The following is a 109,218-nucleotide window of genomic DNA, read 5'->3' as shown; positions in this document are numbered from 1 at the left end:
AGGCAGGGTGCTTCAGGGTCCTGACTGCTAGAGGCCAGGTGAGAGGATGAGAGTCAGATGTGAACAGCCAGGAAGGCATGGCGCAGGCGTGAGGGGCTTTTGCTCATGCGCCTGGTGGTGAGCAGAGCGCTCTCAGCCAGGGCCCTCCCCTTGGGTTGTCTCCTACCCCACGCCCCTCCCCCATAAGCACGAGGTGGCGTGGGCGGAGGGGGGGTAGGGTGGACTGGAATTCGTTATTCCAGGCCGAGTGTGCAGGAGGAACGCAGGGCTTGGAATAGGACGGAAAAGAAGTGGCTCGAGGAGGAAGGACACTCGCTTGGGGTTCAGTGACACAAGCTCTAAAGAGAAAACTAGGCCAGACTTGGCTGGCCACAATCCAGTTGGTCGAAAAGGTATTTTGCTATTGTGGACCCTGGGTGGGTTTCGCTGTGACGGGCTTGGCCTCAGGTTAGGCTCGAGGCCTAGTGGTCCAACCCAAAGGGCATGCATGGAGAAGCGGAAGAAGATAGGACTGGTTGGGGACCCTTCACTGGCCAGTGCTTGAGAGCCAACCCGGTGAGGAAACCCACTAGAAGGAAGGCCCTTCAGGAGAAGTCCGAATCTGTAAATGCAATATTAGAAGGGTAAAAAGGATCCCAGAGGTTTGTTTACAGCTTCGTATGTACCGGTTAGACAACTGACTTCTAGAGTCTTAGGTAGGGCTAGGGTGGTGTGGCAAAAAGTACCAGCTTCTGAGGAGCAGGTTTAGCAACCAAAGGATAGAACTGTGGTAGTCGTTGAGACGGGAAAGAAAGCCTTATTGGCTTTTGTAGTACAAGAGGCAGTGCTTTAGTTCAAAGGCTTTTGGAAGCCCTTAAGCTACTTCCATCTGGACCAACACTGAAGAATTAGTTGAGTGTCCATCTTCTTTCTTCGTGTGGTTGGGTTTCTCTGTAGCTAATAGTGCAGTCAGGTTTTCAAAAGCTCAGAAGAGATTTCTGAGATTGTGGAGTGTAACTCAGTGGTTTAATGAATGCATAAGGCCTTGGCTTTGATCCCCAGCACAAGAGGGGAATAAAGGAAGAGAGAAAAAAGATTCTTCAAGGATCAGGAGCAGGTCAGGCCAATGAAAGAAACCCTTTACAGAGTGAGTCTTGAAATCTGAAAACCATAAAATGATTCTGAAGAGGCCTGATGGATTTGAGATAGGCTCCGGCTCATCACTAGGGAGCTGGGGAGGGAAGGCATTTAATGGAACCTGTGAGAGTGAGCAGGTAGTACAGGCTCAGAGCAGGAAGCTTTTGTTCCTTGGGGACCTCAGTCCTGCTGGTGTTTGAAAGAAAAAAAAAACTGGATAAAGATTCAGAAAAGCAACTAAACCCAAAAGAGTAGAGTAGAACACAGCTATAGATATTGTGTGTGTGTGTGTGTGTGTCTGTGTGTGTGGAGGTGTAGGGGGGCACAGGGACAAGGCTTTGTTAAAGGAGAAAGCAAAACAAAAGCCGTACGTATTTTTTGACAGTCATTTTACCGTATGGTGGTGTCAGCTACAGCAAACCACACCCATACATAAAACCTTGTTCCTTTCTACAGTAGGTGGTTAGTTGATGGACAGTTTCCAGAGAGGCTGTTTAGGTAGAGAAGTTCAAGGAGGACTTTGGTTAGTGGGAGGTGCTTAGAATGTTGTTCTTAGCTCCACTAGGAGTCTTGATGGGACGTGGGAGCTTATTCCTATAATCCCAGCACACAGAAAGAATGCAAGTTCAAAGCCTGCCTGAGCTACACAGCAAGACCCTGTCTTATAAATAAGACAGGTGTGGTGGTCCATGCCTGTTATGCCAGCACTTGGGAGCTTGAGGCACGAGTATTGTCAAGAGTTGAAAGGCAGGTAGGGCTACATAGCAAGACCCTGCTTCTAAAAAAAAATACTTTTTTTTTTTGTGTGAGACAGGGTTTCTCTGTGGTTTTTGTGGAGCCTGTCCTGGAACTAGCTCTTGTAGACCAGGCTGGTCTCGAACTCACAGAGATCCGCTTGCCTCTGCCTCCCGAGTGCTGGGATTAAAGGCGTGTGCCACCACTGCCCGAATACTTTGTTTTTTGAGACAGGGTTTTTCTCTGTATCCCTTGCTGTTCTGGAACTCACTATAGATCAGGCTGGCCACAAGCTCACAGAAATCTGCCTGCCTCTGCCTCCAGAGTCTGGGATTGAAGGTGTTCATTACCACCGGCAAGAAAAAAAATGTTTTCTAATTAAAAAAAAAAACCTTTAGAGTGAATCTGTTATTCTGCTTAGTGGACATAGTATTAAACTGACTCCTGAAGACTTATTACAGCCATAGATAGTACATCTCTCAACTCTCAGCAGAAAAGCTTCTATTTACAACAGATGCTATATCTCTAATCCTTTGAACTTGCTGGCAGGTGATCAGAACAGAACCGGCAGCTATTTCTACAGTCTCTCGATGGATCCTGTCCGGCCATTGTTCAGGGGGTCCACCCCTGTCCATCCATCCCAGTGTGTTCGGATGCCAGGCTGTTGGCCCCAGACTCCTAGACCTTTGGACTCGGGCTGGGGTAGGGCAGGACCTCCAGGCAGAGGCCTTGTGTTTAGAAAGCCAGAGGAATCCAGTCCACAGCTCCAGCCAGTACAAAAGGTAAGACTACTTCAGAGGGCTTAGGAAATAGGATACTTTCTGTAAAATCAAGGGCTGTTATTTTTATTTTTTGTTTGTTTTTGGCAAGTAGAGGCATCTTGTGCAATTCAGGCCCTAGAGAAAGTGCCTGAAATAAACACTAGATGGGCGTGGGTGCCTTGGGTTGGTTTCTAGCTTAGGTCCTCTCTTTTCTTCATTTTTTTCATCCTTTCATATATAAATGAGAAGTTCAAACACAACCTGTTGCTGCTTCTGAGTGTTCAAATTCTACTCTGATTAGCTCTGTAGTACTGACAGCAATCTTGCCTCCAAGGTAATAGTTGTTTAGTTTGTTCCTTTCAAAAATCCCTGGATAAAACTTCCTTGAAGATAAAGAGGATCCTTGCTATTGCTGCTGTAGTGTGAGCAGATTTAATTTCTCAATTCTATGGTGATTTTTTTAATATTTATTTATTTATTTATTATGTATGCAATAGTCTGTGTGTATGCCTGCAGGCCAGAAGAGGGCACCAGACCTCATTACAGATGGTTGTGAGCCACCCCAGTTTATTCAGTGAGTTCCAGGTCAGCAAGGACTGCATAGTGTGATCATACCTCAAAATAAGTAAATAAAAATTAAAAACCTGGAAAAGCAGACAAGTATTTTGTAGTATTTTCTTACCCTGTCCATCATTTTGTTGTTTTTGTTTTTGTTTTTTTGTTATACTGTTGTTGAAATAGGCTTTCTCTGTATAGCCTTGACTGTCCTGCGAATTCATTGTGTAGACCAGGCTGGCCTGAAACTCACAGAAATCCATCTGCCTCTGCCTCCTGAGCGCTAGGGTTAAAGGCGTGTGCCACCAAGCCTCGCCAAATTCATAGACTTTTTAAAAAATGTATTTCTTACGTGTATGGGTGTTTAGTCTGCATGTATGTCTGTGCACCACATGCACACCGGGTGCCTGTGGAGGCAAAAGAGGGCTTTGGATCCTCTGCTGCCACATGGGTGCTGGGAATCGAACCTGGATCTTCTGGAAGAGCAGCCAGTGCTCTAACTGCACAGCCAACTCTCCAGCCCCCTAAATTCATAGTTTTTAACTCAACTACATTTACTTTAAAGTCTACTAAGAGGTGATGAGAAGTGTTGAAATTTTTTATGAAGAACTTTATCCTTTTTTAAAAAAGTTTTTTTTAACTTGCATTTATTTGTGTGTAGATGCGTGGTGTGTGTGTGCACAGGCACAAGTGACACAGCAGGTGTGGTGGTCAGGGGACAGCTGTCACGAGCGGTTCTCTGCTTCCTCCATGTGGGTCCCAGGGATCAAACTCCGATTCTCAGGCTTGACAGTAGGCACTTTGATTCTCTGAGCCATCTCACCAGCTGATATCTCTTATTCCTATAACACAGATAGAATTTGGAGAAGGCAATTTTTTTTTTTAGAAAGCTGTTGTTTCTAGGGTTCCAATCCATTTCTTAGGATAATCTTACTAATTACCTTTCCCTAGGAGTCTGTGGGTCTGGTGTCCATGTTCCGCGGCATGGGCCTTGATACGTCCTTCCGGAGCCCTTCGAAACAAGACGTGCCTTCTCTAGGTATGTAGAAGTCAACTGGAAGTGCGGAGGCATATGTGTCACTTGGTTCGTGTGTGACGGAGGCCTGTGAGATTTGGCTCTTGTGTCCACATGGTTTGCCTTCAGAAACCTACGTGTGCGACATGCTCAGCTCATAGTAACAGCTGACGTTTGGCTCTTGCAGGCAGAGGCGTTCTAGGTCGAGGCTTTTCCGCTAACATGGTTCTCAAAGACAGAGAAGAACCCCATTCCGCTTTGCCTGATCCTTCAGTGCTGGCAGCTGGGGACAGCAAGCTGGCAGAGGCTTCAGTTGGTTGGAGTAGGTAGGTCAAGCCACTTTGTCCCATAATCTCACATGTAGGATGTAAAGAGAGGCTCTGGGCTAGGCGTGTTACCATCTAGATGAGCATTCCCCAAGATGGGTTCCAAGGTGGGTATTTCCTGGGAATAGTTGGTGGCCGCTCATCCAGGAAGCCATTGGGAAGGGAGAGTAGTTCCCACTGGGAACCACAGCTTCTTTTGCCTCTTCAGAAGGTCCCCTGATGGTAAAATATGAGTCACATTCCCCTTAATTCTGCCTAGAAAGGTGGCTTTGACAGGGCATATGAAGAGTGGATAATGAGCGGGTCTCTATTTTAAGAGAATCCTAAGGCTGACCTTGGATCCACAGTAGCAGTGGTTGCACCACAGCTTCCTTGGGAGTGTGTGTACCGTGTTGCTGACCTGGTTGCTCAAGGGACCTTGGAAACAGTTTTGTGGAGGCTGTTCATGTCTCTGATCTTAGTACTGTCCCCAGTCTAGGCTCTAGACAGGTATGTGTCTATGAGAAGCCCTAGGGTCGTGGCCAGGCTTCACACTGGCCAGGTCATCATGTCCATTCACACCAAACTGCTGAATAAGGAACTTGTTGAGGCCCTGTGTAGAGCCAAGTTCAAGTTCTCTGGCCGCCAGAAGACCCATACCTCAAAAAAGATCCACGCTTCACTAAGTTTAATGCAAATGAATTTGAAGACCTGATAACTGAGAAGCGGCCCGTCATTGATGGCTGTAAGGTCAAATATACCCTAGTAGTGATCCCCTGGACGCATGGTGGGTCCTGCACTTCTGGGGCCTTCCCTGTGTTGTGCTGCACGCCACCAAATCATGTTCAGTAATAAAATCACAGCCAGTTTTTAAAATGAAATGAATGGTATACTTGAGTGGATTGTCTAGCCAGGAAAGCCCTGATTTGCCTCTTCTTCATTTCAGAATGCTGGGAAGAGGCAGCTCTGATGTTTCCTTGTTGCCACTGGGAAGAGCAGGCAGCAGTATAGGCAGAGGAGTGGACAAACCTCCCAGCGCCTTTGGCCTTAGTGCTCGGGATCCCCCTCGGCTGCCACAGCCTCTAACTCTGTCTCCGACCCCACTGCACCCTGCAGATCCCCTTCCAGTCCTGACTATGGAACGAAAGGAAAAGTGAGTTCCGATCACCTTCTGCTCTAGAGGAGGCATGGTGGAGGCAGAGGTGCTTCTGCAGCCTGCACTCGGCCTGCTGGGTATCAGTGTGGATGCTGTCCTGTGAGTCCACGTTCATCTGGGCTGATACAGGTTGGAGTGTGTTTGCCTTTTGACAGAGGGGAGATAGGCAAAGAGATTCCTGAAGAAGTGATGGGTTTACCTGTGACTATAAACAGTTGGGTGTTCCGGTGAGCAGACGCATGGCATGTCACTTGCCTTCCACATGACACTGTTTGCTGTCATGTTGAAGATAAGAATGTCACCTAGGAGGAGTATTAGCAGCCTCTCATCTATCTCTCTGGAAGTAATTCTTTGTCCCTAGAGAGCTGGCCTTGGTTATTTTAGCCCTGTTTGCAGGGCAGCCTGGATGACTTTACCGTGTAATTTGACGTGGCTGCACTTGTATACCTTGATTCCCAGTTTGTGTAGCTGTAAGTGGAATGGGAAGAATTATTTTCCCACTCTTTTCCTTGTTGATGGGGACCGGTCAGTTGGTTATTGGGGTATATGCTGTGTGTGTGTGTGTGTGTGTGTGTGTGTGTGTGTGTGTGTGTATGTGTGTGTATGTATGTGTGATGTAGTCCCAGCTGGCTTTGAACTTCTGGCCTCAAGGGATCTTCTGCTTTAGCCTCCTGAGTAGATGGAACTAAGTTGTTTATTCTCATGCCTGGCTTGTGCTTTTTCTCTTCTTTCTTTATCTTTTTTTCTTTCCTTCTGTTCCAGAGAGATTTTGGTCAAGCAAGGATCAAAAGGAACACCCCAGTCTTTGGGACTGAACCTCATCAAAATCCAGTGTCATAATGAAGCAGTCTATCAGTATCATGTGACTTTCAGGTTTGTGCAGCTGTTTTTCTTCCTTGTGCACTTTCTAGAGGACAGGGATGGTCTGGAGGTAACTCGGTACTCGTCTGAACTGCTCCTCACTGACTGTTCCCCATGCACTGAGCCTGCACTCAAGTTTCTGGGAGGAAGTTCAGAGTTAGTATGTGTGTGTTCTTTCGCTCTTTTCCCAATTCAGGCTTTGATTTCATAGGCACAGTTTTGTGGTCTGAGGTTAGACATGGATTTAAAGTGGAAGTGATGGACGTAAGCTCAGGGGCTGTGATCTGCACAGGCTCCTCCTTTAGCCTTTCCTGTTTCTCTGGCTGTCCTAATGCTTGAACCCAGGGCCTCACACATGCTAGGCAGTGCTCTGCTACTGAGTAGCATCCAGCGTCCTTCCATGGTCGTGGCTCATCTAATTTTTTACCCTTGTCTTAAATTCCTGCTACTTGTATAAGTCCAAAACTCACAAAACCTGGATCCTCCTATACAGACATTATCATAATAGACATTTCATATCTCTCCAATGACAGTCCAGGGTTAAACTCAAGGGTGTGGGATTGAGATGCTCAGTGGTTAAGAATATGTGCTGCTCTTGCAGAGGGCCTGAGCTTGGCTCCCAGCTCCCTTATTGGGCAGCTCACAACCAGCTGTAATGCCAGTTCCAGATGGACCTGACACCACACCCACACACAGACACATACAGATGATTAAAAGTCATAAAAATAAATCTAAAAAATAAAATAAACTCGGTTTGAAATCAAAGGAAAAATTTTTAATTTTATAGCAACATTTTAAGACTTTTTTTCTTACTTTTTAAGCATAATGGTTCCTAGTAGTTTATGTTCTCTTCATAAAATTATGGGAAAGCCTTTCTCTAGAGGTCATTGGCTGGAATCATGAAAAACAGCTGTTTTGAAATACATTTGAAGGAAATATGAGGGTGGAGACCTGCACTTTTCTTACAGTACTGTAACTGGAGCTGACCCTAATGTTTTCCTGTATGCACACATCGTGACACCCCCTGACCTGGGACACCACCTACTTGCGGGGAGAACAATCAAGTCCCTCTGAGCAGCGTATTAGAAGTTATGGTCACTCACTGAAGCTCACTCTCCCATGTCACAGAGCACAGCTGCCTTGATGGCAAATCTTGTTCCTCATCTCACCATTACTCTATTCTGTATGAGTTTGGTTTTTCTTTTTTTAGATGCCACCTATAAGTGAGATCTTTCTTCTTTTTCTTTCTTTCTTTATTTATTATGTATACAATATTCTGTCTGTGTGTATGCCTGCAGGCCAGAAGAGGGCACCAGACCTCATTACAGATGGTTGTGAGCCACCATGTGGTTGCTGGGAATTGAACTCAGGACCTTTGGAAGAACAGGCAATGCTCTTAACCTCTGAGCCATCTCTCCAGCCCTATAAGTGAGATCTTTAAAAAGGATTTTAAACTATGTGTATTTATGTGTCTGTGCATGGGTATGTGCACATGTGTGCAGGTGCACAAGGAGGTCAGAGGTGTCAGGTCCACCTGGAGCTGGAGTTACAGGCAGCTGTGGGCCTCTGCCTCCTGAGTGCTGGGATTAAAGGTATGCACCGCCACCACCAGCTGCAGTGTGTGCTCTTAACCACTGAGCCATCTCTCTCTGTAAGTGAGAGCTAGTAACTGGCCAATTTCTCTTAAGATAATGTCTTACAGGCTCCTCCATACTGCAAATGACAGAGTTCCTTTTCACAACTATAGAAGTGAGGTGTGGGCAACATTATGGTGATCCCAGAACTTGGAGGCCAAAGCAGAATTGTCCTTCATTCGAGGCCAGTCTGGCTACATAGTGAGTTCCTACAGAGATTGTAACTGGTCAGAGCATTAAGAATTAAATGATTGTGAAGTGCTCAGTTCTAAATGGAGTAATTATATCCCTCCCACCAAACCTCATATAGCGTTGTGGAAAAGGAATGGAGAGAAGGCTAAGAGCCGTGGATAGGAAATGTGCCGCTCAGAAGACAAAGCACAGACTCTCAGCAGGGCATAACCATTGCATCTGTGAATTCCCTGCTAACATTTTCTCATGGATGGAGGAGGGGCCGATGAGGCCCTGTCCCTGCTGACAGACAGTGGTAGTTGATGGTCGTTGGGAACTGGTATAATTTTCTTCACTAGTGTAGTCTTTAAAAGTTGCCTGTATTGTAGTAACTAGTATCATACAAGCAACCTTAGTGAAACTCAGTGGGTCATACACAAAGACACTAAGGCCAGGGGCTGGAGAGATGGCTCCAAAGTTCAGAGCACTGTCTGCTCTTTCAGAGGACCCGGGATTCAATTCCCAGAACCCACATGGTGACTCATAACCATCTGTAACTCCAGTTCCAGGGGATCTGACACTCTTTCCTGGTATCCCCAGGGACCAGACACACACATTTAATAAAAATAATAATATGTGCACAGACATATAATAAAAATAAAATAAAAATTTAAAAATACATGAAAGTCAGAGGGGGAACTTTTCTCTTTTTTTTCCTAATTGTGTTCAGAAAAACCTTACTAGTTTTACTTATTTATTTACTTTGGATTGTGATTTTTTTTTTAAAAAAAAGACTGGGCACAAACCCTCATATCAAGACTGGGTATGAGGAAAAGGGTCCTAAAAGCAGGCAGAAGAGTCAGAGACACCTCCACTCCCACTGTCGGTCCCACAGAGACACCAGGTCAACAACAATAACATTTATGCAGAGGACCTCGTGCAGACCCAGACATGATAGCTGCTTCAGTCTCTGTGGGCCCCTGTGAGCCCTGCTTAGTTGATTCTGAGAACTGCTTCCTGGACCCCTCTTCTACAGCGCCTCCTCCCTCACTTCCATGAGGTTCCCATGCTTCAAGGGGAGGAACCCTATGGAGACCTCCAACCTGGGCTCTTTCTCCGCCTAATGTTTGGCGTGGGTCTCTTGAAACTGCTTCCACTGGCTGCTGGAGGAAACCTCTGATGACACCTGGGTTAGACATCCGTCTATGAGTGTGGCAGAGCATCTTTAGGAATTTTTTGATTTTTTTTTCCAATCGTGTTTTTTTTTTTTTTTTTTTTTTTTTTTTTTTGATTTTTCGAGACAGGGTTTTCCGTAGCTTTTGGTTCCTGTCCTGGAACTAGCTCTTGTAGACCAGGCTGGCCTCGAACTCACAGAGATCCGCCTGCCTCTGCCTCCTGAGTGCTGGGATTAAAGGCGTGCGCCACCACCGCCCTGCTCCAATCGTGTTTGATTCTACCCTGGGTCTCTGGGCTATCCAGCCTCCAGTTCCTGGTCACGCAGGCAGTGTCAGGCATGGGCTCCCTCTTCTGGTGTGGACTGCAGATTACACCAGTCATTGGTGGGCCACCCCCGCAAGTTAGTTCTGCCCCACCATTGCCCCAGCACATCTTACGGGCAGGACAAATTATAGGTCGAAGGTTTTGTCGCTAGGTTGGTGTCCCAGTCCTACCACTTGGAGCCTTGCCTGGTTACAGAAGATGGCCAGTTCCGGCTCCATATCCTTTATTTCCAGGAGGCCTTGCTAGGGTCACCCTCATAGATTCCGGAGTTTTCACTGCACTAGGTTTCCACATTGTCCCCCCAATACCCTCCCAGTTCCAGTTTTGTTTCCCCATACATTCTCCCTCCCTCCATCCCACCCCACCTGATCTCTCCTATTCCTGTCCCCACCCCGTGTCAGGCAACCCACAAATCTATTTCCCCTTCCCAGGGAGATCCTTCTGTGCCCGCTAGACCTCTCCTTGTTACTTGTTACTTAGTGTCTCTGGGTCTGTGGATTATAGCATAATTATCATTTATTTAACAACAAATCCCTCCTTATGAGTGAGTACATACCATGTTTGTCTTTCTGGGTCTGGGTTACCTAACTCAGGATGATGTTTTCTGGTTCCATCCATTTGCCTGCAAATTTTGTGATGTCATTTTTAACAGCTGAGTAATACGCTATTGTGTAAATATACTACATTTTCTTTCTTTTCTCTTTGTTTTGTTTCATTTGTTTGTGGTTTTGAGGCAAGGTTTCCCTCTGTTAACAATCCTGGCTGTTTTGGAACTCACTCTGTAGACCAGGCTGGACTCAAATTCAGAGATTCACATGCCTCTGCCTTCTGAGGACTTGGATTGAAGGCATGGGCCACTATTATCTGGCTGCCACATTTTCTTTAGCCATTCTTTGGTTAAGGGACATCTAGATTGTTTCCACTTTCTGGCTATTATAAATAAAGCTGCTATGAACATAGTTGAGCAAGCGTCCTTGGCAGGATGGAACATCCTTTAGGTATGTGCCCAAGAGTAGTATAGCTGGGTCTTGAGGTAGATTGATTCCTAATTTTCTGAGGAACTGCCATATTGATTTCCATAGTTGCTGTCCAAATTTACACTCCCACCAGCAATGGAGGGGTGTTCCCCTTGCTCTACATTCTTGCTAGCATGAGCTGTCACTTATGTTATTGATCTTAGCTATTCTGACAGGTGTAAGATGGAATCTCAAAGTGGCCTACTTGGACTTCTGCTGACTAGCATGGTTGAGCAGGGGGTCTCTGCCTGAGTCGGGGGCAGAGGCATGGTGATGAAGAGAGGAGAGGACATTGGGGACAGGGCTGGAAATACCAAGAGAGTCTGAGGGTGGGTGGTCTACCTGGAATTCTGGCAGTCAAGCCAGGGGGTCTCTGTCCAAGTTCAGTACTTCTTAGGAAGAATGGCTTTATCTGAAGAGGGAGGAGAGGATAGGGTAATAGTGTGAAAACTACTGAAGTTCATTATATAGATGCATGGAACTTTCAGAAGAACAGTAAAGGGTATGGGAAGGAACTTTAGTGTGTATTTCACATTTTCTGTATCCATGTGCTGATGACTATGTCATGGCTATTGGGAAATTTCTAAAGTAAATCTAGGTTTGTATGTAGATGTTGATTTGAAATGATTGTATATCTTTTAGATCTATATATGTAAGTGGGTTACTGGATCATACATAGTGTTCGGTTTTTATATACGTATATACATGTATTCAAGTGGTCACATGTGAAGTCCAGAAAAAAACCTCAGGTGTTATCTTCAGGAATGTCATTCACACCTTTCAAAACAATGTCTTTCATTGGACTGAACTAGGCCAGACTGGGTGACCAGTAGACCCCAGAGATCCTCTTGTCTGTGGGGACACAAGAACATGCCATGGAGGCTGAAGAGATGGTTCAGTGGTTAAACCCACTGTCTGTTCTTCCAGAAGACCAGAATTGCACTGTATATAAACACTCTCTGCTGGCCTCCACAGGTACTACACATGTACGGTTCATAAACAAGGTGATGTCGCTGGGCAGAGGTGGCGCACGCCTTTAATCCTAGCACTCGGGAGGCAGAGGCAGGTGGATCTCTGTGAGTTCGAGACCAGCCTGGTCTACAGAGCTAGTTCCAGGACAGGCTCCAAAGCCACAGAGAAACCCTGTCTCGAAAAACCAAAAAAAAAAAAACAAAAAACCAAAAACCCAACTTTATGGCAGGATATGTCTTTAATCTCAGCACTTGAGAGGCAGAGGCAGAGGCAGGTGGATCTCTTTGAGTTCAAGACCAGCCTGGTCTACATAGACCCTGTCTCAACAAAAAAATAAAAACAAAAGGCTGGAGAGATGTTCAGAAATAAAAACCAAAACAAACCCCACCACCACGACAACGACAGGAACTTGGCTGCTCTTGCAGTTATCAGCATCTGTATCAGGTGGCTCACAACCCCCCTGTAGCTCCAGCTCTAGGGAACTGCTCCCCTCTTCTGGCACACACAGATACATGCATATACACATACGTAAAAATAAATCCTGAAGAAAGATGTTAAACACTTAAAAGGAAACAACACTTTAAAAACGTGTGCCTCTGAAGACAGCAGTGATTGGCGAACCACAGTCAGCCCAAGGTCAGGTCTGGCCCACAGCTTGTTTTAAAGTGAACTTTCATTGGGGCTTTGCCACGCTCAGGAGTTTCTATGCTGTGTCTGATTGTGTGTTAGGACAGCAGAGATGCACAGTCGTATGTTCCTGTAAAGTCTTAGATACTTACACATGGCCCTTAGTGTTCTGACCCTGCCCTGAAGTCTAGAAGGGAGCACATGACACGTGAAGCTAGCTAGCGAAAATTATGGGTTAGTGTTGGTTTTGTTTTCCTTCAGTCCAGGTCTCTCTCTGTTGTTCAGAGAGGTCTTAAACTGATGATCCTCCTGCCTGAGCCTCTCGTGTAGCTAAACAGCAGGTATACACTCCAAGCCTGGTAGATTTACAATATCTAATGTTTCTATCCAAGCAGGTATCCTTGCCTCATTGTTTTAATCAGCTGTGTAATTATAACTGTGACCACTAGGTGGAGTTGCAGTTACAAAAAACTGCTTCTCAAAATAATAGACTTACTACACAGCTGTAGTAAGATTCAATTTGAACTAAAATCCTCTTTTGTTGTTTTGCAGCCCTAACGTGGAGTGTAAAAGTATGAGGTTTGGCATGCTGAAGGACCATCAGACTGTCACGGGAAACGTCACTGCTTTTGATGGGTCTATTCTCTATCTTCCTGTCAAGCTTCAACAAGTGAGACCTAGTGGAGATTGTGGTGTGGGTGAAACTCCCGTGTGCTCTGATGGTTCTAGTAGTGGCGAAGTACAGACCCCTTGGACATTTGACTTGCTCCTTCCCATTTTTAGACAGAAGGCAGACTTCTGCAGGACACAGCAGAGATCCCCCACTTAAGTTTAAGAAGTGACCTTTCACATAGGTGGAGTGGTAAGAAACTTTGACCTCTGTGGCAAAGAATCACTCAAATTTTCAACATCAGGGCCTGGAGTAATAGCTAGGCAGTGAAGAGCACTTGATTCTCCTGCAGAGAACCCAGGTTTGGTTCCTAGCACCGGTACTGGGTGGCTCTTGATCATCCTTCTAATACCAGGGAACTCAGCGCCGCCTTACGACCTCCTTGGGCACCTGCATACAGTAAAAAAAATAAAGATTTAAAATTTCAACTTTGAATTTTATTTATTTTTGTTTATCTATTTATTGTCACACTGATTTTGCCAGCACAGGCTGCGGGTGAGGAGAAAGTTGAAACTACATTTTGAGCTGTAGAACTCGGTAAGTTAGGGCTAAGACTTCATGTCTGTAACTTCTTGTTCCTTGTACATATTTGTTAGGTTGTTGAGTTAACAAGCCAGAGGAAAACGGACGATGCCGAGATCAGCATTAGGATCCAGCTGACGAAGATCCTGGAGCCCTGCTCTGACCTGTGCATTCCTTTCTACAACGTTGTTTTCCGGCGGTAAGGAAGCTGCTGCAGCCTGCGCCTCTAGTTCACCCACCGTGCTTGGAGTGTGGCTCCCCAGGAAGTGTGGATGGTGCCACACGGTGTCTGTGGGTGGCCTTGGAAGCACTTAATGGGTGACCTTAGCATCAACTCATTCAAAAGTTATCTCTCACTCAATAGGTCAGATTTGGATCCCTGCAATTAGGCGTGTGGGTAGCTGAGTAGGCAAATGGATTCCTTTGGATTAGTTTTAGGAATTTTCAGACCAGATGTTTGCTTTAAGATAGGATTTCATGTAACTCAGGCTAGTCTCAGACTTGATAAATAGCTGAGGATAGCCCATCCTGATCCTTCTGCCTCAGCTTCCCTAATGGGATTACAGGCATGAGCAACCATATTCAGCCAAAACAGATGTCAATATTGTTTATTTAATAGGGTTATGGGTGAAGAGACTTCTCAGAGTGCAAACATATTTGCTGGCAGATTTTTTCCTAGGCTTTAAAAAATATGCATAGCTTACAATTGCTTATCTTTTTTTTTTTTTTAGAGGCTTTCAGTTTTGCACAGGTGTTAATCCCAAACTACCTCTTATTTAATGAAACAGAACTTAAAGTGAACTGGAACAAACACGGTCCCCTTGGTGGGCTGTTCACAAATTTGGAAACTAGTTCACTTGCATTCTCTTTAGTTCATGGTGAACAGTAACGCAGTTAGGCTGGGAAATAGCCTTATGTTTGGTGAGTTGGGCACTGAGAGAGCCTTCAACCATTTGTTCAAACTCCAGATGACTGCCTTGCTAGCTTTACGTTTCTATAGCAAGATCATTCTAAACATAAGCTACATTGTGCAAAACACAAAAACTTCTCTGCACCTTCAGGTTTGTAGAGGAAGCCATAGCTAAGACTGAAAGAGCCTTTTCTATTAGGCCTGGGATGTGGCTCGGTGGTGAGTGCTTGACTAGCGATTGTAAAGCTCCGAGTTGCACCCCCAGTTCGGAGGAGGAGAAAGGAAATTCACCCCTCACATTTATTTCAGGGTAATGAAACTTTTGGATATGAAGCTTGTGGGGAGAAACTTCTACGACCCTACCAGTGCCATGGTGCTACAGCAACATAGGTAAGGTGATTTGGTTTTTTCCTCCTTCACTTTTGAATGTTCTGGAAACTTTTCATTATGCCCACTATACTTAGGACAAAAACTTCACCCATATTTTATGATGCTAACCACAATTTAATCAACTAAATCTTTTTGTTTCTGTTTTTAGTAAATTTGTACTGATAACTGAATTGATTACATTTCTCCCCTAGGGCTTCCTTATTATGATTGGAAAGGACAGTATGAGTATTGTGTCTAATTGGGGCATGGAATTCTGTGGCCCTGATGCTCTTGGAACACCTCTTTCTTTAGGTTGCAGATCTGGCCTGGCTATGCAGCTAGCATCCGGAGGACAGATGGAGGGCTCTTCCTACTTGCTGATGTCTCTCATAAAGTCATTCGGAATGATTCTGTGCTGGATGTCATGTGAGTGAATGATCCACCTATAACATGCAATTGCTTTCTGACTCTGCTCTGTGGGGACTTTTTTTAAAATATTTTTAAAAGAAACAGACTATCTTTTTTTCATTATACATACCAATCCAAGTTTCTACTCCTTCCTCTTCCTCCACTTACCCCTCTGTGGGGACTTTTAATCATAAAATGTATTAAAAGAACAAAAGTCTGGTATGGTGACTCCCCCAGGGCTGAGCAAGAGGATCACCTCAAGTTTAAGCCTGGCCTGGGCTATGTAGAGGGTTCCAGACCAGCCTGAGCTACAGTGTGAGATCCTGTCTCAGAAAACAGAACAGAGAGTGGAAGGGATGTGCTGTCTCCTGAAGTCTAGTGAGATGGGCATCTGCTGTTCTCCAAGAAGTTGGATCTCTTGGGTGGACAAGATCAAACTGGTTCTTCTGGGCCCTGTTTTTAAGTCTTGTGCCTGGTATCACCCTCGAATGTCACACAGAGGCTGAGGTGATGGGTTGGGTTTTTTTTTTTTTGTACTGGAACTCACTGTGATCTGGGTTGGCCCCTAGTATGATTACAGTACAAAGCCAGTCAACTCTAGATCTGTGGCGTTCGGGGGACCCTGCTACTGGCATGGCCACTTTCATCTCAGAACTCTTTATGTTATTACAGACCCAGGAAATGGCCAAAGAGAAGCTATTTTCCCAGAGGTCAGAACAGCTCAGTCTTTAGAAATAGTAGATTTTTTTTCATTACTCAGGAATAACTTCACTGCTTCTAAATAGTAGCGAACAAATAGGTTTACCCAGTGGGTTCAGTGTTACCTGCTGCTGCTACAATCTCAGTAATTGATTTAATGGACTTCAGGACCATCTTCAGTGTCTGCTGAGTACTGGTGCCGGTTGGCTTGGCTGGGCTACCCCAACCTACTTCCTGGTGCTTCTGCCTGTCAGGTCTCAGAGCTAACGCTGTGCACTCTTTTGCTGGGCATATTTTTGTGACTCAGTAGCGTAGGGTTGCTCCGGTGTCGTTAAAGAAACTGCTTTCTCGTCACCCAGCAGCCATCGGATCCTCAGAGAAGGGTGGGACCTCGCTAGCTCCTCCCCACTAGCAACCTTTAACTTCCTATCAATCTCTGGGGGCCCTTGTCCTCCACGATGGAATTTTGACTGCCAGTTTCCTTCAGGTTTCTCAGTGTAGTCTCCTGAAATAGTGCTTGTTCTATGTTCCTTCCTGTAATTTTAGGATTCTTTCTAATAGTTTCCTTTTTCCCTTAAATAATACTTAGAGTATGTCATTTAGTTTAGGATTTGCTGATGACAATTTAGATGTTTATTTTGCTTTTTAAACTAAAATTCTGCACTTGGTAGGTATTCTAACGTTTAAGTCTTTATTCCATTATCTTCTAGCTTTCATGGTTTGTATTCACAAGTCAGCTGCCTGTGTTACAATTGGTTTTTTTTGTTTTTGAAAAATTTATTTATTTATTATGTATATAATGTTCTGCCTGCATGTATGCCTGCAGGCCAGAAGAGGGCACCCAACCTCCTTAGGGATGGTTGAGAGCCACCGTGTGGTTGCTGGGAATTGAACTCAGGACCTCTGTAAGAGCAGCCAGTGCTTTTACCTGCCAGCTGCTGAGCCATACAATTGTTTTTTAAATTGTCCTTAATTTTCGTCTTTTCAGAAGTTTTGCTATAGTTTATCCAGTTTGGTTTCTGTTAAAGCAAAGAGATGTGACACTTGTTCAGGAAGGGGGTAAGGTGGACTGAGCGAGGACCATTGGTGAGAGGGGTGGATGCAGCCATGAAGACCACGGGCAAAAGGGGATTGATTGTTCTAGGAGGGCTTTTGCTATGCTGCTAGGCTAGTCTCAAACTCTTGGTTGGAGCAGGCAGTGGTGTCGCACACCTTTAATCCCAGGACATGGAAGGCAGAGGCATGGCAGATCTCTGAGTTCTAGGACATTCATAACCTGGTCTACAGAGTGAGTTCCAGGACAGGGCTACACAGAGAAACCCTGTCTCCAAAACAAAACAAAACTCCTCGTTGGGTAGCCCCCGAGGTGGCTGGCACTACAGGCGCATACCAACACATCCACTTGGGAAGTGGGAATGTCTAAAACAGTAACAGTGTAATGGGAAAGCAGAAGGGGTTACCAACAGGGAATGTATAAAACAGTAACGGTGTAGGGGAGAGCAGAAGGGGTTACCAACAGGGAAGCCCTACAGAGAGGGAGGGAGTCTAGCCAGAAGAGTATTCTTGCTGTGGCAGGCCTAGGACATCACCTGGATGAGTGGGGGATGATGGATGGGAATGAAGGGTTTGATCAGATATGCATGGAAGGCAATCAGATATCAAGGTTGGAATTCAAGCTAAATTGATTGAGCCAGATTCTTGCTAAAGTCTAGTGCAGTGGTGAAAATGGAAGTCTGGAGAGGAAGAGCCCAGCTAGAGTTTGGTCAAGGAGAGGTTCCTCCTCCGTTCCTAATAATGGTGGGGTCTGTGTGGTCCTTGTGCAGGCCTCTGCTCTGCAGTGTTGGTTGGGCTTTCCCACCCATCTTAGTGACAGAGTGTGCAGGAGGGTAGAGTAGGAAGAGTGTGCTTCCTGTCTGTGGTGGGCTATCTCAGGGTCCTTGGGGAAGACCCAGGCAGAAGCCAGAGGCTGCGTTGCAGGGCAGCCCCATGGAGTGGCTCACTTCCGTGATGTTAGAGATACACCTTTTTTTCTGCTCAGCCTTGAGGTGTCTACAGCTGGCTTGGAACCTTGTTAAGAACTGCCTTGCTAGGCCACCTCAATTCCTGACCCACAAAGACTGAGATAATAAGTATATGTCTTATCTTTTCTGTGACTGGAGACAGAACCCAAGGCCTCATGCATGGTAAGCTAGCATTCCAGCACTGAGCTATGTTCCAGCTTGTGTATGATTTTTCTTACATCTGTTTGTGTGTATGTATATGTACCTGTGTGAAGGTCAGAGGAGAATTTGAAAGAATAGGTTTTCTCCACCTTGAGGATCAAGAATCCAGCTCAGGTCTTCAGATTTGGTAGCAAGTGTCTTTACCCACTGAGCCATCTAGCTGGCCCCTGTGTGATCTTACTAAACAGCTTATTGAGATACAAACTATGAAGTATACTTCCTTGGAGGGTGCTGCTCTGTGACTGTTAGTGTATCTAGTGCTGTATACTGTCGGTGCAGACAGTTTTAGGACATGTTCATCATTGCATAGAGAAGCCCACACCCGTTGGCCATCAGTGTCCTTCTTTTCCATGAGACCTACGGAAACCATCACTCTGTTCACTCTCTTTCCTCCCTCTCTCTCCGTTTCTTTTTTTCCACTGATTGAGACAGGATTTTGCCCATGTTGGCCTCAGATTTGTAATCCTAACGCACTAATTTGTTTTCTATTACAAACATTTCATATGAAAAAGTATATTATGCATAATATTCTGTGTCTTGGTATGCTTTCAAGATTCATCCATGTTATAAACATGAGACAGCATTCTTTTTTGCATGGAACAATATTCTACCATATTGGTATTCTATATTTTCCTTTTTAAAATATTTTTATTATGTATGTATGAGTATATGCTGTGTATGTGTACAAGGGAGGCCAGAAGTTAGAAGATTGTGAGCTATACAGCATGAATGCTGAACTCTGGTCATCTAGGAAACCACTGATCTCTCCAACCCCAAGTATTTTCTTTTTTTAAAAAAGTGATCTTTAAATGTTTTATTTACTAATGTGTGTGTGCATGCTGCATGTTTGCAGGTGTGTCTGCTGCTTGGGTTTGGAGGTCAGAGGACAATTTTTTGGTGTTGGTTTTCTCCTTCCACTTTTACATGGGTCCCAAGGATCAAGCTCAGGTCAATAGGCTGGGCAGCAGGAGCCCTTCCCTGCTAAGTCACCTCACTGAGCTATTTGAGGGATGCTTGTTGTGTTCACTGTTTGGCTATGAGCTTGCATGTCCAGATCTTGGTGCGTGTGTGTTGCCATTTCCATGTGCTCTATTTTAAGTCTTTATTTAGCCCAAGAACAGATGAACATTAGTTATGTATTGTTGGTTTTTTACTGTTTGGGAGCCCACCATCCAGCTCCCAAATAAATTCACAGAGACTTATTCTTACTTATGAACGCCTAGCCTTAGCTTGTCTTGTTCCTAGACAGCTTTTCTAACTTAAATTTTTCCATTTCTCTTTACATTTTTGCCTCTGGACTTTTTACTTTTTGTTATTCTATATATCTTCTTTTTTTACTCCATGTCTGGATGAATGGCTTGGTGGCTAGCCCCTGGCATCCTCCTCTCCTTCTTTTCTCATTCTTCATTCTTTTCCCTAGATTTCTCTTATTTATTCCCTCTGCATGCCAACCCAATTTTTTTCTCTCTTCCTGCCCAGCTCTTTATTAGGCCAATCAAGTGTTTTAGGCAGTCAAAGTAACACAGCTCCACAGAGTTAAACAAGTGCGGCATAAAAGAATGCAACACATCTTTGCATCATTTAACAAACATCCACAGCATAAATGAATGTCACACATCTTAAACTAATATTCCACAGCACTTATGTCCCCGCCAGTGGTGGTCAAAGGCTCCTGCTTACCTGCAGCTTCACTTGCCATTTGTTTTTGTCCTAACCCCCTTTGTATGGAAGTGAGTCTTGCTATGGCTTTGACCACAGTTCCCTTATGACCAGTGATATTGAGCAGCTTTTCCTGCACCTTTTTGGCCGTTTGTGTATCTTGGTGAAATATTTAGATCTTTGGCCCATTTTAAAATGTACTTTTAAATTTTTTATTTATTTTAGTTCACATGCATTGGTGTTTTGCCCATATGTATGTTTGTATGGAGTTATATTATAGACAGCTGTGATCTGCCATGTACATACTGGGAATTGAACTTGGGTCCTCTGGAAGAACAGCCAGTGTTCTTAACCATGGAGTGATTTCTTCAGTGCTCTTTTATTTTTTTTTTGAATCAGAGTTTCTCTGTGTAGCTTTGGAGTCTGTCCTCGAACTCGCTCTGTAGACCAGGCTGGCCTTGAGTTTACAGAGTTCACCTGCCTCTGCCTCCCAAGTGCTGGGATTAAAGGTGTGCATCACCACTGCCTGGCTCTAAAATGCCTTTTTTAGTTGTAAGGTTTGTGTATTTTAGATACAGATAGCCTATCAGATACACAATGCAGGATATTTTCTTTCATGTGCGTTGTCTTTCCTATCTTGGTTAGGGTTTCTATTGCTGTGATGAAGCGCCATGACCAAAGCAGAGTGGGAAGGAAAGGGGTTTACACATCACTTACATCACTTACACACTTACACAGCACTGTTCACCATCAAAGGAAGTCAGGATCTCAAACAGGGCAGGAACCTGGAGTCAGAAGCTGATGCAGAGACCATAGAGGGCTGTTCCTTACTGGCTTGCTCGTCATGACCTGCTCAGCCTGCTTTGTTATAGAACCCAGGACCACCAGCCCAGGGATGGCCCTACCCACAATGAGCTGGGCTTTTCTACATTGATCACTAATTGAGAAAATGCCTTACAGCTGGGAGTTGTGGCTCATGCCTTTAATTCCTGCACTCAGGAGGCAGAGGTAGGTGGGCCTCTATAGGATCTCTGTAGGCCAACCTGGACTATAGAGTGGGTTCTAAGACAGCCAGGGATACACAGAGAAATCCTTTGTCTTGAAAAACCAAAAAAGAAAAAAAAAGAAAATGCCTTACAACTGAATCTTATGGAGGCATGTTCACATTTGAGGTTCTCTCCTTTCAGATAAGACTAGCCAGCACCTTTCTTCCCTCCCTCCTTCTACCCTCCCTCTTTCTTGTGAAACAGGATCTGGTTATGTAGCCCTGACTGGTCTGGAACTTACAGTGTTGGCCTCGGAACTCACAGAGATCTGCCTGCCTTTGCCTCCTTCCTGATAGGACTAAAGATGTATATCACTACTCCTGGCCCAGTTGCCTTATTTTTCGTAGAACTCTTTGGCACATAAAAACTTTCAGCTTGATAAAGATAAAAACCATTTATTTTTTCATTAATCTATTTGCCTTTAATTACATTTTATATATATGTGTGTGTGTGTGTTTGTTTACTTGCATGTGTTCCCGTGTATGCCTGTGCTCAGAGTGTATATGGAAGTCAGAGGGCAACTTACAGAAGTCAGTTTTCTCTTTCCACCCATGTGGTTCCTGGGGATCCAGTAGCAAGTGCCTTCACTCACCAAGGCATCTCATGGCGTTTTTTTTTTTGTTTGTTTGTTTTGTTTTGTTTTAGATTTTAAATTATCCATATTTTTTTGTGTATAAAAGTTGTTCTAATAAATGTGCGTGGGGTGTGTGTGTGTGTGGTTTTAGGTATGAAAAAGCCAGGATTTTAAAGGCCAGGATTTTAAACTTTTTGTAGGTGATAACCTCAGGGTAGCTCATTATCGCTCTGTCCCCTCAGCCCTCTGTGGGTGCTTTATTGATTGTAATGAGATGTGAGCACCCTCGGCCCAGGAGGCGCTGTGCAGGGTGACTGGCGTCACCACGTTACCACTTTGCTTTAGATTGGCATGAAAAAGCAGATTAAAACAGTAATTTAAAGTTCACTAGAAGTAGCCACAAACCCTTTTGCCCCATGAGCACACATCAAAGAAGGGCTTCTCTGTGAGCAGAGCAACCTTACAGAGCTGTGGGACAGAGATGTTCTGTGCTCTGAACCACTTAGTCATGGTTCTTTAGGCCCAACACTTATGGTTTAGCTTGTGGTTTAAAATAAAAATTATGGACAAATTACAGAACTTTCCACTCTTAGTTTTAGTTGGAGGTCATGAGTATTTAATTAAAATTTAAAATTTTATGTATATGGGTGTTTTGCCTGTGTGTACATACATGTGTGTGCCACAGGTGTCTCTGTGCCCACAGAGTCCCGAAGAGAGTCAGATCTGCTGGGATTGGAGTTACAGATGGTTACATGTGAGCCTCCATGTTACACGCTGGGAGCTGAAACTGGTCCTCTGTGAGATCATGTGCTCTAAACCACGGAGCTAGCTTTCTGGTCTCAATTTTTGGTTTGTTTTTGTTTTGTTTGTTTTTTCAGACAGGGTTTCTCTGTGCAACAGTTCTGGCTGTCTTGCAACTCACTCTAGACCAGGCTGGCCAAACTCAGAGATCGACCTGCCTCTCCCTCCTGAATACTGGGATTAGGTGTGAGCATTTTTTTTTTAACAATGCAAGTGACTTTTCTTTGGGGAACCTCAGTTAATAAACCAACAGTTACCTGAGTGTGGTTGACACCTTTAGACTCCTAAGGGTAGAGGTAAGCAAATCTCTGTGAGTTCAAGTCCATCCTGGCCTACATAGTAAATTCCAAGCCAGCCAAGGCTACATTATAGTGAAACCATGTTTCCCAAAGAGGAAGTGAGTTGGGGTTGACTAGAGAGATGGCCCAGTGGCTAAGAGCACTTGCCCCAGCTGATGCTGCCCGTCTCCTCTGGCACTTTCAGTTGCGTGCACATGCCCACCTGCAGACACACACACACCACATGCACATAATTAAAACAATAACAATAAGTGCTAAAATGAAAAAGGTAGGTGACTCACATCATGACTGTGACTAATAAGGAGTAAAAGCTGTGATCAGTCCGTAGGCCCTCCCTCATTATTTTGGCACCCCCAATCCCTTTTCCTATGACCCTGAGTGTACGGATGCCATGCAAAGCCTCTTGCCTCTCCCCGAAGGCATGCTATCTACCAGCAGAACAAGGAGCACTTCCAGGACGAGTGCAGCAAGCTCCTGGTTGGCAGTATTGTCATCACCCGCTACAACAACCGCACCTACCGTATCGATGATGTGGACTGGAACAAGACCCCCAAAGACAGCTTTGTGATGTCTGATGGGAAGGAGATCACATTCCTGGAGTACTACAGGTACGAGAGGCTCGCTTGGGTCTGAGGGTGGGGGTGTGATGTGCTCTCCCAGTCTCTGGATTATTGAGTACTGTTAATAGCAGGGTACAGACACTTACAGATCCGTAAACTAGTAATACTCCCGAGACCGAGTGAGCTTGTCTGTGGGGTCTGGCCTGAATGTGTTGCCTTTACAGTAGGTTCTTTTGGCAATAACTACATAAGTGAATTTTGGGCTGTGAATTGTATTTCTCTTGTTGATTTTTGTCTGGTGAGAGAAGTAGAATTCAGCTCTTTAATCAGTAGACTTTTATTGTCCGAGCCCTTTAGCATGATGATCTTTCACACGCTTCTCTCCTGGGCTTACAGCTTCTGTTTTTCGTCTACTAGCAAGGAGACTGTAGCCTGCCTCTTCCACTTAAGTCTGCTATGATCGGTTTCTGATGGATTCTCAGAGGGCCCTGTGCCTGTTGTAAGCTGTAGCAGCATTGGCCGGAGCTGCAGGGAGGGGTGACACTGTTTCTTACTCTCTTACTCCAGCAAAAACTACGGGATTACAGTCAAGGAAGACGACCAGCCACTGCTCATCCACAGGCCCAGTGAGAGACAGAATAACCACGGCACAGTGAGTGACAGTTCTCTGTCCTGTCGGCCACTTCATATGTGTGCACTCACAGGCGTGTCTGCAGGTCTGCAGTGTGGGGGGCTCACTGGGCCTGGCCTTATGTTTCCTCTAGTCAGAGTTGCTAGGCCACATCAGGAGGAGCTGACTACCAAAATGAACAATTAGGTTAAAGGCATTAAGGAGAATTTTGTATAAATAAAGATGGAAATTCTGGGGGCTGGAGATATGATAGAGGGGTTAAGAGCACTGGCTCTTCTTCAAAAGGACCTGGGTTCCATTCTCATCACCCACATGACAGCTCACAATTGTCTATGAACCTAGTTCCAGGGGATCTGAAGCCCTCTTCTGGTCTCTGTGGTACCCAGGTGTACACACACACACACACACACACACACACACACACACACACACACACACGCGCGCGCGCGCGGGCGCGCGCGCGCACATGTACACTAAACACTCTTAAAAAGAGAAAGAGATTAAAACTCTGATTTGGACATGGTAGAACATGCCTGTAATCCCAGCACTTAGGAGACAGACAGATTTCTTGAGTTGAAGGCCAACCTGGTCTACATCATGAGTTCCAGGCCAATCAGAGCTCTGTAGTGAGACTCTGCCTCAATAAAGAAAGAAAGAAAGAAAGAGTTGAGTTTATGGGGGTTGGGGAGATGGCTCAGTGATTAAGAACATAAGTGCTCTTCCTCAGGACCTGAGTTCAATTCCCAACACCCACATCAGGCAGCTTAGAACTACCTATAACTCCAGCTCCAAGGGATCTGACACCTCTGAGCTCTAGGCACTTGCATTCATGTGTGTATACTCCATTACACACATAAACATAATTAAAATAATAAGAATGAATCTTTAAAAAAACACAAGCAAATCTGTAGATTCAGATTCAAATCTGTAGATTTAACAGGAGAAGGGCCCAGAGAATTGCCTTGATACTGTTCTTGATCAATTTTTTTTAAATTTATTTATTGTGTATACACTATTCTTTCTGCGTGTATGCCTAAAGGCCAGAAGAGGGCACCAGACTTTATTTCAGATGGTTGTGAGCCACCATGTGGTTGCTGGGAATTGAACTCAGGACCTTTGGAAGAGCAGGCAATGCTCTTAACTGCTGAGCCATCTCTCCAGCCCCTTGATCTATTATTTTTAATTAGGAAACATCTAGATTTATTTCTGTCTGCCTGTATGTCTCTGCACCACATGCATGCCCGAAGCTCACTGAGGTCAGAGGAGGTGTCTGAGATGTTTCAGATGGTCGTGAGACATTGTGTGGTTCTGGGACCCAAACCTCATTCCTCTGCAAAAGCAGCCATTGTTTTTAACTGCAGAGTCATCTCTCTGGCCTCACCTTTTCAGCTGAGGAGCCTCAGAGCAAGAAGCACTGAGCTTGACCAGCCGTCTTGCCGTTGTCCTGAGGCTCAATAGGGCCAACCTCCCCCCACTTTCCCTCACCTAAACAGCGGCTGTCATGAAGAGGACATTGTGACAGAGGACACTAAGGGTAGACTACATGCGGTGTTTCCTGTTCTCTTGTTCTCTCCCTTGATATTTTATGAAAGTTCCTCTGTGGCAGGTGTATCAGTGCAGACCTGCACCCACCTCCAGTGGGCCCCAGGGTGCCATCTCTGTCCCTCATTTTCCTGTTTTCTTGTCTCAGCTGCTGAAGGGGGAAATCCTGCTATTGCCTGAGCTCTCCTTCATGACGGGGATCCCTGAAAAGATGAAAAAGGACTTCAGGGCCATGAAGGTTGGATGTTTGCTGTTTGGGGGGTACCTACTGTTTGGGGGGAATTGCCTACTTCGAGAAGCCACTTTTGGGATAGTATCCTTACTAGCTCTGACTCCCTGGGCGAGCCTTCCTCTGGGCTCCAGTTTTCCTTCCTGTAGAATCTTATCCACATTCTTTACCACCAGATCCAAGCTTTGGAGGTCTTAGAACAGTGCAGGTCCTGGATTCTAAGTGAAAATGACAGCCCTGTACTCATCTCCCCAGTCTGCCAGTGATAGCTGACTGGTTATGTAACTGTATCGAGACTCCTTGAGAGCACCACGTTACCGTAGTGTTCTCTGGGTCATCAGTTTCTGTGCCGGCGTGGAGGAGAACGAAGCCAAAGCCAGCGAATGGGGAGATGAGAAGTGAAGCTCAGGTCCTGGGAGCATCAGCTCAGCACCGACCAGCAGAGATGGCCCAGCTGTCCTCTGCCTCCTTGCTTTTCTGGACTGTCCCAAACCCACAGACCTTGTAAGATTTTTGAGTAGCATTACAGAGAGCCTAAAGAAGCAGAAAGGCCCTGTGAAAGATTTCTTTCATGTTTACCTTCAGCTCTGACTGTACTGTGCAGGTCAAAGCTTCCTCCCAGCAACACCCAACCCCTAATGACTTTATGATCCCTGTGATATCTGGACAGCCCCGGAGGCTCTGAACAGCAGCTGCATGGTCCATGAGCCTCAGAAGCACCAAGAACTCTTACATGATTCAGATTCCTCACCTGTTGAGTTTCTCTCAAAGCACCTATAATGTGGCAATACTGTGGCAAGTGGTGGGGGTGGGAAACCTTATGGTGGTGCTGACTTTTTTAAAAAATTATTTATTACATATACAGTGTTCTGTCTGCATGCATGTCTTCAGGCCAGAAGAGGGCACCAGATCTCATTACAGGTGGTTGTGAGTCACCATGTGGTTGCTGGGAATTAAACTCAGGACCTCCGGAAGAACAGTCAGTGCTCTTAACCGCTGAGCCATCTCTCCAACCCTGGTGCTGACTTTCTAATACACAAAGACAAAGTGGGAGCCTGAGTGTGGTTCACTGACCTGTTGTATTTGACCCTAGCATAAATATGGGGCTCTATACCCCAGCCCTTCCCCCTACTTCTTCCCCAGATTTTAAATAGATATAATTAAGCCTCCTTCATTCCTGTTCATAGACTCTCTTAGGAATTTTAAATTTGAAGATGCCTTGCAAAAAAAAAAATCAGATGTCATGGAGCAGAGTCAGTATCTTAAAAAAATTGAAACAGGGTCTTGCTATTTAGACCAGGCTAGCCTCAAACCAGGAGATCCACTCGCTTCTGCCTCCTGAGTGCTGGTATTAAAGGCGCGCGTCACCATGGCTCAGCAAGAGAGACAGACAGGGACTTCCGAAAGTTGTTAATTTTGTTACTGAATTTTCTCCATGTACCTCATTCACATTCCTCAGGAGTATTTACAAGAGTCCTTGACTACATTTGACGTTTCCCACTGATTTCCCTGAGCATGAGATTGCTCAGGGGAACATTTCATGCCACTGGGTTTCATTTAGCCTCCTGCTAGAGGAGTAATGCTTAGAACTTGCTATTTTCTTTTTAATTCTGTGTAGGACTTGACTCAGCAGATTAACCTGAGCCCCAAACAGCACCACAGTGCTTTGGAATGCCTGATGCAGAGAATTTCACAAAATGATACAGCCAACAACGAGCTGACCCGCTGGGGGCTCAGTCTGCAGAAGGATGTGCACAAGGTGAGCCGGAGGTGCATGTGTGGAGGTGCATGTGTGCAGGTGCATGTGTGCAGGTGCATGCGTGCAGGTACATGTGTTCAGGTGCTTGTGTGCAGGTGCTTGTGTGCAGGTGTGCAGGTGCATGTGTGTGCAGGTGCATGTGTGGAGGTGCATGTGTGCAGGTGCATGTGTGTGGAGGTGCATGTGTGCAGGTGCTTGTGTGCAGGTGCATGTGTGCAGGTGCATGTGTGCAGGTGCATGTGTGTGGAGGTGCATGTGTGTGCAGGTGCATGTGTGTGCAGGTGCATGTGTGTGGAGGTGCATGTGTGCAGGTGCATGTGTGCAGGTGCATGTGTGCTGGTGCATGTGTGCAGGTGCATGTGTGGAGGTGCATGTTGGAGGTGCATGTGTGCTGGTGCATGTGTGCAGGTGCTTGTGTGCAGGTGCTTGTGTGGAGGTGCTTGTGTGGCATCTGCCCGGAGCAGGGCCTGGAGCTGGGAGGGAAAGGGTGGCCTCCCTGTCCCCTGTGGGGCTTTGCTTTGCTCTTCATTTTATTTCGTTTTTGTTTTTTGTTTATTTATATTTTTTTTATGTGTTCTCTCTTTCTGCCTTGTATGATTTGGGGATCAAACTCAGCCTCTTTTAAATTTTTTAGGGTTGTTTTTCTTAGGTGCTAGAGATTGAATCCTCACCTAAATTATTTTTAAGAGTTCTGTGCCTTTCTTCTGTTTTTAAATGTTTTTTTAAAATTTTTTTAAAGATGTATTTATTAAGCCGGGCGGTGGTGGTGCACATCTTTAATCCCAGCACTCGGGAGGCAGAGGCAGGTGGATCTCTGGGAGTTCGAGGCCAGCCTGGTCTACAAGAGCTAGTTCCGGGACAGGCACCAAAGCTACAGAGAAACCCTGTCTTGAAAAACCAAAAAAAAGATGTATTTATTATGTATGTGATTGCTCTTTCTTCTGGTGTGTCTGCAGGACAGAAGAGGGACTCAGATCCCATTATAGATGGTTCTGAGTCACCATGTGCGTGCTGGGAATTGAACTCAGGTCTACAGAGTGTGTTCCAGTACAGCCAAGCTACACAGACAAACGATGTCTTGAAAAAAAAATTTTGGTTGCATTTTATTTGTTTTGTGTGTGTGTACACAGGAGTATCTCACAGCATGCATGTGGAGGGCAGAGGACTGCTTACAGGAGTAGGGTCTTTCCTCCCACCACAGGGACCTGAGGCTACACAGACAAACGATGTCTTGAAAAAAAAATTTTGGTTGCATTTTATTTGTTTTGTGTGTGTGTACACAGGAGTATCTCACAGCATGCGTGTGGAGGGCAGAGGACTGCTTACAGGAGTAGGGTCTTTCCTCCCACCACAGGGACCTGAGGACCAAACTTGGGTTGCCATACTACAAAGCATGAGAACCTCAGTTTCAGGTCCTCAGTCCCTAACACCACATAAAAAGATATGCCTGGTGCTGTGGATCTGTGTCACATCACACCAAGTGAGCACAGTGTACAGGCAGGCAGAGTCCCAGTGCTCACTGACCAGCCAGTCTAGACAATCTAGGCTTTGGGAGACAGGCTGTCTCAAAAATAAGGCAGAGAGCAATAGAGGAAAACACCTGATGTGAATCCCTGGCCTACACAATCACACACACACACACACACACACACACACACACACACACAAAAAAAAAAAAACATGCACATGCAGCACATGAATTTACACGCCCCAAAACACACTTGCATACATATTATGACATACATACAAAAAAATGTTTATTAGAAAATGATGTCAGTGAAGCCAGCAGGTAAAGCCACTGCTATCAAACCTAACAGCCTAGGTTTTGGGCACTCTGGAGGCACAGTACAGAGGCCACATGATAAGCGCCTCAGGCTCTGGTGACGGCCTTTCTGGCATTGACTCTCTGCCCTACCAAGTTGCAAGTTGGAGGCCAGCGAGACTGTCAAAGAGAGAAATGGAAAGGGGTGGGGCTGTAGCAGGTCAAGTGTGTGTGGAGCTGAACAGGCTTCAGAGGCAATAGTACCAGTATTTTCTGAGGTCTGTAGCTGGCTCCATGTCAGAGGTACTTTATTCTCTGTGTAGATCGAAGGTCGACTTCTACCAATGGAGAGGATTAACTTAAGGAACACTTCATTTGTCACGTCTGAGGACCTGAACTGGGTTAAGGAAGTGACCAGAGATGCTTCCATTCTGACTGTGAGTGATTTCTGAGGTGCTGGAGAATCAGTATTCCCCAGAGTGTGGGAATGGGTGATCTGTGCTCTCTTTGAGAGGAAATACTATCTGAACCACTCTGAGTGGCTCCTGAGCAAGCCCTTCTAGCTGAGTGGGGCTGGAGGGAAGCCCTGTCTGACCACAGACTGAAGAGAAGGAAATACGTTACCATGGGGATTTGTCTGGTGTCAGCCCATCTCCTGCTCTTCCTTTCCTTCTCCTTTCCTCTTTGCCCCTGGGAATTCCCAGGGTTATTTTTATCCATGAAAGAAATCAAATTAAAGCAGGGCTCCCCCAAGAGACAACTCAGTGTTAGTTATTTGCCTCAGAGTATAAAATAGTAGACAATTATTTCTGAATGTTTTCGACCAACTTCGTCTTTGTGGCCATATATAGAAAACATGGAATTTAGAGCTTTTGTTGAAATACAGCAGTGGTGCTGCAACACTTGGCAGGCAGAGGCAGAAGGATCTCTTAAGTTTGAGGGTAGTGTGGTCTTTAGAGTGAGTTCCAGGACAGCTAAGGCTACCCAAAATACCCTATATTAAAAAAACAGCACCAGAAAAAGAAGAAAGAAATCCAGCGTGGTTAAAGAAAAAGCACACTTAGAAGTGCATAACTTGATTTTTACAAATTAAACAGACCTATATAACCAATACCAAGGGCTGAGAAACAAATTTATAGGTACATTTAGCCCTCTCACCATATTTCTTGGTTATTGCCACCCCCGTTTCCTGGAAATAACAACTGTCTGAAGTTGTCAAAAGCATATATTCTTTTTGTTTGTAATGTTTTATATATATAGTATATATATATGTAATGCATATATATATATAAATCAAAAAGTGAATAGTCTGAGGTCTGACTGCTTTCTTTAGTCTTGTGTTCACAAGTTTCATGCATATTGTTGGATGTGTTCGTAGATCTTCCTTTTCATTGTTGTATAGTATTCTGTTATATGACATATATGTTATATGATATATAAGTCTGTGAGAATGATAGGAATTATGTAAGGCAGAGGGACTCAAGCAGAGGGAGTGCAGAGTCACTTACTCTCTGTAGTAATATCTCCACAGTCTAACTACATCGTGTTCTTGTTCCTAGATTCCCATGCATTTCTGGGCACTTTTTTACCCAAAGAGAGCAATGGACCAGGCCAGAGAACTGGTTAACATGTTGGAGAAGATAGCTGGCCCCATTGGCATGCGCATAAGCCCCCCAGCCTGGGTTGAACTGAAGGATGACAGAATAGAGACCTACATCAGGACCATTCAGTCCCTGCTGGGAGTTGAGGTAATGCAGTAACTTCACTGGAGTAAACTTACAATGCTTAATCTTAAATAATCTAGGTTGTCAGTCTGTTAGCGATGCCCAGGAGCCCGTGTCCTTCTCATTTTCTTCAAGCCCTTTGGTTATTTTCATTTCTCGTTCTGTGTTGGCTTTTCCTGTGCTGCTGTGTGCTCCCTCTCGAGCCGTTTCCGTATGAAACTGGCTGAAAGAGCAGCTGCCTTAGTTCATTATCTGTAGAACATGTTGTGCTCAGGAACCAGCTGCTGGGGCCACGTGCTGGCTTCTGGATTCAGTTCTGAGTTGTAACAGAAATGTAATGATCTGGCCCAGGAGGCAAATTGCCCTGGTGATGAACTTGACCCTAGACACATTGACTGATCCTGATAACTGACTAGAACACTGGACCTGGGCACTCCCATCCCAGCTTTCAGACTCTGCCTTTTTATCTCTTTGTAAATAAACATATTTTTCAATTTTATGTATATGAGTGTCTTGCCTGTATGCATGTCTGTCTACAATGTGTATGCCTGTCACCTGAGGATGCTAAAAGAGGGGTCCCAGATCCCCTAGAATTGTGAAGCATGAGTTCTAGTTGGTCCAGAGTCAGATATAGGGGTTAAAGCTGAAGATCAGAGAAGCAGAGCAGCCACTAGAGAGATCTTTTACCTCTATCGGTGCTCAGACCAAAGGGGCGATCCTCAGACTGCCTAGACTGCACTGTGTCTCCACCAAACCTCAGACTCCATACTCCAGTGAGTTCCTGATTCTTCCCCTTTATATTCCTCTCTCCACCCAATCATATCCCTCATGTCTCCACATCCCTAGTGGTGGAATTAAAGGTGTGAGCTACCACCACCTGAATCTGTTTCTGGATCAATCTTGTGTAGCCCAGGGTAGCCTTGAACTCACAGAGATCCATCTATGTAGTAAAAGGAGCGGCAGGCGCTTCCCACAGCCCAGCTCCCAGCTGCCTGGGACAGATACCCTCCTACACCATTTCCCCTTTTTCTGTTTAAACAAAAAAGAAAGGCTTTAACTTTAACATAGTAAAATTACATATAACAAAACAGTTATCAAACAAGAATTACAGTTACAATATTTATATCTATTTTATCTTTTATCATAACTAAGGAAAACTATAACTATCTATCTATTCTTCACCTTCATCAAAGACTCCAGAAGGATATATTACCTAAGTAAACAAGAAGTAAGCAACTTCCAAAACTCTAGAAATGACAGAGACATCTCGCTGCCTGGACAGTCACCTAAAGTTCTTCTGTACCATTGGGGCATCTATCTTTGGCCTTCAGGCCCATAGTATCCAACAGATATTTCCATGAAGCAGGAAATTTCAAAGACAGTTCAGTCACTTTCTGCTGTGTCCTGCAGAATGTCTCACAGACTCTTTCATGAATCAGGAACCCCGAAAGACCATCTCACCTTTAGGCAAGTTCAGCAGTCCTCTCTCTGTGGGTTCTTGGTGTCTAGTTTATACAACAGTCCAGGCAAGAGCAGTTTCTTGCCCAAATGGCTAACCAACTCCATAAGGAGCCTCTTCGATGCCCATCTTCCTCTTGAAGTAGATTGGTGCTGCCAGGAACAGACGTGTCTCATTGTCATGAAAAGTCCTAAGTTCTAACCTCTTATTGGCTAGATCTCACATATTGATTCAACCCTTTTCTAATAATCTGTATCACCACTTGACTGTGGCTTACCAGGATGAGTCTAACCTATGTAAGAGCTATCCAATAAGAGGTTAGAACTAATGGGCCAGGCAGTGTTTAAATGAATACAGTTTCTGTGTTATTATTTCCGGGGCTAACCTAGCCATGCGGGAGCAAGGCGGGATGAAAAGCAATCCTGCTTGCCTCATCACTACACATCTGCCTCTGTCTCCCGAGTCTTTGGATTAAAGGTGCATGCTACCACTCCCTGGCCTCTAGTTGCAAGCTTTATTTATGAAAATACAAATAAACTATCACTACGGAACTGGAGTTGCAGACTGTTGTGAGCTGCCATTGAACCCAGGTCCTCTGCAAGAGCGGCAAGTGCTCTTAACCACTAAGCCATCTCTCTAGCTCTTTGTAAGTAGAGGAGGAAGACAAGGAGAGGATGGCGGGAGAAGAAAAGTCATTGGCAGTAATTCAGTAATAATCCCATGAGCCTAAGAGTCTGGTGAGTTGAATTGTTTTGGGTAGGTCAGTCCTAGAGTTGGAGCATCAGCCTCTTGAAAGGTCCTCTGTTTTGATGTTGACTAAGGGTCTTGGGAGATAGAGACTCCTACCAGGTCTGTTGCTGGCAGGGTCTGTTTTCCCTAGACAGAAAGCAAGGACTATCTACTGTGGACTTGGCTTCATTCCCTCTGCACTTGGCTCTGCATACTTCCGTGTGGTGCTATGTGCCATGCTTCCTCAGCTGAAGTCCTGTGGTCTGACACATTGCTTAGTTGACTGAAGAGCACAGGAAAGTCATTGAGGGAAGTTAGAGCAGTAGTCATAGAACCCTAGCATCCTTCCCAGCCTAGCCCTTTTCTAGAATCCGAAGCCTCCTAGTCAATAAACAGTAGTAGTCATGGCTAGCTCTAGGTGTAAGTAATGTATTACTGTCCTATCCATGAACAGCAGCCCCGAGATTCAGAGGATGTTTCTGGAATGTCCACCAGCTATGTTTCAGTTCCTTGTCTACCATATCTGTGTCACATGAAAGTCCCCAGAGCAATCAGAGCCTGACCATGTATGCTTCTCTCCTCCAGGGGAAGATACAAATGGTCGTTTGCATCATCATGGGCACACGGGATGATCTCTATGGGGCCATCAAGAAGCTATGCTGTGTGCAGTCCCCAGTACCCTCACAGGTGAGCTCTGGAAGCTGACGTAGCCACTGGAGGCCAGAATGGGGAAAGAGAGCTGTATGCTGCCAGGTTCCAATCAGAATGAGCTAGCAACAGTAGGGGGCTCTTTCTGCTTCTTACAATCCCCAGGGGGCTTCCCCATGACCAAGCCTGGATGTGTGGGCTTCACTCTGAGAAGGGAAGATATTTTTCTCTAGGGAGCTATGAAAATGACACTCTTAATAAGGTGAAAGTTTTAGTATGTTTTTGAATGTTCATTGTGGGTTATGTGCATATATGCCTAGTGGTCCAAGAATCCGAATTAACAGTCATGCTAATTCAAGCCTCCTAAATAGTATATTCAGTCTCAGTATTCATGGTCTTTTGAGACAGTCTCATACTCTCTGTGTACACAAAGATGACTTTGAATTCCTCTCTCTCCTGCTTCTGCCTACCTCCCTAACACATACACAAAGTACTGGAATTACAAGCATGTCACCATGCCTGGCCTATCTGTGGATTCTGTATCAGCTGATTCACCACACATAGTTTAAAACATTCTAAAAGAAAATTACACCTCTACTGAGCTCATCAGACTCCCAAGGAAAACCCCTGTGCTTATTCCCTAAGCAACACAGGATAGCAACCATTTACATAGTGATTACATTCAGCCTAAAAGTAATGGTGATCTGGGTGTATAGGAGGGTGTGCGGCAGCTATACACAAATCCTGCACCATTCCAAGGGAGGGAGTTGAGCATCTTCTGATTTCAGTTTCCTTGTTAGAAGGGACAGGGGAAGGGCATGGAGCCAGAGATGTTAGTGCTTTAGAATTGTTAATATTTCCTACGAGACTGATGATCTTCTGATCCTGTCACTATAGGTCATCAATGTCCGAACCATTGGTCAACCCACCAGACTTCGGAGTGTGGCTCAGAAAATTTTACTTCAGATGAACTGTAAACTGGGGGGTGAGCTCTGGGGAGTGGATATTCCATTGGTGAGTGTCTGTTCTGTGTCTGACTCTTTCCCATCCTTCCATCTTGTCATCCTTCTGTTCTCAGTGTGGGCTCAGGTCCACTGGCTGCTGCATGTTACTAGGCAGACCAGGAGCTGAGCATGCACTTTATGTTTTGAAGTGTTGAAAAGTTAAGGTCAACATTTCTGACCTGTGAAGGTTATCTTTCTCCAGGCCCCAGTACTTTAAGTACACTTTGGCTGGAATACACGGCATTGGCTGCATCTGTTTACCACTCAAAAGGCAGAGTTACAAGGTTCCTAGGGGACTCTCAACTCCTAAAGTCTGAAGATTACCTCATTTGTCCTCTGATTGAAAATACTTGCTGACCTGGTCTAGATCTGACTTGGTTTACTTTGTTTAGATAATGTCAAGTTGATTGCAGTCTTTGTTTCTTTTATAGAACTTGTTTTCAATATAAATTATAAGGGAATTTGCTTTGAAGTTGAGATAATAAAGATAGAGCAATGGATTGTTTGGGTTTGAACTTTTGCTTTTGTCTTTTTGTTTTTCAACCCTAGAAACAGTTAATGGTGATTGGGATGGATGTGTACCACGACCCCAGCAGAGGCATGCGCTCTGTGGTTGGCTTCGTTGCCAGCATAAATCTGTAAGCAATAATCTTAGCTATTTTAGTATTAGCTACCTCATTTTGATGCCTGGTCTTATTATAAATTCATCAGATGATTTTTGGGCACTCTTGTATCATAGTATAAGAAACAGTAAGTTCCTTCCTCTGGTCTCTAATATCTGTATTTATGTGATTGCCACACTTATTAGACACAGACCTGCTCCCTGTACTCTGCAGCCCTTGCAAGGACAGAGGCTGCCAGCACCTGTGTTATTAGCTTTTTTAGAAATAGAATTGTTATTGGTGAAGGTGTGTGTGTGTGGTTCACATGCCAAAGGTCAACATCAGTTGTTTTTTTTTTGAGATAGATTCTATGTAGTCCTATAACTCACTGTATAGACAGATTGGCCTCAAACTCACAGAGATTACCTGCCTCTGCCTCCAAGTGTTGGGATTAAAGACATGGGCATCACACCAGGCTCAAATGTCTTTTTCAAATGTCCTCTGTCCCATTTTTTTTTCTCTTTCTATGTGTATGGGTATTTTGCCTGCCTGAATGTATTTGTACCACATGCATGCCTGGTACCAAGGAGGCCAGAAGAGGGCATAAGGTCCCGCGGAACTGGAGTTACAGCTATGAGTCGCTATGTGGGTGCTGGGAATCAAACCCAGGTCCTCCAGAAGAACAGCCAGTTCTTTTAACTGCTGCACCATCTCTCTATCCCCTCCACTCTATTTTGGAAACAGGATCTTTCTCAGTGAACCTGGAGCTTGACAATTCTTCTAAATTGCCTGGTCTACAAGTTGTTCAGATTTTCTTCTAGCTCTTCAGATTTGCCCCTAGGTCTGTGATTACTGGTACATACCACTATGCCCAGTTTCTACAAGAGTACTGGGGCTCAAACTAGATCCTGATGCTTGTGCAGCAAGCACTTTACCAACTGAGCCATCTCCCCAACCCCCAATGAAGTTGTTTTTAAAATATTTATTTAATGTATATGAGTGTCCTGTCTTCACAGATACCAAAGAGGGAATCAGATACCATTACAGATGGTTGTGAGCTTATGGTTGCTGGGAGTTGAACTCAGGACCTCTGGAAGAGCAGCTAGTGCTCTTAACTGCTGAGCCATTTCTCTAGCCCCTAAAGTGGTTTTATTATTTGTTATAAATATGAAAATCAGTTGTGCTCAGTGCGCATATCTGTAGAAATTTAGAAAGCATGTGCCCCTAATGTCCATCCTTCACTAACTGTCACAAGGCTTGCTGCAGATAGACCCTCACGCTCTTGTGCATGCTTGTGAAGCGTACGGTTGTGTGGCCCTTAAGCAGTTTTATCGAATGAACATCGTGGATCATATGTTTACAGATTGAGGAGGTCACATCACTAGATGATGTAATTTTCTAAAATATTAGATACATATGTGTATTTGTTTATATAAATGGACGATTACCGTGCACAGTCTTCATCAGTTTGCGTTTGTGTATGTAGTGCCAGATATGGAACCCACAGTCCTACACATGCTAGGCAAGGGCTCTGCCAGTGAGCCACACCCACTCAGCCCATCATTTTATTTTATGTACATAAACTGTAATTTGAATATTTCCCACATCAATATGATGAACTCTCTTTAGCTCTGTTCTGCACTGAACTGGCCGACCACTGTGTTCTCACTAAATAATCCTGTGTTGGTTGTTAGCAAGTTGCCACCGTTTTCTGTTGGAAGCAGTTTGTGATAAGTACCCATAATCACATACATTTTGAAAGTTTTGTGAAAAATTCTAAATAATGGTTTACATGTATCTCCCAATCTCTTTATTCTGTTTAGTAACAATAATAATTAGTATTATTATTTGTGTGTGTGTGGTATTGGGGGTGTGGCACATTTTTGGAGGCTGGAGGCCACCCCGTGATGGAGTCAGTTATCCCTTCCACCTCCACATGGGTGTGGGTATTGAATTCAGGTCGTTAGGCTTGTACTGACCCCACAAATGCATTTGACAGGTAGATATGTTTTGAGTTGACTCAAAAGGAGCCTTGTGTGTGAACAGCAGACTGCAGGTCTCCTGTTGAATGGCTGCTCACTGCCCTTTCTCTTTGTCTCTCCTTTCCCCTGCACCTGCTTAGCACACTCACCAAGTGGTATTCGAGGGTGGTGTTCCAGATGCCACATCAGGAAATTGTGGACAGCCTGAAGCTCTGCCTGGTGGGCTCCTTGAAAAAGTACTATGAGGTGAGGAGACCAGAAATCCTAACATTTCCACATTTTTAAGTTTGATTTCTATTTTTAAGCTCTGAGCAGATATCTGGCATGGCAGGAGGAAATGAAAGATGATTCTGAACTGTGGTCCATTAGAGAGCTCAGTGTCCGGTTTCAGGCTTCTGTAGAACAGCTACAGAACCCAACTCGGCACCTCGGTGTGGTAAATTAAAATCTGCCTGGCAAGCTGGGTGGTGGTGGTGCGCGCCTTTAATCCCAGCATTTGGGAGGCAAAGGCAGGAAGATCTCTGTGAATTCTGGTCTACAGAGTGAGTTCCGGAACAGGCTCCAAAGCTACACAGAGAAACTTTGTCTCAAAATAAAGATGTGCCTGGTTGACCATGGGGCCTGCAGAGGTAATTCCCATGCCCTTGCTAGATGAGTTGGCAGTGAATGTCAGAGTTAAAACTTATTAATTTACTCAACTGTTTATTACTATCATTAGCTGCTGATTCTTCGTTTTGGTTTAGAACAAAAGCTTCACTGTAAGTCACGTCTCATAATTTCAAAGAATGCTACCCATGGGGAGTTGCTGTCATTAAGCTGATACGAGGGCTTAAAGGAGTGAGCAAGTAAGGTTCTGAGTTTCCCGCTGGCCCGGACATCAAAGGCGGCAGTCGGGCCAGTGGTGTGTTGGTGTAGGGTAGACCACAGGGAACTTTGGATTGTATGTGACTGAAGTCATTCTCTGCACCTCCACCTTGTTTCTTTATGAAATTAAGATCCGTGCAGTGTCCTCATGTGTTAGAAGATCCAAATGATGTGGGAATTTATCAACAAGCTCTGTTATTTCTTTTCTTACTACTGTTTCCTCGAAAACTCTGTCTTCTGGACCTAACTCCGAGATGACTTCTGGGACACTTTCTGTTTTCTCCTTGCTGTTCCCTCCCAAACAAAATGTTGGTTTGTGTTCTTCTCCCAAAGTCCTCCATCATGTACCGTCTACTAGTTATCACATCTTGATAACTGGAGTTTGTTGTCTGTCATTACCTATCCTCCTCTGTTTGGTGATGTGTGGGAGCAGACTCAGGGCCTTGCACATGCTAAGGAAATGCTTTTACTTTTGAGCTATATTCCCAGACTCTCACTGGTTTTTTGTTTTTTGTTTTTTGTTTTTTTTTTTTTTTGGTTTGCTTTTTGTTTTTTGAGACAAGGTCTCTCTATGTAGCCTTGGCTGTCCTGGAACTCCATTTCTAGACCAGACTGGTCTTGAACTCCTAGAAACCCACCTGCCTCTGCATCACAGATGCCACCATATTCAGCTTGGGAATGCCTTTCTCTCCATTCATTCATGGTTTCCTCTCATCTGTTTATGCTTACCTTTTCTGGTTTTCTAGATGGAAGACTCCGACTTTTTATGTCTTTTCTAGCAAATGTTAATTTCAGAAATGTCATTGTTGATAAAAAGAATCTAGGGCTAAACAATGAAGTTTACCTAATCTTACCCCATTCAGAAGGCCTACCAGTTGGAAATTTGGGTGGATCCCCAAATCTCACTCCTGGTTGATAGTTTGCTTAGGGGATCCAGAACTCACTAAAAGCCGCTATATCTGTCTTTGGGGTTTGTTTTAGGAAAAGAATAGAGATGTAGGACAGCTAGGAGAAGAAATGCTCCGTTCAAGTCAGAAAGTCCTATATAGGGAACATCAGTGGTTCTCTCCCTGTGAAGGCAGAACACTTGGGTTCCTGGCACCAGGATATGATAAGGCATGCGGAGAGCTGCCAACCGTGACCTGAGTCTTGGATCCAGAAGTTCACCAGAAGTTCACTGGGATGCTTACGTGGGTGTGGTGGGCTGATAAATTGCCCTTTTGATTGATTGCACTCTATAATGTCTGTAGTCTGGCTTGTATGCAGCCTGTGATGCCTCTGTTCACATAGCTTTATAGCTAATGAATGGGCAGACTTGCTGTGAGGCTTGCACTGGCTTTGTGTTCACTGTGTGGCCCAGGCTACAGTCTCTGTCTGTGATTATTCTGCTTTAGCTGCCTAAGTCCTGGGATGACAAGTGTGTACTACCAAATCCAACTTCAAGGGTTTCTTCAGATTTGTGAGCCTCTTCTCTCCATCCTGTGGTGACGGCTGATTATCAGTCACCAGAGGGCCAAGGCTGCAGGTGGGCACAGGAAAGCACTAGAGTAAGTTAATCAGAGTCCCTTCGAATGGATTATAAATCACATTTGAATTTTATCTGCTGATCCAAGATAGTGATGTTCTCCAGTTTCCTTTAAAGGGAAGTCCCTCCAGAGCCCACATGATCTGCTCGTTTATTGTGAGCATTGTGCTTGGCTTTGGTTTGAAAAAGGAACACACAGAGGCCCATTCTCCTTATTTGCTGTTGTTTGCTTTTAGAGCTGAGGTCTGATATTATAGCTTAGGCTATTCTGGAAGTCACTGTTAATTTGGGCTCGAATTACAGATGCGAGTCATGATGTCCAGTCTGCTTCAGTTTAATTAAAGAGCTAATTAAAGAAGAAAATAAGGAAGTGGAGATGAAAACAAAACAACCGAAATGCAGAGAAATGAGGGTAGCTTTGGGTGCCTTTACCCAAAAGACATGCAGCTAAGAGGTTGCAGAGTTACTCAGCATTAGAGAAAGTCTCCAAGAGACAAAATTAAAGCCAAGCCCCCCACCCCAGTTCCCATCATGCTTGTCCTGCGTATATATATTTCCTACTCTTTGGGATGCGAATCCTAAATATTACCAAGCTTAAAGCAAAAAAAAAAAAATGGAGACAAATGACTTATTTTATCACTCTATGTGGATGGGTCTGCTGTGACTGCTGCCTTAGCAGAAATGAATACTAAAGTTCTCGGCAGGAAGTGACGCCATCCCAGAGAGCAGCCAACCAGTGTGTGGGGAGAGAAAATGAGAAAAAAAAACTGAGTAACTCATAGAAGATTCCCGTAATCCATCAGATATCCTGCATGTGGTGATACACTTCCGTTATCTCAGCTTCTCCAGAGGCTGAGACTGGAGGATTGCCCTTGTCTCAATAAACAGATGAGGGACAGTATGTGTCTGAGTGGGTAAAGGTGCTTGCCCATGAGCCTGACAATCTGCCTGAGTTTGATCCCTGGTCCTACATGGTAGAAGAGAACCTATCCTACAACTTCTTTCACACGCACACATACATGCACACAATATGTAACATGCATCCCCTTCACAATAAATCAATATTAAAAAATATAATGAATGAATAAATAAAAACAACTTAGATTTTTTAAAAAGCACTAAGAATTTGAACAGTGCACTGAAAACTATGAAATCTGCAGTTTGTAGAAGGGAAAACCGCAGTATTTGAGACTGTACACCCCATAGGTAGGTGTGCTAGTGTCTTAAGGATGCTGTAAAAAGCACCGTGGGTGAAGCGCTCGAAGAATGACGTGTATTTCTGCCTAGTTCTTGAGGCAAGAGCTTTGAGGTAAAGCTGACAGTGGGGTTGATTTCTTCTGGTGTCTTCCTTTGTCCTGTAAGTGGATTTTCACACATTTTTACCTCTGTGTTGTTTGTGTTATTGTCTAAAAAACTGTCACATTCTGAGACTGCAGGGTAGCGTGTCAGCTTAGAAAGTTCCTGGGGGTGGACAGGGATGTTACCATCCAAAACAGCGGGTAACAGTGATTTAAAGACAGCTGAAGAAAGGTCAGGAGGATGTAATCAGACTAAAGCACGGAGATGCAAGAGCTACAAAAACAGGGAAACCAACAGATACGTATTTCTATGTGTAGTTTTGTTTAAAGACAGGGTTTCTCCGTGCAGTTCTGGCTGTGCTGGAACTTGCTCTGTAGACCAGGCTGGCCTTGAATTTAGAGATCCGCCTGCTTCCACCTCCTGAGGTGTGTGCCACCACCACCTGGCTTGTATTTTGTATTTAACTCCATACTGTCTCCCCCGCCCCGTTGTGTATGTTAAAATAGTGTGTTTTAAGATATACAAGGCAGCAAAGAAACATAAGGACCAAAACAGTATCCGAAAAGACAGTGGAGAAGAGTGTCCTATGACAGAGAGGATGTCAGATCGTTGATTCGGAATCCAACAAGCAGGCAGGTGCAGTGGTGCACCTGTAATTTCAGCACAGGAGGCAGATGCAGGGCAGTCCTGAGTTCAAGGCTAGCCTGCACTGCCTGGTGAGTCCTTGTGTCTGTCTGTCTCTCTCTGTCTCTGTGTCTCTTACACACACACAGTCCTACAGATCCCAGGAGATAAAAATATGTGTGTGTGTGAGCGTGTTTATGTGTTTATGTATATATGTGCAAAGATACAGTTAAACAAATTATAAAAAATAGACATAAATTGGGAGAGCAACGAAGAGGTTATATTTTTAATGGATTAAAGGTAACTTGTCAGCAGAAACAGTGCAGCTATAAGATAAAAAGTGAGGACTTCAAAGTGCTGAAAGACAGTGACCGCCAGCACTGGATGTAATGTCCACCGAAAGTGACGTCCAGTAATGAAGGTGAAAGACATGAAGGGAATTGAGAAGTGGAGATGCTGTTGTCATCAGATTACATTGAAGTAAACTGCAAAGATAACGTTTTTCACAGGAAAAAGACAGACATAGTTAAAGGAGTAAGCAACAGTAAAAGTAATGGACACAGTGGTAAATTTAAGTGACTACATCTGCATCCATACAGTGTCAGACTGGATATGTGTGGGGAGTCTACTCTGGAATCTGTGCCAGCAGCGGCATCTCTGCTCATCACTAGGAAGAAGTAAACAATGTTCCAGTGTTAAATCTTTGAATTAAGAGGAAGAGTACAAGACATTTTGTGTTACATTTTATTATAAAGATGTATGTTGAGGTAGGCATGCCCATAATCCCAGGACTGAGAGTGTTGAGCCAAAGCTGGGTTAGTGTGGGTCCTGACTCACTGGCTGCTATTCTGTGACTGTGGGTGTAGGGTATGGAAAACAGGGTCTCTCTGTGTAACTCGGGTTGATCTCAGACACCCCACATCCCATGCTGGCCATGAATTGCAATCCTCTTGTCTCAGTCAAAAGTTCTGATATGCCCCAGTGCATTTAGCTGTGCCTGCTATTGTGAGAGGGACAGTTGGATGCAGCGCAGCCAGAACACCATGTGAAAGAGCAGGGACAGATGGTCACGCCCTGCACGCCCACCGCGGAAACAGAGCTGCAGACAGATGCAGAGGTTCCGGTGCTGTAGCTGCAGCCACTGGAAGCGCGAGGGGTCCCAAATGGGCTCTTCTCTAGGGCCTTCAGAGGAAGCGTGCCTCTACTGACACTTTAAAAAATTTTAAATAGAATCTCTTTTAAAGATTTTTTTCCTGGGCCAGGCTGTGGTGGTGCCTTTAATCCCCCAGCACTCGGAAGGCAGAGACAGGTGGGGAACTCACAGGAGTGAGTTCAGGCTCCAAAGCTACAGAGAAACCCTGGGGAAAAAAACAAAAACAAAACAAAAAATAAAGGGGAGTCTCAGCTAGGCATAGTGGCACACATCCTTTAATCCTAGCCCTTAGGAGGCAGGGGCAGGCAGATCTCAGAGTTAGAAGTCAGCCAGGTCTACAGAGTGAGATCTAGGACAGCCAGGGCTATTTAAACCTATCTTAAAATCTATCTTAAAACAATAGCAACAGCAACAGGGGTCTCATATATTCCAGGCTGGCCTCAAACTCACTATGTAGCTAAGGATGATGTTGAGTTTCTGATTTCTTGCCTCTACCTCCCGAGTTCAGGGATTCTAAGAGTGTCCCACCACACATACGTCATGCAGTGCCGGGCGGCAGACGTGGGACTCGTGTGTGCTAGGTCAGCTCTCTACCCACTGAGCTACCTCTTCAACCCACAGCTTGATTTCATCTTGCAAATTTCAGAACCATAAGATAACAAATGTCTGTTGTTAGAGCCACCCAGTGTGTGGTTCTTGGTAAAAACAGTCACGAGGAAGCCACTACTTTAGTCTTCGTCTTAGAGGGGAAGCAGCTGGTTTGTTTCTCGTAAGTGTGATGTCACTAGTTGGAGAGGGTTTTCATGGAGGACTTGGGTAAGATTTTTTTTTTTATCACATAGAAGTCTCCTGAACTAGTCTTGCATAGTTTAGTAAACCCACCTGGTGGTTATACAGCAATAAGCATGTTTATTGCAAACAAAGGTAGCTTCCTGTCCTTCTGGTTTCTGTCTGTTGATGCTTCATACTAGACGTCCCAACTAATGCAGTAAAGAAAGGAAGCTGGAAGTTTATTCCTCTTAAATGTTTTCACTTTTAGTCTTGAATGGCAATGATGTGTGTGGTTTTGTTTGAAGTTCAATTCTATAAGAAAGGAAACTGTTGGGGCTGGAGAGATATCTCAGTGGTTCAGAGCACTTGTTGCTCTTGCAAAAGACCAGGTTCTGTTCCTAGCACCCACTTGGTGGTTTACAACCATCTCTCTCCAGTTCTAGGGAATCTGACATTCTCTTCTGAGGGCACCAGGCAGCACACACATGGTGAACATACATATATACAGATAAGTGTTCATATATAAAAAATAAATCTAAAAAATGTTTAGTATTAAATTTGATTTTTGCTGTGAGCAACTGACAGGCTGGAATTTTAATCTGACTATGGTGTTTAAAGGTGTGGCCTCTAATTCCAGCATTTGGAACGCAGAGGCAGGCAGATCTCTATGAATTGAAGGCTAACCTGGCCTATATAGTGCATTCCAGGCCAGCCAGAGCAACATAGGGAAACCCTGCCTCAAAAAAAAATTATTGTAAGATCCACATGTGGAAAACTATTAAACTGATGAAGAAATAAAAATAATTATTTATTAATTGGTAGGCTTGATATCATCAAGGTATCTGTTCTTCCCAGCTATAACACAGAGTCAGTGGAATGTCAGCAAGTTCTTTGGTGAACATCAGCAAAGTCATTCTCAGATTTATGTGGAGAGTCCAAAGACACAGGCTAGCCACCACATGCCTAAGGATGGTCTGTAGACTGATGCTCCAGAGCTTAAACACTTGAGCATGAAGCCATGGTGATCAGTACTGTGTGATACTCATGGGAAGGTAAACAGCATTAAGGGAAAAGAACAGCCTGGAAATATGCCACACAAGTATAGTTGTCTAACCTTTGCTGAAGGAATGGGTGCAAGTCAGTGGGAAACTGGTGTCTTTCAACAAATGCTACTGGAGCAGTTGGCCTTAAACATGCAAAAAGTAATAATAAGCCTTTGCACAGCCTTTACTTCACAAAGGTTGGCTCACAGTGCCTCACACACCTATGCTTAAAGTATAAGACCCAGGGACAAGAGAGATGGCTCAGTAGTCAAGAGTCCACACTGCTCTTACAGAGGACCCAAGGTCCCAAGTTTGGTTCCCGGCACCTTGATCGGGTGGCTCACAATTACCTGTAACTCCAGGTCCAGGGGAGCTGAATTCTTTGGCCTCTGTAGGCATCTAAAATAATAAACATTGACACATAGATACATGCATATAATTGACAAAATAATATGATTCTTTCTAAAGATGCAAAGCCCAGCCAGCTACTTTTGTGTTTTGTATAAGTCATCAATGGCTCATAGCTGTGATTCCAATACTCATGATACTGAGGCAAGTCCTTCCACAGTTTGAGGCTAATCTGGGCTACATAGATCATGCCTCAAAGTAAATAAATAGATACATAAATAAATAAAGCAAAATGGCCTGCTGTGGTGGTTCATGCCTCCAATCTGTAATTTACACTTGGAGGCAGAGGCAAGAGGGCTGTGTTGTGAGTTGGATGTCTTTCTCTCCAGGAGTGGAGGAAGTGGTAGTACACACTGGGATTCTAGTACATGGTGCTGTGCTAAAAGGATTTTGCTTGGCTTTGAGGCCAGCCTTGGCTACATAATATCAGGCCAGCCAAGGCTTGGCTACATATGTAGAAAAGCCTTGTCTCACTGCACTTCCCTCTGAAGTCGACAAAAGACCAGCACTGCCATGAAGGAATGTCAGCACATGTCAAGTAAGCATGTGGAAAGATGTCAGCTGTGCCCCTAGAGCCTTACACAGCAAACCACCAACCTGCTATAGCCGTGGCAATGGCAGAGTCCGGATACCGGGAATAGCAGATGCTGGTGTCCAGAGCCATCAGAATACTCAGTTTGCCGTTACAGAACCAAACATGACCTTACCCCAGAATCCCGGAATCCTGCTCTTCAATATTTTCCCAAACAAGTTGAAAACTTAGGATCCCACAGTAAACTACTTGGATGCTTACTCGCGCTTGCTGAGACCTGAAAGCAGCCAGTGTGCTCTTTGGTGGGTGAATGGATAAATGACTGGCGCGCCCAGACAATGAAAGCTTACTCAGTGCTAAGAAGACATAAGAGAGCAGATAGAGTGATGCGTGACTGTAATCCCAGCACTCAGACGGTGAGGCAGTAGGACGACTGAGAGTCCTGGTCTGCCTGGGTTATTGTGTGAATTCAAGGCCATGCTGGACAGGTCGGTGAGCTTGTGTTTCAGAAAGTAAATGGAAGGCTAGGCACCTAACTCAGTAGTAGAATACGCCCCTAGCACGTAGACCTGGGTTCAGTTCCTACTAGTGAAGAAGGAAGAAAGGAAGAAAAGGGAGGGGAGGAGAGAAGAAAGAAAATGTATTAAGTTAAAACCATCAGCTGGGATCCAGCAATTGAGAGAAGGAAGTAGGCAGATGAGAAGTTGAAAATCATGCTCAGGTACATACAGAATTTGAAACCAGCTTGGGCTACATGAGACCCTGTCATACACACAAAAACTCTACTATGTTCAATGCATATTAGCATAGAGGCATTTCAAATGAAAGAGAACTGCTGAAGTCTGAGTGAGACCAGTTTTTTTTTTATGTTTACAAATGGCCATCATACCTGCCTTACGAGTTGGAGAGATACTACAGGCTGCTGCAACAGCACACATTAGTCACTCTGCAAAAGGCTGTCATAATTTATGTCAGAATTTCTCATGAAAACGTGTTGGGATATGCTGGGGACGAAGCCCGGTGACAGAGTGCTCCCCTGGTTTGATCTCTAGCAGGAAAGAAGAGAAGTTTCCCGCAGAGCCCATCCTGAGAATCCCCTGCCTGGCATGTCCAGTTCATGGCACTCATGTCCAGCTGCCAAGGCAGCTTCTTTATTCAACCAATGAAATCAACACAAATACAGAAGGACCTCCTACACCATTTCCCCTTTCCTATTTAAACAAACAAAAAAGGCTTTCACTTTAACATAGTAAAATTGCATATAACAAAACAGTTATCAAGCAAGAATTATAGTTACATTATATCTATTTTATTTTTTATAACAAAGGAAAACAATAACTATCTATTCTTCAACTCCATCAAACACTCTAGAAGGATATAAAATTACCTAAATAAACAAGAAGTAAGCAACTTCCAAAACTCTAGAAATGACAGAGACATCTCGCTGCATAGACAGTCACCCAAAGTTCTTCTGTACTGTTGGGGCATCCATCCTTGGCCTTCCGGCCCATAGTATCCAGCAGACTTTTCCATGAAGCAGGAAATTTCAAAGACAGTTCAGTCACTTTCTTCCGTATTCTGTAGAATGTCTCACAGACTCTTTCATGAATCAGGAACCCCGAAAGACCATCTCACCTTTAGGCAAGTTCAGCAGTCCACTCTCTGCAGGTTCTTCATGTCCAGTTTATGCAACAGTCCAGGCAAGAGCAGTTTCTTGCCCAAATGGCTAGCAAACTCCATAAGGAGCCTCTCCGATGCCCATCTTCCTCTTGAAGTAAAGTGGTGCTGCCAGTAGCAGACATGTCTCATTGTCATGAAAAGCCCTAAGTTATTAAAACATTAAATGCCATATTCTGTAGTCTTTGGAAGATATGAAGAATGCTTATCTAACCGAAATATATCTCTATATATCTAGAAAATCTAACATGACTACAAGCTTGAGTATTATTGATGATTATCCATTAACAACCTATATTTTCTAATTATACATTACATTTTTAAATGAGCTACACAATCATAATACCTTTATCAAGATCAGAAATACATATACATATAACAAAATTGACCTTAAATTTATATCAACGAAGCAAAAGTTATATCAATGTAAATTATTCATATCTATATCATATCCCCCTTTAATGTAAAAAGAACCTTTATAAACAATGGGAATATGGGCACAGTTATTTCTCTCCAAACTTCTTCCTGCTGTATGGGGGCGCTGTTAATTAGGTCTTTCATTGTATAACCTGTATGCTAGGTTCATCTCAGTCATCAGTTGAGTGAAGTAATTTTTTGAAGTTGTTCCTGGTGACCTTTCAGGATGGCGCGGTCTATCATACCATATTGGGATAGAAACAATCCACAGGGTCTCATCCTCTGTGAAAACAAAAGAAGAACTTCTTTTCCAAAGCATCATATCCTTCACAGTCAAAAAATTTAAAGAAAACACAATAATATACAGAATCCACACTCTCTGTGAATTTTCCATTTTTCTTTATTTCTTTTAATCTCTATCTGTACTCTTGTCTCTTTAAAGACTTTACCCCTTTTTTAAAAGGCATTAACTTTATTTTAAGGCTTTATTCTCTATATTCTTTTTCTATTCTCTCCCAAGCCTACGTACACCCATCCAACACTGTGACCCATTTAGAGGTCTTTTATATCTGAATCTGCCCTATTGTGAATCTGTAATTCTTTAGTATCCAGGAGCATTTTTGCTTTGCAGTTTTAAATTGCTAAGCACTTAAGAATCTAAGCTGTGACATTCCTAGGTCAAAAACAGATACTGCCTGCTTTCCCCGCCCAGTCCAACATGGCGGAGCCGCTCTTGTGCCTCCGAGCCATGCACATTGCACCACTAGCATGGTGGAGCTGCTTGTGCCTCTGAGCTGCAGCATGCAATGTCCCCCTTTTAGGACACAGCAAGTCTAGTTGCCACCAAACAAATCGTAGCACTTTACTCCAAATGCTCCATCTCCCAAAAGAGTCAGAGGCCGCAATGGCGGCATAGCCCAGAAAGCCGGTGTTTTAAAACCACCACTTATTTTTCTGTGGCTGCTGAGTGAGGAAAGTCTCTCTGCGGCACCCCGCCAGTAAACAGCAAAAAGCTGTGTTGAACTCTGTTACATTTTTCTGTGTGTCTAGAATTAAGCTCTCTCAGGTTTTACATGGAGTTCGTTACCACATTGGAGCTCCACTCCGTTGTAATGAGGAGTAGGTCACGTCCTGCCGCCCGGCTAGCTTAACCCCTGAAATAACTACTTGGAAATTGTATCAATTAATTTGCTGCCTGTCCCATTATTAGCTCTAGCCTCTTATTGGCTAACTCTCACATCTTGATTCAACCCATTTCTAATAATCTGTATGTTACTATGAGCTCGTGGCTTACTGGGAAAGATTCAGCATGTCTGACCTGGCAGCTTCATGGTGGGCAGCTCTCTCTGCCTGCCTTCTTTCTCCCAGCATTCAGTTCTGTCTGCTCTGCCCACCTAAGGCTTCCCTATCCAAAGGGCAAGGCAGCTTCTTTATTCAACCAGTGAAATCAATACAAATACAGAAGGACCTCCTACACCAGAGAGCAGCCTACACTAGATGAGACCCTGTCTTCAAATGGACAAAGAAAATGAATTTTGCAGTTTTCTGAGGTAATGCAATGGCACATATCCAGTGGAGATTACACATTTGTTTTGTGAATGAGTGGATCCTCGTGTAAAATAGCTCAGCAACCATGTTATCCACTGACCCTTTCCACTGTGCCCAGTGCCAGGAGCATCAAGAGGGGTAAGCATAGGCCTATACTGGCCATTTAGTGTGCCATGTACCCAGAGCACTGATGGGCTCTACAGCATACATTAGCAGTTATCTTCTAGGCTTGTGATTGCCCTTATATAGTGACACTTCCCTCAACTGGCATTTTATAGCTTATGAAGTAAGGATAGACTCGGTGGCCCAGAGAATTTTAACCTTGTTGACTAGGTGTAAGCCCACAGTGGGCAGCTGGCCTTTTAGTTGTGCTAGAAACTTGTAAATGGAGGCTGCTTGTTTATTTCCTGGCCACCTAGACCCAAGCTTTCTCAGGTTTTATGTGGATATAGTCGAACACATTGGGTGCCACTTGTTGTTGGAGGTCACTTGTTTGTTTCTGGCTACTCAGCCCTGAAATAATCACACAGAAACTGTATTAATTAAATCACTGCTTGGCCTATTAGCTTTAGCTTCTTATTGGCTATCTCTTACATCTTAGTTTAACCCATTTCTATTCATCTGTGTATCGCCCGTGGCTGTGGCTTATCGGTAAGGTTCCATCTGGCATCTGTCTCTGTCAGGGCTACATGGCTTTTCCTGACTCCACCTTCTTTGTCCCAGCATTCAGTTCAGTCCCCCTCCCACCTAGCTCTACTCTGCCCCATCACAGGCCAATGCAGTTTCTTTATTCATTAACCAATGAAAGCAACACATATACAGAAGGACTTCCCACACCAAATAATCACACAGAAACTATATTAATTATAACATTGTTTTACCTATTAGCTCAGGCTTCTTATTAACTAACTCTTACATCTTAACTCATTTCTGTTAATCTATGTATCACTGAGGTTGTGGCCTACTGGTAAGGTCCCAAAGTGTTTCCCTTTGGCAGCTACATGGCATTTCCTTGACTCTGCCTACATTCGCTATATATCTCTTCCAGCCTGGCTATATTCTGCCCTGCCATAGGCCAAAACAACTTTATTCATTAACCAATAAGAGCAACACATATACAAAAGGACATCCCACATCAGAAACTGACATAGTCTGGTGCCAAGCACTCACTAACAGATTAGCACAGGCTGAATGCTGAGGTGGTGGCAAAAAACACTTGAGGTGAATTAGATTTCCACTTTCCCACCCCACTCCCTTCATTGTGTTCTTTCTCTGTGATTCCAAGTGTTTTCTTGACCTGGCTTGATCTGAACTGTGACAACAAACATTAGTTTGAAACAGGATCTTAGGCTGTGTAACCCAGACTGGACTTAAATTCACAATCCTCAGCATTGTTAATGCTAGAATTATAGACATTATCACCATATCCAGCCTCTATAGTGTCTCTCTCTCTCTCTCTCTCTCTCTCTCTCTCTCTCTCTCTCTCTCTCTCTCTCTCTCTCTCTCTCTCTTCTCTCTCTCTCTCTCTCTATATACACACACACACACACACACACACACACACACACACACACATATGTATGTATGTGTGTGCGCATATGTTAAATATATACTGGCATGTGTGGTGTATGTGTATGTCTTCACCACTCTGTAGATTATTTTTGAGACAGAGGTGCTAATGGAACCCAGAGCTGCATGGCTGGTGTGTGAGTCTCTGGGATTCTCCTCCTGTCTCTGCTCCCCAAGGCTGCTGCATGTCACTTGTTTTGTTTTGTTTTTCGAGACAGGGTTTCTCTGTAGCTTTGGAGCCTGTTCTGGAACTAGCTCTTGTAGACCAGGCTGGCCTCGAACTCACAGAGATCCGCCTGCCTCTGCCTCCCGAGTGCTGGGATTAAAGGCGTGCGCCACCACCACCCAGCACACCTGGCTTTTTATGTGGGCCCTGGGATTGTGCTTGTTCAATAAGTCCTTTACCCACTGAGTCAGTTCCCCAACAAGTGTGTTTACATAAATATGTGCATGTAGCTTCTTTGCCTCCACCTTGAGAACGTGGCAAGGTGATCGTTTTACTTGAGTTTTCAACGGGAAACAGTATTTGAAGCCATAGCTAAGAAGCATTGGGTCAGACTCAGCAGTGCCCCCAAGTCCTATGTCTTCTTTCTGTTGCTTATGTGTAAAGCCACATCTGCTCCCCGAGTCACCTTCTCTTTTACCACAGGGCATTGGCTTCTGAGTGTGGCTGAGCCTTTTGTGTGCTTGGTGGCTAAAGTCACCGTTCCCAGCTGGGGCAGCATCTGGAAACACTGTGGTTATGACTGGAGAGACTGCTGCTGTTATTTAGTGGGCAGAGACTTGGAACAGCATGAAACCCAGATCTACAGAGCATGGACAGCTCTGACACTCATCCATCTCTGAACGCTGGCCTTCTGGGGCTGAGACACCCTAGGACCTGGAGACCTTAAAGTCACTCTGTGTACAAGACTGTCTGATACTGGGAGGGAGGAGGGGACTGAGGTCCTGTCACAATAAAGAAGAAGGGGAGGGGGAGATGTGAGGCAGAAAAAACTTAGCTCAAACAGGGATAGGAGCTCCAGTGATTGTAAAGATGTTTGTAAATGTTGGAATAGTTGAGGTTTCTCAGAAAAGGAGAACACTGATTAAAAACATTTTTTTTAAACAGTCTCATTATATAGTCCTGGCTGACCTGGAACTCACTATGTAGGCAACTTGGTCTTGAACTAACAGAGATTCACCTGTCACTGCCTTTGGAGTGCTGGGGTTAAAGGCGTGTACCATCACACACCCAGTTTGAAGCACTGGATGAAAACTCTTAAAAAGCTGTGTGGAGGGAGGAATTCGAGACCAGCTTTTATCTCACATCTCATGCTAACCTGTAGTTTATTGTGTAGCCCAGGCTGGCCTCAGATTCACAGCCGTCTTCCTGCCATGCTTGTTTGAGAGCTAGGATTGCAAACATAAGCCACCATGCTCAGTGAGATAATTTTTGGAAAAGTTTTTTTTTTCTGAGATAAGATTTTCTTGTAGAGTCATCCTTACAGAATGTAATGAGTATTTAAGCTTTACTCAAGACTTACCTCTTAAGGGACAAGAACCTACATTAAACTGTAGTTAGAATTGAAGTCGAGCAGATCACTTTCAAGGGGATTTCTAACTTAAAATGGACCTGAATGCACTCTGAGAGCTGATCCCACAGGTCTGCTGCTGTATTGGTTATCAGTGGGTCCGACATTCTGCAGCTCATGGGACATTACTGTGTTGGTTGTCAGTGGGTCTAACATTACTGTGTTGTCAGTGGGTCCGACATTCTTTCTGCTCATGGGACATTACTGAAGGACCTGCAACTTCTCAGCAACTTGGGGTGCTACTTACATGTCAAAACCTGAGTGTAGTCATGCATTAGACCTTCCTTTAACACTTCCGGGTTCTTTTCCAGATAGGTTGTCAGCATTAAATCCAGGTCAGATAAACACTGACTCACCTATTCTGGCCATTATCTTTGTAAAAAATTTGAGTCCTTGCTTCCTCCTTCCTTCCTTCCCTCCCTCCTTTTTTCCAGAGACAAGATTTCACCCTATGGTCCAGGTGCCCTGGAACTCATGGTGATCCTCCTGTCTCAGCCTATGAAATGCTGCCATTGCTGGCTTGTGTAACCTTGTCAGCCTCCTGCCATTACCTTTTAACGGTGTCCCCTCTGTTTGAGGGCAAGCTGTGAGCACGCGCCTCACAATGGCCGGGTCTTGTTTCACATTTTCTAGCACCTCAGCTGTATCAAGACAGTTTGCTACTGTGAGCAAATCTGGAAAATGGTTAGACACTTTTGGCATGGTTGGCAGTCATGTGCTTTGGGCTAACTTGCTATAGGGCCCAGCTACCAAGTCTGCAGCCTGCACAATGGGTGTGGGCTCAGCTGCCAAGTCTCCAGCCTGCACAATGGGTGTGAGCTTTTCACTGTGATCCTTGAGCCAAAAGTCACCTCCTCCAGGTGTCATTTCAGGTGAACCACTGTCTCCCAGAGAAGATCGTGGTGTACCGAGATGGAGTGTCCGACGGGCAGCTGAAGACGGTTGCCAACTACGAGATTCCGCAGCTGCAGAAGTGCTTTGAAGCCTTTGAGAACTACCACCCCAAGATGGTGGTGTTCGTGGTGCAGAAGAAAATCAGCACCAATCTCTACCTTGCTGCCTCCGATCACTTTGTGACGCCCTCCCCTGGGACTGTGGTCGATCATACCATAACCAGCTGTGAGTGGTAAGTAGACAAAGTGGGGGTCCTCAGTCGAGGAGGAATAAGCTGGAGAAGTTAACCTGGTTCAAATATTCCTGGAGAGTCATGGAATGGAATCCTCACTTTCGAGTGCTGAAGAAAGCAAGCTTTGACTGAGCTCAGTGGTGGCGTCAACCACAAACACACATATGCGTGCACACACACAAATACACGTGCACATACTCATTTTATTACTGGAGGTTAAACCTTGTGCCTCATGAATGCTAGACAAGCACTCCATCACAAAGCTGTGTTCAGAGCCCTAAAAAAAATTTTTTTTTTTCAAGACAGGGTTTCTCTGTGTAATGTGAAACAGCCCTAGTTGTCCTGGAACTCACTCTGTAGACCAGGCTGGCCTGGAACTCACTCTGTAGACCAGGCTGGCCTGGAACTCAGAGATCTGCCTGCCTCTGCTTCCTGAGTGCTGGGATTAAAGGCGTGCGCCACCACCTCCCACAAAAAAAAATTTTTTTTTGAGACAGGGTTTCTCTGTATTGTCCTAGCTGTCCTGGAACCTGCTCTGTAGACTATGCTGGGCTCGAACTCACAGAGATCCGCTTGTTTCTGCCTCTTGAGTGCTGGGGTTAAAGGTATGTGCCACCAGCACCCAGCTAAAACCCGTTTGTTTTTTTTTAAATAGCAAGGCTTTTACTTCTTAGTAAAAAACTTTTTTTTCCTTTCTTCTTTTTGAGATAGGGTCTCATGTAGCCCATACTGCATCCCCTAAATTTTCTATGTAGCCTAAGCTTCTCTCAACAGATGGCTGGCCTCCTTCTCATCCTCCCCAGGACTAAGATTATATGAGATCATATCCATGAGCTTTCCCCTCCAGATGCACAGACGCACACACACACCAACACACACTCCTTTCCCAGGCTGGTCTCAACAGATGACTGGCCTCCTTCTTATCCTCCCCAGGACTGAGATTATATGAGGTTATATCCATGAGGTCCTCCCCTCCCAACAGATACATAGACACACACACATACTCCTTTCCCAGGCTGATCTCAACACATGGCTGACTTCCTTCTCATCCTCCAGGGCTGACATTATATCCATGAGCCCCCCTACACACACATATACACACATGTGTGCACACGCATACATTGTCCTTTCATGTAATTGACTGTCCTTTTCCTTCCTGAGTCCTGTATGATAGGGCTACAGGGATCTTCAAAATGCCGTCAGTTATCTCAGCAGTTGGTGCTCTTTCTTTGCTAGGGTGGATTTCTACCTTCTTGCCCATCATGTGCGGCAGGGTTGTGGCATACCTACACACTACATCTGTGTCCTGAACACTGCAAATCTGAGCCCTGATCACATGCAGAGGTGAGCCCGTCAGAAATATACTTGTTCTCACTGTTTACCCTGACTAACAGCTAAATCATTAATCACTGTACCTCAAGATAACTTATTCCTTTTGTGTGTGTGTGTGTGTGTTGTACGTGGGCATGCATGGGTCTAGAGGCTGAGGTCACTGTCAAGTATCTGTTCTAAGCAGCTGTCTACCTTGATTTTTGAGACAGTATCTTTCACTGGGATCTAGCACTCCAGTTAGACAAGGTCTCTGTCTCCGGTGTTGTGATCACAAACACACACCATGTGGTTGCTGAGAGCTGAGTTCTGGTCCTCATAGTTTGTACCGTAAGCACTTTACCAACTGAGCCAGCTACCAGTATTTCACCCCTTGACTCTCCCAGATCTTCATAATATTAGTTAGCTTTTTGAGGAGTGATTTATGTTAAAATCACTTGAAGAGCTTTAAGGAAATGTGGGTGCCTGCAGCCCTTACACCTGTATTATAAAGTGTTGGTATTTACTTAATTTATTTTAGAAAAATGGTCTTCTAAGTTGCCCATGTTGGTCTCAAACTCTTCAACTCAAGTTATGCTCCTAACTCCGCCTTCTAAGTAGCAGAGATTACAGGGCACACTACATGCTACTGGCATTTATATTTTAGCAGACTTCCCCAGCTGCATGTGGTAACACAAGCTTATACTTCTGTCACCCAGGAGGCTGAAGCCAGAAAATCACCTAGAATCACCAGCCTGAAGGACATAATTAGTTACAGGCCAGTCCCAACTATCTAACAAGACCTTGTCTCAAAAAGCTCACCAGACAGCTAGATGGAAAGATAGGTAATTCCAGCACTTGAGAGGCTGAGGCAAGAAGTTCACTGGCAACTAAAGGACAACCTGGACTAGCCAGCCTAGACTAGATAGTTGAGAGCCTGTACCCCCAAACCAAACCAGATAAACCAATATAAAACCAATTCCTGAAAATGGCATTAGGTTTCCCAGAATCCCCCAGTTTGTTGTTGGTGTGCTGTGTGTTGTATCCCCTAGAGAGTGAGCCCCCTGCCCGCTCCTAGGTGAAGGCAACAGTGTTAAAGAACACATTTTCATCCTAACTTTAGGTTGACTTTCAAACTCTGCCACATGTACTGGAATTGGCCTGGTACTATCCGAGTACCAGCTCCTTGCAAGTATGCCCACAAGCTAGCTTTCCTGTCGGGACAGATTTTACATCATGAACCAGCCATCCAGCTGTGTGAGAACCTGTTCTTCCTGTAAGTGGCAGCATGGACACTAGCTACAAGGAGCAACTGGACTCCAACTCAGCTCCCTCTCACAGCATCAACAGAAACGGCAGTGGGGTTTATGTTGGCATTTTCTCTTTCTCCATCCTTGTAGAATTAGATATCTGTTCTTCTTTTAACCCTGATACTACAGTAGAGTATGGTGGTGCATGTCTGTTCTCCCAGTACTTGATAGACTGAAGCAGAAGGATCATTAGTTCAAGGCCAACTTGGGCTACATGGTGAGTTCCAGGCTAGCCAAGGTTACAGAGTGGGACCCTGTCTCAAAAATCAAAAATAAACCCTCATCCCCCAAAGCCCACAACAAAACCAAACTCTGATGTCAAGGAAGCAGGTTTCTAAGTCCAGCTACAGGCTGCCTTGCTGCCTTTGTAGAGCAAAGTGGTGTCAGCAGTCCTGCTCCTGTGCAGAGCATGGCATCGGGAGCTTCTAGGGCCTGGGGGACAGGTCAGCGATAAAGCATGTTCTCAGCATGTAAAATCCAAGTCCAGTTCTCAGCAATCCTCCTACCAAATAAGTAAAGACAGAAAAACTAGCCCCTCAAGGCAGTGTGATCATTAGTTATACCTGGAGGTCACGCCTACAGGGTCATCCTATTTCTGGTGCCAGGAGTGATACGAATGAAGTCATTGCAGACATCTAAATAAGAGTGTTACTTTATTTTGGCAGCTGGGGAAGGCTATAGAAAGCCCTGTGCAGCATAGTGTTTCAGAGAGTGCAGTTGTATACATGTGTGAAAGACATGTAGTTAAGCCAGCGTAAGGCACAGTCATGCCCTTGAACCCACTTGTCCCAGGGTTGTGAGTGCAGCTATCCTGACTTCCTAAGAGTCCAGCCAGAGCTGCTCTTCTGGAGCTTTCAGCTCCTGACAGATGCATGCGTGCACACGCACACACCTTTGCTCTTGTGACTGATCTTCAGTAAATTCAGTCAGAATACATGGGAAGGACTCAGCGGAACTAGGAACATTCTAGATGAAGTGTAGGTTTTCTCTGCAAATGTCTGCAAATGAGATTTTGCAAGGGTCTCTTCTAGCTGTTGACTGATGTTGCTTGGAATTTTTTCAAAATCCAGGTTCAGGCTTCCCAGAGTTGGCTTGGACAAATGTGACACTCTCACTTGAGTGAGACAAGGAGGAAGTTGTCCTTGGGCCCGTGGGCTTCAGTGTTTTGGGAAAGCATTGGTTTTCTGTGGTTTTTTTTTTTACTTCTGTTTCAGAATCTTCCCATTTCTTGAGGCTTAAGTGGATCATCTTTTTACTGGGTTTTAAAAGCTGATTTTACTTAACCTTTTCAAATTTGTTTGTATCTGTGTTTTGGTGTGATGGATGGGTGATAGGGGACTGGGCAGAAATACTTACTTTAAATGACAGTGTGACCAAGAAGGGCTTCAGCATGGAGCCCTGAAGAGGAACGTGCGGGCGGTCAGTGTTAGAGTGCTTGCCAAGCACGTGCCAGCTCCCGGATTTGAAGAGGACACCGAGAAAACCTTTAGCTTACTGCAGCACACAGAGACTGGGGAGAGATGAGCATTGTGGTTCTCAAATGCACCCCTGGTTTTATTTGGAGTCTATGACCAAGGCTAGGCTGAGACCTGAAATATAAAAGCCACAGAATTAAACAGAACAGACTGAAAAAATGGGTCTTTAGCTGAACAAATTCCACTTTCTGATTTCTTTGGAAGTATTTTGAGTTTATCCTTAGACGTTTCTGTCCCTAGCATTCCTTTTCTCTTTAGGTAGCAGAGATTCTTAGTGGTAATGTCAGAATGTCTGTACTTTCTATATGTGATGTTCTTGCCTTGTTTTTCAGTTTCAGTGCCAAGCAGTTGAGTCCTGTGGTGTAAAATAAAAACCGTCTATGTGTGTAGTTGTGTCTGAAAGACTGTGGTTTGTTTATTAAAAGGCTATAATGTTTTCCCTTCAGAGAGAAGCAAAAGTTAGCGTTATTCATCTGTTACTCGGCATGTCGGGGGCAGCACCTTTGGTAGCCAGGGGTCCCCTACCCCCGCCCCTGAGCAGCCTGGGGATCAGACAGTAAGGCACTGGAGGTTTGTGTATGTGCTTGAACTGTTTGTTTTACCAGGTGCTGTCAGCTCAAGGGGAGCCAGTAAGCTCACTTCCAAGGGCCTTCTCTACCATTAAAAAGTTTTTAAAAATTACATTTATTTATTATATGTAGGGAGGCAGGGAGAAACATGTGTCACAGTGTGTATAATTTTTTTTAATTTTTGAAATGGAGGTCTCACTACATTGACCAAGCTGGTCTTGAACACTTCAATGTAAATGGTCCTTCTTCCTTAGCTGCCCAGTGAGCTGAACATTTAGGTGTGTGCCACCTAATCATTTAAAAATAAAGGCCAGAGCAGAAATTAATAGAAGACAAAATAACAGAGAAAAGTGAACAAAGCCGTAAGTTGTCTGTTTGAAAAGAGTAACAAAGTGGGTAGCCCTTTACCTGGACTGGTGTAGAAAAGAAGGGTTGACCGATGAGATGGCTCAGTACACGGAGGCGTTTGCCGCCAGGCTGACAGTCCGACTTTGTCCCTGGACTCACAGGGTGGAAGGAGAGAACTGGTTTCCGGTCAGTTGCATTCTGGCCTCCACATATTTGCTGCAGCATCTCTCCATACACTAAATAAATGTAGAATTACATTTAAGGGAGTTAGGGAGACGTCTTGAAGATTAGGAGCACTGGCTGCCTCTGCAGAGGATCTGGCTTGGGTTCCTAGCACCCATAAGCTCACAACCTTCTGTAACTCCTGTTCCAGGGGATTCAGTACCCTCTTTTGACCTCTGCAGGTACCAGATATGTATGTGGTGCATATATAAATACATGCAAGCAAAAATACTCAGACACATGAAATAAATATAAAACAAACAGTAAGAAGAATCAAGTTACCAAAAGCAGGGAGAAAAAGGTTATGGAATACTGGTAATATTTGTATTATTAGAATTCCCATTGATAATTACTCTAGAGCCAAGTATTCTCCCAGTTGTCTTTTTATCTGACTGGGTCAGAAGCTCATATGTGATTCACAGCTGAGGCCACTGGCCATCATCTGAGCTTTGCCTAACCGCGTAGGGTATTAACACATGGGCCCTTGGGTCCTTCAGTCTGATTTTGGGGTGAGGGACACCATATTTTCTCTGATCCTCTTAAATGTGTTAAGGCCTACTAGAACAAAGAAAAAAAGTCAGAAAAATCCTCACCCCAAATCCCCTCTCCACCCCAGGAATTGATAACTGTCCGGAGAAAAGCTGTAGACACGTAGCCAAACTAACATGGTCCAAAACTGGCGGGAAGGATGAAGAATCTTGGCTGCCCTGCTCATCCCCTGCCCATCTTGTCAACACAGCTGACTCACTGGACTGTGGCTTTCTGAGTCTTCAGCCCCACCCTCCACACTACAAGATGGGTGTCTCATTTCTTTGGCTTCTTGCGCAGGGCTATTCCATCACCTCTCCTATGGAAAATCTGTCTGCATATGTTGACAGGGTCATGACCATGTCAGTTTCTTGTGTTCAGTTCCCTTAAATATTGCCCAACATGCAACTTTGAGGGAGCTGCTAGCCAGGCTAACAAATATTTATGGAGAATCTGTTATGTGCAGGCTGCTATATTATGGGGTTCAGGTTCAGATTGAAATCTCTTATAATCAAGGCAGGTTAAGGTCTAAGGTTAGGGATAGAAATAAATACTTTGGGTCTCAACAAGACACCTCAGAGGCACCTGCTTCCAAGCCTAACTACCAGAGTTCGATTCCCGAGACCCACATGGAGGAAGGAGGAAACCAATAGCATGAAAGTTGTCCTCTGACCTCCACACACGTGTCATGATGCCCACGTATGTACAAACACATACATATACTAATAGATACATGTAATAAAAAGATAAAAAGCTTGTATTAGAAGTGAAATGCTTTCAAGGGAAAAAAATCCAAGTTCCATAAATCATATTAATTCTGTAGATTACAAGCCAGTAATGATCACAAAAATTTAGTGGGTTTGTCACTAGCTGTGAAGTCATAGAGACTTCTTTTGCCTCCTGAGTGCTGGGGTTCAAGGCATGGGCCATTGTGCCTGGTCCTTTGTTTTATGGTCCTGGAAATCGAACCCAAGGCCTCAAGCATGCTAGGCAAGTGTTCTACCAAAGGGCTATACTCTTAGACCCTGTTTTATTAAATTTTTGCTTGGTATATTATTTATACTGGAATTGTGGCACTATATTATTATTTTTCCTTTATTTTAATATACATATATGAGTGATTTGCCTTCATGCCTGGAAGTGTACCATGAGTGTGCAGTGCCTGTGGAGACCAGAAGAAGGGGTCAGATCACCAAGTGCTTTTTTTTTTTTTAAATACGGGTTTCCAAAAAGTCTGAAAGAGTAGATCAAATATACTTCAAAACAATCAAGAAACTTACTAAGAGGAAGGCAAGTGGGAAGGGGATGAGAAGGAAAAGGGTGACCGTACAGTAAGGGAGGTGGGACACTGGCCACACAGGTCCCAGGTCCCAGGCTCCAAACTGTCGTGGGCAAGGTAGGACCTAGTCTGGGTACGTAGTCTAATCAGGATCTGCCTCCTGAAGAAATGTGTGTGGGGGTGGAGGCAGAGACTTAGGACCTTTTGATTTTTAGCCATGTTAATGATTAATTGTATTTCTCTGGTGTATAGCTTATCAGCTTGAGATAGCTTATCAACTCCTCCAGTTGCCCCCGTGGACTTTGACAGTTCTACAAACAAGTGACAATGCCACACAGCTAGGTCCAGAGATGGGGTGTTCGTCCAGCCTCTTTCCCGCTAGTACTTTCATTTGCTTATTTGTTTGTTTGTTTGTTTGGAGACAGCGTCTCTTGTAACCCAGGTTGGCCTCTCACTATGGAGCTGAACTGGCCTTGAACCCTTGATCCTCTTTGCTGACCAAGTGCTGGCATTACTTTGAGACTTCCCGTTCAACTCCCTGCTATGGTCTCTGGGTATAGTGTAAGCTTTGACAGTTGCTTAGTGCGAGCTGTAGTAGATACCTCGCCTGGAATCCTGTGGGATGTGTATTTATGGGCTCCTCCTATTCAGAGCTCTGTGTATTTGAAGTATCTGATCTCTAGGTGGGCTTCTCATTGTTTTTATATACTCCTTCGAGGAAGGGCCTGGTGGGGGACTGACCTTTCCTGACAGCCTATTGCACTTTGGAGCCCCAAGTGGATGACATAATGTCTGAAAAACACTGTAAGTTTAACCAAGACAAATACTCAGTGTTATTACAGAGTTGAAGGGGCTCTGGAGGAAATTCTTCAAGAGCTATCATTACCTCCAAGTCACTCGGAAAGAAAATGAGAGGGCTGTCTTAGCTCTCCCCTCTACCCGCTGGATCACGGTAATTACAGAGTGAAGATAACTGAATTTTAGAAAAGCAGAGTGAGCAGAAGACTCGGACTGGTCTCAGTAAATCTTTGTATGTGCTGGGCAAGGCATTCATCAGTTTACTGAGAGGGTCTCAGGCAGCTCAGGCATGGCCTCAAACTCATAATAGGACCAAAGGGTGACTTTAAACTGGTGATCCTTCTGTCCCCACTTCTTAAGTGCTGAATTACAAGACCTGGTTTTGCTGTTCTTGAACCCACGGGCTTCACGCCGCGGGCTTAGGCATGCACTGGACCAACATGTACCCAGTCCCCCTTTTACCTTTTATTTTGAAAAGGGGGTCTCACAAAATTGCCCCAGCTGGCCTCGAACTTGAGATCCTCCTGCCTCCAAAGTAGCTGAGATTATAGGTCTGTACCACCAGGACTGGCTCTTACCCCACCCACCGGCCCACTTGAGTGGTTTTTTTTCCTTCTTCTCTAGCCAGCCCCGGAGAGCAAGTTGCCACTGAGCACTGAGTCCTTCCTGCCACCTATTCTAGGAACATTGGGCTCCTTTCCTATTCCTTCCTTCTTGCGGGAACTTTCCCGAATGCCAATCTCTCCACTGCACAAATCTAGAGATAGTCGCAGGCAGCTGGGCACTTTTGCCTGAGCTAGAACAGAAGCATGGGTACTCACTGGTTCCAATGCCATTTAAAGAACTTCCACTGGCTCTCTAAGCCCCAGGTGACATCTGGTTAAATTATAGAGGAAATAATCCTAACAACGTCCAGCTGAATAGAACAATGAGAGTTTGGTGGGTGGTTTATTTTTCTCAAGAAATTTGCATGTCCAAGATTCGATATCTAACACAATAGGCCTTTCCTAGAGCGGAAGAGACTCCCTCCTAAGACATTACTCAAGCATAACCCAAGGCTTAATTGGCTCCTTAGGACTCTGATTACTGCGAGCAAGTGACGCAAAAATCTAAAATGTGAATATAATCTTTTATTTGGATTGTGAAAAGATATTTTGGTCCTTTTGGGTGGCTAGGACATACAAAGGAAAAACAGTCTATGGATTGGCTCCATCCTGCTTAAAGAACATTCTTAGATTCATCAGCAGTGTTAAAACACAGAGACCTACCAAGAGAAAGGCACTTTACTTCAGGATAGAGGCCAGGCTGTTTCTCACAAAGGGCACAAAAGGACAGATGGAAGATTTCCAGAGAATAGAGGAGCCTGCAGGGCCTCTGTGAGTCAAGGATGGAATTCGAGAGGAAGGGTGGATGAGGCCGCGAGAGGTAGGATGCGAGCTTGGGATGCATAGCGGTAGAGGACCAGGTTGACCCGGGTGACTGGGCTCTGCTCGGTGACCGCCCCACGTGGCAGGCCCGGGGGAGTGGGGCGGGGCAGCAGGCGGGGGCGGGCCCAGCGGTGACGCGCGCGGGGTATATGGTCGGGCATGCGCACGCGGCGGGGGCCGGACGCAGAGAGAGGGGGCGCGTGGCTGTCGGCGGGGACGCACCCACTCAGTAGCTGTGTCGCCGGCTGCCCCGGGGCCTGGATAGTGAGGCTGCGTGGGCCCGACTGCCGGCTGGAAGACTGCAGGTGAGGACTGAGCGGGTTCACACAGGATGGGAACTCGGGCACCTCCGGGCTGGGGGTATACCGGATGGGGGTTGGGGACACAGGCACCCCGAGGACCGGGATCCTTTCGGGAGGCCGCGCACTCACTGAACCCGGTTCTAATGGCACCTGATCGCCGTGCCACGGTGGCGAGAGGAAGGAGGTCACAGCGCTGTCCCTTCGGCTGGAGGGCCTGGGATGTGTGAGCCAGAGAAGGGCGCCGGAGAGGTCGATAGCTGCGCGGAAAGGCTGAGATGGGCTTTCTAGAGCCCGGGGACACAGAGCGCAGAGGAAGCGGAATAGATGGGCAGATCGGATGCTCTGCGGTGGCGGCTGCTCGCATGGGGCTCTGGTGTCTGGACCTTGCCTTCCAGGAACCAGTGTGCACTTTCCTCCCTGCCCCCTGCCAGGCTACCCTCCGACTGAAGAGGGATGCCTGATTCTTCTTATTGGGTTGTGCTGGAATGGAGAACCGCAAGGGAGAGGCACCGCGCTGATTTTCCAGTTTAGGTTGGGGCTGCCCAAATTAGGTGGTGTGGTTACCGGCTGCTCCCTCTTGAAGTTTTAGGGCTATGGTCAATATAGCCGTCCAGATTCAACTTGTTTTACTGAGGTGTGGTCAGAGCACCTCTGGGTTGTGGTTCAGCTTTAAGAATCTAGATTCCAAACTGATCGGACTGTCCAAAGAGTTATGTGGCCTGTGTGTACAAGATGACTCTGAGTTTGGTTTGGTGAGGGACAGAGTGCTTTCCTGTGGCCTAAATGGAAGGGTGGGGGCAGGAGCAACTTTGGCAGAACACCTACCTCTTCCTGAAGCAACCTCTGGATTTGGAGGAGTGACATTAGCCCTTTTTACCCAGCTAGCCCCTGGTCATTAGGATACATTATTACTTGTTGGGGGTGTTGATTTTAGGGGATGGTGGAAACTGGCCCCAGAGTAGCCACCCTGACCTCTGTGAACATGGTCTGCAACCTTGGGGGAGGGTTTGGGTTAGTACTGAGGCCAACCTAAATTGTTTTTCCAAAATGTGTACAATTCCGTAACCCTTACCTATTAAAACAAACCTTTAACACTGAAGGGTTCCAACATGCTTCCTTGGCCAAGCAGCCAGAGGAACGGCCGGAATCACAACTTTCTTTTTTTTTTTTAAATATTTTTATGGTTTATTTAACTTTATTTCATGTGCATTGGTGTGAAGTGTCAGATCTTAGAGTTACAGACAGTTGTGAGCTGCCATGTGGGTGCTGGGAATTGAACCCGGGTCCTCTGGAAGAGCAGTCAGTGCTCTTAACCACTGAGCCATCTCTCCAGCCCCCAGAATCACAACTTTCAACAAGTAGAATTGAAAGTCCCTTTTCCATTGGTGACTTCACTTGACCTCTTTGCCAGTGGTGCAAGTCAGGAGATGGAGTATGGGTCCTCTTCATGTAACTTTTATTGGTGTGACCAGAGGCACTGAACTGACCCAGGATATGGCTCTTTCAGAAAGACCAGGCCAGAACACTTTGCCACTCACTGTGTCTGTCTTCTAGTTGTTCACCTGGACAGTGTAGAGGCCCAGATACGGGGATAACAGAGCCCAGAAATTGGCTGAACCACCAACTACCTTGAGGGGTGAGGCGAGTATGCAATTGGTCTTTCATTTAGACAAGAGGAGGAGAATTACAGGCTCCCGGGGATCCAGCGTGCTATTGTAAACCAAGAGTTGATGCCGCCCAAAGACCTAGGTCCCTTGTACAGCGCTTGGTTTGCACCCTTCAGAGGCCTCTGTGGTGGGTGCCGGCAGAAGGCCGCTCTGCCTTTCAGGTGAAGAATGTAGGTGGGGTAGTTTAGAGAAGGCACAGTGGCAGAGCTCTCCAGGCTTTGGAGCTGAGTTCTCTGTCTGCACGCACGCATCCCAGCACCACGCACTGTCTCCCTTCAACAGTGAGTCTGTTCTCACTGGCTGGTGGAACCCTGTGGTCACGTCTGGAATGTGGCTGACGCCTTGGTAGCTCCACCATTTTGTGGGTTTAGAGTCTCAGCCTCTTAAGTAGGCTAGATTGTAAGGATGCTGGGAACCCAGACATAAGGTGAATTGTCTCCTCCTTAGCAGGGAAGAAAGTGTCCCTTGTCCTCCTAGGGAGACTGCTTTTCTGTGGCCTGCCGGGAATTAGCTCACAGATCCATTGGGCAATCTTAGGGGAGATGGGTGTTTTTCTGCCTTGAGTCTATCCCTGGTCAGGGTTTAGTGATGGCCAGGCAGGACTCCACCCCAACCCCCCCCCGCAGCGCCCCTGTGTGTGTGTGTGTGTGTGTGTGTGTGTGTGTGTGTAGGATACTTGTCAGTCCCAGGGTGGGTGCTGGTTTCAAAGATTTTCTACCTGCTTCCTCTTCCCTGCACCCCAAGCTAACCCCTACGGGGTGGAATGTATTGCATTGCTCCCCCAACCCCAGAATCCCCCAACCCTACCAGTTCTGTTCTCCCTGTACCATTTAATACCTGAAGAAAGTAACACTGCCACTTTGCAGAGCCACAGTCTGGCATGTTATCTGGAGTGACCCAGAGAGGTTAATTAGTGTCCCTGAGTGACAGTGCTTGTGAGTGGCAGAGACTTATTGGGGAATACCAAAGAAGTGTACCTCACCCTTTAAATATGGTGAATTTACCGATAGTCTTGTGTTTTCCTTGGAACACTGGGAGAGGGTCAGTTATTGCTCAGTATATTGGATGGACCAAGGGAGGAAGGGGTTTCTGCTTCCACCCTAGTAGTTTGTTTGGGGAAGCAGATTCTGGACAAAGAGAGGGTCTCAAGAGAGCAGGGAAAGAGGAGCAGGTCATGCGAACACCCCCCACCCCCTAGAGTCTACAGTGGGCCTTCTCTGACCTCCAGGCTGGCGGCTGGCAGAATGCCAGGTGATAAGAAGTCCAGAGTCTGTTAACTTAGGACAGTTGCCAGTTGGGCCCCATGCTTGTCCATCACAGGAACTCCAAACCCCAACTGCCATAGAGTCTCCAGAGAGGGCCCTTGCTTGGGACCAGCCCAGATAGGGAAGCAGAGCCCTCTACTGGGCCCTCCGATTTATACCAGGCTAGAGGGCCTGGCAGTAATGTAAGTCACCTTCCAGGGGATTCCCCCCCACCTAGCTAGCCGTGGCACCAGAGCTCTGCGTTCCACAAGCCCTCTAACTTTCTGCCGGTACAGGCCCAGGAGAGAGAGCCTAGGGTTTAGTGGGATACAGTGATGCTTCTACGTTTATTATGGTTGACCCCCTAGACATTCTCTTGGGGCGTTCTGTATTATTATAAAAACGTTCATTAAAAGTTTTTTGAATTAAGGGTTTAGAATATATAGTCAGTGTAGCTATGCGCGGAGTGTATTATTATTGTCATTATTATTATTATGGGTTTTTGAGACAGGGTTTCTCTGTGTTACAGTCATGGCTGTGCTAGGACTCGCTCTGTAAACTATGTTGGCCTCGAACTCCTAGAGCTCCACTTGCCTCTGCCCCCTGAGCGCTGGGACTAAAGGCCTGTGCCACCACAGCCCAGCTGCTTTTATTATTACTTAATTATTTCATAAAAAAATGAGGGAGGGGGAGTGTTGCTCAGTGCTAGAACACTTGCCTACATGTACAAGGTCCTGGGTTTCATCCCTTGATACCACAAGTGTTTGTTTGTTGTTTTGTTTTTAAGTCACATGATTTATTTACTTTGTGGGCATGTGTATGTCCATGGGCACTCGTGCCTCTGCACGAGTAGAGGCCACAGGACAGCCCAGGTCAATAAAAAGTCGAACAGGACAGACCAGGTCAATAAAAAGTTTTAGGAGTTCATTTTCTTCTAAAAGCTTCAAGGTATAACTTTCAAAAAGGGATGGTGGGGGTGCTGTGGGGTGATGGCTCAGCATCAGAGTTGGACTCCCAGGACCCACCTGGTGTAAGGAGAGGAGCAGCTCTCTAAAGTTGTCCTCTGCCTTGTGGTTGCGTGTACACAAGCACACAAGTAAATGTAAATATATATATATGGAAATAAATATTATATATATAAATAAATATAAACAAACCTGTATGTGTTCGTACTCCCTTAGGTCCACCTTCTCCCACTGTGCTAGGCTAACACTTTGCCCCCGACACCAACATGACCCCTTTGGGTTTAGTCCCCTGATTGGAAGTTGTATATGAGAATCACACCTACGTGTCGTGGGATATTTGTCCACTGTGTGGCGACGTATTGCTCTGATTGGTGTAATAAAAAGCCGGCTGGTCACTAACTAGGCAGGAGGTATAGGCGGGACTTCCCGGCAGAGAGAGAGGAAGTGGAGGTAATTGGGGTGTGAGAGAGAAGCCGCCACCTGTGAACCCTTGTTTTCCTTGGTTTGTGCTGCTGGGGCCAGAACCCGTGGCCTTGTGTATGCTCTGCAGTGTTCTGCGAGTGATTTGCATAGACGGTCCTCTTTGTTTTCTTCGTGAAGTAATTTTCACTAGACTCTATAATCGTGTAGTTCAAAGATCAGAATCGTCAAGAGTGAACGCATTCATCATCCCGTTCCCCCACCCTGCCTTCTTAAAGTGAATGATCTTGGCCAGTGCCTGCCACTGTCCTGGCGGCTGTTATTAGTACCTCACCGTTGATTCAGCCCTGTGTGCTTACATTCTCTGTTACAGCTGTGTAGTTCCATGGTAACAGTGCTGTCCTCTTCTACATCTGTGTTAACCCCCCGGTTGTCATCATTTTTCCAGTACATACGGGGCTGCAAGGACTACCTTTGCAGCCGGGCGGTGGTGGTGCACGCCTTTAATCCCAGCACTTGGGATGTAGAGGCAGGAGGATCTCTGTGAGTTCGAGGCCAGCCTGGTCTACAAGAGCTAGTGCCAGGACAGGCTCCAAAGCTACAGAGAAACCCTGTCTCTAAAAACTAAAAAAACTAAAAAAAAAAAAAAAAAAGAAATACCTTTGCACACAAGTAGCACTTCCTAAGCATGTCAGTATAGAATAAGTTTTGTGAAGTGGATGTCCTACGCAAGTGGTTAAATACAGCCTATGCAAAAGGTTAGTAGATAGAGCTGTTAACACTCATTTGAAAAGTGACATTTACAAACTGTATTTAGAATCCTATTTCTTTTAGGTAATGCCTAATTTAAATTTGTAATTCTTTATTTTTACTTCTGTAACTGGTGTAGGTTATTCATTTTCATAGTTTAAAAAATTTAATTTTAGCCTGGCGGTGGTGATGCATGTCTTTAATCCCAGCATTTAAAGACTGAGGCAGGCAGATCTCTCTGTGAGTTCGAGGGCAGTCTGGTCTACAGAGCGAGTTTTGGGATAGCTAGGACTCTTACACAGAGAAACCCTGTCTCAAGAAAACAAAATGAAAGAAAAATTAATTTGATGTTATGAATGGTTTTCCTGCACGGATGTCTGTGTGCCGCTTTCATGCAGTGTTCACAGAGACCAGAAGAGGGCGCAGGATTTCCCCTGGACCTGGAGTTACACACCACTATGTAATGGGCATTTCCCATTACACTTCATTTTATTTACTTTTTTGGAATTTTTTTTTAATTTATGCATGTGCTTGTGGAGGTGAAGGTGGAGGCCAGAGGAGGTATCAGATCTCCTGAAGTTGGAGTTACGGGTCTTTTCGTTTCCTTCTGAGACAGGGCCTTATGCCTTAAACTCCTACATAGTCCAGCTGGTCTTGAATTTACAGTGATCCTTCCGAATGCTGGGAATACTAGGTGAGCCACCATACCCAGCTGTTATTTTAAACTTTTGCTATTGACTTTAGATGTACTAAAGAATTGTAGGAATAGATTTCCTTTCCCGGGGCTTCATTTACCAAGAGCAGGAAATCAAATATTGACACAGCATTTATAGACCGTAGCCTTTTTTAATATGCAACAGTACTACACTACTATCTTTTCTCTGTGTTCAGGGTCTGATGTGCCGCCCACATCACACCGAGTTGTTCAGTCTCTGACATAGGTTCCCTGATCTTTCCTAGACTGTACTGAATGCTGATGTTGCTGTTTAGAGTTTCATAATGAGCATTCAGTGTGTATGTGTGTGTTGCTACAGTGTTTCCAAGGGGACAGGGATGTCAGGGGACAACTTTAGGGTTGTTCTTTCCACCTGTGCAGGCAAGGTCTTTTTTGTTTTGTTTTGTTTCTGCCCATGTTGCATACTCCAGGCTAGCTGTCCTGCAAGCTTCTGGGTGGTCCCCCATCTCTGTCTCCCATTTTACCGCAAGAGTGCTAGGATTACAGATGCGTGCCCTCACACACTCACCAGGTATCGGGGATTTTTTTATGGGGGTTCTGGACTTGAACTCCAGATGTGAGGCTTGCAGGCTAATGTTCTTACTTGAGTGATCTTTTTTTGCCCTCCAGTGAGTTATCATGACTCGGTCCCAGGATAGGGACCATCATGCATCTAGGTTCTCCTTTACCTCCCTAGGAAGGACAGAGGAGAGGTGGCATGGAGCCTGGTCAGATCTTCCCAAGGAAAGACCTTCTGCTCTGTGGGCATCCCAGGCTGAAGCCCAGGACACGGGCTGGTACCATGCCCACACAGAGCCCTTGCTGCTGAGCCCGGATCAGGTTAAATTGGTGGGTGCTACAGCTCACTTAGTAAAGTTCCTGCCTTCCCCGTCACTGCAGGCAATCCTGTTTCTCCCGGTACTATCGCCCTCTGGTTGTAGCATCCCGCTGTGGATCTTGTCTGTGGTCACAGTGTTCACCTCTCTCCCGCTGCATTTCTCAGTTGAGATTCTGCTGAAAGGAGGAACTGACCCTCCTCTTGGGTTAGCTTGTCTTCTAAGGTCAGGATCTCCTGGGCTTTATGACTCACCCTTCCCGTTCCCTCCTGCCTTCTGTGGTACTGTCAGCTTAACCCAGGCCTCATCTGTGCGAGGCCAGTGCTCTCCGAGGAGCTGTGTCTATCCCTGCCCCCGTCTTAATTAAGAGCTTCCTTGTCATCTTGTCACCTTTTGTGCCCCTTTCTCCCCCTCCCCCAGCAATTTCTTAATGTCACAGAATAATCCTCGTTCATCTTCTCATTTCCCTCTTCAGCCCTAGAATCAACCGCTTCTCCAGAGAAGTAGAGAGATGAAAAAGTCTGTTTGTTAGAAGTGTTGTTAGTCACTACTGGGGTTATCTTTGTTTCTGAACCCTTTTAGCAGAAAAGATGGGCAGTGTATGATATCGAGCTATCCTCTGTGTGTGTTGTATGATTTAGAAAATCTTTTTTATTTATTTTTTTGGTTTTTCAAGATAGCGTTTCTCTGTGTCCTGGAACTAGCTCTTGTAGACCAGGCTGACCTCTGCCTCCAAGTGCTGGGATTCAAGGTGTGCACCGCCACCACCACCGGGCTGATTTAGAAAATCTTGAACAGGGTCTCCTATGGCCAAGGCTGCCATTAACTTGCTCTGTATTTGAGGATGACCTTGAACTTCTGCTCTTGCTGGGAATACAGGCAGCTGGTTTTCCTCAGGCCTGGGCTTTAACCCAAGGCTCCATGTGTGCTGCATGAACTACGTCCCAGCTCCTCTGTATTTTCAACCACATCTGTTCTGACCCTCTTATTTCAGCCTAGCGCCATAAATTCTCTTTAGTTTTGAAGTCTTTCCCCTGTTTGTAACTTTCTTCTTCAACAGTGCAAAGCTGTCCGCTGGTGGGTCGTAGGTTGTCTGCTGATTGTGCTCCTCCTGTTCCTGACACTGACCTAAGCACATCCTTCTGTGCACTTTGCATTTGACTGCAGTAACCTTCCTGATGATAAAATCCGGAGGTAGAAGTCAGTGTCCCTGCCTAACACGGTCATGCCTACCTACAGTGGCATCAGGACAGAGTGAATGCCGCCGATACCCTCCCTTCTGACTGCCCGCCCCTGCCCTCACACCCCTGCACTCCTCTTCCTGCCACCTCTCCCTCTCTCCCCTCCTCCATCCATCCCTTCGTCCGTCCTTCCTTCCGAAGCTCAAGGACCATTTTATTAGGGCTTGAGAGAAAACCGGACAGCTGAGCTACAGAACTTTTACCTGCTGGAAGGAAGGGGATGAAGAAGAGGAAGACGCTCACGTCTTCGGCCATTTCAGCTATGGAGATTTACAAACAGCTGTGGAACACCTTTCGGGAGGATCTTCAGGAAAAAACAGCCTGACTTTTTAGGCCAAGTTTGCCTAGATTTTGGCTGGTATCCAAAGAAGAGCTAGAAAATAGAAAAGGAATACACACACACACACACACACACACTTTTGAGTTCTAACCCAGAAAAGTGGACAGGCTTAGGCGTGAAGATAGTAAGCAACTGCTTTAAAATTTTTTCTTTTTACATTGATTGACTGTGTGTGCTTAGGCACACACCTGTGCAGAGAGAGGTCAGAGAACAACTGGCCAGAACCGGTTCTCGCCTTCCCTTCCGGGTTCTGAAGTTGGAACTCAGGTCATCAGGCTTGGAGCCAACGCTCTTACCTGCGGCACCATCTCCCCAGTCCCCATCTGTCTTTTGAGATGGGGGTCTCTGTTTAACTCAGGCTGGTCTCAGACCCAGAGATCTTACTGCCTCAGTGTCCCCAGTGCTAGGTTTGTAGGCATGTGACACTTGCCTGGCTTTGCATCTGTCCTAAGCAACAGTCTTGTTAACATCATAGCTTCAGAATTTATCTCACAGAACATACTGTTAAAAGGGCGGAATAGCCACTTGGGTGAGAGCGTAACATGAGCGTAACAGCCATAGTCAGGTCCCCCACCCCTCTGTTCCTGTGGTCCTGTGCTTAACATTGTCGGTAGGATGGGCTAATGGAAGTTCCAGAATAGGGAGGGGCTCAGAGACCTGCTGCAGCTTGGGTCTGCTATCATAACTCTAGGATATGGAAGTGTGTGGTGTTGTCTATAAAAACAGGCAAGCATGGTAGTGCCATCCAGATAGGTCTTAAAACAGCCCCTGTTTTGTGATTACCCATCACTGTTGGCCAGTCTAGGCAATTGATCAACTGGCTTCTTTGCTGAGGGTCCTACAGAGCTAAAATTGAGGAGCCAACCATAGTTCTTTTCCAGAAGGCTGGCTTTCAAGGTTGGGAAGAAGTCAGCCCCTCATAGATAGATGTAGGATGGATTCTCCTCCTGGCTACTCGCCAGAGATCACTTTCAGTTCCTAAATTCGCCCCCTCCCCCCATTTTCTTCTATCTCTTATTTTTGTTTCTGTTTTGAGACAGGTTCTCAGGTATCATAGGCTGACCTCGAACATTGAATTTCTGATCCTCCTGCTTCCACCCCTGTTTTGGAGATTGAAGCCACAGTTTTGTTTATCTTAGGCAAACACTCTACCGATGGAGGTACATGCCCTGCTCTTTCCCTTTTTACTTTTGGGGCAGGGTTTCCTGTAGCCCAGACTGTCCTCGAACTCACTATGTGGCCGAGGATGACTTTGAACTCCTGATTCTCCTAACTCCACTTCCCACACGCTGGCGAGTACATCCACCACTCTTGCTTCCTAGGTGTCAGCCTCCAGCCGCAGCCTCCCTCTCTCCAGGAGGTACAAAGGAGTGCCGTGTCACTTACAGGTTCTGCCCACAAACAAATCGGGGGTCACGGGTGTCAGCCTAGCACACATCTAAAGCGATCCAGCACCGGAGTATTTGCCTAGTGTTAGCTTTCCTGACAAGTTACCACAGATTTCGTGGTTTCAGACAACAGCAGTGTCATTCTCTCTTGAGTTCCAGGGGCCAGAAGTCTGAAGTCAAGTGTGGATGGGATGCTGCTCCAGCAGCTCTTGGAAGAGTCCTCCTGCCCTTTCCAATTTCTGCGGGGCAGGGGGGCTGTGGGTGGGGGCGTTTGGTGTTTCCTAGCTTATGGCCACACTATCCCAGCCTGTGTTTCCATCCTCCATACAGCCTCCCCAAATTCTACACGTGTCTGCCTTCCCCCATCTCCTCTCTGAGGAGACAAGTCATTAGATTTAGGGCCCATCCAGATATCACAATAGTGTCCTCTTTTTTTTTTTTTTTTGAATTTTCGAGACAGGGTTTCTCCGTAGCTTTTTAGTTCCTGTCCTGGAACTAGCTCTTGTAGGCCAGGTTGGCCTCGAACTCACAGAGATTCTCCTGCCTCTGCCTCCCGAGTGCTGGGATTAAAGGCATGCACCACCACCGCCCAGCTAATAGTGTCCTCTTAAGATCCTCGCCTGACCTCATCAACAGAGCCCTCCCCACTCAGAGCACATTCTGAGGTTTCAGATAGAGGTGTTTTGGGAGTACCATTTGTCTTAGAATGCAAGGAGATAGACTTTGTAAAGAGGAGGGAGGAATATACTTCTGTTCCGCCCTGAGGCAGAATGCTGGCCTGGATGCTCTGGCTCAGAGCCCAGCCCTAGGCCCCCTGCCTCCTGGGTCTGAAGACCTGGCCTTGTGGATCAGATGCTCTGCAGTACCAGCGGCTATAGAGTGCAGGGTGTCCCTGAAGAAAGAGCAGGGCTGGCGCTGATGGGCCTCTTGAGTGCTCTAGCTCCAAAATCTACCTCCAAGCCTTCTTTGTTTCTCTGGTCCACTTCATTCTGTAACATTTTTGGGTGGTTTCTGTATAGCAGGCACTATATTTAATATTCCATATCTCCCTTTTCTCAGCTACCCTGAGGGAGGGGCTGTTACGACCTTTGCTTTTCTCTATGAGGTAACTAAGTCCCATTGGCTTGTGTCTTCCTTTAGATCCTTGAGGCTGATAATGTAGAATCGGGACTCAGGCAGAGGTCTGTGTGGCTCAGACCACTCTTAAGTCTTCTTTTTACTAAGCATTATTTTATATGTATATGCATGACGGGGACACATACGTGGAGATCAGAGATCATTTGCCATTTACCCATTGATGTGGGCACCAGGCATTGAACCCAGGTCGCCTAGTTTGGGTCGCAAGCCCTTGTACCCATTGAGCCATCTCGCTGGCCCAGCGCCTGCTAACTCTTAACCTTTGTATATATGTTATTACACAGATTACTTTCATGGTAACAAACCTTGCTGTTGTACCCTGAGACTGCTTGTCTTTGGCACATTGTGACTTGTCTGTTTGGGTTGGTGCTGCGGATTCAATCTAGGGCCTTAATAAGCAAGCAAGACCTTATGTCATATCTCAAAATAAAACTTAAAAGGCTGTGGTGGTACACACCTTTAATCCCATAGGCAGGTGGATCTTTGTGAGTTTGAGGCCAACCTGGCTTACATAGTGAGTTCCAGGACAGCCAAAGATACATGCAGAGTCCCTGTCTCAAAAAAAGAAAAAAAAAGTTGAGGAGCTGACGAGACGGCTCGGTGGGTAAACGCACTGGACATCAGACCTGATGGCTTGAGTTTGGTCCCCAGGACCCTAATTCTCAGGCCCTGAACTCCACGTTGAGCTTTAGAAAGGAGGTAAACTGTACTCTAGCAATACTGGTGTAACCAACTATTTATTAAGAAAAAAAATTAGATTCTCTTTAGAGGCTGAAGTTTTTACATGCAAGAAACTCAAGTGCACATGTCTATAATTACGTAGTAGGAAGGTCTTGTGGCTGTTTTTTGTTTCTTTTCTTGAGTCGTCTCTCTGTAGCCCTGGTTGGCCCGGAACTTGCTGTGCTGCCGTGCAGACTAGATAGAGTAGCCCCGACTTGGTGGCCTTCCCGCTTTCTGCTCCCCAGAGCTGAGGTTACAGGTGTGTGCCACTCTGCCTAGCTTGGGGAATGTTCTTTTAATCATGCTAGAAAAAGCAGAAACTTTAGGAGAAATTGTATTTTTTATTTATTTATTTATTTATTTTTGGTTTTCCGAGACAGGGTTTCTCTGTGGTTTTGGAGCCTGTCCTGGAACTAGCTCTTGTAGACCAAGCTGGTCTCGAACTCACAGAGATCCGCCTGCCTCTGCCTCCCAAGTGCTGGGATTAAAGGCGTGCGCCACCACCACCTGGCGAGAAATTGTATTTTGACCTCTGTTTGATCATTATGTCTCCAGGAGCTTGAAAGATGGCCTCGTGATTAGAAGCACTGGCTGCTCCTGTACAGGACCCGGGTTTGATTCCCAGCTCACATGGTGGCTGGGAACTGCGTGCAGCTCCTGTTCCAAGGGCCGCAGTACCCTCCATGGGCTGCTGCATGCATGTAGTGCACATGAACTCATACAAGCACACACATGTACATGAAAACAAATACATAAAAAGATAGACTATTATGCCGCCAATTCCAGTTGAGCAAAATTAACAAGAAAATAACTGGGAAAACATTTGAACATGTGACTAAAGGTTAATATAAAATGAGATCTTTTTTTTCTGGAATAAGGGGTACATATTCTTTAAACATCAAGTCTGTGCATGCGTGAGAGAGAGAGAGAGAGAGATAGGTGCATCCGAGTGCCTGTAGAGGCTAGCAGAGGGTGCCAGATCCCATTCACCTGGAGTTACAGATAGTTGTGAGCTGTTCAACATGGGTGCTGGGAACTGAACACCAGTCCTCTGGGAAAGCAGGAAAAAACAAAAAACAAACAATGGGTCGTTCTCCAGTCTCAGCAATGAACATAAGCACCGAGAAAAAGATGCTTGTATTTCAGCAAAACGAAGAAAGGGGAGTAGTAGTAGGCAGTTGGGAAAACAAAAGCATAACTGTTTGCAAACTAAGAATGTTTGGCCATAACTGAGAGTCAAAAAATAAAATAGAATGCAAGGCCAGTGAACGGATAGAGAGACACTTGCCTTTGATGTGATGACCCAAGCTGGATCTCTGGAACACACAGGGTGGAAGGAGAGCGAACGCTCCAGTTTGCACTGTGGTACATAGATCCACACACACATAGATGCAAAAATAAACGTCTGCAAACGACGCAAAAGGCTGCAAATAATGGCCCAGTGGTAGTGTGCTTGCTCCGCATTTGTGAGGCCACATGCTTGTCATCCCAAGAGGTGGAGGCAGGAGTCTCTATGAGACTTTTGAAGAAGTGCTACTTAACCCCTGATCCAGTATTTGTTTCTGGGCCCGATGGCACAGGCATGTAATCCCACTCCAGGCCACTTAAGGAGGCAGTGTCTTCAAAAATAAAAAGAGGTCTGGGAGCATAACATGGTGGTTAGTGCTTGCCTGGCATGCACAGACCATAGGTCCAATTCATGTTACCAAACTAAAATTAATTATTTGTTAAGTGTGGCGTCTGCTAACTTGTTCTTGGATCGCACTCTCCTTTCCATCCACTCTGGTAAGACCCTTTTTTAGCTCCTATGGTTTGTGAACGAGTCTTGCTGGGGTGAGGCGTAGGGACTGCGGAATGGAGACCTGTTAGGGAGGGTGGCTGGCTGGCCCTAGCTAGCTGTGGTTTTGTTTTGTTTTTTTAAACTGGAAACTTCAGATTGTTCTGCCAGTCAGGAGAGCCCTGTCCTATGGATGCTTTCTCTGGCCTTTCCTGGAAGTTGGAGGGTCCCCTTGCCAGCCCAGAGAAACACTAGTTTTCTTGGAGAACAAAGTACAAAGCTTGGGGTTTAGTTGCAGCCTCGGTGGCCTCTGGGGAGGCTGGCTCTGTTCCCTGAGGATTGGTCTCATGCCCTGACATCCCTGGCCTATGGAACATCTCTAGCCTTTGGGTATCCCAGTGCCATTTCCCCAGTGTTGGGACACTTTGCATGTGGCAGGCTGGGCAAGTTCTCAGGATAACCAGGTCCCTGGGTGGTTTCCAGGGCAGCAAGCCATGACTATTCCCATCCCCTTTCCCAGAAAGGTGCAAAAAGTACAGTCACCCCACTCCCCCGGGCCCCGGGCAGCTGACCAAAATGCCCCATGGGACAGCCTGTCCAGCCCTGGGAACAAAGTCTCCGTGTTTCTGTTTTCTGCTCCTCCCTCTCTGACACCCTCTAACATCCAGCAGACCCATGACAGAGACCTTGACCACGGGTGAGCTGCCTTCTGTGTGTGGTGTGTGAAGCTATGGCCTTGATTATCGTCCCCTTCCTCTTCTGGGCAGCCACTGTAGCCCCTCCCCCAGCAATGCCACATAGCGTGCACAATCTGAGGTGTGCTTAATGGTGACGAGACTCAGAGTTTCCATGAGCAGCTGAGGAATTCTAGAAATGGCCTGTGGGGCTCCTCTTTCTTATACGTCCTGTACCATGGGGAAAAGTAAAATGTTATTTTTGGTGAGATTATCAGGTGGCTGCCACTCTGGGCACTTGGTTCTCAGAGATGTGGGGAAGGGAGGGGCTTACCTATCTTTTCCCCATTTCCTGTTTTGTTTTATTTTGTGTTTTTTTTTTTTTTTTTTTTTGGAGACAGGGTCTCACTACGTAGCTCTGGCTGTCCTGGAGCTCACTGTGTAGACCAGGCTGGCCTCGAACTCAGAGATCCACCTATCTCTGCCTCTTGAATGCTGGGATTAAAGGCACAAGCTCCTATGCCTGGCTCAACACAGTAGCTTTTAAAGCCCAGGAAAAGGTTAGACTTTCATTCAGTTTTGCTGAGAGAACATTAACTGGGTTAAAGCCAAGAACATTATGTGACCAGCCTGGTGAAATACCCCTTTGATTAAATTAATGTTTGCGTGTATTTGTCACACTGTTAAAAAGAGAGAACTCTGATGGTAGCCGGGTGGGTGCCCAGTGGAAGGCCAGGTCAGAGATTTTTCAAAAACAAACACCTCAACGTTTCTTCTCCAATTCCTCCTGCTCCTTGGCGTTACTATGAAAACTTAGTTGGGCTCTTGGCACCAGAAGTTTCCAGAGCAGTGTTCCAGACTCAGACAGGCTCTCCAGGTCTTCCTAGAAGGGGTCTCTTACAAACTGCACGGTCAGTGGGCACGTGTTAAAAGCTCCCTGTGTGCACTCGCTCACATCCAGTTCCTTCCTGAGAAGCTCCTGGAGGTTTCCTACCTACCTTCTCAGGGGCCCTTGGGTTGTCTCCAGGGCTTTTGATGAATGCGCTTCTATAATTAGTTTCTTTGTGTGTTGTCTGTGTGTGCGCATTATAGTGTGTTTTTGCGTGCAGCTGTGTGGGAGGCCAGGGGACAACCTGGGATGTTGTTACCTAAGTGTTGCCCACACTTTTTTGTTATTTGTTTGCTTTTTTAAGAGAGGATTTCTCTGTGTAGCAGCTCTGGCTGCCCTCGAATTCCTTTTGTAGACCAGGCTGGCCTTGAACTCACAGAGATCCACCTGCCTCTGCGTCCCGAGTGCTACCTCCACCACCTGGCTGATTTTATTTATTTTTAATTATGCATATATGTGTGTATGTACATGGGAGTGTAGGTACCCACGGAGACCAGAAGAGGGTGCTAGGCACCCTGGAGCTGGAGTGATGAGCAATTTTTAACTGCGCAATGTGGGTCCTGGGAGCAGAATTCTGTTCCTCTGCAAAGCACTGTACACTCTTAACCACTGAGCCATTTCCAGCCTTTGGTCTTTCCTTTCTTTCCCTTCCCTCTCTCCCTCCCTCCCTCTTTTCCTCCCTTCCACCCTCCCTCTCTAACTTCCTCCCTCCTTCCCTCTCTCCCTCCTTTTGTTTTTCAGAAAGGTCCTCAAGTAGTCTACCCTGCTGGTCAGTAGGCCTCGGGGACCCACCTTCCCCACCTCTGTAGCACACGCCCCCACACCCAGGCTCTTTCTACATTTGTTCTAGGTACTGAATTCAGGTTCTTATGCTTGCCAGGCCAGCATTTACCAACTAGGCTGTCTCTCCAGCACCTAGAACTGTTTTAATGCCTATTTCTTTCGTCTCTGTGTTTGAAAATGACCTAAACTGGAGCTCAGGTTAGTGTTGACTAGAAAGGGTAAGCTTTTAAGTCTGGCTAGAATGTTGATCCCTTTTTAATAGGCAAGCAGTTTGTGGGAGGTCGGGGAGGGGGTGGAAATCCGTGCATAAATAGCTACCCTGCTAGGGAACTCAGTTCTGTACTCTATTGCCTGGAGATGGCAGTGTGTCAGCGGCTTTGGGCAAGTGGCCTCCATCTATAGCAAGTACTGATCTACGGCTTCCTGTGAGATGAACCAGAACCTTGCTTGCTTTTGCTCTGGAATCCATCTGTGCTTGAACTTGACAGCTTCTCTGCAGAGTTCTGGTCAGGACAGGGGTGGGGGAGGGGGGCAGGATGGGACCAGGGGCATGGTTTCCTTTGCCCCCCCCTTCAACACAGGGAGCTTCTAGAAGATGCTACTGTGCAGATTCTCTTGTCCCTCGTGACCTCACCCAGTGCTTCCATGGTGAAGTCTAAACTTCCTGTGGTGCCTAGGGAGGGTGAGGTTACGCCAGAGTATAGAAGCCTTTTCCTTTATATGTAAGTACTCAGTGAAGGTCCTGCCAGCCTCCTGGACGACTGTTAAAAAACAGCCACGGCAGTTAACCTAAAATGTAAGCCTGTCATTCTCAGTGCCATGACCTTGAGACAAAGAGGAAGGTGAGAAGGGGTCTGGCTGGGGTGAGGCGGTGCTGGGGAGCACCAGAATGGAGTAGAGACAGAATTTCTGCAGGACCCCCTCATTCCTCCTCACCTTGTGGATGGGGCAAGCATGCACCTGTAGCCTTCTGATGGCTTCATCAGGCTTTTGAGTCCAGAGGGGTTGGCCTAGAAGGTGCAGGGGTGAGGTGGGTGGTGGGTTGTGTGTGTATCTGTGATATTCTTCATGTACACTTGCACACCAGAAGAGGGCACCAAATCTCGTTATGGATGGTTGTGAGCCACCATGTGGGTGCTGGGAATTGAACTCAGGACCTCTGGAAGAGCAGCCAGTGCTCGTAACCTCTGAGCCATCTCTCCAGCCTCGTGTGTGATGTTCTGGTTTGAGACCAGAGCCCAGGAAAGAATAGCAGCAGCTGAAGGTGGAAGGCAGGAGGGAGCCAGAGGAGTGCAGGGGCTTATGAGACAAAGCCAGGCAGGGAAGTCAGGAAGGAGGGTCCAAGCGGCTAGAGTGAGGGTCAGTAGGCTGGGTTGGTTTCTGTTTGGTGCCTGGGATCTTAGGAAGCAGGATGCTTTGGTTTGTGGTCCCACAGAGAGGAAGAAGCAGAGGATGTGGAAAAGCCTTACGTTTAGTAATCAGTGACTGCCTGGCTATGACCTTGGCCAGAGAGTATGCTATGTAAGAGATTGGGTAAGTGGGAGAAGATTTAGGATTAGGGACTGACATTTCTGTCTCTCTCTGCTGCCTTCTTCCCATTTTGGAAATAACTTTTTCTTTACTTTCTTCAGTAACCTTATCTCATGAGTGCAGAGTATCCAGGTGCTAAGCGGCAAGCAGTAGCCAATCAGGAAGGGCTGGATATTGGGTGGAAAGGGCCATGTGGTCCTTTTTATTGCCCTTTTGGTTTTCATGGAAGTGGAGTGGCAAACCTTAGGCTGTAGAGTCCAGGAACTTTGCCAGAGAGCATGAAGGAAAACCCACATTGCTGGGCTAAGCGAGTTTCCGGTTTACCTGGAGGTGCTGAGAATTTGCCCTTCCAGCAGGTTCTCAGGTGAAGATCATACACTTAAAAACACACACTTCCTTCAGCTAATGATGGGATGCCAGGCTATCTCAGCTATGGAGACTGGCCAGCTAGAGCCTTTGAGGAGGACTTGGGCTTGAGCTAGCTTGCAAGTCTGGAGGGGCTTGGGGAAGGGGTGCTGGGGCAGGTAGTCTTGGCCATTTACCAAGCGGTACAAAGGCCCTCGGGGTGTGCAGTAAGCAGAGCCAGAGTGCATGCTTCTTAAATTGCCTACCTGCTGCAGCAGGAGGGTTGAGCTGACTTGTCTTAGCCTGAATTTTGGGGTGGTCTCTTTTCTAATTCCACTTGCAGAATTATGAGCTCTGAATAATAGCCCGGTTGGCTGAGTCTGAAGCCAACACAAAGAACTTTTGCCCTTCAGACCAAACTGGTTCTGTTTTGACCTGACCGCTCTGTGAGAGCCCATTGTTGAATCTCCTCCTCCCCTTCTGCCTGCCTTCTGCCCACTCTCCATGATGCAGCCGGGCAGATATATTAAAAGCATATGAATGCCAGGCCTAGTAGCTCATGCCCATGCTCCCAGCTCTTTGATGGTTGAGGCAGGAGGGTCGCCAGGGGTTCCTAGGTGACATAGTGAGCTCCAAGCCAACCTGGGCTACAGTGTGAGGGTGCAGATAAGCAAAGCAAACAAAAGCAGGTGCTGGGGTGTAGCTGAGTGGCAGGACGCTCGCCTAGTGTGCCCGGGACTCTGAGTTTGATTCCCACACAACTCAACCAGATGTTCTCTTGAATCCTTCAAGGCCTGTATTTATAGCCCTTAATCCTCTCCCCTATGTGACCTGTTGTGTATCTAGCCACGGTGGACTTCAAATTCTAGCTGCTCCATCTTCACTGAGTCCCTAAGTATGGCTACAGCTTCATGAACTGTTCTATTGCCCCTCTCCAGCTTTCTTTCACAAGTTCTGGGGTGCTGCACTTTCCTTTAGGGGAGCCTTCTGACACCAGATGACTTCTGTTATAAATGTATAAAAATACACATTCATGGCCTGGGAGCGTAGTTCATTGGTAGAGTGCTAACTAACATGCAGAAAGCTCTGGGTTAGGGCCTTAGCATTGCCTAAGAAAACAAAGCCAGACTACTCAGATAGTCTGTGCTAAAATTCCCTGTGTGACTCAGACTGCCAGTTAGATGTGTTCATCACATGTGTAACGGTTTTGTGGGAAGAGGCTGAGCTTTCCCTTCCGTGGGACAGGCTCGAGGACATCTGTGTCACTGGAATGGTGCCCTGGCAGGGATGTCTTAATACCATAACTATCAGATGCCTGAGTAGCAGTCCCTTTGCAGCGTAGCTCAGCAACACGATCTCGGGAGTAGGTCTGGGAGCTCAGCCGAGAGCCCGTGTCTTCATCTCTTCTGATGAGTCTCCAGGCCGTTTCATAGCCTGGGTGGAATCCGTTGGCTCAGTTTGCCCAGGGAACCTTTGAGCTGCCTGCTGTCCTTGGCTTTGCTGTACTGCTAAGTTTCTTGTCCAGGGTTTACTTACCTTCTCCGCTGTGTGAGGGAAGGCACCTGCTGTCCTTTGCATCCCAGGGACTCACAGAATTCTTGGTCATAGACAGGAAGTGGCCGTTTCTTGAATGAATGAACTCTTGGACTTAGGTAGGTCTTCGTTGTCCTTGCTTTTGATTTCTTTATTAATGGAGACAATCTAACGTAGCCCAGGCTTGCTATGTAGCTGAAGCTGGGCTCGAACTCCTTATTTTTCTTCTCTTTTGGGAGCTGTTGTGGGCTGGGCCAGAACTGTTTTAGATTTGATAAGCACAATCTGGCTTCTAGTTTACTTATTGTAAGTGAAGTACCCATTGTGATGGTGCCTACTCATAATCCCAGCACTTAGTAGGATGAGGCAGGAGGATTGCCAGGAGTTCAAGGCTAGCCTGGGCTGCATGTTAAGTAACAGGCCTGCTAGGGTTACATAGCAAAACCCATTCTGAAAAATAAAAGACAAAACAAACATTTGTACATTTGTGCTTGTGTGTGTGTGTGTGTGTAGTGAGTTTACGATAAGAGAATGACTTAGGGGAAGGAACAGTAGATGGTCCTGACAGCTGACTTCACATGATCTGTGGGGACATCTAGGGCTATAGAATGTCTGTAGACAGGGGTGTTGGGCTATAGAGGCCTTGTAGACATTGGTAAGACGGGAGGTTAAACTTCTCATCTTTGATCAGAAGTTCTCTGCGTCTAGCTCTTGTGTGCCCAGCACCATGCTAGGCTCATGTTGACAAAGAGGTACTAGACAGCCCTCTTTGCCTTCAAGAAACAAAAATCTAGTTAAGCAGGCTTGTTGGAAGACCAAGAAATATAGTGTCCAAAATAGTTGGAGAGCTAAGAGTGGTTTGTGACCCCCTGGAAGGAGAGGTAATCGAGATGCTTGGGAGAAAAAGCATTTATGATTTAATTACTAGGTGTTGCTTTTTATTTGACCCTGATCAGCAAGCCAGAAGCCTTTGCTTAAGCAGGTGCCGGAAGTGAGATGTGGGCCAGTGCCACGGTACTGAGGCCGCATGTAGGACACCGTGGTCTGGCAAACAGGGAACAGCAGGCCACACTTTTGCAATCGGTGTCTGGGAATTGTTGATGGATAGGTGATGGAAATAGGAGCAGCTCTCGCCCAGGCTTTGGCGGGAAGCACTGGCCGGCTCCCCTGGGCCCCTTCCTTCTCTTCCCCTGCCTGAAGAAATTTTGGAAGTTCTGGCTTTTCCCGGTGGCCCCTGAGCCCTGACGTGTGCTTTTCCCTCCCCCTTCCTGGCTCCAGCACTGGGTTTGGCTGCCATTAAACTCATTCCGGGCTCAGCTCAGGGCTAAATAAGCCTTCCTGTTCTAGTCCATTCTGGCTGCCCCAGGTCCTGATCACCGGTCTCTGGCCATATAACCTTTCTGCTGTGCTGACACACAAGGGGAGATCAGCAGATCTTTGTGTGGTGAGCCCCAGGCTACTGGTTCTGATTCTGGTCTCTGCTTCTGGGTTACCATTGACCTTTTTTTTTTTTTTTTTAATATTCTTTCATCCTTCCCCTTTTAGCAACCTTAAGTTTCTTGGGATGAATGGGTGGGCCCCTGAGCCTCTTGTGCTGTGTGGAAGTCTCCCACCCTGGGTGGCCTTTGGCATACCATAGCTGGAGGCTCAGGCCCTGGAACAGGAATCTGGAACTGTAAAGTGGTTGGGTGGGAGGGAATGGAAGGGAGGCCACTGAATGCCTGGACCCAGGTGAGTAAGGCGGTGTGTTACGTGGAGAAAGGAAGCTCACCGTGGGTGTGCACGCCCTCTGGACCGGGCTCATTCAGTGAGCGGACAGGGACCCAGACAGGTCAGTTTACCTCTCTTTTTACTTCTGTTTCACAGGATCTTCTGTTGCCTAGGCTACTCTTGTATTTGAAGTAATCCTCCTGCTTCAGTTTGCTGACAGCTGGGATTGCAGGTATGTATTATCTCAGTCGTTACCAACTCTTTCCCTTTCCTCCTTTGTGTGTGTGAGTATGTGGTACATGGGAGGGGGGTCAAGCCTAGGACATTTTTAGCCTTTTGCAGGGGAGTCTGTTTGGGGGAGAAAGTGGAGGTGAGACAGGATCTCTTGTAGCCTAAGCTAGCCTCCATATAGGATATGATTAAGGCTGGCCCCTAAACCCCTGACCTTCATGCCTCTGCCTTCTAAATGCTTGAAATTCCAGGCATGTACCACTTCACCTGTGTCTTAAGACAGGGCCCCACTGAGTTGTTTAGGCTGTCTTTGAACTTATGCTGTAGCCAAGCACTGTTTGAACTTAACATCCTCCTGCCTCAGATCCCTTGAGTAGCTGGTATCACAGGTCTACACCACCACAATTATCCTTGATGCTCTCTGAACTCCAGAGACAGTGTTTACCTGAACATAGGGCTTTAAGGCTGCTGCTTGGGCTGAGGTGGTAGCCTGTTGATGGGGAAAACATTTGTCTGGCATATGTGTGGCCCTCCGCTCCATAAAGGGGAATGGGAAAAAGAATAATTCCTAGCTAATTTGGATACTGAAACTTACAAGGGTGACTGTATCTTTGTAGTTTGGCCCTAAATATGGAGGCTATTATAGTCGAATGTTCATAGAAGAACCTTGTAACCAGGTGTCAGTGGTTGTTTCTGTAGGGTTCTAGGCTTTATGCTGTACTTGGAAGGGAGTTTGGGCTGGGATGTAGCTCTGTTGACAGTGCTTGCTTAGTATGCCCAAGGCCCTAGGTGTGATCCCTAGTACTACGTAAATCCATGTGGCTCTGAGAAGCCCAGCACTCAAGAAGCAGAGGCAGGAACATCAGGAGTTCGAGGTCAGCCTCAGCCACACATCAATTTGAGGCCTATTAGACTGCATGAGACCCTGTTTCAAAGGAAGGGAGAGAAGTCAGCTTTTGCTTCCTGATGATGCCCCTGTCTTTTTCTTACATCACTGCATCCCCACATCAATGGGCTGAAGCAGAACAAAGCAAAACCAAATAGACTCCAGGCCTCAGGAAATCCGTTCTCTTGCTGGGCTGTGGTGGTGCAGGCTTTTCACCCAGCACTCGGAGGCACACGTAGAACAGATCTTTGCGAGTTGAAGACCCGCCTGTCCGTCTTCATAGTGAGCTCCAGGACAGCCACAGCTATGTAGAAAGGAACTGTCTCCAACAAACAGAAAAGAGTATACATCATCAGCATTCCAGGCATGTTCATACATAAATGGATATTGAAAAGTAGACATAAATACTCCCATGGAAAAGCTTTGACTGCTTCAGAAGAAAAAGAAACTGAAGTCAACAAAAAGGGAATTATTAAGTTTTAGAGAAATATGTTACTTGCAAGAGACACTTTTCTCTCTCTGCAGAGTTAATTGCTTGTGAGTCATCTATAATTGCTTGTTTTCATGTTAGACAGTACCTAGTGACTCTTGCTCTATTTCAAATCTTACACTGTCCCCATATCCTTTCCCCCACACCCTGATGGCGCTAATTACATTATTGGATTGTCTTTTTTTTTTAAAGGATTTCTTTTGCTCCTAGTTTCTGCTTTTGTAAGCATGCTCTCTTTTTTAAAAATATAATTTTATTATTGTGTGTGTACGCAAATGTGCGCTACAGCTCATTTGTGGAGGTCGGAGGGCAGCTTTTCCCTTCTGCCTTGTTTTGGGGCGGGGTCTCCTGGGTCTTCCTTTTGGGTGTTCCAGGCTAGCTGGCCCGTGAGCTGCTGGATGGCTCTCCTGTCTCGGCCTCTCTTTGGTGCGTGAGTGCAGGAATTACATTGGGCCCCACTATAGTCAACTTCTCTCAAACATTTTTTCTAATGATTTATCTTTATTTCATGTGTATGAGTGTTTTGACTGTGTGTATGTGTACCTTGGGAGGCCTGTGGGAGCCTGAGGATGGCACAGATCCCAGGATCTGGAACTGGAGTTACAGATGGTTGTGAGCCTCCATGTGAGTGCTGGCACTGGAATCCAGGTCCTCTGCAAGAGTAACAAGCGCCCTTAACTAAAGCTATCTCTCCAGCCCCAATGATCAACTTTTTTACGTATGTTCTTGGGTTGAACTCAGGTCATCACACCAGGCTTGTGGGGCAGCGCTTTTGCTGGCTTATTTGCTCCCTGAACTCCTTTCTTTCCTTCTTTACATCCCCCAACTCACTGTGGGGTGTGTGTGTGTGTGTGTGTGTGTGTGTGTGTGTGTGTGTGTGAGAGAGAGAGAGAGAGAGAGAGAGAGAGAGAGAGAGAGAGAGAGAGAGAGAGACCGACCCAGACTGGCTTCAAACTCACTATGTAGCTAAGGCTAGCCCTGAGCTCCTGCTCTTCCTGCTTCTACTTCCTGTGGGGGAGGATTAGAGGTGTGCATCCCTGAGCTTTTCTGTCAGAATAGTGCAGACATTGCTGGTTGTCTTCATGTCAGGCATGGTGGTATACATTTATACAAGGTATGTTATCTATACACGTGGTATAGTCATCTATACAGGTGGTATACGTCATCTATACAGGTGGTATACGTCATCTACACAGGTGGTGTAGTCATCTATACAGGTGGTGTACGTCATCTATACAGGTGGTGTACTTCATCTGTACAGGTGGTGTACGTCATCTATACAGGTGGTGTACGTCATCTATACACGTGGTGTACGTCATCTATACACGTGGTGTACGTCATCTGTACAGGTGGTGTATATGCATCATTTATACAGGTGGGGTAGTCATCTATACAGGTGGAGTAGTCATCTACACAGGTGGTGTATGTCATCTACACAGGTGGTGTACGTCATCTATACAGGTGGTATACGTCATCTACACAGGTGGTATACGTCACCTACACAGGTGGTGTAGTCATCTATACAGGTGGTGTACGTCATCTATACAGGTGGGGTAGTCATCTATACAGGTGGGGTAGTCATCTACACAGGTGGTGTACGTCATCTACACAGGTGGTGTACGTCATCTGTACAGGTTGTGTACGTCTATACAGGTGGTGTAGATCTATACTCCTGCTCTTAGGAGGCAAGGCAGGAGAACCATGGATTTCAGATCTGCCTGGGCTACCTCCCAAGACCTCCCTTTGCCCCACCTCAATGTAAAGGTTTATTTTATGTGGATGTGTGTTTGCCTGTGTGAATTTATGTGCATTATGTGTGTGCAAGAGTGTGTGGAGGCCACAGAGGGTGTTGGGTTTTTTGGAACTGTGTTATAGATGATATGGATGCCTCCGTGGCTGAGATCATAAGCCCCTACCTCCATATCTTCCTTTTACATGAGTGCTGGGGATAGAGTTATCTCTCTGGGCCCTGTTTCATGATTTGGGTTTTTTTTTTTTTGTATTATTTTATTTTGCTTTTATTTATTTATTTATTTATTTATTTATTTATTTATTTATTTATCTATTTTAGATAAAGTTTAACTATTGAGACCAGGCTGACCCAGAACTCATGGTTCTTCTGCCTCAGTCTCCCTCGCAAGTGCTGCTGTCTGGTGGACTCACAGTTACAGCAAAGCGCAGAACTGTCTTCCTTGAATTGTGTGGTGCTGTTTGCTTGGCTCTGCCTGTGTTTGCCTGATGTTCTGTTCTCTTCCCACCAAGTGTGGCCGATTTGTTTCCCAGTTCCCCAGGCACACAGAGGGTGTTCGGGTCTGCTCTCTGGGTCTGGAGGATGAAGTGAGGCAGGGGGGGTGGGTCTGTCCTCTGCGCTGGGGTTTTAAGAACATTCCCTGTAGTGCAGACACGGTTCAGTCTGCTATTTTGGTGGAGTACCTCCCATTTCTTTTGGAAGGGGAAGATGGAGTCTCCTGGAACTGGCAGGTATCCCCAAGCCGGTGTGTGTTGGAGCCCTTCTGCCAGAGAGACACGGCTATCCACGTCCCAGTTTCTTCTCCCCATAGCCCTCCAGGAACTTCCCCATAACCCTCCATTGGAAAGGACAAAAAAAAATGGTGGCGGTTTGTCTCTTGCCGGGTTTGGGGACCTTAGTGAGAAATGGCCTAGTTTTGCTCAACATTTAGGTTGTCACAGTTGGGGTGCAGTTGAAGAGCAGTGTGCTTTCTAGTCAGAGTTAAGACTACTGGGAGGTCATCTAGTGAACACTCGGGAGTGTAGTGAAGCTGGTTGTCGGGAGGTCACTCTGGCAGCCATCTTAGAACCAACCAGTTCTGGCTAGCCCACCTGAAATGGAACTTCTGGCCCTCCAGGCATCCAGTCCTCAAAGATAAACAAGATTAGAGGAGGTTGAAATTCAGCTTGGTCACCTAGGAAGTGCTCCATGTGACAAGGGAGGGGAAGGGTCATAAGTACACCTCCCTGGCCTCAGAAACACTCTTGCCTTGGCCAAGTTTGTATTGGACCCTGTCTCTGTGTCTCTGTGTTTATGGTTGTGCTCCCGGGAGTCTGGGTACAGGGTAGTGGATCTCCTGGCCAGCTGATGAGATCAGGGAAGGGAGGCTTAGGCTTGGCCACCCAGGTTCCTTCAGGTTTCTACTCTCTCCTCCTCTGTGGTCAGCTTCTTGACTGAGCATTGTGGCAAGTTACCATCTAGTTACCTCGAAGAAAAATTAAGTGCTTTCCTTCTCTTGCTTAAGTCAAGAAAACAGAACCTAGTGAATATCATAGAAGTGTGCCAACAGACCAGGCAGAACCACCATCTGAAGGTAGGTATTCTGGACCTAACAAGGGGGTGACAGTCAGCAGGATTCCAGTTTAGGAGCCTGAGGATGGCAGGGAAGCATCGCAGTGCTCCAGGATTCTAGGATGCAGTCACGTCGTCGACTTCCCTTACGTATTTTGTTCCCCTGAGGCTGAGCTCTGGTGCTTGGAGCTGACCTGAGGCTGTAGGATAACTCACTTCGACCCTGAGCCCAGTAGTGAGAGGGGGAGGAACTCTTTAGTGGGTAGGGCCTGGGCTGGCTGGCCACACACTGGAACCTTCCCTCTGCCCCAGTCCTCCTAGTGCCTCTGGCTCCGCTCCCTAGGCCACTGCAGTGACTCCCTTTCGGCCAGGTGTGGGGCTGAGACCGCAGAGCGAGGGCCTCTGGTAAGAGCTGTGTGTTTTCTGTCTCTTTTATTTCCTCCAAGGTATCTGGATTTTGTAATTTACTTGCTTTTTGTCTTGTGGTGTCTGTGCGTGCATGAGTGTGTGTGTGCATGCATGCACGAATGTGCTCTCGCACGCTCGCATCCCTACATAGCCCTGGCTGGCCTGGAATTCAGTTATATAGATCCAGTAGCAATCTCCTGCCTCTGCCTCCCAAGCGCTCAGATTACAAATGTGAGCCACCATGCCTGGCTAATTTCAAAGTCTTTTATAAACATTTTCCGCCTAAGAATAACTTAACAGTTAAGAAAGGGCAAACAGAAAGATACCCAGATCTCTGGAGCAGAAAGCGCCCTTCATGCGTACTGAACGGCCAGGGCCACTTGAGTCTGTAGGGCCCTCAGTAGTTCCTAGAATTCTGGACAAGGACTCCTAACTGCCCCGGTTGTACTGAGGCTCCCTTACTCTTGGTGAGATGAGCTCGAGGGCTGGACCAGGTGACAGAACTCTGCTCACTGGGTCTTCCTACCTGCAGGTACTGGCTTGCACCCCAGAGCCCTGGCAGTCTTGCCTGCAAAGCCCAAAGCAGTGCTTTCTAGAGAGGGAAGCAGCCATGCCAGCAGCGGGCGAGGGAAGAGCTTTCTGGGAGAAATACGGGCTTGGGTCCTGGCACAGCCGGGCATTGCAGGCTGCCCTCAAAGCCATAGGAAGGGATCAAGGGGCCACTAGGACACGAGAAAACCAATCCATCATAAATGCCAGCCTCTGCCTGAATGCCCATCCGGGTGGAGCTGCCAAAGTAACATCACCCTGTGGCGCCCACTGTTGAAGGGCGTCTGTTTCCTTCTTAGTGTTTTAAGTCGCTGAAGGGAAACTTGAGAAAGGTGTTTGAGGTAGGAACAGTGCTCTAGGACTCTGCAGCGGGAGTCCTGTGAGACAGCCTGGCCTCGATAGCACCCTTGGCTGTCCCCAGCCTGGATCTAGGGTCCCCAGTGGGGCTGACAGAAATTGGCAGATCTCGGTGTGGAGGCCTGCAGAGTTAGTTCCCTGGTTCTCCATGGCATCCTGGGCATGCACTGTCTTCATGCCGAGCCCACACTGGATGCCAGGGTTTGGATGTCATTCAGGCCTGACTTCAGTTCATGAAAAATTCAGTTCCTGACTTTGCTGCCTCCGGATCTCATTTGCTAGCCTCCAGATCCCAGCTTCCTTATCTGCTCCCTAGGGATGGATACCTTTCCCAGCGTCTTTGAAGGGAGCGGCTTGGAAAAGGCTAACTGCTCGCCAGCTCTCCTTACCAGCTCTGCTTCGACCCCCGCCCCTCACACCCAGCCCTCATGCTGACAGCGAAGAGAATAAAGAGCTCACAGCTAGCTGACTGGATGGGCAACCTCCCGTCCTCCCTCCATTTTTCTTTGTTGAGAGAGGGGCTCTTATAGCCCAGGCTGGCCTTGAGCTCACTGTGTAACTGAGGCTGGCCTTAACTCCTGGTCCTCCTACCGGGTCTCCCAAATCCTGGGAGTAGGGGCATGTGCCACCCTGTAGACAAAGCCCTTCTTTTGAACAGTGGATTTTAGTCTCATTTTAGTCTAAGATCCACTCCTCAAAGCATAGATTCACCTGGTTGTCAGTGAATCCAGAGAACTGAGTTGCAGGCTGCCTTTTGTGCCCTTGTCTGGTCCTTCCAGATGTATGGCAAAAAGGATAGTCCACCGAAGAGCAACCCTCAAAAATTTCTTATTTATTTTGTTACTTATTTCAGACAGGGTCTTACTTTATAGCCCAGGCTGACCTGGAACTTGCTGTTATAGCGTAGGCTGGCCTTGAGGTCAGAGAAATCTCCTGACTGAAGAATGATTTTTTGTTTTTGTTTTTGGTCCCCAGCTTTTATGTCCCATCTGTGGGATCTAAAGCCAGAGTCCCTTAGGTGTGTTGAAGCTTGTGTGGCTGACAGGATGCCAGAGTTGTGGGTCTTAGTTGAATGTAAACTCGATTGGTTACAGGGTCCCGTGACAGTTTCATTGACAGGTTCGTGTCTGAGATAAAAGTAGAAGTTGGGAGAGCAATCTTGTCTTTGAATGATTATAGCCAGAGTTTTGTTTTCTACCTGGTTAGTTTTTGTCTTTTTTTTTCTTTCGTTCTCATTCTTCTTCTCTTTCTCTCATTTTTGAGGCAGGGTCTCACTATTTGTGCCAGCTGTCCTGGAACTCAGGATGTAGACCAGGCTGACCTCAAACTCACAGAGATCCATTTACCTCCGCCTGCCTCCCAAGGGATTAAGGCATGCGCAGCCACACCCGGCCTCTTTTCCAATGTTAGGGATTACATCCAGGGCCTTGTTCATATGAGGCCCATATTCTGCGGCTGAGCTATAGTGCCAAGCCTTTTTTTAGGGGTTGCCCCTTCTCCTTTTCCTTTTGCGTCACTATATAATATAGGTCAGTCTGAACTGGTAGAGCCAGATTTTGATATCTCAGTTCAGGTAGTTAGTGGCTAATAAAACACCTCACCATCACTTTGGTCCGTAAATTTTGGCGGTCATCCAGTGAGGTGGGTCCCGCCTTGACAGATGAGAAAAGGGAGGTAGTTGAGGCCAAGTGACTTGCTCAGTGCCTTTTCTCTTGTAGGCAACAGTGTGGAAATTCAAGCTGTGGCCCTGGTAATCTGCCCTGGATCGTTCTATGATGTTTCCGGTTAAGGGCTAACACACCATCACATTGTGTGTAATCAGCAAGGTCAGGGTTCAGGCAGTCCTGGTTCTTAGCCATCTCTGCTCCTTTGGACAGAGGTGGAGCAGCTTGTGAAACAGCTGCTGCCGGATCCCCTCCCCAGGACGGAGATCATCCCAGTGATAGCATTCTACTGGGCTGGCATCGCCAGTGTTTGCTGATGTCACCAATTAAGTTAGAACTGTACTAAGGGAAGTAAGTGATTAACAGGAAAATTATAACCAGCTCTCATTTGCCCTTTTTCCTTCTCAGTTTTTTTTAACTGTATGAAATAATTCTGCTTTAAAATTTGTTATTATAGCCAGACTGTGGTGGCATACACCTTTAGTCCCAGCACTCAGGAAGGAGGCAGAGGCAGGTGGATCTCTGAGTTTTAAGTGATATATATTTATTTTTATTTTACATGCATTTGTGTTTTGCCCAAATGTGTGTCTGTGTGAGAGTGTCAGATCCCCTGGACTCAGAGATATAGACAGTGGTGAGCTGCCATGTGGGTGCTGGGGTTTGAACCAGGGTCCTCTGGAAGAGTAGCCAGTGCTCTTAACCTCTGAGCCATCTCTCCAGCTTCATGTTATTTATATTTAATGTATACAAATGTTTGCTTGCTTGTACATTAAGTGTACTGAGTGTAAGCCCATGGAAACCAGAAGAGGGCACCAGACTGAAGCTGCCCTGTGGTGCTGAGGGCTGACCCCTGATCCTCTGCAAGATCAGCAAATGCTCTTAACCACTAGGCCATCTATCCAACACCTAACTTTTTGTTGTTATTATTTTTAAAATTGCATTGATTAAAGTAAATTCTGTAAGTCTGGATAAGGTCTGAAATATGTAAATTCTAGAAATAAGATAAATTCTGTGATTTAGTCCCTCGAACATGAGGTCTTTATGTTGAATTTTGCAGTTCTGAACATAGAACCAGGGCTTTTCTTGCACCTTAGGGAAACTTTTCTGCGCTGTTAATAAAAGTTTCACTGTGTAGCCCAGACTTGTGATTTGCCTGCCTTGGCCTCTTGAGAGCTGGGATTGTAAGTCCGTGCTGCCACACCCAGGTTGAGCTTTTAAATATATATTCTCAATATTATACAGAGGTTGTAAGCATTTCTTTTATTTCCTTTGTTCTAGGTTTTTTGTTTTTTGAGACAGGCTTTCTCTGTGTAGTCCTGACTGTCCTGGAGTTCAGTTTGTTGAGCAGGCTGGCCTCAAACTCATAGAAATCCACCTGCCTCTGTCTCCCGAGTACTGGGATTAAAGTCCTGTGCCACCACTCCTGGCTGTTTTTCTTCTTCTTCTTTTTTTTAAATTCTCTTGTTTTTGTTTGTTTTTAGATTTTATTTATTATGTATACAACATTCTGCCTCCGTGTATGCCCGCATGCCAGAAGAGGACTCCAGATCTCATTACAGATGACTGAGAGCCACCATGTGGTTGCTGGGAATTGAACTCAGAACCTCTGGAAGAGCAGCCAGTGCTCTTAACCACTGAGCCATCTCTCCAGCCCCCTGTTTTTCTTCTTTTTAAAACTTTTTTTAGCGGCTGGAGAGCCAGCTCAATGGTTAAGAGCACTGGCTTCTCTTGCAAAGGACCCAGCACCGACATGGGCCTCACAGCTGTCCATGACTTCAATTCCAGGGGATTTGATACCCTTCCTCTGGTCTCTGGGGCACCTAGGTATGCACATGGTGCATAGACATAGATGTTGCCAAAATACCCAAATACACAAAACAATAAATTTTTATTAGCACATTATTTTATTATCATAATGAAACCGGCTACTGTATGTAATTATACACAGTAATGGGTTTCATTAAGACATTTTTATGTATGTATATAATGATTCTGACTGTAGTCACTCTCCAGTACTCTCTCTGTCTCATTCCTGCTGAATCCCTTTCTCTTCCCAACTGGACTCCTTTCTCCATTTGGGGTGTATGTGTGTTAGTTTTGACTTAGTGAGTTTTTTAGGGCTTATTGCAGGAGCATGGGCACCTGAAGAAAGCTCTCCACCGCAACGTCACCCTTTTCAGGAAACGGGTTCCCAAGCTCACTGTGTAGCTGAAACTGGCCTTGAACTCCTATCCTCCTGCCTCTTCCTCCTAGATGATGGGAGGCATGTTCCCAGTGCCCAGCATGTCCTTTTTCTTGTCACTTGCCCCTTCGAAAGAAGGACTTCTCCAAAGCCAGGGAGAGCACCTGGAGAGGGAGGCCACGTCACACTTCCATGTTCATCCTACTCAGAGTCTGAGGGGAAGGGACCCTTGTCCTTGGCACGTGGGTGAGGAGTTGAAAGTCACTTGAGTGTTACCGGGAGAGATAGAGACCTTGCCCTCACCTGGCTTTGTGTTCTTCTAGGTGTCCTTGGCCACCATGAAGCCCCTGCCCTGCACCCTCCCTAGCTGCCTCCTGTTGGTGCTGTTTGGCATATGGGGACCTGCCCCCCAGACTCAGGCCTCCTCTGAGACCGTGCCACCCCTCAGCGCCACCTCCTTCCTGGAAGATCTCATGAAGCGCTATGGGGAGAATGACAGCCTTACGCTGCCGCAGCTGAAGGCCTTGCTCAAAAACCTGGACGTGGGTGTGGACCGGGATAACGTTACTCGGCCCAAGGAAGGACACAGGAACCTGTCCACGGTAAGGCTCCTTTCTACAAGTAAGCTTTGTGGGGATCGACACTTCTGTATGTCCAGTGAGGGAGGCCACCTCCTCTGCCTGCGTGTGGGTGTGCAGCTGCACCCGGGCCACTGCTCACAGACCCTGACCCCCAGGACAGCACATCCAGCGGAGTTTATGGTTCCCCACCACACCAAATGCACCTCAATCCCTTCCGATGCAGGAGGAATTGTTTTCATGAAAACATCCTGGGATGGGGACTGAGACTCTAGACGCAGGCTCTTGCTGGTCTCGTCTGTAGTCTCAGCTAAAACCCGGGGCTTTTAGCTCTTGGTTCTGTGTTCTTCCATATTATCACAGCTACTCAGACAGAATCTGGGGCTATTTGTGGCGACCCACTAGGGATCAGCCAGCAAAGTCCTTATATTCTGCTTTGTGGCCCAGACAGAGCATTGGGAAGTAAGAAGCACAAGTCACAGTCAGGGGGCTCCATGGTTAAGAGCCCCGGCTGCTCCTGCAGGGGACCCATATACCACGGTTGACTTGAGAAGCTCAGCTAGCCGGAATGAAAACAAAGTGCCACATTTTTGTGGACGGCGCTGTAATTATGGGGTTTGTCTGTGAGACAGAAGCGAAGGTGCCAGAACAGTTGAGGGCTTGTGCATATGAGGTATGCCGAAGCCACACCTAGAAGGATGAATAGGCTGGGATTTGAAAGGGGAAAGTGGACGGGGTACTGTGCAGCCTGCATGCAGAGTTGCTCGAGCGTGACAAGTGTCAGCATCCCTGGGGAGGCCGAGTGTTCCACATGGGCTTTAGGGTCTGCAGCAATATTCTGGGGTCAATAGAGTATAGCACTTAAACTTTATAGGTCTAAAAACCTATGTTGTCAGCGTTCCCAGAGGGCTGGCTCTCAGGGGTCTGCACACGTGCACAAAGAGAGGGGGTGGGGTGAGCCTCAAGTTCGTCTCCCAAGATTCCCCAAGGTCACGACGGGTGCCTATGATTGCCAACTATCACATGTCCATACTCCCAACAGAAGTTTCTAGAATCTGCAGTTTAGCAGAATAGTTCCTTGGGCTGTTGTGAAGGGCAGCCAGATTTGGTATTGGGTTTGCAGATAGATTCCTATTTGTCTGAAACCATGCCCTGGTCACATGATTGGAATCTTGTCCTCCACTGCCACCCCACCCCGGTAAGATTGACCTGGACCTTCCGGGTGTGGACTAGAGGGCACGCTGTGCCTGAATGACTCGCGAGCATCTCACTGAGCTGTTCAGGCTGGCTCACCTTCCCAAGTGTAGGATTTCCTTACTCATCTCACCCCGGAGATGAGTCTGCCAGAGTCGCTGCAGTTTGGCTGCGTCCATTTTCTCCTTGTTTCTCCAAGGTTTGAGTGCGGTGCCACTTAGCAGGCCAGCGCACGACTTGTAGCGTCTCCGAGCCCCTCCACCCACCGCTCCTCTGTTTCAGTGCTTTAGCTCCGGAGACCTCTTCGCCGCCCACAATTTCAGCGAGCACTCTCAGATCGGGATGAGTGAGTTTCAGGAGTTCTGCCCCACCATCCTCCAGCAGCTGGATTCCCGGGCTTGCACCTCCCCAAACCAGGAGACTGAGGAAAATGAGCAGTCAGAGGAGGGGAAGCCTAGCGCCATTGAAGGTAAGTGAGGAGCGGAAGAGGAATGGAGTGATGGTTGAGTTTGGTGATTGACATGCGCGCCAGACCCTGGGTGGGCTGACTGCAGGGCATTGGGCCGTGGCCAGCATGTGAAACTCTTTGTTTTCATTAAACCATAAGAGTGCCAACCTTTATGACCTCCTTGGCTACTTCATTATCCCCTCCTCCTAGTACCGCCCACCTTGCCAGAGTGGATTCACCCTGTCCGAGTCCTTGAGAGCCTTTCTAAAGTCCTATATAGGCACCAAGGGCTACCGGACCTAAAGTGTTATCATCATAAGTACACGTACTGTCTACGTCATGGTACTTACTCCTCCATGTTGGGTCTCCAGTCTCTTCCTCTAAAAGGCAAGCTGCCCTGACAGCCGCATTGAGATCATTTTTCTGAGACTGCCCTAGCAAGAGATGGGGTCACCAGATGTTTGCTGAGGGGCTGCTGGATCTCTGTGTGCCTATAAGGCTCTCAGCAGCGGAAGTGCCCGCCCTCGGTAATGGAGGCCCTCGTCTGTTCTTGTTCCTCCACAGTGTGGGGCTTTGGGTTCCTCAGTGTCTCACTGATTAACCTGGCCTCTCTCCTGGGAGTCCTGGTCCTGCCATGCACGGAGAAAGCGTTTTTCAGCCGTGTGCTCACTTACTTCATCGCCCTGTCCATTGGAACGCTGCTCTCTAACGCGCTCTTCCAGCTCATCCCAGAGGTGCAGTAGAACAGGCGCGCGCGCGTCCACTCCTCCTGGGCTGCCCCAGCCGAGCCTCCTCCGGCTGGCGTTCTCCCTCTGTACTCTAAATACCCAATAACTGCTCCCAAAAATGAATTTACTCTTCATATCAGGGGGTCCAATAACTACTCTCGTGCCTCTGTTCATTCAGGTTGGCCTCTGGCCTCTTCAGGTGACATCAGATGCAAGGTCCTTAACACGTGTGCCCCTTCTTGGGGATCTGTTTGGGCTGCATTCCAGAACCCTCACTTTCAGGAGTCCAAAGGACAGTTGCAGTTTGTGGGTGCGGTGTACAAGGCAGGCCCTGTATTCTAAGGGAAATCCAGGGGTCACGTGTGAACTCCAGGTGAATGGCTGTGAGGAACGAGATGAAAGGGAGGGAGGTTACAGTGGCTCCAGAGAACCGGCCCGGAAAGCCTGAGCCCGATTTGTAATTAAGGCCACTGTGGCAGCACTTGGGAATCTGAGGCAGGAGGATCACAGCTTTGGGGCAACTTAGCAAATATGTTGTTCCCACCAAGACGAAACAAACTGAAAAAAGCAAATGTAATACATAAAGAGAAGCTCGACCATTGGTACCTTGCATCTTGATCTTTCCCTGACAGGTCTGGCTTGCTGGTAACTCACCCCACTGTTTTGAGATGTTCAGTAATTCTGTTTTTCAATTGTCATCACTGAGGAGCTACAAAAATAAGGCCCAAGTTGACAGCCCACCCACCTTTTCAGCCCAGTCGTGTGCTACTGTTTGAGAAACAGTATGTTTTTAGCTGCCTGGTTCGTGGGAAAGCTTTCATAGAAACTCATGCCATTGGCTAGCCCACCCTCCTCAACCAAGAGCCTGACCCAGGGAAGCCTCCACCTGAGATGCCCTGCTCCATCTGCTTCCTCCTTCATCACGAGGGAAGAACTGAGCAGGTCAGCTCCCTTAACGGTTTCAAAAGTCCACGTGGATCTAGAAAGTTCTTCCCAAGGGAGACCTCATCTTGGGCTATTTTTTCAGCTCCATTCATTGAATTTACTAATTGTTTTTTAAGGATTTGAAATGAACTGTTTCATTGCCTGTTTGGCTGGCTCTCCTGCCATTGTCCGTGTCCCGCCATTCGGGTTACCATGAGGGTTGCCATCCTGGTACGGTTTTGTGCCAGTCCTTCCTGAGGGCTGTGCTCACAACCCGGAGTGTGTCGTCTTGGAAAATGCATTTGAAATAAATTTCTAGGAGGGGTTGGTCTTGGAACTCTGCTTTCTACACCGAGTATCTCCCAAAGCAAACAGAAACAAACACAAGTGCTCAGGAACCAAATCTGATGGGCAGCAAGTCTTACCTGTTCTGCCCTGCACATGACTTCGTTATATCTTGCACAAACCAAACCATTCCTGGGTAGTGTCACGTGGGCCTCTGTGACATGGCTTAAATATGCAGGAGCAAAGCCAGTGACACCCCCAACATTTTCTTTCCATTTGCCTCTGTACTGTTAGAAGACCTTGAGCCCAGAGTCTGTGCTGGCCCTGAGCACAGGGTGGTGTGTGATTCTGCCGTTTTCCGATCACACCAGCTGATGGGTATGACCCAGGCCACATCGGGAGCAGGGGCAGTAGTCACAGGGTTCCAAGGCCACCTCAGATTCCTCCTCATACCCTCCTGCATTGATTAAAGGAAATTGCATCGGACTCGAATCTCTAACAAGTTTCCCGTTTCTCTCTCCCTCCCTACTTGTCTCTGGTTTTTCTTTTTGGGTCCCTTCGTTAATACCCACACTCTCCTCTCCACCTCCTTTCCCTAATGGTGGTTGCCTTGCTCCCTGTCTTGGGTGGGCGGGCAGTATGGGGGTACGGTATCCTCTGCGTTACCGTCATCTCCCTCTGCTCCCTCATGGGGGCCAGCGTGGTGCCCTTCATGAAGAAGACTTTTTACAAGAGGCTGCTGCTCTACTTCATAGCCTTGGCGATTGGAACCCTCTACTCCAACGCCCTCTTCCAGCTCATCCCCGAGGTATGGCAAGCTGCAGCTCTCGTCCCAAAGCATCCCCTGTCTGCTAGGGGACAGTAGGCACAGGGGAGGCCCCTCTGCTTACACGGAAGGCTTAGGGACTAGCCCCCAAGGTCCTTTCTGTTTGGAAAGGAAAGCTGGGGCCAAGGCAGGCCTAGGAGAGCTTGAAGAACTAGGTTGAAATATCATCCTTCCTTGTCTCCGGATCCTACACCAGGGACTAGCCACTCTCCTCTCTGTTCTCTGTATATAATGGCAAACAGAAGGATTGGCCTCAAAAGCAGGAGTGCCTCCAAAGTGCTGGGACTGAGTGCAAAGCCAGTGCCACTTGGGACTGGAGAAATAGCTCAGTGGTTAAGACCTGGCTCTAGTCTGATTCTCGGCACCCACACGGAGCTTACAAACTAACTCCAGTTCCAGAGGGTTCAATGACCTCTTCTGGCCTCTGCAGGCCCCGGGCACACTTGTGGTACACATATGTTCATGTAGACAAAACACTCATACACATAACATATATATATATATATATATTTTTTTTTTTTAAAGAAAAGCAAGGTAGTGTAGCTCTGACTCTCAGTGTGGGTCTTTGGTTCAAGAAACATAAAAACAACAGAATCCACAGGTCTCAGCAAAAACTTTGGTAGGGAGTTTGAGACCAGAAGAAACTCAGCGGAAACAGAATGTCTATGACACCTTCATGTGGGTGATCTTCCACAGAAGAGAAGGGTGTCAGTGTTTTGAAGCCTGGGAGACATTGAGCTTCGGAGACATTCCATCTGATTTAGTAGACCTGCTGATTATATAATAAGCACAAGGCATCTCACTGTAGGTGGTCTGACAGGCCTGAGCAAAGGCAAGAGACGATTTCACATGCTTCTGGAACACTGTTTTCCACAGCATTGCTTTGTGTTCCTAGTGGAGCAGCCGTGATATCTGCCATAGCTAGTCATGTTTTACCCACAGAGCCTGACCTGACAAGAGGCTCCCCCCCCCCCCCCCCCCCGTACTTCTTCTCCGGGAGAGCTCACCTGAATGCAGAGCTTTTGGTGTTTGCCCTCCAGGTCTCTTAGATGGTGCTAGAGGGTTGGGACTGAGTGAGGGGCTTTAAACACCCAAAGGAAAAGGGCTTGCCTTTGGAGTTCCCCATCAGGAGGAGCAGCGTCTGTCTGTGTCCTGTTCCAGAAAGAGCTGGAGGGTTTTTCATTTTTTAATTAATTAGTTTTTGTTTTCTGTTTTTTTTTTTTTTTTTGAGACAGGGTTTCTTTGAGTAGCCCTGGCTGTTCTGTAACTCACTCTGTAGACCAGGCTGGCCTCAAACTCAGAGACCTGCCAACCTCTGCCTCCCAAATGGTGGGACTAAGGGTGTGCGCCACCACCATTCAGCTGGAGTTTTTTCCTCACTCCATGGTCTCAGATGTCCTGTCTTCCTGTCTTCCTGCTGCAACCTCCTGAGTGCTGGGAACGATGTTTTTACTGAGACTGTTCTCGGTTAGAGAAGAGACAAACAGGCCACTGCACGCTTGGCACCATAAACCAGGAACCGGGCTTAGGGCAGGTCTCTGGCTACTCCTGTCTTCTGTGTCAACGGATTCTTTGCCCCCTTCCTTATTTAATAAGTGAAGTTTCCAGCAGGAACTCAAAGAAACATACCCTCCACTTCATTCTTTTGAAAAACTATTTTTACTGTGTTTGAAAGAGATGGAATCTTTGTTGGGCAGGCTAGCCTCAAATTCCTTGGCTCAGGGGATCCTCCCACCTCATCCTCCTGAACTGCAGAGACAGCAGGCATGTGTGAGCTTTACACCACCCCAAGATGGATGCCTGCCTGCACGGGTGTAGCTGCTTTTTTTTTTTTTTTTTTGATTTGTGGTCCTCTCAAGGCTCTGTGGTCAGGAAAATGCTACAATTCTTGCTGTGGAACCGAAATGGATTTCCTTTTTTAGCAATCATAGCTAAACCACTTCCCGTTGTATTTATGGGCAGATCAACCAGGGACATTGGATGAGGCAAAAAAAAATAAATGCAAGTGGCCTTTCTTTAAATGTGGAGTTTGATGACTGAGTACTTGTGTGTACTGCTAGAAATTAAGGCAGTGTCCTCATTAAAAGAGAAAAGCAGCCTCCAGTTCCCAGCGCTGGGGCAGTAGGGCAGGCTGGTGTCTGAGTCTGGGACTGCTTGGTCTACGTAGTGACACCTAGTCAAAAAAAAGAAGGAAGGAAGGAAAGTCAAGTTGGGCTGATGGCGCATGTCTATAATCCTGTACCTAGGAGTCTGAGGTAGGAGATGGCTGTGAGTTTGAGGCTAGCCTAGGCTATGGAATGAGATCCCATCTCAAAAGAGACCAAAACAACAAGAGAAACAAAGTAGAAAGTCACCTGCAGTGTCTTTTCTCCAGCTCAAGGCTGTAGAGATAGCTCAGCAGCTAAGAGTGCTTGCTGCTCTTTCAGAGGACCAGAATTTGGTTCCAGCATACACATGGCTCACAGCTGCCTACAACTCCAGGCTCAGGTGACCTGATGCCCTCTTCTGGCCTATTCGGGCACCCACATGTACATTTGTAAACACATACAAATACACACACACATATAATGTATATATCATATGGATGTATATGGTTTATATCATGTGTATATGATAACATAGGATTTATGTCATACATACACACAAACACACATATATATATATGGGCTAGGGATGTAACTCAGTGGTAGAGTGTTAGACCTTAGCATGCATAAGGTCCTGGTTCCAAGCCTGTCTTTTGTTATCAGAAGAGAATACCCAACCCATCCAGCTAGTGCTGGCAGATCCGGGGAAGGTCAAGGTTAGGTTTTTGCTGGCGAGACAGCAGAGATCCCTAGGCTGCCTCTTTCCTAGAGTGGGGAGCTCGGTAAGCAGGTAACGGGGAGTGATGCAAACTTGTTTCCTTAGACTCACTCTCTTTTCCTGGGCCCACAGGCGTTTGGTTTCAACCCTCAGGACAATTATGTCTCCAAGTCTGCGGTGGTGTTTGGGGGCTTCTACCTTTTCTTTTTTACAGAGAAGATCCTGAAGATGCTCCTGAAGCAGAAAAATGAGGTGAGGCCCAGGGAGTAGTGATGGAATGTTCTAGGGGGAAACTCTAAATTCAGAAAACACTGACATGGGTCAGCAGGGTGTCGCAGTGTATAAAGGCACTACAGGGTAAGCCCGGCAGTCTCTCTGTGGAAGCCAGTATAGAGGCTTGGTAACATACATCCAGGAACAGCACTGACTAGTGTAACTCCAATAAGAGGCCTCCGGTGCCTGGCATGGGGTCACTGCCTGTTAGCGTTGAATGCAAGTGGTCATCCTGAAGGAGGAATCTAAGTACTGAAAGTAGTGGTCACTTCACTGGATTGAGTTGCGTCGGGACACTACTTCTTTGTCTAATAGGAAGTCCTTGTCGTTTTTCCGTATTTCCATGTGTGGCCTGCTCAGTTTCCTTGGGATGTAGGACTGAGATCTTCCCCGGCCTTAGCTTGCTTCTTCTGAATGGGTGCTGTGTTGGGCTGGAGGTTTGCTCAGTGACACCGATCCCTTTCCGTTCTCTAGCACCATCACGGACACAACCATTTTACCTCTGAGACTCTGCCTTCCAAGAAGGACCAGGAGGAGGGTGTGATGGAGAAGCTGCAGAATGGGGACCTGGACCACATGATTCCTCAGCATTGCAACAGTGAGCTGGACGGCAAGGCGCCTGGCACGGACGAGAAGGTCATCGTAAGCTCCATGTCTGTGCAGGTCAGTAGCGCCCAGCCCCTCGGGCAGTCTCTAGGAAGCCACAGCCTTGATGAGTCAGGCTCACCGGAGTCACCTGTCATCTCAAGTCCACTGGGATATGCTTTCTCATAGGACCTGCAGGCATCTCAGAGTGCTTGCTACTGGCTCAAGGGGGTCCGATACTCTGATATTGGTACCCTGGCTTGGATGATCACCCTGAGCGACGGTCTCCACAATTTCATCGATGGCCTGGCTATTGGTGCCTCCTTCACCGTGTCTGTTTTCCAAGGCATCAGCACGTCGGTGGCCATTCTTTGTGAGGAATTCCCACACGAGCTGGGTGAGCGCACACTCCCTATCCCTCTGGGTCAGCTGTCTCCATTTTTGTCTTGTCTGCGACATCCTTCATGTGTCCTGTCCCTTGTTGTCTCTTCTTTCACCTCAGCTGTGTTTCGTCTGACTTCCAAAATAAAACGGCTGCGTACAATACAGCTTAGAATGGGGAAGACTTTCTTTCGCAGGAAGATTTTTATTCCATGAGCCCCATATATTGTGGCTCAGTTTTCTCACCTGTGTAGTGTAGTAGCTGCTCCTGCCTTTTAGAGTCATCTAGGATATCATAAGCAAACCAATGCGGGACTTTACCAGGTGCTATACACCTTTCTGGATACTCAGTGAAGATGATCAATCATATTGTATGTCCTCGTCCTCCTGCAGAAGCTGGGAGTCTGTTAAAGTGTGGCAGGTGAATGAAATAGAAAAACCAGAGCGTAAGGATGTGTTAGTTTTACCAAGGAAGACCTACAAGCCGGACTCAAGACTCAGCGATACCTCAGGGTCCTAACTTGGGCATTTACTGGCTTGTGACTAACTTCTCCCTCTCTCGGTCTTGTTTCCTGAGTGTACCACCCCTTAGGAGAAAGGGAGCTATTTTTATTTCATGCTCCCTCAGTCAAAAAAGAAACGAGGCCATTGCTAGTTGGCCATCTACTTTTAAAATCCCGTGGGTTATTTCCAGCCTCTATGTGGGGAGCAATGAGGCCGCTACTGGTTATTTATGTACTTTCCAAACTTTATGAATTATTTCCAGTCCCCGTGCTGGGAGGCCACAGCCAGGGTTGGAAGAGAAGGTGCCTTCATCCCAGGACCATCTTTGAGTCTGTGATTTTTAACCCACACTTCATCCATAGTTGAAGCAGTCTCATCCAGTGGTGTTCCGTGTCCTGACTCAACCCCCTTCCTATGCCCATCCCTGTTGTAGGAGACTTTGTTATCCTGCTCAATGCTGGCATGAGCATCCAGCAGGCTCTCTTCTTCAACTTCCTTTCTGCTTGCTGCTGCTACGTGGGTCTGGCCTTTGGCATCCTGGCTGGAAGTCACTTCTCTGCCAACTGGATTTTTGCACTGGCTGGAGGAATGTTCTTGTACATTGCTCTTGCGGATATGGTAAGTGTGCCGTGTGGTTTATGATTGACTCTTGAATAGGAGGGAAAGGGCACACATTAGAATTTTTTTTTTTTTTTAGTTCTTTTTACGTTGATTTTTGTATGGGTGCAAGTTCATTCTTGTGGAAAGCAGCTTGCGGGGGTTGGTTTTCTTTATGGGTTCCTGAGGTCGAACTCGGGTCCTCGGTCTCAGCAGTAAGTGCTCTTTCTTCACACTGAGCCATCTTGCCAGCCCATGATTTTTGTTCTTAATAACAGCTTTATTGAGGTCTCTTTCACCTGCCACACGATTCACTGATTTAAGATGTAACAGTTCGGGGCTGGAGAGACGACTCGGTATAAGAGCCCTGGCTGATCCCCAGCCTCCATATATAGTGACACAGAACCATCTGCAGCCACAGTTCCAGGGGATCCCACCTCTTCTGTCCCCCAAGGGCCCAAGCACCCTTGTGGCGCACAGACATACGTGCAAGGCAAAATACCTATACATATCAAGTAAATTTTGAAAACTCTAACATGATAGAATCAACATTTTCAAGGTAGCATTAGGGTTCTTTGTGTTTGCAACAAGAGTCTTTTTAGTCCAGACTGACCTGGAAGTCATTGCAGTCCTGCCTCAGCCACCCAGGTGCTGGGTGCACAGCTGTAAACCACCCCAGTGAGCCATTGTTTGCTTGTTTTGTTTTAGTTAACTTATTTTATTTATATGACGGCTCTATCCGCATGTATGCCATTATGTCAGAAGAGGGCATCAGATCCCACTAGAGATGCTTGTGAGCCACCGTGTGGTTGCTGGGACTTGAACTCAGGACCTCTGAAAGAACAGCCAGTGCTCTTCACCACTGAGCCATCTCTCCAGCCCACGTCATTGGATTTTAAAGGGAGAACTTCGGTCCCTCTCTTACCATGTCACTAAGGAAAATTGATTGTGCTCAGTCCAGGGTACTTATTTAAATTTGGTAGAAGAGGCATAATGTGTAGGCAAGAAAGAGTGAAAGAGAAAGAATTTACTTATAATCTGTAACAGGAGCGAGCGGGTTGCTTGTCATCCAGGTTAGCTTACACCTGAAATAATCACATAGAAATTGTATTAATTAAGTCACTGCCTGGCCCATTATGTCTAGCCTCTTATTGGCTAACGCTCACATCTTGATTTAACCCATTTCTAATAATCTGTATAACACCATGAGGTCGTGGCTTACCGGGAAACATTTCAGCATGTCTGTCCTGGCATCTCCATGGCGGCTCTCTGTCCCCTTCTTCCCAGCATTCTGTTCTGTCTACTCTGCCTACCTAAGTCTGCCCTATCAAAAGGCCAAAGCAGTTACTTTATTCAACCAATGAAAGCAACACATAGACAGAAGAACCTCCTACACCAATAATCTGTCACAAATAATAGTAAACTGTGGCTTTTTTTTTAAGTTAAAATTTTTTGACAGTTTCATACATGAGCACTATATTGGCATCGTTTGCCTCTTCTCGCTCCGGCTCCTCCTGTGTAGTTCTCTCCACCCTGCCCCCTCTCAAATTCATAGCCTCTTTTTTGCTAATTATTATTGAGACGTTATATATATGTAACACATATATATTATACACACACAAACACGTACAAACTGCTGCGTCCATTTAGTGGTGCTGTGTGTATTATGAGCATTTGATATCTGATTAGAGGGCTCATCCCTGGGGACGTCTGATTCTCCCTCTCTGAGTATCATTGTCCATAATTCTTCATCTATGGGGGCTTTGTGAGGTTTCCCCCATGTGTCAGCATGGGCTGACACAGCCGTTGGTGTTGGCATTGTTCGGGTCTTGTTTCTGGCAGCCACATTGTCAAGCTACAGGGAACGGCCAAAGGTAATGCCCCCAATGACTTAGCTTCCTCCAGAGAAGTCACCAGAACCTTAAACACCACCACCGGAAATTGGGGTGTGGGGGCGGGGTGGAGTCGAACCATAACTTGTTCCAGTCGGCGCCATTGGTAAGATGACAGCAGAAACCGTAACTCTCGCGTTTTTCTCTCCTTTGTCAGTTCCCGGAGATGAACGAGGTCTGCCAAGAGGACGAAAGGAAGAACAGCTTCTTGGTCCCCTTTGTCATCCAGAATCTTGGCCTCCTGACCGGCTTCTCCATCATGCTGGTCCTCACCATGTATTCAGGGCAGATTCAGATTGGGTAGGACCCTGCCGGTGGGGAGCCAGTGGCATTGCACATCGGACTCTGGGCCTTATGTCCCTGGCCTGAGGACTCAGCATCCATGAGGCATCATGGGTGAGGCAGTTCTTTACAAACTGGCACACACTGCCTGCCTGCATTCAGATGTCAGCTATTTCAAAACGTCCTGCCCTGGGACTCTCTAGGTAGTGCCTCAAACCGTCTCCCCGACCCTTTCCACAGATGATTCTGGAACTGAAATGCCTCGTGTAGGACACGCCTCTCTTCCTTCTGATCACCTTCGTCTGTCTCTTTCTCTTGGAGGAAGCACTGAGAGATGTTGAATCTTTTACAATGTAAAAACAAAGCCAAAAGTCATGGTGTGGTTAGAAAGATCAGGGTGGTTTCCAGCTCTGGAGCCCGTGATTCTGAATGTGTGTACCCTGGGCTTGAAGTCGGTCCATCTTGACATGGGTTCTCATGTTTTTACAGAGAAAGGACAGAAGATAGGAATCCCGTTTGTTCTCAGTCTGTGCAGTTAACTGTTCTCTGAAAGAGACTGGCATGCTGAGCAGACGAGGCAGGGGTTCACCTTGAGGGACAGGGAGAGCTGTCTCCTTGGTGCTCTCTGGTCCCCTCTAGGATGCTGCATGCTGATGTGTGCAGCGTCTGTGTCACAGAGTCAGCCAGGCAAGCCGCTGTGGATGCCCTCTGGAGTGGCACGAGGTCTGCACCAAACCCATTCATTTTGCCCTGATTTTCACACACACCCTCTTGGCTTCCTTTTCTAGATACTTTTTAGATGCCTCACTAGAAGCACATTTAAGGTGTTTGCATTAGAGGGGAAACTGCACATTTAATCTCCCCTGGTCTGCCAAGTAGAACCTGGCCCAGTATCGGGACGCAGTTGTTTATGCCTTATTGTGACAAAGGTAACCGGAAATGGAGTCCGTGCTGGCCAAACTTAGGACTTGCTAATTGCAGAAATAATAGTTGTATACCAAGGAACTCCGGACCTTGAGGTCAGACCTTCAGGTCAGGGCTGCAGACGTCCCTGCTGCCAGTGGGTTTTAAAGGGCACACTGTTTAGCTCCCACTTCCTCCCTGACCCCAGATTAATCCTGAATTGAATTGAGTGTACACTGCTTTCTTTTACCCCAGGAAAACGGATGGTTCTGCTTGTCATTTCACGCCACAGGCCAGCCTCAGACACTGTGGGGCCCTCTCCTCAGAACTCTGGCTTCCAGGGGAGCTAATCTCCAGGTTCACTAAGTGAATTAATTTATTATTATCATATTGATAACGTGGGTTCCTTAGCCACTTTGGGGAGCCACTTTCTCCCGGAGCCTTTCTTAGTGGTGCCCACCGTCAACAGCCCAGGGGCCATTGCTCACATGACTGACAGTACTGGTTCATTGCCAACGCCTGAGTCTTTCTGTTCTTACCGCAGGAAAACTGTCCATTAAAAACAGCGTGTATATATATATATGAACACATATGTGGAACATGTGTGTGTGAACATATGTATATATATGTTTCCTCTTCTTGGGGAAACATGCTTGAAGCCAGGAATCCTGACAACATAACTGGGAAACTTAGAGATTTGCTGGGCGTCTCTCCCACTCTTGAGAAGAGGCGAGAGGACGGGGAAGCTTCAGCAGTTAAGGTTCTAGATTAAATGTCAGGACCAAGTCCTGGTAGGATTAGGGTCCACTTTTACCAAAGAACCAATTCCTTCAATGTCATAATCTAATATTTTATGTTATTGTCGCCGTCATTGCTGTTGCTGTTTGAAGACGAGTCTCTGTCTTTTCTGTTTTATTTTTCCAACAACTGCTGTCCGGAGCCGACAGAAACTGACAAAGTCTAAGCCTGAGCAAGGTGTGGCGGCTCACACCCGTGATCTCAGCACTTAGGAGGCAAGTTTTACACCAACCCGGGCTTCATAGTGTATTGCAGGCCAGTCTGGGCTATGTAGTGAGATCTTGTGTCAGCAATACAAAAGGAAGATAAAAACATAAAACTTAATCCTATTTTATGTGTGGGCTGAGGGTGTGGCTCAGTAGCAGAACTTTTGCCTAGTGTGTGTGTGTGAGACACCCTGAATTTCATTCCCAGCACCACCACCCCACAAAAAGATTGAAAGATTCTGCTTTGCTTAGTTCATGTTTGTGTATTATAATTAAATTTTAGACTCCCCCCTAGATGTTGATATTCCTTGAGTACCCCTCACGCTGAAGGAGGACGGTGGCTTAGATTGTTCAGAAGAGCTTAAAAATAGAGCCTTACATGTAAGAGAAGGTGCTTGCCATGCAGTGTCACAGGAGCTCGAGAACTTTCTTGTGCAGACAGCTGACTTTAAAGGGAAATCCTGAGCCTCTTCAGAGCAGAAGGCCGCATCCCTCAGACTCAGGAGGGGCATGGTGGGGGTTTGCTCCAGGCCAGCTGATGATCAGTTGCTGTTGGCAACAGATTTGCCCGGCATTTCAAGTTGTGCCCACTGCACTTTTTTGACTTTCAAATGTTGAACTTGCTGTTTTAAGCATTTATGCATATTAGAAGTCCAAGGGGTGGCGAGTTGTTTAGCGGACTTTCCCCCACTGGCCTTATTGTTGCCCGTAGTTTTCCGCCTCCTGCTAAGGCTAGCAAGGAAAGTGTTTGTCACACCCTTAGAGGGCTCTGTCACCTCACACCTCATCCCTGACCATACCTTCTGTCGCCCAACCCTCCCCCCAATATTTAGTGTCTAGTGTCAGCGAGGGGAGTGTTCTTCAGTCACCGTTCACCCTGGGTTTAAGCAGCTTCTCTGTTTGGATCGCCTCGGATCCAGTTTTAATGAGCCCTCTTCCAAAGAGATGCAGATAAGCTGGGTGACTTTTGCAAAAAGAAAGGATTTTATTCGAAGTTCCATCACAGTGTTTTTTTTTTAAAAAAAATAACTCAGGTGTTATGAGAAGAATTAGAAAATAAAATAACTTATGTCATGTGGACTGTAAGTGTTTTATTTGTAAGATTCTATAAATAAAGCTATATTCTGTAAGAAATGGTGAAAGTCCCAAGTGTGGTCTTTGGCCTAAAGATCTGGGGTGTAATGAAAGATCTCTGACACAAGGTGGCGCCCTTGTGTTGCTGATTTACAAAGGGTTCTTTTGCCAGGTCTGGTTTACATTTTGGCTATGGGAATTTAGAAGGGACTTTGTATGTCATATGTTGCACTTATTTTAAAAGTTATTCACTGCCAGGTGGTGGTGATGGTGCAC

General features: G+C 46.3%; 2 protein-coding genes across 6 annotated transcripts; both read left to right on the top strand.

Moving 5' to 3' along the window:
• Positions 1 to 2,414: 2,414 nt before the first annotated feature.
• On the top strand, positions 2,415 to 56,498 carry Piwil2 (piwi like RNA-mediated gene silencing 2). Of its 2 annotated transcripts, XM_075949384.1 has the most exons (22): positions 2,415 to 2,633; positions 4,119 to 4,206; positions 4,370 to 4,508; positions 5,434 to 5,640; positions 6,406 to 6,516; positions 12,977 to 13,094; positions 13,691 to 13,815; positions 14,836 to 14,916; positions 15,208 to 15,321; positions 23,023 to 23,211; positions 23,731 to 23,815; positions 25,485 to 25,574; positions 27,184 to 27,324; positions 29,410 to 29,523; positions 30,646 to 30,834; positions 33,584 to 33,685; positions 34,544 to 34,660; positions 35,200 to 35,288; positions 37,375 to 37,480; positions 53,111 to 53,364; positions 54,601 to 54,708; positions 55,796 to 56,498. In XM_075949384.1, the coding sequence occupies exons 1-22, from the start codon at positions 2,442 to 2,444 to the stop codon at positions 55,950 to 55,952; spliced, it is 2,916 nt and encodes a 971-aa protein (XP_075805499.1). In that variant the 5' UTR covers positions 2,415 to 2,441; the 3' UTR covers positions 55,953 to 56,498. The 2 variants fall into 2 exon arrangements, with proteins under 2 accessions (XP_075805499.1, XP_075805498.1); XM_075949383.1 differs by lacking the exon at positions 54,601 to 54,708 and having other exon boundaries at positions 2,442 to 2,633.
• A 6,285-nt stretch (positions 56,499 to 62,783) lies between these two features.
• Slc39a14 (solute carrier family 39 member 14) lies at positions 62,784 to 109,002 on the top strand. Of its 4 annotated transcripts, none has more exons than XM_075949018.1 (10): positions 62,784 to 62,933; positions 83,751 to 83,826; positions 93,986 to 94,264; positions 95,717 to 95,903; positions 98,458 to 98,627; positions 101,580 to 101,699; positions 102,195 to 102,383; positions 102,495 to 102,702; positions 103,624 to 103,808; positions 105,837 to 109,002. In XM_075949018.1, exons 3-10 carry the CDS (start codon positions 94,001 to 94,003, stop codon positions 105,981 to 105,983), a joined length of 1,470 nt encoding a protein of 489 aa, XP_075805133.1. In that variant the 5' UTR covers positions 62,784 to 62,933; positions 83,751 to 83,826; positions 93,986 to 94,000; the 3' UTR covers positions 105,984 to 109,002. The 4 variants fall into 4 exon arrangements, with proteins under 4 accessions (XP_075805133.1, XP_075805135.1, XP_075805136.1 ...); XM_075949020.1 differs by lacking the exon at positions 98,458 to 98,627 and adding an exon at positions 96,447 to 96,616; XM_075949021.1 differs by lacking the exon at positions 62,784 to 62,933 and adding an exon at positions 79,281 to 79,318.
• Positions 109,003 to 109,218: the final 216 nt, after the last annotated feature.

This window comes from Microtus pennsylvanicus, chromosome 15 (genome assembly GCF_037038515.1).
Source record: "Microtus pennsylvanicus isolate mMicPen1 chromosome 15, mMicPen1.hap1, whole genome shotgun sequence".
NCBI lineage: Eukaryota > Metazoa > Chordata > Mammalia > Rodentia > Cricetidae > Microtus > Microtus pennsylvanicus.
This window is presented reverse-complemented; position numbering and strand designations above follow the sequence as displayed.

What these genes read in the sequence shown, in the direction of transcription:
- Piwil2 (XM_075949384.1), top strand. Translation starts at nt 2,442, where the DNA reads ATGGATCCTGTCCGGCCATTGTTCAGGGGGTCCACCCCTGTCCATCCA. An exon ending in GCTTCAGTTGGTTGGAGTAG is followed by an intron (nt 4,509 to 5,433) that starts GTAGGTCAAGCC and finishes TCTTCATTTCAG; the next exon opens with AATGCTGGGAAGAGGCAGCT. An exon ending in ACTATGGAACGAAAGGAAAA is followed by an intron (nt 5,641 to 6,405) that starts GTGAGTTCCGAT and finishes CTTCTGTTCCAG; the next exon opens with AGAGATTTTGGTCAAGCAAG.
- Slc39a14 (XM_075949018.1), top strand. Translation starts at nt 94,001, where the DNA reads ATGAAGCCCCTGCCCTGCACCCTCCCTAGCTGCCTCCTGTTGGTGCTG. An exon ending in GACACAGGAACCTGTCCACG is followed by an intron (nt 94,265 to 95,716) that starts GTAAGGCTCCTT and finishes CCTCTGTTTCAG; the next exon opens with TGCTTTAGCTCCGGAGACCT. An exon ending in TCTTCCAGCTCATCCCCGAG is followed by an intron (nt 98,628 to 101,579) that starts GTATGGCAAGCT and finishes CTGGGCCCACAG; the next exon opens with GCGTTTGGTTTCAACCCTCA.